At 33.3% G+C, this 136,330-nt stretch overlaps 1 protein-coding gene across 4 annotated transcripts; it reads right to left on the minus strand.

Annotated features, from left to right (window-relative positions):
* Positions 1-289: 289 nt before the first annotated feature.
* Positions 290-54,329, minus strand: TFPI (tissue factor pathway inhibitor). 4 transcript variants are annotated; one of them, XR_012507086.1, is made up of 9 exons: positions 54,019-54,327; positions 31,359-31,481; positions 25,834-26,031; positions 21,753-21,794; positions 18,363-18,539; positions 17,589-17,684; positions 5,619-5,643; positions 2,246-2,425; positions 290-1,536 (listed from the first exon to the last, which is right to left on the minus strand). XR_012507086.1 is itself a non-coding variant. In XM_074364011.1 (9 exons), the coding sequence occupies exons 2-7, from the start codon at positions 31,477-31,479 to the stop codon at positions 6,566-6,568; spliced, it is 714 nt and encodes a 237-aa protein (XP_074220112.1). In that variant the 5' UTR covers positions 31,480-31,481; positions 54,019-54,328; the 3' UTR covers positions 2,336-2,425; positions 5,619-5,643; positions 6,562-6,565. The 4 variants fall into 4 exon arrangements, 3 of the variants coding, with proteins under 3 accessions (XP_074220110.1, XP_074220112.1, XP_074220111.1); XM_074364011.1 differs by lacking the exon at positions 290-1,536 and adding an exon at positions 6,562-6,645 and having other exon boundaries at positions 2,336-2,425; positions 54,019-54,328; XM_074364009.1 differs by lacking the exon at positions 5,619-5,643 and having other exon boundaries at positions 54,019-54,321.
* Positions 54,330-136,330: the final 82,001 nt, after the last annotated feature.

A 136,330-nucleotide genomic window follows, 5' to 3' on the forward strand; every position in this document is an offset into this window, starting at 1 on the left:
CCTACCATTAATGAATGAGGTGCTCTTGCTTTAACATCTTTGTCAGCTTTTGATGTCAATATACCTAATTTTAATCATTCTAATAGGTGTGTAATAGTAGTTAATTTGTTTGACGACTAAGAAATCATAATACATGGATACATATTTGTTATTGAAGGGGTAATTAGCAAATCCTAACTAAAAGAGATGAGTAGAGTAGATCTTGTAGAACAATTGTTTTCCTTTGTCTTAGAAGTCTTTATTTTTGCAACTAAAGACCGTTATATTTTTTTGAAGTATAAAAACTTCATGACTACAACATTCATATTTTATTATTCAGGATAATATATTTTATTTCTTATACTGTAAAAAATAAAATCATTTGAGCAGTTTTCAGCACAACCTGTTAATTTTGAACAGAGAATAAACAAGGTCAGTAAATATGTGTATATGTTTTATAAGGTAATTCTATATAAAATTCACAGTTACATCATTTGATTATGCAAAACAAAGGAAGACAATACCACCATAAGGGAGACCCTTATTTAAAAACACAGCAAAAATAATATTCACATGCATTAAGCATTGCAAACCATCTCTCAGTATGTGTCTTTCTTGACTAAGTAATGAACCCACGAATGGTTGTTGGGGAAAATAGTCAACTCACCAACTTGTTGTTTATATGACCTTGATGGTAACTTGCCACTTGACCTAAGACTTTTTTTTAAACTGCTTTCCACATATAAAAGACAACAGACATATTTCACAGAGGATTTTGATTTCCAAAAGTTTTAAAATCCACAGCAAAGATCCTGTTTAAGGCAGTAACTTATATACTAAATATTTGAACTCAAGATGTAAAATTTTTCTTATGTGAACTGGTTAGTACAATAGGAGAAAAAGTATGTCTAAGGAGGGAATCGCATGACAGAACTGTGTTATTACCAGCTCTTTCCAAATGCACAATTGAGTGATCTTTAGCAGAAGAAGGTGCTTGTCACCATTTTAGATGTGAAACTCCAAAACCACTTGATCTTTAATAGCTGTACTTCTTAATCTGGACATAGTCTATAAAGAAGATCATTGTATCCATAATCAAAACAAATAAGTGACAAAAAACACACTCTCAAATATACGATTACCAAATAGTAAAACGGACTTACTTGATGTGGCCATTAGTATGATAATTTGTAGGTAAATGGCAGAAAGTTAGAAAGGGAATCAAGAGAATAAGAAAATTCATAGGAGTCAGTTAATAAATTATAGCTGTAAAATAAGCAATCTGATAAAAAAAGAACTCTGGTCCAAATATATTAATAGCAGGTAATATATGCATAGAAAATTCATGAAAATGTTCATTAAAAAGATTTCAGGAAAGAAAAAAATAGAAATCATAATGAAAAGTTTTATCCAAAATATTTAGTAGAAATGATGTTGTAATATAACAAATTTATATCTTTTTAACAAAAATTTCTTCATACACTATTTTCACTGGCTGCTTCTTTCTTTTTCTTTTGGTTTTAATTAATCCTTCCTTTGATATTCTTTGTATGAAACCTACAAAAGGAAGATAAACAAATTTATGCATGATAAAGTAACACAATAAAACTTTTCATCTAAAATTTCCTTAAATTAGTTTTTAATGCTTAAAAACAAAAAAAAAATTGATTTGGTTTAAAAGCATTTAATCTGTCTATGTCTTTGTGTAGAACAATCTCTTCCAAAGGAAGTCACTTTGCATATATTAGTAAAAATGGGTAAACATGTTATTGATTTTTATTATTCATATTCAGTTAGAAATCATGCTCATTTTATTAAAGTGGACATGTGGCTGTATATGGTTGGTGAAATTATAGATGACTTTTATTTACATATTAATACTCTATAAATATGCATTATTTTTATATTTATACTTTTATAAATAAATAACAGTAAAATTTTGGCACTAGAAAGCATAAAGATATTTTGCTATAATCCTTTAAAATGAAAGCTTAGTATGTAAAAATTAAAAGAATTAAATATTTTGTTTACAATTGATTCTTTTTCTTGAAAGACATTAAAAACAACTGCAGTTAACATATCTGGCAATGCAATCTAAATGTAGTTGAAAAGGGGAAATTCGTTAGCTAAATCATAATATTGTGTCTTATCATAAATAAAACTAATTTTATGATATTTTTCATAGATTAAAATTCATTCATAATTTCAATACAATTTTTATCTTAAACAAACACTAGTGAATTAATGAGAGTAATGTCCTCTATACCTTTTTTACAAGTCCTGAGACATGCTTTTTTAGAAGTAAAATTGTTTTCATTCCCTCCGCATCCACTGTACTTAAATGGGCGGCATTTCCCAATGCTTGAATTGTAGTAGAATCTGCTTTCATTGGCTTGACACAATCCTCTGTCTGCTGGGGTCAGACACCAGGAGGGGCCATAATATTCTAAGAACATCAATAAAATAGGGTAAGCCATGTCTGATAGTTAATCCCAAACTTTCATATTTATTGTTTATAGATTAGTCTTGTGGCATGTTTATGTAAAACAGTAATCTGAATAAATTAAAGTAGAACTTAGTAAAATTCATGTATTTCAATTCCAGGAGAATGCTTAACCAGTCTCCAAGTGTCCACTATACTGAGATCTTCAACAAATAAAAAAGTAGATATATTGGTGATTACTCTTTATATGACAAAAGTAGTTGTACATAATGTCAACAACCACTGCTCAACAATTTAACTTATGGAAATTTGTTAACCACATCCATTTAAAAAAATTATCAATGTTTACGTATCATTTGTTCACAAGTATTCAATTTTGTGAAAAAGGTCCTGATGAGCAAAATCCTTATTTCATTCTATGACACAAACACTGAAGCTGAGAAAGAGTTCCTTCCCTTGACCTAAGTTCTAAATGACAAATCACAATGTAACACATAGGAATTTACATATAGCAAATTCTAACCTTAGGCTTTAGAAAAGTGCAGAAGAGATGATTTGGCTTAGAAGTCAAGTTTTCCTGTGAATTGAAGTATCAGTTTTAGATGAGTTAGATATTTTTGCAAAGGAAAGAATATTGCTAAAGCCAGTAAGATCAAACATTTACAGATTTAAACCAGACAGGCTGGTCTGTCAGTGAGATCAACCACTTTCAAAAACAAAAGGGAAAAAAGTACAACTTGGGTAATGAAAGGATCACTCATTTCTTTGAGGCAAAGCAGAAAAATGGTTTCATCCCTCCAGAATTCCTGTCAATGAGGACAAGCTGGTACTCGTTAGCAGTAGAGCTAAACTGCTTCGTATCAGTAAACCCAAACTGCAGGTATACTGGAGTACAGTCAGGAACTTGGTCGCTTGGCCGAACAGTGAGATGTGGCACAGCAGATTCAGATGAAGAGCATTTGCTAAATGTAGAACATTGGCAGAAAACAGAACTTTAAGGAATCCAGTAGCAATGAAGGTAAATAGATTGTACACAAAGCAAGAAGCAGTTTGATGGCCAGTGTGAACCACAGATAAATAGACTGAAAAAGGGATAAAACAACTTAAGGAAAAAATTTTTAAAAACTTTATTGATAAACACGTTTTTATAACCCCCTGCCTTCTAGATACTTAAAGATTAGAGTGTCTTGATATAATGGCTCATGTAATAGAGAAATTCTGGAAAACATAAGATAAGGAGTGGGAATTCTAGGGGGGAATTTATGATACAACATTTTAGAAAGGTGACATTCTGTGCCAAAATTGAAGAACTAAAGTCATGTAAAAAACATTTGAATTATTTAGTCTTTGACTAGGTCCATGGGCACTGTGATTTTAAAGAAACTCCTAGGATCTATAAAACTAAAACATCATTCGAAATCTTGTAGTCTAATTTATGTGTTACCTCACCCTACTTAGGGGTTATGTTGCATGATTACTGCCATCATAAATCAAAATTAAAATGTATTTGGTGAGAATGTGTGCTTAATTTTCTAGAAAATGTTGAGGTCTCCCGTTACCAACAATGGTTTATGAAAGAGGAATTTCCTAACATGCTAGGAGAGATACATTGTAATTGAGCCCTACTATTGTGCAAGCTTTTCCAATACGTATGTTATGGATTCTCATCAACCCACAGCCAAGAAAGATGATTATCAACTGCCACCATTTCTAATTCCATGAGCTTTCAAAATCATCACCTATGTTCAGAAACAAAAGAATTACCCCACAAGCAATTAGCCTGATTTGAGACACAGAGAAGTCAGAGAAAATTGCTATTCTCTTTAAATAAATATTCTCAGAAAGCACTGCAGATACTTCATAGGAGATGTGTAAGTAGGATGATAAATGATTTATACATCAATTTCACTTTAGCATTTTGTACACAAGATGTATGAGCCCACAGTAAGTTGAAAATAGTAATACAGATGTACTTGTAAGTTGTACACTTCTTTACAAATGCTACTTATTATGTCTTAATAGCAATGTTTCTACCTAAAGTTTCTTATTCCAGGACAAAGAGAGTTTTCTGATGACAGAGAACAAATTCATCCTTCTTTTTGCCTAACACACAACCTACAGTAAAACTGGCCCCATAACAAAATCAATGCTATTTCAAAGTGCAGGTAAGTTGGCTTGGTATATCTGGGGCTATGGTTCCTAGATTGAAGGTAATAAGGGAGGTACCTCTCTTATCATAGGCCAGGAGCCTGGAATATCAGGTGAAAGCTAGAGCCAAAATGGCCTCTCCAGTGGGGTCGTTTACCATGCGGAATACACCACAGTTTTGGTGGGGAGATGTACTATAGCTGCTATCTTCCTTTGGCCACTCAGCCTTCCAACAGTTTGCCACTGACCAAATCTACTCAGAAGCCAAAGGAAAGGGCAAGAAGGCAGGGGATTGGTTTGAAAGCAAACAGACAGTTGACCAGCACAGATGCCATCAAAGAGAGTTTCACTATCCATTAAGTTGTCCCAGGCATCATATTGCCTCTACCTGAGACTCTTTGTGACATCTGAATCTGAGGGTATCTGGCATATTGCTTTCTGACAACCTTGGGTCTGGCATGCAGACTTGAACTGTCACTCTTACTAGACAGCAGCTCTTACTCAGAAAGTGTCTGTCCGTGACCAATCTGATGATAGTTTGTCTGTCTCATTTGTTTGCCCTATTTTAATCACTGCCTACACAGATCATTGAACAGAACTCACATTTGACCCTGCATATTATTGAGAAATAAGAATATTTTGAGAGTGGCTTAATGTTTGAAATTAATCACTAAGAATATTGTATTTAAATTTGTAAAATTCTGTTTTTAATAATGCAATGAAATATCATCAGTTGAGGAGTCTTTATAAGGCCATTACTCTGGAAATACGAATTATACCCACTATATAAACTAATCAATTTCTCCTAAAATCATTTTAACTCTAAGCAGTAAGACTAGCATTGGATTACTCTAACATAAACAACAGAATGAAAACAATGAAGCAGATGGTTTCTCAAGGACATTTTGGCTTCAAGATTTTTTGAGTCCTTGATTATCATCTGATTCAATCTCCAGAAGTGAGGAAATCAAAGATTTTTGCACCCTGTGAGGAGATAAGCTTGACTGTCCAATTAACATATTTATTCTAGATAAACATAAGCACTCACCTATTGAAAATCCAGACTTTGATATCTACAATGAAAGAAAATATAAAGATTTTGAAGTAGTTGGACAATGTGATTTTTTTTGGTCTAGATTATAATTAGTCACAGAAATTTAAGATAGAATAAAAAGACACTAACCTGACTTCTGTTCACTTTCAAAGGGAATTTAATAACCAAATGCATTGGCTTGATCTCACCATTAATAACAAGTTGGCTAGTTTCCATTTAGAGGGTCTATGATAGGTTTCAGAACTCAGACTATTTATATTTGCCAGGAACTGCCATGATCTAGTATGACTGCTTAACTGTAAGATGATGCTCCAAAGCCAGTTTTATATGGAAGTGGCTTGCTTACATAAATTTGCTTTAAAACTTACACAGTAAACTTCAAATTTTATACTCACTTTGAATCTTTATTGTGGTAACTTTCTTACTGTACTATTTTATGTGACTATATTTATGCTTTTATTTCACCAACCAACTTAGGTTTTATGAATCACCTCATCACTTGTTGAGTAAACAATTTTTTGTCTTCTGAGACTGTCTTAGGGAACTGAATAACAAATCTTTCCATTGAATAACAAATTATTTTTCCCCATAATTTTATAGTGAAGAGAAATACAAAGATTTTTAATTTCTAATTATACTTTATCATTGTAAAATGCTGAAATAATACTAAAGTATAACAAATATAAAACAAAAGTTCTCCATAATTTGACCCTTGCCCTTTAAACCACCATCAGTGATTAGCTGAGTATCTTTCCCCAAATTGTTTGCATATGCAAACATATATTAGTATATTGCTCTGTGTCTTATTATTATACTTGACAATATTTTGTACATCTGTTTCCATGTTTGTTCATCTATATACCTTATTCTTTTTAAAGTATGCACAATATTTTATTTTTTGAGCTGCCTACAGTATATTTAGTCAGTCACTACTCACGTATTCATAGATTACTTCTATCTTTTTTTTTTTCAATTCCAGACAAATACTCATGAACATCCTTATATGCTGGTCCAGGTATTTCTAAAGGAAATAGTTCTAAAATTAGAATTGTGCAAAAGCTATATTCAATTTATAATTTGGTAGATGCTGCTGACTTTTCCACTGAAAGTTTATACATAATTTATACTTCTACAGTAGTGTTAAAAGTGCCTAAACAATTTAACAAAAATAAAAGTGCCTAAAAATTTTTAACAAAATGAGGACCTTACTGCATTGCATTTATTTACCATTATTGCTTTTATTCTCTTTATATCCACAAAAGTGGAAGTAATTGCTCATAGCTCCTTAAGTGTTCTGCAAAATATAATTTAGATAGAACCTAAGATGCTATTGATTTTAATATGCATGACTATTTTATGTACTGCTTTATAAAGGAAAAAAAACACACACTATTATACACCATCAGTTAAGTTTTGTCATGATTTGAACCATGTTAAAATGTGAAAAAAATGCATCTTAGAATCAATAATATATGATTGTTTATCTTTGTGTGTCAACACACCAAAATTAAGTACTACACATGCACATATACACATACAAACACACAAAAAACTGAGAAAGTGTGCAGCGGGAAAGATGATCAGTATAGAGGTGTTTTTTTTTATCAGGTAGGGAGCTTAGAGTTTACAATTGGAAAAAACAGATTATTTGATGCTGAGCCTATTCTATACTGCTAGGAATCCTTAGAAGCTACTATTCCAGTGTTTTATTTACTTCATGATGAGCCAAAAAACAAAAGTAGCAAAAACCATAAAAAGAAATATACTAGAATATTGACAGTGAGTGTCTCTGTGTAATGCAAATATGGTTGATGTTTTTCTTCTACTTTTGTATTTTTTCCAAGTTGTCTGCAATTATAATGCTTAAATTATATCACAAAATTATTATATTATAAGTATTAGAAATAATATTATATAATAAAAATATTTTTAAAGGGATACAAGTGTCCTGGGATCATAAAGAAAGGCTAGAGACTGGAATCTGTTTCTGATTAGGAATGGAAAATAAACTTGCCACTTATTAATTTACTATTTACAGATAGTAAATCTGTACAACAGGGAAAAAGCACGTATCTCCATTCACTAATGAGGTAGAAATGGTGTTAAACTGGCAGAAACCGACATGGCATATAGGAAAGAGGGCAGGGAGTGGGAAAACAAGCACTATGGAACTTGTTTTTTTCTATGTGTATTGGTCCACTTAGCCAAAGTTGAAAGGTAAAAGGTAGGCTGCCAGGGCATTTGAAACTGAAAGGTCATGAGGAACAGACTGTAAGAAACCTTGCCCAGACAGGGAAGCTCCCACAGGTTAAAAACGAGGAAGAGAAATTAGGTAGGTATTTATTGGGTTGGATTTCTTTGTGTAGATACTGCTTAATACATGGACAAAATTCACAAAATTATCTTCATCCAGGAATTTTTCTTAATAAAGTCAAAAAGGAAGAAAGATATAGTAAAATTACAAATTATGAGACTGTTGAGCATAACTTAATCTAAGATAATTATACCTTATAATACATTAGAAAGACTTTTCTTCATGACATATCTGAAAAATTGAAAACCTTTTAAGATTTTAGTAAAAGTTCAGAATTAATGCTTACTTGTCCCTTGATCAGCTTTCAAGGAAGAATGAAATTTTAAAGCAGAGGAGATAGAGGGGAATACAAGTGAAAGGTCAGAATATTCCTGGTTTGTTTGGGGTACTTTGTAAACTCCAGGCTATCTGAAGAACAGATTGCATGGAGAGTATAGTGGGATGCGAGGCTGGAAAAGTAGATTTAGACCAAATTCAGAAGGTCCTTGAATACTAATATATTTCTATTTTATGATGTAGACATTAGTAAGTAACTGAAAGTATGGAAGGATGGAAGAGACAAGTTCTGATCTATCTTTATACATGAAACAAACTCAACTGGGGATGTGTAGGCTGAATCTAATAGGAGACTTGCAATAGAGGTGAATATAAAATGACCCTAATTAAGCAGTTATAGTGTGAATGCCTAAATTAAGCACCAGAGTGAATGTAGGTAGAGAGAGAGCTAGAGAGAAGGTAATTCTAGTATTTCTAGACTGGTTGACTTAGAAGATGGAATATTTTCTAATATGTTATAATATTTTCTAATATGTTACAGTATAAAATATAGTCAATAGCTTCATAATTTATAATTTTATCATGGGTTACTTTAAATGTGGCTTTACTTAAAAAAATCCCTGAATGAAGATGGAATTTTGAACTATGCTTTAAGATTAGCCAGCATTTAGCAAACAACTTCAAGATGTTAGATAGAAGATAGAACTTAGGTTTTGAGAAGACAGGAAATCTTAATTTTGACGCCCTTCAACGGAAGCACATCATGACTCTGTCCTCCCTTAACACTTCTGTAGGTCTCTGTCTTAGCACCCAACAGGCATTGAGGTCATCTACGTATCTCCTTCCCCTATTTCACAGGCATGCCTGTAAAGGAAAAAGCCACCCTCTGATTTATCATTATCAGACTCCCAGTTGGCATGGCAAATCCTGTTGTATAAGAGGCACTCAATAGTTGTTGAACTAAACCGAAAGTAAGACGCATAACAGATATTTAAGTCATAGCATAAAGTTGGAAACACAGGTTTGCAAGTCCTCTGATTAGAAATAAGATCCAAAGACACAAAAACACATATTTTATAATTATGCTTGAATTTTACAAGTGCTTTATGTTATTTCAGATAATCATAGTTTTAAGTATATTAAATGAAGATATTTCAGATCGTTACACTTGGTTTAATACTTTAGTTGTATTAAAAATTGTTACTAATAAAATGTATGCAAATGATACTCCTGATTTTATTTTTTTCTGCTATAAGCCTCTGTTGACATTGGGTAATCACCATTTTCATCATCATAAAAAAAGCTCAAGTATTAATATTTTGCGTTCTTATTTGTGCTAAACTGTGGGTTAAGATATGTCAGCACAATCTTCACAAAATTTTATGAGCTATTACTGTTCACATATAACCAATGAAGAACCTGAGGCTGAGAGTTCTGTAATTGTTTTCAAGGCTGCTGAGAGTCTACAAATAGCAGAACTGGAATTGAAACCCACCTCTTTCTGCTCATAAAGCCAATGCTCCTAATCACTCTGATATGTCATCTGAAAACTAACTAGAAAATAAAAATAACTGGGCAAAGATATTTTAATAATTATCAGGTAAAATGAAAGTTGTTACAACTTCCCCTTTATGTTCAATTCTCAGTCTCTCTTTTTTGAAGCTCAGGTTCAGAATGTCTTAGATTCTTCTTACCCTCAAGTTACATGAGCAAAACTGGAATTTATCAAGTCTGAACAGGAGAAAGATATCTGATTAAAACAGATCATCAAAGGAGGAGGCTGAAAACAAGTTTTGGGAGTAACAGTGCTGAGCCAAACAGAATTCAGAGAGCTCAAACATTTAGAGGCAAGAATTATTGCGTTGGCATGTTCAACCTGGGAAGTTTCTAGAAACAGACCACAGTTCCGGATTTTATGCTCTCTCTGATTATATCTGCACTGGCCAGTGAGGTCCATTTAATAGCATTAAGATGTTATAGAAAACCAGAACCCTCATTCTGCTGTGTCCCTAGGAAAGAGTTGGAATTTTCCTAATCAACATATCTTATATCAATGCTTCTCAAATTGATTCCTGCAAAGATTGTCCAGCATTCAAGCAGAAAAAGGGCAGAGAATTATACACAACATAGGGCAGGACAGGCTCTTCTAACTTATTCCTAACTCGTTCCTAACCTATCCTATAGCAATCCATACCAAAATCATATTATCATAGGCATTTTTCCCCTTTAGCAAAAAACACGTGCCATCAAATAAGTCATGAATTAGTATCATTAATTTATTCTTTTGCAGTTTGTATTATATTAATTTATGAATGTTTTGTTGACTTATGTAATGGTCACATGCATAAGGATTTTATTCCTACCTATTTGCATGTTCATATAAAATTGTCATTCTAAATAATTTGGTTTCTGAAATGAAAGTCTGAATTTTCTCTTTTAGAGGTATCTGTATATTGAGAAACAACTTCTCTGGAGGAATATTATGACTGAGGCAAAAATTTTTCCTTGTTAAAACCAGAGATGGTCCAGGAAGAAAAGGATTAACAGAAGTAGTCAGTAGTCACCTTGAATGACCGTATTCGGATGACAGCAATCTTGGCAGAGATGAAGTGTTACAATTTTGTTTCTCACGAGCTCTCCTGGCAGGAAGTAAGTTCAATGGATTCTTACCACAAGTTGTTATCTATTTTTGGGAAGCCAGCTTGAAGGCACCAAATTCACCATGCAGGCATATTTAGATTATGAGGGAAGTTTCTTCTTGGTCTGGGAACACAGTATGAAAAACAGGATACTTCTCTGGGACTATGGAAGTAGGCTGTTGATGAAGTGGGGGTTTTCAGAATTGTTGACAGTGCTAGTGATTAACTGTGGGATACAGCTAAACATGTAACTCTTTCATCTGATGAGATACATTTTCTTTCCAAAAAGTTTCCAAGGTTGTGATATTCTTCTATATGATATCACATCTTCAAAAAGAGGCCAAATAGAAGATAGTATTCTCTTGCAAATCTGTAAATTGACTGTTATCAGTGATGGTGTTTGGTGTCAATCAGGCAATGTGTGAGCATAACACCTCTTCCAGAAGGCTAATGATAAACATTTTTTTAAAAGGTGTATTATATATGCATATATGTGTGCATGTGTGTGTGTTTCTTTTCTACCTTTCTTTTTTTTTTTTTTTTTTACATATGTATGGAATCTGGCCACTAGGTTATACAGTGAATACAGTCAGGAGAGAGAAGAGTTCCAAGTATCCAAATGGCCTTCAGAATAATATCCAATCATTTTCCTTTGACGTGGAAGCTGCCAGAAAGCAACATGGGACTAGGCCAGGTATATAGGTGTTCCTTTTCCTAATCATAGAGTGAGTACCACATTGGGTTGACAATAGGCTTTTGAAGTCTATTCAAAGATTTTTTTCCAAAATATCATAAAGCTTACGTAGTCCCAAGGCAGCTATTAAGAGTTGATATATAGAAGCAAAGGGAGCTATAAGAACCAGAAAGACTACTCACTTTTTTCATGAATGAGTCAGTCAAAAGGTCCAGAACCCAGTATGAACACTTGAGAACATTAGTTTTTCTTTGCTAGTTAGACATTTACCAATGAGATATATTGAGAGGAATATATTAACTCTCTGCATGTAAATATTAAAACTTTATTAATAGAATGCTATAGAAGGCATCATATATACTATATAAATGTTAAAGAAATGTCAAAAGCACAATTATTAACATATGCATAAAATGCTACGTAATCTTAAAATGAACATGGATGCATGAATGCAGATGATGTTCAGAAAGACTTGGTAAGTGTGATCAGCATTCTTCCAACCATCATTTGTTCTTTCTGTTGTAACTGTGGATTACAAAATTAATACATAAAAAAAAAATGTAAGTCATTTGTCCTGTGCCTAACAGTGAGATTAACACTAGGGGAGGGGAGTCTATAAAATAAAAAATCCATAGTCTTTTCCTTCAAAACCTTGTAATGTAGTCAGTGAGGCAGAGTTAATACAACATCACACAATAAAAAGCCAGGGGAAAGAGAGAGAAAGAAATCTTCCTTATGGTGGTGAAAAGGCAGCTTAGATACAATGAGGAAGGCAGTGAATTTTAGATGGGAGACAGCACATAAAACATCACATGAAATGAGAATGGATACTTTGTGTTTAATAATAATGAAGAGAATGGATAATTTGTGTTTGTTCTAAATGGACAGAAAATTTTTATATTTACAGGACAGTGAGACAAAATCTGGAACAGGTAGAGGGCTAACAGATAACAGAGACAATTTTAAGACAAGCAGATGAGGCTAGACTAACACAGAAAGAAAATGTATCCATTAAGTTAATTTTTTCTATAAAGCAAGAGAAATATGTAAATTTGCTTGATTAAAGATAGTTTGACCCTAACATAATGGATGTATGGAAGGAGGACAATCATGTCTAAGAGGTCATATCTAATACATGCTATGTATAATGCTCTCATTCTCTGCCTCTCTCTTCTGTCTCTGAACATACACATACACATACACATACACATACACATACACATACACATAAAATGGCTTACCTGACTTATGCCTGACATACAACTATTTTAATAATATATGTATATAGTATATCTAAGTTATAGCTGATCTTGGTGCTATCTATCTGTTTATCCTTCCCTGTCTACCTAACCAATGTCTATACTGCCTGGTTTGCCTGAACTACTATCAGTTCATGCTTAGTTTTTAGTGTATCATGTTCCAACATATATGAGTTTTTAAAAAATTGAAATACTTAAAAAATAAAATTATTTATTTATCCACCAAAGTAACAAACCCAATATTCTGCCCATACATATATATTTTAATAAATACATAATTTTTATAGCATCCTCCTTTCATTTTCATTAGCATTCCAGTTTGGATGACATATGATAGCTGAGGTAATCTAAACACAAAGGATCGATAGTCTGAATAGAACAGGCAGTACTGAAAATGGAGAAGACGAAAATGGACATTTCATCAGAAAAGGCAATAGAATTTAACAACTGACTAGGAGAGAAGTGATCAAAAGTGATTAACAAATGCTCATGCTGAAATAATTGGGAAAATGGTGGCAGAAGTCTGAAAATGTGGATAGCTGGAAATATTGGAAATGATAAAGAAAAATTATACAAATAAAATTCTTTTGGTTTCAAAGCCTCATGATACTTCTGCTTGCCAATATTCTCAACTTCTTTCCAGTAAACACATTTGAACTGTTTGTTTCCCCATATGTATTAATTCAGTTCTATTGTGAATTCTCTTTTAAAGGTTAATTGTAATTTTATTATAGTAGATGTACTGAAGCACTTATCTGAATAATTAGAGGTTTTATAAGTGGCTGAAATATCACCTTTTCCTGAAAATGGGAGTTTACAGAGTTGTTTTATAAATGAGAAACTAAGGCCTGGAACTAAGACTTGTATTGCTCAGAACTACATGGATAACAATGATAAGTTACACTTATATAGCACTGAATAGGTATCAGGGAGTATTTTAAGTGCACTATGTATATTGACTGATTTCACTTCACAAGAAAACCTATAAGGTAAGTACTATATTTTCATTACCTTCATTTTGCAGTTGGAAGAAGAAGGTTCAGAGAGATTAAGAAGTATCTTAAGGCTGCACAGCCAGTAAGTGAAAGAAATGGGATTTGAGCCCTGGTCTTCAGGCTCAGAGTTATTTCTCTTATCTTCTATGTAACAGTGCCAATCACAGCAGGGAAGTCAAGAAGGAGCAGTTGTGCTAATCTTTCATTCTGAAGATCATACACAGAACTGCACACATTTAGAGATACTACATTAGAAGTATTTCTCTCCCAGGTTTATTGAGAACAAACATTTATTGTAACTACATGGACATCTTCATATTTCAGCATGATAAATCAAATTCAAATCATTCGCTCTCACTTGTGCACAGTGGCATGCTTACAAAACATTCGTAAAAATCTCTTTAAGGAAGAGTAAGTTTCAGTCTTTGCCTATGTATTAATATTGAAGTATGGAATTATTAACTGTTAATACTGAAATATGGAATAAAAGGGGAAAATTAAACCTCAGTTGTGCTTACTGAGCATTCAAATATCTTGAGTCAAGAGGGTTCATTGGAAAAAATATATTCTCAAGCTAATTGGCAGTATTATGGTTAAGAATAAATAGCAATTAAAAAAATTACCAAATAATTTTATGGTAACATTGAACAAAACTTCTCAAATGTTTTTTTAATATCATCATAAGGAGAAACATTAAAGTTATATTTACAAACATTTCACTTAATAACAATGGCATAATCTAGCTATATTTTTGGAATATTCAAATACCTGAGGATTGTTTTTAATGGAAAGAATTTTAAATGAATGCTATTCTATTTGTGTTGTGGGGCATGTTATTATTCCTGTACACTGAATCAAAACCCTTAAAGGATTTACATTTTTCCAAAAGAAACGAATATCCACAAGGAGCCTCACACATTTGCTAAAACCTTGAACATCAAGGTTATACATAGACATATATATAATAATTTCTTAAATTATTATAAAATGTATTAATAATAATTGCAAGCAGTGACAGATGTAATTCTTTTTGAGCTAGAACGTTGAGTATCTTCATAGACCTCAGCAAAGATTTTGGTGGAATGGGGGAGGGACAATCTAGGTCTAGGAAGAATGGAGGCACAATTGCCTTCCTACAGTCTGCCACTTGGATGGGATGAAGAAGGGATCACCTAGGTCTTAGATGATGGAGTGGGACAGCTGCATTCCCATCTTCTGCATCTTGGATGGGTCAGACATGGGATCATGTAGGTCTTAGGAAGAGTGGAGGCAAAGCTTCACTGTCACACTTTACATGTTAAGTCGCCCTTCACATCAAACTTCTCACAGAAGTTACTGTGACATTGTTTCATGTTTTAAATTAGGAATGTTACAAAACAAAAAATAAGAAGAGAATGCTCCCAGAAAAAGAGGAAGAGAGATCAAATGGCTGGAGAAATTTAGATTTTGAAGCAAATGTATACAACAAAAAATAAAATAGTTCTGTAGACAAAGGAGACCATTTGCCCTAATTTTAAATGCAGTTGCTATGAAAGAATTTTCCCTTAAATGCCTATTATTTTAAATAAAAATTCTCTTAATATTGTTTTCTTTTAAATTTATATTGTGAATTTGCTTCTTTAGTTAATAGTTTGCTCATGTCACCATTACTTTGTCTATTATACATTTTAGCGTTCATCTACATAAAAAATTAGAGGACATTTATTAGACAGTATTTAAAACTCATTTATTTTCTCCTCTTATGTTCTTTATCCCTCTCCCCTTTCTATTTTGGTGGTGTGCCTGCCAAAAATCATGCTTCTTATACTTCATAAAACTTTAAGGCAAAATCATCCCCTAACCTACTCTACTCATTTTAATGGTAAATGACTGAAGGTATCTATTTTAACTAGTAAAATAACCCAAACAAAAAATATTGAAACATATTGAAAACTGATTTTATACATTTATTTGTAGATATATTGTATCACATGTATCTTTAAATTCATTAATAGATTTGTTATTCTAAACTTTCACATCTTTCCAAGCCATAAGATTTAGCATGCTTTTCAACATGTGATATGTAACTGGATTAAACAAAATGTTACTGAAAGACAAGGGGTGGGGGAATGCAAAGAAACAATGCAATGGAATTACTTAATTTCATAGATTAAAAAAAATCAGAACTACAAAAATACTTATTATCATTTTTACAAACCAAGTAGCATTTAAAAATTAGACTTAAATTCATCTGGCACTGAATTCACAGCTTAGAATCTAAGGACTTGAAGGCATGCTGACTGTATCATATTGTCCAAGTCCTCTGAAATTTTGCATAACCTCTATGACATCTCAAGTGCTATTGGAACACTGCTTGAAAGCCTACAGCTTATTTAATCCCTGAGGCATCCATTAATTTTTGATGTACGCAGAACCTCACATTAAAAATAAACACTTTACAGAAAGAAATTTGTGCTTTAAATATCATGCATTCACCCTGATTCTTAGGCTGGGTTAAGGGAGGTAAGGAACGGGGTGCAGGGAGGGAAAGGGATGTGGACAGGGAAGATTGAAATGGAGAGGACTGAGAATGAGGTATGTACAAAATGTAATTCTCCTTTCACAGATAGTGTTTCAGGTACTGAGAGCATGTATAATGTTCCCTCTTAGATCTCACGTCCCCTTACACTTTCCAGTCCTTCTGGAAACATGTTTCCAGTTCTCTTTGTGACCTCTAAGATACTGCATTCAGGGCTGAAGCAAGTTCCACCAGATCAATATGGGACTATATTCCTCATTCTAGAAAAACCACAGTCAACATTTGCAGTGCTTTAAATCCATCTGGGTAGAAATTTTGTTTGCTTTCTGTTTGCCTGCTTGCTTTGTTTGCTTGTTTGTTGTAAAGAGAGTTGCTTAAAGACATTCTGATTCCGAAATCCATCTGATTCTGATACAGGGACAGGGTGGAGAACCCTTCTCCTGGACACTATGTCCGTTTTTACCCTAAGGCTGTAATTTTAATAGCCACAGAACTCTTTCAATTCATGCCAACTTTACATTGAACACTTTTACACTAACTTCTAAGCAAAATCCCCAATTTCTGAATGAGCATGTGTGATTTTTTTAAATTTAGAAAGGACCTTGCATTTATCCCAATAACTTTCAGCTTTTTAGGTTGTTTCTAACTGCAGAGATATTTGTGGTATCTGGTTATGTTTTCCAGTATTTTCACAGCTCTGCATTTTTTGGGCATATTTAATGCATGTTTGTTCAAATTCGATAAATATGTTGACAGGGTAGTATCCAGACAAGAGTTCTGCATACATCCAAAAGAAAATGCCCTCAGAGTGACACAACCTCTCAGATGGTTAGTCAACAAATTCCTAATAAGTCCTGTGACTAACACCAGAGACGTTGCCCAATGCTGTGCTCAATTTAAGAGCATTTTATACTGCCTTTGACACAGTGCTGCCGTTAACAATGATTTACCATTAGACATTGAGGCTGATAATTCCTGGCGTTATTTTACAGGATAAGTTTGGCATAGAGTTAAACATCATATAAAAGTTTTCATGTGATATGTAATAAAAGCATACTTCACAACATACTTTAAAATAGATGAGGAACATTATCACTTTTATGGGATTAAAGGTCTTAAGCAATTTTGAATCTCAGTATTTCAACACACCTATTATTATATAACAGAAGAGGTATAATTTTTTAGAAAGCATAGCTCTAATACACGTTCTACTTCTACTGTTACTATGATAATGTTTTCCTGGCAACAATTAAAATAAAATGGGCTTACCGAAGAAGCTGGATGCTTTGGTAGGCTGAGGAGTCAAGGAATCATTATTCACAGCATCAAGCGGGGTTCTATAATCATTCACCTGGAAATCATTCACTGGGACAAAATACAGCCAATTAAAATACAAGACACTGTCACAAACTCATAATTGCACACATAAAGCAAAGCACAGAAGTTGTGTTAAGAAAAGTAGATGTCTAGAAACTTTATTCATGTTGCTATGTTAAATTAGTGAACAGTGCATCCTTAAATACATATATATGTGTATGTATGTATATAAATTTTATATATATATATCTTATAAGACAATGTTTCCATGAATTACTTTGTGGTTCTTGGTTTAAAAAAAAAAAGGTAACAGTTAATGTCAAAGTCACTCCTTAAATTAAATTTATGGTCAGATAAAACTGACTGATTTTAGATGGTAGGTTCCACAGAACAATTTGCCCTCAAATTGTAATAACCCTAAGGAATTTCAGCAGTCCTACTCTTGTGCCTAAATTGTACCACAGTATTCTTAGGAAGGAAAATTACATAATGTAACCTAAAAAACAATCAAGCCTATGGAAATAATTTCTGCTATAAATTTCTTAATTCTCTGTTTCTTAAAAATAATTAACATAGTGACTAACTTCTGTCAGCTTTAGAGTGAATACAAATAGCTCATTTGCATGGCTGAAACAAAATCTGGGTAAACCTGAACATCCTCTAAGATGCCTTATTTTTAAAAGGACACCTACAAAATAAAGTAAAATAAGATGAGAATAAACATACATTCATCCCCGCAGGTGTTCTTGCATTCTTCCAGTGATTCAAAGTTGTTTAAATTGCCGAGGCACCCGCCATATTTGAAGCGTTCACACTGCTTTGACTGATTGTTATAAAAATACCTAGTAATATAACCTCGACAGATTCCAGCATCTTCTTCCAAAAAGCAGAAATCTGGCTTTTCTAGAAATGATAAAAATGTCAAAAAGCAATATTCCTTTTTGTGAATAATTTATTTATGTTAATTAAACATATAATTAACTGGTTAAGTTGAAGTTATTTAAGGAGTAAATATGAAATTTAAAGATAAATGATAAAAATATAACTTTACCCACAGCTATATAATACTAATATTACTATATCTACTGTGACATTTAGAATAAGGAAGATGTAACTATTGTCATACATTGTGTCTATTGGAATTTCAAGTTCTAAATTTTTCATAATAAATTAATTGGGCTTTAACTATCAACTCTTTAATGAATTGAGAGAATAAAAGATATTGGATTATTTACCCTTGGTTTGGAAGTGCAAAATTTTGGTGTAATTATTTTTATTAAGATTATGTACATTGTCATTTAGGAAAGATCTACAAATATTTCATATTTTTCAGGTGTGCAGTTCCATTACACAATGAGTGTAATGTGTTCTTCACTAAAAATAGTTTCAATATTTTTTAGTGCAGAAGCAGCTTTGAAGGGTATGGAAGCTTTCATGGCTATACTTAGAAGTTCCTGAATTCTTTTGCCAAAATTAATATCTGTATTAGGTATGACATCCTCCACCTCTGTGTCTCTTAGTTTTCTTCTTCCAGGCATTGGAATGACTCCAACAGTGCAGAGGCAGAAAGGAAATACATGCTCAGGGATTGGCGAGGCTTTTGAAAAAGTTTAATACCCATTCTTTGATAGTGCTCCAAACCAGGCTCTAAACACAGCTGTCGCAAAAGTGCCACTGTGATCTACATTACAAGCCTTGTTTACATGCTTACTTTGTAAAGAAGAGCATTAAATTACTCTTTAAGTTATTAGGATTGCAAGACATATTGGGCTTGAAATTTTTAGGGCAAAGCTGCAATCTCCCCAATTTCCCCCTGCAACTATGTATTACCATAGCAGCAAAAATAAACCGTAGTATCCTTTCACATTTTAAAGCATCTTGCATCTATCTCAGGGAAGCAATATTCACAAGTATTTTACTATAAAAAGAGCAGGTATTTAATAATGTTAATGATTTCTTCAACAGTTGCAGATCTGCAGAAAAATCAATCCCCTGTGAAAAAATTGCCTTATTAAATAAAACATGCTATTTTAATATAGTGTAAAATATCTATTTTCTAGAACTTTTCAAATTACCAATTAGAAAGTTATTTTGTTTATTGTTTACTACCTCTTGTTTCTCAAGGTGAATTTACTATTATTCCCATAGTAACAATTTGTGGTTAAGTTTAACATGTGAGACAAGGAAAAAACCCACTTTTTAAAATTTTTATAATACTATATTATGAGAAAGAGAAAACTATATTCTATTACTAATTTGATTTGTTTTGGTCTTAGTATGTACTTCCTATGACATTTTAAATCATACTAACAGGTAATATAAGAATTCTATGTTTAACAAAAGGGAGTAGGTATAAATATTGCATATAACAAACAGGAAACAGTAACAAATTATGCTGAAAATATAATTAAGGAATTATACAACTAGAAGTTGCTGTTTAATATAAGGCCCCATTCTAGGACATAAATTTATTTTGGGAGTTGAAATTGCTCACTTGTAAAATGATTCTGCTTATGCCTACAGTTTAAAACCCTTATGGTTACAAATTAAGAAATTCATACTCAATATTCTTCGGATAAATAAAGTAACATTTGTATTGAATCTGCACACACAATTCTTGCTCTAAATTAATGCTCAGTTAAGACACAGAATGCAGACTTTAAGCTATAAACCAACTTCCACAAGACACGTGATTTTTACTATTAACTTTTGTTTGAGGCTATATACTTGGCAGTTGTCTTAAACAGAACTTTCTTCCAAAGGAGTTGTAAAGAATCTTTGCTGTCTTTATCATGTTCTGATTCTGATGCTAGGAAGCACATCACAAAGTTAACTTCCAGTCAATATGCTTAGAGGCCTTTACTATGGAACGGTTTTAGCATCTGAATATTTTTCACACATGTGAATAGAATTGATAGCTTTATTCTCTCACTTTCATGAACTAAGAAGGACTGAAATCTGAATCATTAAATACAAACTATATGGCATAATTTTCTAGTAGATTTTCCCTGCATATAATTTTTTCCTAATTCTACATGTTTGAAAAAATATCCCAACATTTTAAATGTTGAACATTACTGTTTTTACTTGTGGACAAAACCTCCTATTTATAAATACACTGTATTCTTTGATATTACAGAATGAGAACTTCATTTAATTGAAGTATTGAACACTTTTGTTAAAATTAATTCAATATTTATAGAAAGTTACTTTTAAACTTGTAAATAAATACATTCACTTATGTTGTTTGTACAAACCTTGCTGCTGAATTTATGTTATAAATTTTGATTGAAATTCCGGCCAGTATATTAGTCTTAAGCTTATCAGTAAATCACAGCATTTTTCAACTCTTTTTCACATAATTAAATCAATGTCAGTAAAATTAAAGTTCACTTTGAATTGTGTAGCTCTTTCATGTCCTAAGTTAAGTACTTTGATCTTTTTCAGTATTTTCTCATCCAAACGAAATGCTGTAAACGGTAATTGGGCCACATCAGTTTCTAGACCCTTATTAAAAGGAATGTGTCTTTTTTGATCTCTTGTAACAGCTTTGTGCTGATACAATATATTCACCAAAAGTAATTCTTTTAGTTAAAAACTATAAATAAAATAGTTTAAATCACAAAATAAAAAATATGCTAGCATGCACTAAATACTGGTGACAAGCAATTATTTATCATTAAATATCTCCACCTACTTTTGCATATAGACTGTTGACAATTCAATGACATATATCCATTGAGGGGAATATTGAATAAACTTTACTAAAGCCACACAGTGCTGAGATTATCAAGAGATTAGAGATCTGAGAACTAAAGTAAGAACAGCAACATCTAAATATTTGGGAGATGTTAAAATAGCATGTGCATGGCTCTCGATTGTTACTCATCTAATTAAACATCATGCTGCTTTAGAATGAGGAAATATAATGTTTGAAGTCCTCCTTACCAAATATCATGTATATTATTTCTAACTTTTCCTTATGTTCACTAAAACAAAACAGCATTTTAAAGATCACATGGATTTATGATGAATCCTCTATCAGAGAAAACTAAGAACTGAAATTCCAAGTGCTTTATGTAAATGCTGCTAATTAGCACACAAATGAATGTTCACCTTTTTGCAGTATTGTCTTTGTCCTAATCTTCTTTGGATAATCTGCAAGAATAACAATATATGTGTATCAAGCACTACAATTTATAATACAATGTTATGAATCCAATTTAACAAACTAGTATGATATATTTATTATTATTAAAATTATTCTTATACAGAATGTCAATAAATTTCTTTTTATTTTCTCTAAAGATTAAATTATTTAAATTATTATAACCATGGTATCTATATTTTAATATTATAATGTACAAAAACTATGTTAGAACTTTTATAAAAATAATAATTCATGATAAACTAAGTTTGCTATTCAAAATATTTAAGATTAAAATATTTATTAAAATAATGTGAAATATTAAAGTAATTCAAACAGTCTACTTTGTCTATAAAAAAGATCATTTCTATAGAGGGATGAGAGTAGGAGTGAGAGTAACCAGAATTATCTTCTTTCCTGATTCCTTCCTCTGCCTCATTATCTCAATTCAGTTATAAGTTTCATTATTATTTCCAGGTACAGAGGAGAAATCATGCAAAAGGTATCTATGATGTATTTTTTGGCTTAATCTCATAGGACTACTGGAACTTAACTTCACTCAAGAACTGGAATGCTACTTACCTTTGACCTACTGTATTTCAAGTATGGATTTTAAGTTCTAATGTAAATGATAGATAATGAAATTCAAATTGATATAATATGTAAAGTTTTCATTTATTCATATAAACATTAGGAAACTGATATTTGTTTTGTTGTATAATCATTTGTGTTATTGACAAAAGCTTTGGTCAAGGCAGCTTATTATTAGTTATATGGCCAGAGAGACAGACAGGGAGGCAGAGAGGGGAGAATATGAATTGGCTTAAATGCTCCTTTCAGCCAGTGATCTGCAGTTATTCTTTGGAGAGTAGAATGTTTATAAAAGATAAGGTGATGGGATTCATCTCCTTTTTGAGTTTTACCATGTTTTAGTCTATCTATAGTCTTTTTAAATAAAAAAGATGTATATATATATGGATGTGTATAATTCTAATTGTATTTTAAATGTTAAAAAAACCTGATTTTTAAAAATTAATAACCCCCAATTGCAACTTAAAAAAAAGGGAAACTTAAAAAAAATCTATTTTTATATATAGTGACTAACATTTGTAAATCTCAAACTCCCAAATTTATTCCCTCCCACTCCTTTTACCCAGTAACCATAAGATTGTTTACTAAGTCTGCAAGTCTGTTTCTGTTTTGTAGATGAGTTCATAGTGTACCCCCTCACTTTTTTTTTTTTAACATACCACACATGAGTGATATCATACAGTATTTTTCTTTCTTTTTCTGGCTTACTTCACTTAGAAAGATGATCTCTAGGTCCATCCATATTGCTGCAAATGGCATTATTTTATTTTTTAATGGCAAAGTAGTATTCCATTGTATAAATATATCACAACTTCTTTAGCCAGTCATCTGTTGACGGACATTTAGGTTGCTTCCATGTCTTGGCTATTGTATATAGTACTGCTATGAACATTGGGGTACATGTGTCTTTTCGACTTAAAAGAGTTCCCTCTGGATACATACCCAGAAATGGGATTGCTGGATCATATGGTAAGTCTATTTTCAGTTTTTTGAGAAATCTCCATACTGTTTTCCATAATGGCTGTACCAAACTACATTCTCCCTCTGTAGGAGGGTTCCCTTTTCTCTACACTCTCTCTAGCATTTATCGTTCTTGGACTTCTGGATGATGGCCATTCTGTATTGTCTTCTTTTAAAGAATGTCAAAGTGCCTTTTGGCAGGTAGTAAGTTACATATGGATCATCTGGAATGTTTAAGTTTTGTTTTGAGCTTCACTATGGCAAGCCTAAAGGAACTTTTACTCTAGGTCTAACTTAGTCCTAGTACTAAATTAAATGCAAAATTTCTCTTAGTCATTTGGGAACTTTGGGAATTGTTCCACTTACATATCCCTTTAATAATTTTCTCAAACTCACAGAATTTCAACAAATGTATGCAATTTTATCATTCAGTGACAAACTCAAAGGGACCCTTATCCAGATTTTTTTACCTTTTTCTCTACCTATGCCCATTCTCTCTCACATATTGTCCCTCAAAACCCAGCCACCTCAGTCTACCAGTCTCCAATTTCTATATCCTCCACCAGGGAGACGACCGTGCTGTGCTTGGATTTCCCTCCTTTAACTGTAGTCAAGAAGTACCTTCATGCAGAATGTAGAGGAGATTGGAGGGCTCACCTCACATGTTTCTCTTCTCTCAGAAATCACAACCCTGTACTGCCTTTTAATCAATGTCTGTAAAAGATGACTCATATATTTTGTCCAACTTTCTGGAGAGAAAGTTCAGTTCCAGTTACTCCATCACAGCTGAAGACAGAATTTTCTCCTTAGATGATTTTTTAAAAGCTTAGTAATTCTTTTTCTATATGTCAGCTATATTCTTAATGGTTGCTTACTACATAAAATACTTATATATTCAAAAATGATATTAAATGGCTTTTAAAGAGAGAAAGTTGAGATGGGGTCAAAAGTCATATATTTGTGGTAGGCAGTAATGATGTTTGAGAAGACATTATAGCTGGGGATTCACTGAAGAACAAAATGATTATATTTGATTAATTTCTAAGGAAAAGGGTAACTTTTCACAATAGTGAAATAACAGAATTGTGAATTGTAAAAACAAAATAGGTATGTATTTCAGAGGAGAGGCCAGTTGATTAAAATAAGCAGGCTGCTACCTGAAAAAAGTGAAGATGACAAAGAATGAGGCAACCAGGCCTCTAGCCAAGGTGCTGAACCTGAGTGATAGTTCAACACAGAAGTATACTTGGCCTGGTACAAAAGAGAACAGGGTATAGAAATCTGTGATGAATTGAAAATGAACAGGCAATCAGAAAAACCAAAGGTACCACAGAGAATGACTGAACTGCTTAATCTGTGTTACTAACATTTCTAGCACATCTGTGGAGCGGAAATAGGGAAATAATTGCTCTGAGATAAAGAAATATATTCACATCACTTCCTTTCTGTCACCTCTAGAGTATACAACAAAGCATCTCACAGAGTCACAGAGGAGATAAGTTCTCTTTTTACCACATTGAGATTTTCCCACAGGCCAACAGCATTATGATGCCAAGACCATTTTAAAAAAGCTGTTTAGGAAAGTATTATGAGAGTGAGAATACAGAAATGCCCGCTTTGCAAAAAAACAGACACCAGTGTTAACTAAAGATACCATCTCTATAACCCTACAGTTCAATTCACCTGGCTCTAAAAACATACAGTGGGAAAATCTGGGGCTAGAAACTGGAGAAATAAAAACAATTCGGGTTCTTCTATCCCTCAAGTAGCTCACAATTCAGAAAAATAAGAATAAGATAAAAACGATCAAAATTTTGACCAGTAATTTTTGGAATTCATCTCAGTCTGAAGAGAGGAAAACATATAAAATATTGTAATTTGTAAAGTTTTCTAAAAAATGTTGTTTTAATATGATTAAAAGAGAATAAGAGTGTTCAATAAAGGTTGATAACAATATAATGTGATATGCTTTTAAACTTTATAACTTTGCAGAAATATGAAGAGAAAAGTTGGGTTCAGTAAGGTCTTCACAAGTTAGTAGGGATGAAATTTTCTTTTCTCCATTATTCCAAGGTTCCAAAGAAAATGATTTAATTTTCTTATATAAATTTCTACAATATTCTAATTAGTAGCTATTGAGAGCCTCAGAATTGATTATCAGGTTTATTATCTTGGCAGCAGACAGCTATGAGATCATTGTATTCATAAAGGAAAGTCTAAGTCATGATGAATAATAATTTCTTTGTTACCAACTCATAGCTGCCCATGAAGGCTGAATTACACTTGATTTGTCTGAGATATAAAACCTGTTCTGAGAACTTAAGGATTTTTTTCCCTCTTTATTATATAGAAGAGTATAGGACAATAAGCTTAATATATTTTATAATGATTCATTGGAATGTTAAAATAGTTCTAACTTTTTTTCTAAAATTATCTAATATATGATTAGATCTAATAACCCTAAATGCTCCTGAGTGATAAATGTCTCTAGAAACCTACCTCTTGTACATTTTTCTTTGCATTCCTCCAGACTTTCAAATCGATTCTGGTTTCCTTCACATCCTCCATATACAAATTCTTCACACTGTTGAGTGTGAATATTGAAAAAAAACCTCTTCATCATTGCTTTACATGGACCATCATCTGCTTTCAATGCACAAAATGAATGTACAAGTTTCAAAGGTGGCAACTCAGCATCTACAAGGTAAAAATAAAAGAATAACATACAACCCCAAAATAAAAGAATAACATAACAACACTGTGATAATGTTATTTCCTTTTTAATACATCTTAATTTTAAGGAAAAATACAACAATAATAAAACAGGCTAGTGATAAAAGAAACTATGAAAAGTTAGCAGAGGTAGATAAAGTATATAAATTTATTAAATGAGAGGTCTTATCAACCTTATTAAACTTTAATAGTAATTGATTATTCATTTATCGAATATTTTTTTAGACCCTTGTTAAAGAAATTGCTTAAGCTTGTACCAGTTGACCAACATGGAACTGAGTAGTAGTTGTAAGATGATATGTTGACGTTACACATAAGAAAAGACATCTCCCTAACACACAGTTGTGTCATATTTTTACATATAGAATAACTCTTTAAAAGCAACAGATCAGGGATTGGACATGACCACAACCCTCATAAAAAAAAGCAACAGTATATTTATATTCATATATGTGTGTGTATATATCATACTATATTAAGCCACTCCCTAATTATGAAAATTTAGGTGGTTAATATCGTAAATTATAAAAAGTATTTATTTTTCTTAAATTTGCATACACAAGTACTTTTTCTATAGAAATTCATACTATATATTATAAGGTTTTAGATTATTGATGACAATATTTTTAATAGATAAAAATCTGCATATAAACAAAAAATGACCTAAAAAATGTTTTTCCCTTCATCACTGAAGTTATCATTGAATTATAATGTGAACTGAAAAATAACTGAAGCATTTTCTGAGTAGTACATTTATGAATAATTGTAAATGCAGTTTATATTCTCTTTCCTTACTTAAAGATTGAGAATTCTATAACTGACATTGAGTAGTTAAAAAGTCGTGAGCAGCTAGAAAGCTTTGCATTAAGGATGCTAAGTGATGCATCTGACTGAGAGATGGCCCATGATGTGTCACTGAATCAGCACTTTATGTTTGTCTACTCTAGATACATTTTTCTAAGACTGACAAAAATTTGACCTATCAGTTCTATAAATATTTGATCATAGAATTGAATCTCAGAAGTCACATGAACAATTTTTGAGAAACCAGTTAGGAATAAAACTATTCTGACATGTTGAATCTTATGGCTATATACTATCATTTCAGAAATTCCTATAGCACTTCTTATAAAATTATGGTCCTGATTCCCAAGTTAATGTCACTTTAGAACTTTTACAGACATCAGATTACTGAAGCAGTGCTTCAGACAGGCACCTTTAATAGAGATATCCACCAGTAGAACACAGACAGCTTTGCCTAATACCTGAGTTGCCATATACTATATAGTTAGGGAAAACTGTTTCTTATAAATCAATAATTTATATCAGATTCTTTCTCATTGGTGACTGCCCTGCTTTTGACTCTTCATATAGTTGACATTCCTTATCATCATACCAAATCCCTTATTTTACATTTTGTGTATTATGAAGGCTATGCCTCAAGTTCAACCTGCTATTAGTAATTACGCCACAAGATGGTGACAGTGCATCACAGACACAAAATATAGTACACTGTCGTTCTAACAGCAGTAACAGCTAACGTTTACTGAGTAACTAATGTGCAACAAACTTTTTATAATTATATTATTTAATGATTGTAACAACTTTATGAATTATATATCACCATCTGAATTTTACTAATTATAAAATAGCACTTCAAAAATTAATTGCTCAGTTCATACCATAAGTGATGGCTTTAGTATTGACCTCCACAGTTTTATACCAGATATCTCACACCTTCTTAATAACTGAGCGATATTGTTACAGATCTGTGTGGCAGTGATTCCTAAATTAGCATTTAGGTCAAGCACATAGATTTAATCATACTATTTCCACTCAATAATTTTTCTTCTAAACTTCACTTTATAAACACTAAAAATGGTTTCAATGATGAAAGCAGGTGATGATTTTACAGCAATTTCCTAAAGAAAATACTAAGAATTCACTTTGATTGATATCTTGTATTAGCTATTATCTAATTATTCATCTTTACCATTCACATTTTAATGTATGTCTTACATGAATTCTATTTTAGAATATTCTTTTGTGCAGTGAGCTTGCAACCTCTCACTCAGGCACAGCATTCCAGAATGGGGGGAGTGAACAGGTGGCCTCACTGGAAACACAGCCATGCCACTCCACTCAAAAGGGATGAACATTTGTCTCGTTTTCATTCCTTACTCTGGATAAACCTTTTCAAAAGTTAACAGCCGTGCATTGATCATGCGTGTCAGGCACTGTGCTGTCATGGCAGGTATGATAGTAACTTAGGTGGCAGTAACCCCCCGCCCCTCCGCCTTCATGGAGCATGCAGACACTGAAGACTCACTTATGAAAATATTCAAGAAGTTCAGGGTGCTTCATGAGTGTATAATGAGATACTTAAGCTTGGGGGTCAGGGGTTAACTTCCTGGGACTTGAAACTGAGGAAAGAATTGACAGTGACAAGAATCTACCTAAGGCCATAAAACTGGAAAACACATACTGGGTGATGTAACAGGAATTTAATCTGATAAAGCAACATAAATAGAATTACAGTTTATTAGTTAATCATTTTCATAATTAATTGCTTGTATTTTTATATCACATAGTCTGAGGATTACAATCTCACTCTTCTCTCCCCCTGTCCTGGGATGTTGGATGGAAGGCTTATGTTAATATCTGGGAACATACCTGTCCTTGACTGTTAAAATTATTCTCCTGGAATTTGTTTGGGAATCTAGGAGTCTGCATGTTACTTGACTCTGACTAAAAGCTTTTATTTCTCTGCAAGGGAAGAACACAGATATGTGCTCTGCCTTCTCTGTGCTAGAAAAAGTGCCACATGCTTTTATGCAGTTTACACAACCACCATTTGGATGTAGTCATTTATATCACTTATTTATAGATTAGGATACTGGGAGTCAGAGAGTTTACATAAACTCACCTAATTTTGCAAAGCTTCTGTGTGGCAAACCACACAAGCAAACTTATATCTATCTGATTCTAAATGTTATGAAAGATACTTGCCTTTCTCTAAATGCTCCCTGCTAATCTCTCTCCTAGGCCAAAGGATTTTTTTTTTTAAAGCTTATCACCACTAGTTTTTTCTTATCATTTTTGTCTTACCAAGAAATTTCTTTTATTTCATCCTCACTACTGGTTAAACTAATTTTAAAAAGTCTACTATTGACTTGTGAGAGAAGCCATAAAATCTTGTATGTTTTTCAATAAAATGATAATACATTATTTCAATGAAATGGTATCCTTCTATAAAATGATGGCATGACCTAGGCATAATGTGATAAATAGTATCTCCAAAATTGAATTGATTCAGATGCAGGATCATGCTATTGCAAGATTAATTAAAAACAAACACGAAACCAAAACTAGATAAGACTGTGCAGCCAGTCAGCTAAGTGGTGTTCAAGTCTAACTTTAAGATCAAATGTTTTCCTTCTCCAGCTGGGTTTGGTCTGGATTTATCCAGAGATTTTAAACTCTGGCTTAATTATAGGTGAGTTAATTCTGGTTCCTTGACTCAACAATGGCAGCAGCAACAACATCAGAAACCTGATTAACTGGCAAGCATTTTCTCAGCCTAAGGGAGGGAGCTTAGACTAGGTGAATATTGCGAACACTTGGACTTTTTTCCTCCTCCTGCTTGCCAAGATGAGATTGCCTGCTTTTTCCCTGTTGGGACTTACTTTAACCTCCACATGCCGTCTTTACCTAACCTCCAAAATATTAGAACTTTAGCCAACCCTTTTGAGAAATGAGCCAAGTGAGGGATTAGAGCTCATCTCATACATAGTGCCCAAATTTCTGTTTTCGAAAGATACATAATGGTTTTTACTGTATCAAGTAATGTTCCATCTTTAGGAAATTTTCCTAACAATATACATTTTTTTTCTGGTGGCATATAACAATAAGCCTCTAATTTTCACCCATTAGTAGGATGTGAGTGGCCCTTCTGATCCCAGAGAAGTTTGCTTCTTGTCCACTGGTCGGCCGGGGCAGATGTAAGCTGGGTCTGCCTGGGCAGGTGGACGTCAAGCTGTGAGTCCAGATCTTCAGATCTGTTCCCAATGTCTCATTCTTGGGTGCAGACTGAAGTGATGCAGCATGTACCACTTGGCCACTTCTCTGTGTCAAACTTTCCCATTGCCAAGCCTGATGGGTCCCCTTCTTTGCATCAACAGCAGCACCCTATGCCTGGCTCTATCAATTCATTTACTACATTATACTAGATAATCTGTCAACACTTCAGTCTCTGTGAAACCCTGTGAAACCAAGAGATTCTGGAGAACCTCGTCTCAGTCATCACTTCTTCCCTAGCACCAGCCAGAGTTTCAGGCACTTAAGATGTATTTATACAATCTTTATCAAAGGGAAGTACACTGAACAAAATCACTTTAAAGAGCTGTTAGAGATATGAACTAAAAATGTATTTATGCAAATCTTTTTGTACATCATAAACATACATACAAATAGAAACTATCACTTTGTTCAGTCTCTCATTATTAACAATGCTTGAGATTTCTATCAATGTTTTTCTAATTTGCCACAAAATACTACTTTTAAGAAAGAAATAAATCTATAATAACAATCACTACATGCTCTTCTCCTTGTCCTATTGTTTTATTGTTATCGAGTTGACCCCTGAACATCATGGGTTTGAACTGTGTGGGTCCACTTACACACACTAGTAAATACTATGGTACTACGTGATCCACAGTTGGTTGAATCTGCAGGCAGAACCCCAGGCATAGGGGAATCGTGGATACAGAGGGCTGACTGTAAGTTATATATGGATTTTTGACAACACAGATTTTTGGTGTCCCTAACCCCGCGCTGCTCAAAGGTCAACTGTAATTTATTTTTAGACGCAGAACTCTATGGGATTAGATCTCTTGGTGTCCTGCTTGACTAGATTCTCACATTGGACTTATCTGGAAAGTTCTTATTTGGGGAATAAGGGCAAAAAGGAGAGAATGGCTGAAACCTCAGATGTCTGCATTTTCCTTTTCCTTCTCATACTCTTCCCAGCAAAAGGGTAACAGCAAGATTCACAGAGCATTGTTTCTACAGCATTTTGCTCCTTGCAATTTTCCAGAGATACTTCAGTATTTAATATAGAGGCTGCAAAAGAGAGATCTTTATTGCTAAATTGACCGTTTTTGGACCAAAGTTTTGGAAAAATGTTACTTCAATAAAAACTGATTCTCCTACAAGACGGAGAAAAATGTTAAGTATTTGGATTAAAATTGAGAGATATGACTAGCTTACAATGATGAATGCTAAGATTTTACCTGTGCTGTTTGTATGTTCTTCATCTTCCTCAGGGACAGCAGTAAGAGGGGCAGAGGCACAACTAAGCAGCAGGCATACAAAAGCCAAAAAAATCTGTTCTTTCTTCATTGTGTAATTCATCTCTGAAATATAGAACCCAGATATATCTAATAAATAAAGGGTTAATGTGGGATTATATATAGACTAGTAGGAATCTTGTGCACAGTTCCAAATGTAAATTTATATGACATTTAATGTGTATTCTCATACATATCTGCCCACAAATTCCACGAGTCAGATTTAAAACATGTATATGAAGCATTCAATATTGTAGACACACTACTTTCTGTGCATATATCTAATAATATCCAAGTACACAGGTCTTATTTCAATCTTCAAAATACAAATTAAAATGGCAATAACTGAAAGACATGGGTAAATGCTGATCAACATGACTAAGTATGTATTAAGAGCCATTTTCATACGCAATTCTATTTGCCACATCTTTCTCATAGCTGTTGTTTTTTGTGAGTCAGTACTAATAATATTTTAATTTTTCTTGCATTTTTCTATTATTTATTTAATACAACTTTGAATTTCTAATTTCTCCCCCTTTACTCCAATGTTTTAAAAAGAAACACATTTCCAAATTTTCATCTTTGTTTCCTTTAAAATGTATTTCTGTTTTCATAACTAATTTCCTAAACAGGTTTTCTTTGAGATTGCAAACCGAACTGTTGAAAAAGAAATGTCTAACATTCCAGCCAGTCCTTTACTCTAGTTCTTCTACCTCAACTTAGAGAGTTAACTGATTCAAGAATTTCAGTGATTTAAGTGATAAACCCACACATTTACACTCCATAGGAAACATTTTAGTAGGAAAGTGAAACTTTCTGTTTTAAAATGATTTAAGGATCCATAGCAGAAAAATAATGGAAAAGCATATATACATTTTATCTTTAAGGCTATTTATCCTTTATATTCAACAGTAGAAGGAAATGTATATTGTTTACAAAGCAAGGGAAGAGAATAAGAAGGGAAGGCATGCGCACGTTCAGCTGCTGCTGCTGTCAGAATCAGGAAGGAGAGAGCAATCTTATCAGTAAACAGTCACAAATGCAAGAACAGATACTTCATCAAAAACAATTTAGAGAATTCTCTGATTATGTTTAGTAGATCACAGCTGCAATATACATCATTAAAGTGTAGCCTTATAATAAATAATAAAGTAATAAATGTCATTTTGCTTTAAGCTTCATTAAAATCACTAGTGAAATGTATAACCTATTTTCTCACAACACTTTGGAAATGTTAACACACTTTTGAATTTTAGTCATGCAGTTATATACTTTCTACATCATATCATAAACTATTTGAGTCCACAAATATATATGTATTTAAATGTATGCATAGATATACATATAAATGGTTGACCCCTGACCAATATGGGTTTGAACTGCAGGGTCCATTCATATATGAATTTTTTTCAATATAAATACTACAGTACTACATGATCCACAGTTGCTTGAATCCTTGAGTGTCCAACTGCTGGTACAGAGGACCCAAGGATATGAAGGAATCGTGCCAAATCAAAATAGTATGCCTATTTCTATGGGCTAGGTTCGAACAGCTTGAGAACAGCACTGATAGTTTAAATTTGGAAGTGTCCCACTTTGGATGTATACGTTTGAAGTGGAGAGCTACAGGAGACTAGCACAGATTTGGTGGACCTTAAAATGTCAGGGGTCAGGGAATAGAAAAATGTAAAAACACTGCAAATCTTAATGTAAGTATATGATTTTAGGAGTGGAGTGGACAGATATAACTCCCAGGAGGAGGGGACTATTGCTTCCAGAAGAAAGGAAGGGTATTGGAAAGAAAAAAACTATGCATACACACTATAGCAAACCATAGCTAATTAACAGCAGATACAGAACTTGAATCCAAGTCAGCAGATTGCTAGTTCAGTGCTCTTCTCCACAAAGTTGCCTCTGAAAAGAGGCCAAAGCACCAAATAATTCAGTTTCCCAGTAGAAGATTGATCACTGAAAAAATAGTATGTCTTATTACAACACTCATAAAACTATAATTTGTGGAGATAAATTCAAGTGAACTAAGCTAATTATATATTATTGTAATTAATTTTTTAAATTTCAAAATGCACCATTAACATTGCAAAATCACAAACAAGAAAACAAACTCAAACTGAAGCAGTGCACTGATTATCTTCTTACACATCCTTGTACCTTTCTACACTCTACTGTCTTAAATAGCTGGCCCCATTAAAAATATGTACTCCTCAACCTGGTATTATACCCAAAAATTGATTCAAGAGAATTAAATGATCTAAATGTGAAAGATAAAACATTAATTCAGAAAAAAACAGGAGAATATATTCACGGTTAGGTTAGCAAGGATTTCTGAGTCAGGATACAGACAGCACCAATTAAAATAAAATATTGACAATTGGATTTCATTAAAATCAAGAACTTCTGTTCATCAAAGGGAGTACCATTAAGATATTGAAAAGACAAGTTGAGAGGAAGTATTTGAAATTCATATATCTCGAGATTACAATATTGAAAAAGTATAACAAACTACAAATAAATATCCTATTAAAAATGGATTAAAGAGTTAATAGACACTTTTCAAAAGGTTACATACATAGAGCCAATAAGCATATTAAAAGATGCATCACTATTCATCAATAAAATGCAAATTCGCACTATAGTGAGATACCTCAACTAAAATTAATAAAAACTGACAATACAAAGTGTCGTGGAGGATGTGGACTTCCAACATTGTTGGTGGGATAATACTATGGTCTAAACATTTGTTTTTCAACAAATCCTTTTGCAGAATTATAACTCCCAAACAGTGATGGTATTAGGAAGCAGGGCCTTTCAGAGGTCATGAGGGATGGGATTAGTGTTCTTATAAAAGAGATCCCACAGAGGTTCCTTGTCCCTTCCATCATGTAAGGACAGAGCGAGAAGGCACCAGTTATGAATGCAGAAGAGGGCCTTCACTCTTGCTAAATCCCCTTTAACTTCTAACATGTCATCAGAAGTTATTTAAGCAAGAACATATTATATGAATGTGTTGTGTCATGTCGTGTTAGTAACTAGTTGCACATAGCAAGATGTTTTAGACACTAAGGGAGATTTAAAAATCTAGAGAAAGCCTTAACCCTTACAGAATTTATACGCAACCAATTGAGTTAAATAAAAATGCAATGTTACGTGCCAAGATGAATTATGAGAATATCTTTGCATATACCAGGAACATAGTAGTGGAGAATAAATATATGCTAAATTATTTACCTTGAATAAAAACAGTATTTATACATTGGGGCAATAAACTAGAAATTCTAAACTCAGCTCTGCCACAACCCAAGTAACCTTTGGAAATAAATTTATGTTTCTGAACCTGATTCATAAAAGGCATGACTTTGGCTAGATTGTCCTTAATTTCCATTTCAGTTCTAAAAATTTATGCATTTGAACTAACACATTTTACTCACTTGCAGAATAACTTACAGTTATGTTGTATAACTTACATTTTCTATTAACTTCAATGATAATTTGCAGCATCAATTTTATTCCTTTAGGTCAAGGTGTGTTCTTACAATAGCATTTCAGCAGGATGTTATTATTTGTTACATTAAAAAGGTGTTCATAGGTTAATACATACTTATACCTGAGTTAAAAATTAATATTGGTTTCTCAACTGTAGAACTTTTAAAGAATCCTTAATATGGTAATGTGTGATAGTATCTTCTATCGGAGAATATAGTAACTGTATTTCCAAATTTATATGTCAAAGGACTATTTCTCATAAAATATTTTGGAAACTATCTAGAGAAATAACGTTATAGATAAGGAAAAGCCAGATTTTTCTGAGCCAGAGAAATATAAAAAAGCATAATGTGCTTTGTGCTTGAATAAAATCCAGCTTGTGTTGGAATGATGTTGAGTTGGAAAGATGTTGAAAGGGCAAAATTATAAGTAGAATTAACAGCTAGAATGTTGCAGATCAGATTGAAATTATGAACAGAGGGTTATCAGTGGAACTACCAAGAAAGGGGCAGGTGTGAGAGACGTTTTGAGTTAGTATTGATAAAACTGAATAATTGAGTAGATACAGGATATGAAGGACAAAGGATTCAAGTATATCCTGAATGAATTGTGTTAGTCATACAACTTGGTAAATTCATACTAGTACTAACTGGTGTACGTATTAGGGATGAATTATGTCAGGAGAGAGTGAATCTGAGGTTATGTTTTCTAGGTGGACCAGTATAAGGGCAGGAGCTAGGAAAAGTTTTGCTGTATCATCATCACGATCATGAGGTAGGATCATTTTTTCACCAGGGGAAAGGGTGTCCAATAAGTCATTCCCAGTTCCCACTTTAACTTTATTTTCTGTCAGTCTTTTCTTTAATTACTTAGCTTTATGGATACTTCCTCCTAATCCTTTGGCTCCATTGAAACAGTTGATTCTTGATCAGACAATACTAATTCTAGGTTTAGTACTTTAAAATTGCTATTTCCTGTCCTGGGAACACTCTTCTACAAGATACAGGAATGACAATGTCCCTTCCTTTAGTCAGAACACTTGTCAGATATCCTGTCCTCCAAAAGATCATCTTTGAGCACCATATTTTAAAAGTAACAACCACCAGTTCCTCTGTTACTCTCTCTATATATAATGTGTATATGTATATATATGTATATATATATATGTATATATATATGTGTATATATATATATATATATATATATAAAATATTTTATCTTGCTCTATGGCTTATCTCTTCAATTTTATACAAGTGTCTTTTGATGAGCACAAATTTTAATTTTACAGATTTGATTTTAAAAATATTTCAATAGGTCTAAGTATATTCCCAGAGTTGTACAAATATCACCACAATCAATTTTAGAGCGTTTTCATTACGCTATAAGGTAACTCCCCATCCTTTAGCAGTCATCCCTCACCAACTTTCCCATGTCCACATCTGTAAGAAACAATTAATATAATTTCTGTTTCGACATATCACCTAATTGTAGACATTTCATAAAATGGAATAATACAATATATGGCCTTTTGTGTCTGGCTTCTTTCATTCAGCATAATATTTTCAAGGTTCACCCATGCTGTGGCATATATCAGTACTTAATTTCTTTTCATTGCTAAAAATATTCTATAGATATACCACCATTTATTTACCCATTCATTATTTAAAGAACATTTGTGCTGTTTCCACTTTTTGGATATTATGAATAATGTTGCTATAAACATTTGTACACAAGTTTTTGTGTGGACATATGTTTTTATTTCTTTTATATATTTACCTAAGAGTGGAATTATTGGATCATATGATAATTCTCTTTAGTCATCTGAGGAACTGCCAGACTGCTTTCCAAAAGCAGCTGCACCATTTTACATTTTTCTAAAAGTAATGTCTTGCCCTGTTTTCTGAATAGCACTTATTACTACTTACATATTTATTTGTATACTTATTCACTGTCTCCCTCACTAAAGCATTTTCCATTCTTGGCATTAACATTCACAATTCTGTGTTCAGTACCCCAAATAATAATGATATGATGAATAAGTGAGTTAATTAGGATAAACTTTGTGAATTAAAATTATGTTATAATATGGATCTTTAGATATATCCACAGTTTTATTTGTTTCTACCAACAGCACCGAAAACTAAGAGAGATTAGAAACAATGTGATGGAAAGCCATCTATTCATGCTCATTTTTCTAATGTGTCTTCATGTATTGCTTATTCCACTTTTTTGTAAGTACGAAACATTTTAATTGAAAATTTTGTTTAAAAGAAATTTTTCAAAGAAAATGTAACACAAGTAGTGCAGATTTCATATTTATAAAATTTTGCTTAAGTGACAGATATTTTTCCAAATTGAAGTAGGAAAATAGGGTGATTGCGTAAATCAAATCAAAAGAGATAATACTAAATAAAGATGTGCTTAGAAAAAAGGTAATTAGTGAAAGAAATGTATTATTTGTTGTTTCATGATTTATTTATGATATTAATATTCTTGAGATGGTACGTGAAAGAAAGGCAAGTTGTCTGTGTGGATCTAGGAAGTAAGGAGACAAAAAGAAAAAGAAAAAAGGAAGAACTTTGAGATTTTTCACTTGTTGAGGATATGAGCTCATCTATGAACTTCATATCAAATATAATCCCCTTAAAAAATCCTATCCTATATGAAATATTACACCTATGTTAAGAAAACTGGAGCGCAGAAAGGGAGTATAATTTTTCCAGACAGAATGATTTCTATTCCTATGTTGAAGTCTTAACCTCCAGTACCTCAGACCGTAACTGTATTTGGAGATAAGGCCTTTGAAGAGGTAATTAATGAGAAATGACGTCATTTGTGGTGGATTCTAATCCAGTATGACTGGTGTCTTTACCATATGATATCACTTATATGTAGAATCTAAAACAAAAGCCAAATTAACTTATTTACAAAACAGAAACAAACTTACAGACATAGAAAACAAACTTGGTTACTGGGGAGAAATCAACCCTGCTGACACCCTGATCTCAAACTCTGGCCTCCAGAACTGTGAGGAAATACCTTTCTGCTGTGTAAGCCGCCCAGTTTGTGGTCCTTTGTTACAGCAGCCCTAGTCAACCAGCACAGACCATAAAGCTTCAAACACCAGTGCTGTAACTTACTAATTATGTGAATTTGACAGTGTATTTATCCTCTCTTTATTTATAGAATGGGTATGTTACTAAAATGTACCTCACAGGATGTGAGGATTACATGGGAAAGAATTAGAATTAGAATGATGACTAATTCAATAAATGTTAGCTATTATAATTGTTGTAATTCTTGACATCATTTTGGGTGCACTGTAAAAATGGAAGCACAATATTCATGGAGCTTATTCTTTGTTTAGAATGTCATCTCAGGCTCCTTGAAAGTCTAAAAGATTGAAAACATAGCACTGATTTGGAAAGACTTTAGGGCCAAACTGAGAGACATTTTTGTTCTAATTTGGTTAGGTATGGGAAGTTTGCTGGACTCTAAGTTATAAGATGAGGCAATACAGATCTTTATGTAAAGTGACTGTTTTTCTAAGAATCCAAGTCCATTGGAACTAGAAATATGTTGGCAATTTGACTTTGGTGACTGATACAGAACAACTCAAAGGAAATGGCAGTGGATGTTGGTGTGGATGAGAACTTGTGCCAAGATTCAAAAAGCAAAACGCTCACAGAGAATGGAAGAGACCAATAGTAGGCTGGAATGATACCATTAAATTTCTAGCACATCATTTTGGGAAAGACATGTAACAACATGTAGAAGGTATTGTTCCATCCTATCATAAGTTTTGCAGTAAACTCCTGTTATTTAATATCATCTTATAAATTTATCTGGAAAATCACATATTGTGTTTGCATATATATTATCAACATGGTGCTTATACAATTTAAACTTTCTGGTTCAGATTTTCTTTATCACATATCATTGAACTTACTCTTTTTAAAAATTTTGCTATTAATCTCTAAGCTCATGGGTACTTTGCCATGTCTAAAAGAAAGATCTCAATTTTGACTGCTTATTTATCTGCAGTGTACCAGTGAAAGACAGGAGAGACAAAACCTGACAACCAGAAAGAGAAAAAATGTAACTTGAAAAATAATTCCAATTTTCTGCTCAGCAGTGGCTAATGTTGTTATCTTCTTGGTCAATTTTGCTAATCCCCAGGGAACTGCCCACTGAAACCTAACACCTGCTTTTATCTCTAACCTATGTATTTTTTTGGCTGCTTCTCATGTTGGGTGAGTTTGCAGCACTTTAATACCAAGGATAATGAATGAAGAAAGGAAACATTAGAATAAATCTATGGTGGAGGGAGCGAGATAAAAAAAATCTAATGGAGATTCTTACAGCTTTCTATTTTCCTTTTTTGTTTTGAAGTTCATCTTTTATAAGTAGTATTTTCAACTGAAAATTCCAAAATATTCATAACAACTAGGATATGGAAATGAATTTTTGTTAAAAACAATTCTTACTGGAGTTACAACTTGTTCCTGAATAGAGAGTTACTGACCTTGTATATCTCAGTGAGAGGTTTGAGAGCCAGATTTTTCTCAGGAAAAGAGTGTTTTCTAAATAAATACATTGTGGAAATGCAAATGTTTGGGCAGTTTCCCAAGAGAGATTTAAGGCTGTGTAACTGCACATTTGCCACATACCAAATTCTAACAAGTCAGTACAGAGTCTTCTTTATCTCTCTATTAACTACCTCCCTGGATCCCAAATTCCTCAGACTTAGAGTCATCACTATAAGCATTATTTTGGCATCAGGGTTATTTATCTATGACATGTGATTAAAATTAAGATCAAATTTCATGAGGCTCTGGCTGTATGGTGTAAACACCACGTTTATTTTAAGCATGATAATAGAAATGCAAAGATATATCATTATAAAATGTTTGTATTTTGTAATGATTTATTATTTTTTGAAGTGGTTTCTTATCTATTAGGTTACCGCATCTTGATAATAATGCTGTGTAGCCAATGGGGCAGGTATATTGAATTTATGATACATGATTTATTTTCCAACGTCATAGGCCTAGATGACTAGACTATTAAGTGACAGAGGCAGGGCAGGATCCTATAGCACCCTTCGTGTAAACAAGATTTGTGAAATAGAGACCAAATCTAATTTAGGAAAGTGTATTAATCACTAAATCTTTCTATACTTCTCTTTGAAATATTACCTTTATTGTGACTTGAAGAAGATGATTACGTAACATCACCAAAGGAACTACAGGATAAAAGTTGATTTCTCAAAAAAATTGATTTCTGTGATTTACTAATCCTACAAGTATGATTAATTGATCTACATAAGTTTTTACTGTGATCATTATTGTAATTTTTGATTTAGTAAGTTGCCTAAATGTTTTCTATTCCTGGCGTTAACTTTATACTTCGTTAGTGACTATACTTATTACTGTGTAAATATTCCCACATCACTCTGTCTACGTATATGGGTAGTTGGTTTTTGGCCCAAGCCTTAGCAAGCCATACTGGCAAAGGGCATGGGCCATAAGCCTTAGAAAACCTTGGATGTTTGCCCCTCACACCCGGGGAAAGGACACCAAAGTTCACCCAGCAGTGAAGGCCTAAATAAATAGATTAGAACAAGCCAATACAAGGGGACATCTAAAAGAGGTATTTGAAAAATCTGTTTTAAGTATCATATTTTCTCTTTTTTCCCAAACTTAAGAAGAAATAGATACCACGTATACACTCATTTAAAAAAATCTGGCTAAAGACCAGAATTGAAAAGAACACATTCCTATTTTATTTAGGCCCCATTTCAAACCTGTAATTAGAGTCAGCTGTGGAATTATCTGGGATTAATTTTTGTGTTGTAGATTAGGTCTTTGTTCAGATTTTCTCCCTGGATGCCTGCTTCTCAGCCACTTTTTTTTTTAACCATGGGTTGTTAAATTACATTTTGTCACTTTAATAATAATAAATCATAATGTGAATAGCAGTTTCCAATAATGAGTCTTAATTATTATTTTTTTCTTATTTATACTTCACACTTACCCTAAGAGGATATTAATTTATCCTCAGTTGATACAGAAAATAAAGTAGTAAAATAAAATAGAAAATAAAAATGATAAATTTTTCTAAGAAAACAGCTTGTAAGTGGTTGTATAGATATACCTAATTCTAAAGCAAATGCCTTTGGCATTGCTTTATCCTGTCAGATTAAAAAGTATTTTTTGTAAAATAAAATTTAAATATTAGTAAAAATTACATTTACAAATTCATCTGTAGATTAAATAGTGTGATTTGTTGTAATAAAGATGGTAAGTAAAGATTTGAGAAAGACACTACAGATTTGACTATAACAGTCATCATCTTACAGTGGAATCATGTTCCAAACCATGTTGGCAGGATAAGGTTTTTGGAACTCTGAGCACACAATATTATAAATGAAGTTTATGTTGATAGGCCAGCTGGTAAAAAATGAATAAAAGAGCTTCAATGGTTAAGATAGGCAATCTTCAGTGACCTAGTCCAGGTTTGAGGTCAGGCAAGAATGCTTAATCAGACCTAGTTAGAAGGTGGTTTTTCTTTGACATCACTTCAAACCAGTCAACAAGACTTGAAATGGATTTTTGTTAGGTAAGGATACAAGTGATTTTGCAGATAAAGCTCACAGGAGCTGTCTTAGTCTACTAGGGCTGCCATAAGAAAATACCACAAACTGGATATCTTAAACAACAGAACAAGTTTCTCGCCGTTCTGGAGGCTGGAAAATCTAAGGCCAAGGTGTTGGCAGATTTAGGCTCCTGGTGAGAGCTCTCTTCTTGGCTTGCAGATACCACCTTTCCTCTGCGTCCTCACATGGCCCTCCCTCTGTGTGTGCATACAGAGAGAGAAGGAGCTCTCTCTTCCTCTTCTTATAAGGCCACCAATCCCATCAGATCAGGAGACCACCCTTATGATCTCATTTAACATTAATTATCTCCTAAAAGTCCGATATCCAAATACAATCATTTTGGGGGTTACAGCTTCAACATACAAATGTAAGGAGCAGGGACAATTTAGTCCATAGCAGGACCCCTCCTCATTTCTTAAGAAAATGATTCTAAACTTGTAAACTGGTAGTAAATTGGCTAGTAAATTGGTTTCAGAAGTGAGGGCCACATCTCTTTTGTCATTAGGCTGTGGGAGGAGATACATCAGCCCTTGAGCCTACTTTTTAATGTGTAAGCAAATTCTTTACTTCCTGAACAGCTACAGACTTCCATGTCCTAGTTCTTTTTGCATTATCAAGCTTGAGATGGGACAGGCCATGGCCTACCACATTCCTATAGGAAATGTAGAAATCACGTATATAAGAAGGACGCTTGGTAACCAGTTCTTCCAAATTAGGTATTTTTGTAGGGCTTTTACTGTTGTTATTTACTAAGAGGGGACATGTGTTCTAAGAAAATAATTCTCTATAACCTCTTCTGGGAAGAAAGTATCTTTTAAAGTTCACAATAAGAAGGAAAGACTCGGCATTCATTCAACCGTAATTGCAAATCATATGTTCCAAAGCAGAAAGTACTGCCCTGTATGTTAGTTCTTGTAACTTGAAATTGGAGGATAATTTTCATTCACTTACTTTCGTGGGCTAACTATGAAATTACTGAGAAATTTTATTTTAAGATTAGATTTTTCATAATTTTGCATAATCAAGTTTATTAAAACAAAATCCTAAGGGCCTGAAAGCTAAGTATATAACATTTGCCACAAGATTTTAGGAAAATGAGAAGTCAGGGCAGTGAGGAAATTCTGGGGTAAATCCCTTCTCTCAGGGCCCTCCTCACCTCCACCTCTGGAATCGTGCTCTGACTCAATCTCATAAATGCTATGGATATACTGGTTCTGTATCAAATCTCTGCTCAAATGGTGTCTTCTCAGAATCCTGTCTTGAACACCTCACACAAAATTGCTCCATGATTGTGTTCAATTTTGTCTCATTTTTTTTTTTAAATCACTGCATCTATCCCTATGTAACACATTATATATTTATTTGCTTACTGTCTGTTTTGAAGCACTGAAGTATTTTGAAGTTTGAAGTATTTGTGAGATGTTCATTGGAGCTATGAAATAAGAGGCTTAATACGTAGATGTGGACCTCAGGGTAGACATCTCTGATAGAGACAGAAATGTGAGAATATATAAACGATAATTACTTCTGTGGAATGGAGGATGATTTGTGTAAAAGTACTTACTTAGCATTCGATATGAAGCAGGTAGTATTCTAAGTGCTTTTACAAATGTTAATTCATATAATCCTCATAGTGACTCTATGAGGTGAATGTGAAAACTGGAAAGAGACACCCTGGAAGTGAACTCTGGAGAACAAGAATAAGAGAAATAGGTCTAAGAAGATGAATAAGAAATAGCCAGGAAAGCAGAAGAAACCTGGGAGGCTGTAGTGACGCAGATGCTAAGGAAGTCAATCCTTCATAAAATTGTCACACGTTTACAATGTGTGTAGCGCACAGAGGGTTCAACTGAGGCAAGAGCCAAAAAAAAAAAAAAAAAAAAAACCAATGCATTGTGTTTAGTGACAATGGCATTGTTAATACCTTTGCAAAACTGCAAAAGAAAATTTGGTACAGTGTTGGGGGCAGCAGCTGGTGACCTGAGGAAGGAATTGGAACAAAGGCTGTGAAAACAGCAATTAAGGATACCGTTTCATAATCTAAGCTGAAAAGTGAGAGAGGGGAAACGTTTGGTTAAAACATAGTTTAATACGTTTCTGCCATTAGAGAGGAAGAGACAAAGCTAAAACAAAAATAAAATAAATAGAGGCTGAGTCCTAGACACAAGTGAAGAGGGTCTAACTCTGGCCTGGAAAAGAGTATCTTTCGTTACAATGGGAGTTCTCTGACGGTGGGGGAATAGGATACATTTTCAGGTGTGTGTGTGAGCATATATTTTGTGATGGAGTTGTTCAGGAGCAGAGAGAAAACTGAGATTTTCTTGTAATTCAATTTTCTAAGTGAAGAAACAGTTGAGATTTTCTGTTCAAAATGTCAAGAATTAGTGGACTTTTAGAAGGTTTTAAAAGGATTTGCCATTTTCTCTAGGTAAAATAAAATGGGGTATTAAAAATGTTAAAGGATTTCTGGGCTGCTGGAATCCTAAACTTTAAATACATAGTAGTTTAAGTCTTCAAAATTCAGTGCCCCATCCCTCCAGATTTAGAAATTAAACTTTTGAAGGATTCACAGTTGGATTTTATCAATTGGAGACAGATAAAGGACAAAAAAGGCAGGGCTTTGAAGAGTATTGGCAAGAGGAAGTATGTAAGTGGTTTATTATTTAATCATCAACTAATAATTTTTCCTAGATGCGTACATTCTTTGTTAAAAAATGTAAATGATACTTTAAGGCGGTTATTATCACACCTGGGAATTTAAAAATATGAAAGTGACTAAATGCACATTCATGTTCACTTTAGCATAGAAAATAACATAATATTTTTTAAACAATGTAGGCATGCAACTTAATGACAATTATTAGAATAGGCAGTACCTCCATCCATCAGATGTAATATTACACAAAGCTAAATTGGTAATGACAATGACTAGAAGATAAAGTGAGGATCAATCATGGTAATATGAATTTTAAAAGCTGTATGCAAAAATATATGTATACTTTAAGATGAACTAAGCAAAAATTGATGTTTATGCAGAAAATACGCTTTAATAAGGGAAAATACATCAGGTCAGTGAGATTATGGATGAAATTTTCTTTTTTTTCCAACTTTTTAAAATGTTGTTTCAGTCATGTAATTTGCTTATGCAACAACCATTCTCTGCCACACTTCGTTGAGAGCAGGTGAGCTAAACATGTTCATAAGTGCAGCTCTCAGGGAAGGACAGCCTAATGCCCACCTAAGGAATAAATTTATAAAAATAATCCCTTCATTAATCCACATTAATCATGATGATTCCATTTCCCTTACAGTAATTGATTTAGAAATTTCAATATGATTACTCTCTGACCAATTAGATGAGAGAGGAAGTATGCTATCTTCCAGGGGTGGGATGGGGTACTTTTGACAAAGATCCTTGTTCTAAATGAAGCTACATGGGAAGGGTCACGTGATGTTTCCTTCCACTTGTTTTGTCTGTATGTGATTCCTGTGACTGAAGCATCCATCCTGGGGAGAACTACCCCAAGATTAAGACAACCTGCTTTTAATAATAAAGTAAGACGATGGAAAGAACTTGGATCTGTGTTGAATTAACAAATCTTGAAACATCCTCTGTACTTTGTATAATGTGAGCTAGTAAATGGCCTCATTTTTAAGCTACATATGCATGGATTTTTCCTTCTAGCAACCAAATGTAACCTGACAGCAATTTTGCTTTTTTTGCTTTCACTAACTGACTATTAACCACTTTTTTGGCGCTTTTCATTGGAGGATGCTTGTAGGATGGGAAAATAATATCATCACTGTAAAGCTCAAGTCAGAATCCCCTTTTCTTATCATTAAAATTATTTTTCTATTAAAATAATGCCTGATATTCTGCTATGGAACAAATATTCAGATTCTATTTTAAAAATATAACCAGACTAATGCTAAAATGTGGGAAACAATGAAGCAAAACATTCTGAACCTAGTAAGTAAATTAATATGAGAAAAATAATAAAACTAAACCACAACAACAACAGAAAACAAGCCTCCCCAAATAGTTGCAGACTATTGACTCTAATCATGTTTACTAAAGGACTGACCAATCCTCTAGGAAAAGTCTGTTGGATTTGGCCCTTGTTACAGGAAGTCATATTTCTGGAGAATTGCTTAATGTGGAATTCTTTAATGTTAGCTAATAGGCCAAATCACAACATTTCTCTGTATTTTCTGCCTGGGAACAAGCATGGTGACAATTTCACAGATAAAAAAGTTTGTTACTCTACCTCTTTTAGATATAGAAGTAGTTGTTAGCTATGATTTTATAAAGTAGGAAAGTTTCCTCTAGGAATGATACATTAAAAGCTGTTCACTATGTAGGTTTGATCTCTTGTCATTCATAATATGAGAGATAAAACTTAAAAAAAATACCCTAGAAAAGAAATAGCAATGCCACAGGAAAAAAGTGAGTATCTTCAGTTACAATCAAGCATACAACATGTGTTAACTAACTTTATTTTAAAAATTAAAAAAACAGAAATGAAGGACAAGATCAAAGAATTATATACTGCTAGAGATAAAAGAAACTACAGGGATAAGTATCTGGAATATCCTGGGGTTTTTAATGAGTAAATTGAAGCCCAGAGCTAATTTTATCCCCCAAAGTCTTATATCTGCATAATGGCAGAGCTTCACCTCAAGCATAGAAATTGTGACCATCTCAAAAAAGGGCAACTGCAAGCCTAAGAAAGAACCAGTTATTCTTACAAAAATCTTCCTCTTTTTTTTTGGTAAAGTGAATTTCAGATTATTTACAATCTCTAGGAATTAGCAATTTCTCAATTCATAAGTAGGGGATTTTTATTCTGTGGTTTGGGCCAAACTTCTATAAGTAAAATAAGAGCGATAGAGTAAATAATTAGAAAGTTAAGAATATGTAAATACGTAAAAATATTACTGAAAATTAGTAAGTAAAATCTGAAAAGACTAATGTATATTTTTTACTAATAAAAATACAATGAACAAAGGAAAATAAAGTATAAATACATAATAAAGGAAATAATAACAAAGATTCTTCCTCCTTAGAGTTGCCCATAACTACTAAAACTCTTAGAAAATAATATGTAGAAATATTTTGTCTAGATATTATAGTTAAATTCATAAGACATTTTGCCAAAAGAAGGTAGCATTCATTTCTTTGAATGAGTTCACCTTTCTTCATCACAGTGACTCTTATTTTTCATCTGATCCAGTTTGTTTAACAGCAAAGCTCTTCATAGTATGCTCTTTTCATTTCTTTCCTCTAAGTGGGAAAATAAATAACTAAATAACTAAGTAAAAAGTTGGTACTACATGTCTAAACCAAAATGGAGATTTCTGCTCAACTACTGAAGCCAGTAGCACCAAATGAAAGGAAATAAAAAATAATGCAAATAAGTAAATAAATACAATAAATAAATAATACAGTGAGTGGAAAAAGAAAAGGATTGACTATATTAACGTCTTTCTCTATCATCGTTACTGTCCATATTAAGAAATAAATGATATAGAAAGACCTACGGCTGATTCTGGTTTTTATGCTGTTTGTATCTGCTCTTCTAGGTACCCATTATTTAGTAAGATAAGAAAATGGTATTTCAGAACCATGGTTTCTCTAGTTATATGTCTATCAATCAATCTCTCTCTTTTGATTATACAATTGATTTATTAATTCTAATTAATCTATTAATTAATATTGAATGTGACGTCTTAGGCAGGAGGTATATGTATTTTTGGAAAGACAGAAAGATAGTTGAGACTCTCCTAACAGGGTTCTAATTAGAACCTTGATTCACAGCTTCTGTAGTTCAGGTTGATAACACCTTTTTTTTAAGGATCAATAGCTAAAGTAAGGTTTATTTCCTCATTTCCCCTCAAAGTCTGTTGCTATCTTAGATTTTGTCTCTGGTCAAACATATTGGAGAATTCTCAACTTTCTGCTTTTTATAGTTGTAGTATGAGAGAAGGAGAGCAAAATGTTAGCCCATGTACAGGACATTCTCACAAAATATTCCTATACTATCACTTCCTTGAGGGAAAGAGAAGCAAAATTTATACTCAGTATACCTGAGACTAGATATTTAGGACATACTTGGTTTCAGATAAATGATCAGGTAACTTTCTTTCTGACTTTAAAGGTGTTATGATTCCAAATATTAGCTAAAGTTTTTTTAACCTTTAAGTACAATAAACATAATGAACCCATAATAATCAATTTTCTCCCTTCTCAGTGAGAGTAATTCTGCAGATGAAATAAATCCTAATGTGAAAAATCCAGGAATTTCTGATTGTGCTCTAGTGAAAAGTAACTGAGCTTAGTTCAAGATTGGAACTGCAGCTGTTGGTGACTACATGCATGTATTTAAATGACAGTCTGAGTTCAACCTTCTGAATCATCTTTGCAAAGGAACAGGGGGCCTCAGGCAGCTGAGTCATGGTCTTCCAGGAACCATCAACTTGTTGATCTTCAGCCACTTCCATTCAGAATTTAAAATGTCAGACCCGTGAAAGAGTGAACTAAGGGCTCAGAGAATGACAGGAAATTGGTATCACTTACTTTTTTTACTCACAGCGTCCAATAAATAGTTCTGTTTTTCTCTTGGTTCCTCACATTGAATGCTCATTATTTTACATTTTTATAATAACTGGCTAGTTTCTCCAAATTGCCATTCCTTTTTCTCCTATCCAAATTCTACCTAACACATAATCATATAATCAGGAATTGGAGAGCATATTCTTATTAAATGCCCTACTTAATTCCCCTGAATGTAATTTTCTGAGAATGAAAACCAGAGTTTTGATCTTTTGCAGTTTATTTCAAATCCTAATAATTAGATTAATTTAGAAATGGTTAAAATGATCACACTGTATACTTTTTGTATCTTGCAAAAGATCTAATATATAAAAACATATAGTTAACGCTCAGCTTGCAGATATTAAAAATTGAATCTGCTAATTGAAGTGTAATGATAGAACTGAAGGTCTTAAATGATTTAATCTCTTTCTAGGCTTCTCAAAAAGATCTTTTCTCGAAGATTTCTTATCCATAGGATAACTTATTCATCCCTCCCCCACCCCTACCCCTCCTAAGTTAAGTTCTGCCTTTCAAATCTTTAGCGTGCTTTTTGAAGGATGTTACTTGATACTCTTTTTGATCTTGCTTTCCTTAGATATTTAATCATCTCTCAAATACATCTTTCATGGTGAAGTATAAGCTATAGATTATGAGATTCTCTCTACAGATTGTCTTCTAAAGTGCAGTACATGCATGCCCAGATATCTCTTCGCACACACTTTTGAGGAACATCCATGAATTCCCACTCACTCATGCCTTTTCACATGAGGCTTCCAGTACCTATTAGGAAGGACAGATGGTCTTTCTTTGATCTCCAAATAAGGAGATGATAATATAGAATGCAGGTAAGTGATGGTGGGGAGAGTAATGTTGACATAGTAGTGATAGGATAAACACTGGAGCCTTTTACTTTGCTAAGGGCTGTAGTTAATAAATGCAAGTTAAAATGGCTTTAAAGGAGTTTCATCCAGTGGTGACCAAAAAAAAACTCTTGCCGCGTGAATTGAACCTAATCTAAATTCTCCCTACTTCAACATTTTTCTTCCATTGGCACATTCTTCAACTATTTAGGAGAAAAACGTACAAAAAGATGTTAATCCTGGGAAGTCTGGAAGTTGAATAAAATGATTGGCATTGAAAGGAGGGCCTGAGTGTTTCTAAGAGAAATTGCTTATCTCATAATTTTCTGATAACTTGCATTAGTGCCAGGATGTGGATGTCATACCCATTTCCTTACTGTGTTACCTGCTTCCTTTCCTCATAGACTGAATACGTTAAAGGAGAGCAAAACCATAGAACTCAAATAAGATGCATAGAAACTTGAATAATTTACTTATTATTATACTTATGTACACTCTTACATAAGTATAAAAACAAATTCTAATGCTACATATACATTTTGTCTATAATGCTTGTCATTTGGGACTATCTATTTACCTCAACTGGTATATATAATTAAGCAGGAAACACCTGAAACTAAGCTTCCTTTCATAAAAAGAGAAAGTTTTAATTTGTGCTGTCAATGAACATTCTGAGCTGTCAACAGAAGTATCCAGGAAGCAGGGAAGGAAAGATAATTATGAGAAACTGTGATAAGAAATTATCAGGAAAGGCAATCTTTAATTCGTTGTAAAACTCTGGAGGCTTTAGGTAAACAACACTCAGCACTCAAGAGTTTTGGAAATGCCTGCTCAAGTGACAACTTGATTGGTTTTAACCTTGTAGAATTCATTTGTCATCTAAAATAAAAGAGAGTAAAATATTAGCTGCCCAACAGCTACTGTTATCAGAAAAACATAATGAATCAAGCTGCTTATCTGAGATGAAATAATTATTTTGCAGAAATAGTGAATTTAAGTTTTTCATTTATAAACATGTAAATGTATTTACTTATCTAGCATAATTGCTGAGATACAGCAGGCAAAAAATGTTTTATCTTATCCAGGACTATGAATGAATTACAGTGTATATGCCCTTAAAATTTTCCTTTCTACTTAAGTTTATTTTTATTTTTTAGGATATCATTAAAATATAATTTTAAAAAAATAGCTCTTCCACTTCCAGCCACAATAGATTAACATTGGATTTATCCTCCCACCTGAAACAGCTTAAAAAATAAAACAGTCAAAATATAGGAAATGATGGTTTTCAGCTAATTAAGTATTGGCCAGTGAAAAGCAGAGATCCCACAACTATGAGTAACATGATTCAGCCCTATATTCCGATTTGCTCCAGCACACTGACTAAAGGGAGTTTCCGCACTGAAATTCAGGAAGGGGGATTCTGGGATTGCCTGGTGATCTCCCTGAGTTTAGGAGACAAAGTACATTGTCTGGAGAGGCCAAGGCATCTGGAATATGCAGGGTAGAGAAACAGAGAGTAGAGAGCTATGCAGAAGTAGAGATCAGAAATCTTTGGATGATCCTCAACTCTTCAGCTTAATATTGATCAGTGCATGCATGAAGGAAAAATACTCAAGTTTGGGTAAAGAACCACCTCAAAGGACTAGAAGGGGTAACACTTACAACACATATAAAGCTGTGAATATTTCTTGTCCCAGTAGAGTCATCAGAATGTTTTCTCCTCAGTACTGGTGAAAAATTAACCATAGAATAAATATTTCTCTGATTTTGCCTAGCAAAGCTTGACAGTGAGATAACAAAATACTAAATTGCTTCCAAGTAATTAAACTACATTCTAGAATAGGGTTCAAGATTATTTATAGGAATGCATCCCAGAAGGAAAATTCATAATATCAGGCATTCAAATAAAAATTACAAGGTGTATAATTTTAACTGCATTCATATGTGCAAGAAGCTAGAGAAAGTATTGAGTGTATTAAACAGGGAAAGAAGATAGAGACTCAAATTGAATTTCTAGAGATGAAAACAACAATATTTGAGATTAAATATACACTAAATGGGATATAAACAGATTAGACATAGAAGAAAAGATAAGTAAAGACATGATGATAGAAATTATATAAACTGAAAACAGAAAAAACCCAAAATACTACTATTTTTCTTTTACTATTTTTGATTGTGGTAAAATAAATATATCATGAAATTTGCAATTTTAACCATTTTTAAGTGTACAACTCAGTGGCACTAATTACATTCACATTAGTGTGCAATCATCACTACTATCTATTTCCAGACTTTTTCATTACCTTGAACAGAAACTCTGTATCCATTAAGCAATAGCTCAACATTCATCCCTTCCTCCAGACTCTAGTAAACTGTATTCAACTTTCTTTCTTTATGAATCTGCCTATTCTAGATATTCCAGAAGAGTGAAATTATACACTATTTGTTCTTTTGTGCATGGCTTATTTCACTTGGCATGTTTTCAAATTTATTCATGTAGCTTGAATCAGAAATTCATTTTATAGTCATGTATATTTGAAATCAGTTGCACATAAAAGAGTAAGAGTAGGCATATGATATTTTGATATAATCCTTTTGATTCATTTTCTGGGATACTCTGAAGTTTCTTCATAGATGAACTTAAAAAAATGTTACCAAAATTTTGCAATAAACACTATTATTCTAGAGATTAACCCAATTTCTGAGATTTATTCCATTCCTAAAGCCTTGCAAAACGAAGAATGAGGTAATGCTAAGAGATGGATTATTGCAAGATTCAAGGATGGGGTAGATGTTGATAAGAATCATGACTAGAAGAGATAGAATGAGGTTGGCAGCAGGATGGTGGTGGCACTGAGGGTGTGGTACAGTCAAAGGCACACTATACTTGGTACAAAAACTTTTTATCAGGGCTATACTGATGATAACTTTCACATTCCTGATGTTGAAATAGCCTAATCAAAAACATGTAATATTTATTCAGTCTAGAAAGAATGCTACCATCACACTTCAGTTGGGGAATTCTTTACAGAAAGTCAGTGTCTCCCCAGGGACATGTACCAGATGGAACAACTGAGAGAGAAATATCGCAACACTGGGATTTCTACCATGAACCATGATGTCCTTTTACCCTTTTGTTTTTAAAATAATTTAAAAATGTGGTTGTTCCAACTAAGAAGGAATATAGAATTCCAAAGGAAGGCCTGAAGAGAGGTGAACATAGCAGATTTGATATGCATTCAGTGCTTTTTTGTTATTGGTTTTGGAAAGAAGAAAAGTGGAAATGACTAGATTGCCCTCATCCTATTGGTAGTTGCTGGTTCTACCTGCTACCTGGCACCTGCCACTTGGAGAAGTGAAGACAGGAAGAGAAGGGTAATGGGAAAACTGGGCTCCTGGAAATGATACCTCACACCAAGAAAGCAATTATTGAGGATCTCAGAGACCCAAGAGAGATGATCTAGCATTAGAATTTTAAAAAACAAAGACAAAAAACAAAACCCAAAAACTCTCTGGGGTAACTTGCACCCTTTCTTCACTTTGGTGAGACTTACTATCCAGAAACAAGGACTTCAAGAGTCACTCCATATCTTGAATTCAGATTTCTCCCAATGCACATTATAATAACCAGAAATAATTACAGTATTGGTAGATCTCTACCAAAACATATAATGCATTTAAAAATATTTTTAAAAAGACAATTCTGCAAATCAAATTCCCTGAGCTAAATGTTTTAGATGGTATACAAAAAAAGGTGGCTGGAGATAGCCTTTATTGAGAATTTTCATTTTTAAAGAGATTATTTACACTTTAAGGATTAGGTAAGACATAGATAATATAGCTTGAAATAATCATGCACTAGAATGATGAATATAAAACAATCCTAAAAGTGTTTTATGAAAGGATCTTACCAGGTTAAAAAACTTTGCAGTATCTCAAAATTGACAAAACTTCCTCTCTGACGTAAATATTATGCTTTTACACATAAAATATGACTTTCTGGGCTGTATGTTTCCTGCCTGGGTTCTGCCCTTTGTGTTTATGTTATCACAGTTATACAAAGTCATCTTGTGACTAATTTCCAGAGCACTGAGTCACAGTGTGGCTATTGCTTATCTTCTCTTTTTTTTCTGCACGACACTGCTCTTAGCTCTCATTTTTTTGTAATGCTCTTATTCCAATGAGCTCTTTCCAGAGTTATATAATTTTTTGTCTCATTATAGTTTTGTGGTTGTGTACTTGTATATTTTGTGGTTTCCTTTACTATCAGAAGTTAAATTTAATATTGTTTTATAAGCAACAAGAACATGACAGTACATCATATAGATATGTAATCTATTGCTTTAATTTATGTAATTGTACCACATATAATATAATCCTATCTATTCTTATTTAAGTTATCTCAAAATATGAACTTTTGTCTTTGTAGAATTGTAAAATATTTCCTTAGAGAAATTAGCTAATGCTGGCATGAAATATTTAATTTAGATGATAAGAATTCTCATGGTTATACCTCATTTTAAATATCACCAATTAATGACAATGAAAGATGTTTCTTTAAACAGAACTCTGCCAGATGGCCTCTTTATTTTATTTCTTTATATGTTACTAAATAATATTTAAACGTAAAAATATTCTTTAGAAAATTCCAATTAAAGACATAATTAGTAAAGAATTGCCGCAACAAGCATAAAATTATAAAGAAGGCTATATCTCACCAACTTAAAAAAGAAATGTTCATGATCTTAAAAGCATAAGCATATATTGCATATATATTTGCCTAAGAACCAAATGCAAAGTGCTGAGATCTAATTTTGCATTGCAATATGAGTTTGTTTACAGAGAAGGGTGGAATTTCATTGTAGGGTACAGACAATGGTTCTCTCCTGCAAGTCTTTGCCTCTCAGTACCCTGCTTTTCACCCAAGAAAAAGAAATAAAGGTTATTTCTCGTGGGCTAGAAAGTATATTGCCAAGTACTCACGAGTAAAATCTCTGAAGAAAGTTCTTGGAAAGATTTTTTTCAAAGCGGAGTTGAAGTCATTTTGTGTTCCCTTCCAGGCATTGAAGAGAGGATTTATCTTTTCTACTTCTTCTTTTAAACAGATCAAGAAACTGGAGAATGGAGAATAATGAAAGAAATGCAATCTGATCCTGCCAGCGGTGAAAGGGCGAGGTAAGAATTTGACGTTTATCCAGCCCAAAGTCGCTCTGTCTGTTGGAGCAAAGAGGAGCCTCAGAGCCGGTTTCAGAGATCACTGGCAGTTGGGAATAGCCAGGCTTCCTGTTTAGGTCACTCCAACTCTTTTTAGGCTAATTTTGCCAAACTCTTCAAAAGCCTTTTCTGTTATGGAGGAAACAGACAAAGGAATCAGCTTACACTAAGATTTCAAAATTACTATTCCTTTTTCTTTCCAGGATTCTTTTTGTAATCAGTTACAAAAAACACACTTTTTCCCCAGAGCTACATATTTTTTAAACATTATATTTTTGTCATTACATTGTTACTTAATTAAATGACCCCTTTTTGCAGTTTATTTTCTTATCCTCTTCAAATTATTTCATCTGTATTGTCACTGTATTTATGAAAAAAATTTGAGTGCTATTGAAATTTCCTCTGCTTAGAGAGGAAATATAAATTATTGCCTGTTGCAGAATGTCAGGCTGTGAACCCTGCCTCAACTACTTGCTAGCTTTGCAACTTTGGTCAATTATTTAAACTTTCTGTGCCTCAGTTTCTTTTTCCCTAAAATAATGATAATAAAAGTTCCTAGGTTAGATAGCAGTAAATGGATTAATACATATACATGTATGTAAACATATAAATATATATATATAAAGCTCTTAAGACAGGCCTCCAAACCTTCAATAAATGTTAATGATCATGCGTATTGCTATTGTTTATGTCATAATTATTATTTTACACAATATGTAAATATTTAGAAGGCATCACTTAGCTTGCTCTACTGTATTTGGCTATCACTGAAGTTAATCCTGTAATGGAAATATGGTTATATCAGACTAAGATTTTATAAGATGGTAGAATCTACTTTGCCATGAAGGCTGAAGTCATTTGATCAGAAAATCCGTCAGAAAGTTTGTATTTTCCATCTCTGATTCTCTCTCTACCTTCAACTTTTCTTGCTTCTTTTCTTTGACCTCTGGGTAAGGAGTAATTTTTCCTCTTGTGTGTTTTTAGTACTTACTGAATAATTCCTAAGTGTCTGTCATATAAATTACCTCATTTAATTCTTACAGCTAGTTTATGCAGAAGGCCCTCTCTACGTGACCATTTTATGGGTTTGTGGAGCTCTGATTCCAATCAAGTAGTCTGAATTCAGAGCACAGATGTTTAAATGCTCTTCTATACTTCTTTCTCACCCGTGTTCTGGGTTTTACACCACAACAAAACTTTGCTATGCTTTGAAACTTTATTTTTAACAGAACTTTGTTATATAATTATTACCCCTTATTACCGCACACGTTGCAACTCTAGCACATTCAGTGTTCCCTTTTTGTTCAGATTGTTGAGGAAATTGCCTGTTTTTGGACAGGAGTGGACACTGATTCATTTTTTGGCTAATGTACAGGTTCTACTCAGATAGAGGTACACTTAGCCAATCGGATTTCCTTTTTGGAAACTTGAACTAAGAGCTATAGAAAAAAAGCACACAGTAAATGCCAGGCTCTTAACTAAAAAGCCATGAAGGCAGGAGTGCTGACAGCCATGATAGTGTGTGCAAGATAATTATGTGGAGAAAGCTAGAATAGTGAAAGGAATAAATGAAAGAGAATGTGTTACCTCTGAGAGAGAAATAGGGAAAGAATGAAAGCAAGAGTCAAGTGTGAGAGCAAAAGAGATGAGAGAGTGATGCCTGAGCTCTACAGTGACGGTCCTTCCCCAGGCCTAGTTCAAGTTTTCCTAAGTACTCAAGAACATATCCCCTTCTCATAAGTTCCCTTTTTTCCCTAAGGTCATGTAAGAAATCTCTTATTTTTATCTGTAAAGAACCCTAACTGAAAGAGCCCCGGCTGGGCTGAAATTATTTTCCCAAAGATCATTGATTTTATATTTAAGTTGCATGTGGAATCAATGAAGACTTTTTACCATTTTGTTTCCATGTAATTTACACATAATTGGATATTCTTGTGCTGATGAGAATGTGGGCACTTGACATGAACTACTGTTAAGATAACACAGACTGACTCTGCTACTTAAGGGCTCTGCAGACTCAAGTTTTCTCTCCCCGAGGCTTGTGTGAGCTCCTTTTGGAGGTTTTATTACTAGTGATACAGGAAAAACGGATGTGGGGCGTGAGGAGGGACGTGTCCCAGGCTTTGGTTGAGCCCCTGGGACATGCCCTGCCAAGTGTGGGTCCTTGGCTTCACACAGGAAAGAATTCAAGAGCAGGCCACAGGTGAGTCGAGGTAGATTTATTCAGAGATACAATGAAAGGCAAGAGAAAGGCCATGAGGTGTGGGGGTTGGGTGCTCAGATTAAAAGTAGGTACACACTCCATAGACAGAGTGTGGGCCGTCTCCGAAAAGGGAGAGAGAGGGGCGGCTGTGAGGTACAGTGTTGCCAGTTTTTATGGGCTTGGTGGCTTCATATGCTAATAAGTGGAAGGAACAGTCTAAGTAGCCTGGAGAAAGGGTTGGGATTCCCCAGGAAGTTGGCCATTTCCCACTCTTTGACCTTTTGTGGCTAGCCTTGGGACTGCCATGGTGCCTGTGGGCATGCTATTCATCATGTTAATATATTACAATGAGCATATAATGAAGCTCAAGATCTGCTAGAAGTCAAATCTCCTACCATCTTGAGCCTCAAGGCCTACTAGGGGTTGTATCTTTCACCATTTTCATGTTAATTGCTGTGGCATTCCTTGAATGGCTGTGCCCTGCCCTCTTCCTATCTCACTAGTTCACCTTTCTATTGTGTACAACTCTAAGTCTGAATTATTCGGATAAAAAGATTTTCTCACCAACAATTTGACTGTATACCATTATATCTTAAAGTTCTTTGTATCCAGTCATTATCTAGATGTTCCAGTACCCACCTAATACTAGGCACTCTCCTTTTCATTCCTCACCATGTTCTGTTAATTTTTTCTTTCCAACTTTCACAAAATTCAAATAATATTTCAGGCTCTTCCTGTAAGTTTATTTATTTCTTGTCCAAGAAATAGTCATTTTTTTTATCTTTACTTGCCCTATGTATTAAAAAAACATTTCCTAATTTTATCCATTAAGAATTTTGTCCACTAAAAGATATTAAATGTTTCAACAAGTTCAGGTAACCCTATTTGAAGTGACAAATCTGGAAGGAAGTTGGTTCCTTAAAGGCACTGTGAGAAGAGTACACATTGTAGGACAGAACATCAAAATTAGAAAAGATGTTAAAAAGAAATTATACAGAAGTTTGGACAAACATCCAAAACAAAGTTAAGTTTTATCACATTGAACACTCATTTCATGTATTTCTGTCTACTCCAAAGCATGTGGAAAATTATATATTCCATTATTTCATATTTCAACCAATTACTTTCATACGAAGTGTGACTGCCAAGGTCTTTAATTGGATTAGGGGGAGGGATGAATCCTTGAACTCCACTCTTTGCCTCAGTTTTCATCCTTTTATCCAAAATCTAAATCATGTACAGGTTGTGATTTGCTTTTCCTGAAAGTGAATTTCTGAAAACTGATTTAAAAAATGGAAACAATACATTTTCAGATTTCAGATGTAAAACAAATGGTATCTAGACTTTGTCAAATTACATTCATTGAAACTCTGCATAATATTTATGGCATATACAAACATGGGTACCTAGTTGCTTCTGTATTTATTTCCTAACAATTAATTTTACTCTTAAGTCCCTATTTTGGTTGATGTGAAAAATACAGCTTTGCCTATTTGCTACTGACTTAATTACCAGTTAAAATTTGGCCACTTCCAGGTTAACTCAGGCAGTTCAAATGTTCCCTGCCCTCACTCCTTCTCTTCTCCCTAGGGCTCTTGAACCCTTTGGATGGGAATGGGGACCACTTGCTGCAGGGCTGCACTCTGCCCTGACTGTCCTCTGCTGAGAGACAGGCACATTGTCTGGTCATATCTATTAACATTTGACCAAGATTTTGTAATTAAAAATATGTTCCTGCTTTAGATCCTAGTTCTCACAATTTAAAGCCATAGATTTCAAGAATATTTTCTCTCCGTTGGGTTAAGACATATATTCAGCAAGTCACACAAAGCCTCTGTTCTTTGCTCTTAGCTTTATCTGCCCAGGGTAAAGAGTAAGGACAAAAGTAAACGAACAAAACATGTCATGTGGTTGTAAACCAAAATACAACCAGCTACAGTCCAGCTGCCTCATTTTTAGCCAAATTTAGTATCATGTTCATTTTAACAATATTGACATGCTCTAATGGTATTAAGCGTGAGTTTAAAGTCAGAGTATCTGCATGATTAATTTATCGTCAGATATATGCATTTTTTTTACACTTAGCTTAGTTTTCTTAATTTCTAAGTGGAAGTTTCAAAAAAACAATCCATTCATAGGGAAGCAGGGACAACTGGATCTATATCATGAAGAAAGAGAATACTTAGCTTCTTTTCTGACTCCTCTCTGTGGTAGATTATATCATTTGTTCAACATTTTTGCTACCCTTTCCTCTGGGTCACCAGTGAGAAGAGTTATTTCCTTCCACATTGACATCAAGTTTTTGCTACATTACTAGCTTTGGCTAATAGGATGAGCAGATAAAAAAATATAAGCCACAGCTAAATAGATTTTTATGAGATTTATGAGAAGTTTATGAGTTTTATGGTTCTATAATTATTTTTCATTTTCTCTGCCAGATAATGCTTGCCTCATATAAAGGTTACTCTTTAAAATTGGATCACAATAAAAAAGAAATGGAGAACCAATAAAGATGACTCACAAAGGTGACAAAATAAATCCTTTCTTGATAAAAACCTTGTAGATTTGGGGGTAGTTTGCTATCAAGCATAACTTAGGCAGAAGTAAACCATATACTCCCTACTACCTTACCTTATTCCTTTAAAGATATGTTATCTTAACAGCATATATATTATTATGTTATGTTATTTTAGACACTGAACTAAATTAGACCCTTGGACCCCATGATCTCAGTCTCCCTGGTTTCCTGTCTTCTTTTTCATTTCATGAAATTCATTGCAGGATATGAAGTAATTTGGGGGGGAATTCTCTCTGGAAATTTATTGATGTTAAGCAGCAGTATAAACGAAATTAAACAACCAACAATTTGAAATATGTTGCAGATTAAAGTAAATTCTTGTTAAGTGATATAGTAGTAACAAAAGGGTTTTCAGAAGTTTTATGGTCACAAGCAAGCTGCCTCCATCTGTGGGAAAACAAGTTCTTCTCAAATTAGATTAAATTTTCACAGGGAACTCAAAATAAATGCAGACAAACTCAGCAAACATGACTGCTGAAATCATTATGTTATCTTTGTTTATCTAACTCATATTCCTATTAATAAGATATTGCCTCCCCAGTTTAAAAAAAGAATGATTATTGAGACGTAGTGGTAACATGTGGGACCATGAAGTCATGACTAAGGATTTCTCAGCCCTTTCAGGAGAGTCACCACCGGAATCTCAGTGATAATTTGCATTATTAACAGGTGGAAATTTTGAGTGATTTTCCTTCATCAGGCAAAACATATTAACTAACAGAGTAGGAAAAAGGGTAATCTTTATCATCTGTGTTTAGACATTGCATTTCACAATAAATTATTGCTGCATATTCATATTTTAAAAATATATATAATGTGTCAAACAGGGAAAATAAAATGAGTTGAGTTCCTAGCTATTTCTTTAAGTTTTCTAGAATCAGATATTCTATTAGATGGCACGGTGATACTACTTTGAAATTTCACTTCAATTATGTGCTTTTTTCCTAATCTTTTTTAGTTTGTCTACATCCTTCTGTGAAAACTTGGGAAGTATACCTGTGTCTCTAATACATGAATAAAGAAGTAGATCATTTTGCTTTTTGATGATGAATAATAGGGGTTTCTTTTTATTTATTTACTTTTGGGAGGTAATTAGGTTTAATTATTTTATTTATTTTTTAATGGAGGTACTGGGGAATGAACCCAGGACCCTTTGCATACTAAGCACACACTTTACCACTGAGCTATACCTTCCCCCCTGAATAATAGGGGTTTCTTATATATTTATTTCTGTGAAATAAGTCCTATAAAAGTAACACATTTGTTAAAAGCGTATTGTACAATCCTAGGTCACAATAACTGATCTTCATTCTCTAGCATAAGAAAAGTAATGTTCTCTTCAAACTTGTAGTATTTTGCTCTCAAATCTGGACCAAATCTTAGGAGAGAAATTGTCAAAGCAGAGTATTCAGAGGAGTGAGATAAAACCATGTTATTTGAAGTGTACACATTTAGATACCTTAAAAAAAAAAATATATATATATATATATAAATGTCTCCAAAAATGTTGAAGCAATCTAGGGTATTTAACTTTAGGAAGAAAAAGCCTAGAGGGTAGGAAGAGTCATAATGCATGTTATCTTAAAGTATTTAGGACACAGTTATGTGGAAAGAGAGTAAATATAATCTGTTTTCCTTCAGAGAGAATGACTAGGTGGATGAAAATACTGGGGACACAGTTTTTAGCTTATAATCAGGATAATTTTCCTGCCAATCGTAGTTCACAATGATAGGATGAGCTACTCGACAATAAGGAGTGTGCCCATTCCAGAAGTAAGGAGGGAGGGAGAAGGAAGAAATGTGGAAGCAGTTCAAAGGACATCCTGACATTGCATGAGAGAACTGGACTAAAAGTCCTGGAGAATTACCTCCGATGTTCAAAACCTTTTAGTCCTTCTCACTCCTTGATCAATGGTAAGGATAATATAGCTAAGCATATAAAAACAATAATATGAATGACAAACATGACAATAATAATGTTTGTTGAAGGCTTACTTAGTGCCAGACATTATTGTAAGTGTGTTATTTATAAAGATCATCATGAGACAGGAAATATTATTTCCCCATTTAGAGATGAAGCTAAATGGTTAAGTCGCTTGTGTAAGTTTAAACAGATAATAAATAAGAACGAGATTTGAATCCAGATAGTTTAGATTCTGAACAGTCTTAACTGCTAGGCCGCACTACTTCTCTGTTACCTTTTGTATGTTCCCATAGCCATAATAATAAATATTTATTGTCCTTCTTAGTGAAAGAGAAAAAAAATTTCCCAAGGCCACATTGTAATTTTGAAATTATGCATAATCTTTAACTCATAAACCTACCTCTATTATTCTAAAAAATATTTACAAACTGTATTTGTATATCAGAAGACACCTGTGCAATATCAAGTGCAATATTTTTTGTAAAAATGGAAAATTGAAAACAATTTAAAAATCAATCAAAATGCATACATACATTGTGGTATAATCATTTGATAGAATACTGTTCGGAAAAGTAGGTATTCATGAATATGTATAAACATGACCAAAACTAAAAAATTAATCAGTAAGTAAAAAAATGCAAAATCAAGAACAATGTCACTTAACTAACTTTGGAAATACACACAAAAATATTATATATTAAATAAAGATATGTATGGAGTAAAAGGACACACATCTATGTTAGTTGGTTGCTCTGGAAAAAAAATGAGAGGAATGCAACCAGGAAAGGCTATAAAGAATAGTATGGACTTCAACTATATTTGCAATATTTTATATCTTCTGTGTAAAAGTTCTACATAACACTATATTGTATATAAAATAGTATGTGGCATAATATAAACAGTTTTAGATAAAGTAAATAGAAAATATAATGGAAATGTTAGCATTTCTTAATTGTAGATGATCATTATTGAGTTTTTGGTTTTTATTCCTTGTACTTTTTCTTGATTCTAAACATTTAAATAAAAAAATCATTTAGAATATATAATAATAACAAAACATTAGACAGCAGATAAAAATCTCTTGTTTCTTCCTGTCCCTCCCTAACTCTATGTGGAAGATGAAAATCTGGACAGAGCCTTCTTGCTCAGCTTGCTTTTTCGTCCTTTCTGGGAACTTCCCTAAGAGAGAAAAAAGTCTAGATGGAAAATATAACTCCTGTGAGATGCTATTTGATAAGCAGTGAGAAAAAGTCTCAGTTTGCCCATCTGTTATCCCAGGTGTGAATGAAATGCACCATGTATGAAATGCACCAATAATGAAGAATGAATTTGTCTGTTCACCATACAGTCTTTTAAATAGCTAGTCTGTTATTCAGAGAATTTTAACTCAGTGAACTCCTGTGATTTTCGTTAACAGCTCTATGATAGCCCACAAGAGTGTTTAAATAACTTATAAATAGTAAGTCCAACTCCAGAGTCCTTGAGCTTAACATTTATGATACTCATAATTGTTGTCTCACTACATTTTTTAAGACCAAAGTGGATCCCTATTTCATTACAGTATGGTTGGGATCATTAAAGATACATAAAACCTTGGCTGGGTGATCACAAACAAAGTGAGAAAAGGCCATGGAAAGGAAAAGCAAGAATGCTGAGAATACATTCAGAACCCTATTCCTGAGGGAACTCAGGTTGAGATCACCTGAGTTTCAGTAAACACTCTCTTTAGGATGTCTGCCTGGAGAGTCCCTTCAAAGAAAAGTCCAACCTCGGAGAACAATGGAAAGGAGTAATCTTGACTTCTGTGGTTTCTACCTTGCTTGCTTCTGCACTGGAATGTTAAGCCTTGAAGCTTATACTTTTAACAACTTTGTGCTTTATTCTTTAATCTTCTAGATTTTAATTGCTTTGTTTCTATTTATTTTCTATATTTAAAACTTGTTTTAGGCTTTTAGTTTTATGGTTCTTTTATTTTAATTATTTTGTAATACCATTATTTTTAATCAGCCTTCTAATTTATATTACTTGTACTGTTAATCCCATCTATAATATTTTAACTAGCTTTATTACTTTTAGTGTTAACTCTCATTTTTATAAGAGTGTCTATCTTAAGTATTATCATTAGTACTACACTGATAACAATATGATGTATGATGCTCACGTGTTTGAATACAGCATGGTGTAAACCAGGAAAGTTGGGTCTTTATTACCTTCAAGTTGATTTGCAGCAAGTCCTCAATCCTCTAGGACAGACTATCCTTCCTTTAACCAAAGTGGGACTCAGTGACTTGAAGATCACCACACTGAATAATCTGATAGGCCCACAGACAAAAATTATTTCCAACCACAGGTTTACCTATACAGCCAAGAAAGACACTGGCAAATTACATGAAAAAAATCTATCTTCTCACAGAACTAACTTTCATTCTGAACCTCCCAGAAAGATTGTGTGTATGGATAGGAAAGTTTTATTCCAGTCTCCACTACCAACATGCACATATTAATTTACATCTCTTTACTGACTGGGTTTAAGGGGTAATTACTTATACCAAAACTTACCTCTTTTATTGATTAGGAATGCTAAGGGAAGTTTGGCCTCAGAGAGGATAATCCTTACATCCCCATTCCTATTGTTTTAGATTCAGGGAACTAATCCAATTGATCCTACCCTCAGAGAGACTTGCTGATTAGATAATGAGATCCTACCCAGAATTTCAAAGTAAAAGAGACCAGCTATTATCTTACTCTCTCCTTGACTGTAATCTCAGCTGCGTTTGGATAACAATTTTATATTCACAATATTTTATTTTTATATCTCTTAGTTAAATATATATTTGTGTTTTCACTATTCTTTTTTAAGAGAATCCAGAGAAGCAATATTGTTCAGTGTCAATTTGGAATTCTGGAGGGAAAAAAAGGCTCACTACAATGGTAGTTTTATGGTTATCTGTCTCCCTTTGTCCAATGATATAAGACACAGCTACAAAAGCAAGAATAGTCGGCAGGCAGAGTTGACTAGATTTTTGGTAAGAATCATAAAAACACTGCTAACAGATACATTTTATTTTAGAAATTTAAAAAGTTGTTTCTCATAAGTTTATACAATTTTATTAAAATATTTTTACTTACAAATTTCTTAGGAAAAATTTCAAAGTGTAAAATAAAATAGCACATAAATGTACCACACAGACATATTTATTGAGCACCAACTATGTGACAAACACTGTTCTAGGATTTAAGGAAACAGCAAAGAACAAGACAGATAAAACTCTGTCTTAGAATTTTAATCTTAGTGCCTGCCATACACTGAATGCTACTAACGATCACAGTTCTCACTCAGTGAACGAGGATTACAGCGAACAAAAGAAAGAATACCTCACCTTTTAAAATACCTCCTTTAAAGCTGCTTAGAAAGAAGTTGTTCCAGGAGCTGCATGTGAGAGTTTATTGCTTCTTTCTAATTTATAAAAAAAAAAAAGTGTTAGTTTATCTTGTGGAGGTTTTCATTGATTATTCAATTATTTAATACTGAAATGAGAAGACAATTTGTTATTCATTTCACTTCTTGATTAATTTCTCAAAAATTTCAGAATAGAATTTCACGGTTAAAAATTACACTTTTATATCAGTTTCTAACCACTTGAGCTTCACAGTCTATGTTAGTATCCATGTACCAACTCCCTCAATGACATTTTAAAAGCTTTTTCTCAGTCAGTTTTACAGGCAAAACATTGCAAAAGTTTTAATTTGCAGTCCATTGAGTAAAACTGAAGTTAAATGTTCATTTTCTCATTAAACATTTTTCTTTTTCTTTTGTGAATTGCTATTTATGGTCTTTGCTCTTTTTTATGGTTTGGTGTGTGTTTCTCTTATTGACCCATAAGAGTTCTTATTTAGTATCCCAGATTCTTCTCTTTTAAAATGCTTAGAATTGAGATAAAAGCTCAACTGGTGTTTCTTTTTAATTAATTAAAGTATGTATAAATTATCCAAAATTTGGTTCAAGAAAAGAAAATGTTAGTCATTTTTAATAAAGGAATATATACATATTATGTATATATGTTCACATACATAAATACAAATATATTCAAGGATAAAATGCAGTATTTCTTCTGTTATTAGACTCTCTTATACTAAAACAAGGAAATAGGTATGACACTAATAACCTATAATAACATTAGATGATAATAGTAAACATTAAGTAGTAAAACTATTTACCTGCTGTTCTGTTATACTTTTTACAAATAATTATTTTGATCCATAAACAATCCTCTAATGTAGCTATTGTTACTATTGTAAATATGAAGGAATCTGAACACTGGAAAGCTTAATTCAGTTGGCCATAGGTTAACATTTACAAATAATAAGCAGCTGAACACAGTGTAAATCCTAATATGTAGTAATCCTTCTTCTGCAGTCTCTCCAATGGATGCTACTGCATTAACATCCACTGTGCAAGGGATCAGAAGAGAGGAATGACAATCTGAGTCCCACTGACAAAGCCTCTTCTGTCATCACTAAACTCACTTTAAATTTTTCTATCTCTTATCATGTTTTATCTTATTAAAGACTGAATTTTGTGAGACAAAGAAATGATTGAAGTGCTTGTGAATCTGATCCAAATTTTCAGGAACAGTGAGTAAAAACCGTGGTACTCTGAATATTATCTTCCTTCAAATTCTGTGAAAATGATTCATTTCTTGCACATAGAGAACACGGAACTACTTGTGGTTAAGTACTGCCCTCTGTTGACAACATGGTATATAAGTCTTAATTTATATTTTAAGAATATTTAAGGTTAGAGTTAACAGAAATCTCACCAATAAGATGAGTAATGAAATCCCAGGGAATAGAAGTGCATTGTCCGAACAGCCATGGCTGCTTAAAGACAAGGACAGGATGAGACCCCAGGTATAATGATCTACCACCAGTCTTGTGTTGACTAACTTAAAAACAGTAGTTTTATTTTGCCTGAGATATTTTCCACTTTCTGACACAAAAACAAAGTTTACAATAATCAAATAAATTAAATAAATTATTTTATTTAAAAAATTTAAATAAAATGTTTGTTCAGGTTAAAAATAAATCATACAATAGAGGAGGGAAAGATGAGTAGCTTTCTCTCACTCTCCATCTGATTCAACCCCCAGAGGTTGCAACTGTTAACTGTTTATTTACCATTCTGGAAATTATATATATATATATTTTTTTTTTTCCCAAAATCAAAGTACTATTCTTCAACTTTTTTCAAATGTAAAACATATATTTTAGAGTTTATTCCATATTATGTTACAGATAAAACTCATTTTTTAGGATGGTTTCCTTTTATTGATACTTTTGAGGATTACTAGCAAATTTAGAATCTCCTTATTTAGGATTGCCTGATATTTCTCATAATTAAGTTATGAATCTCTTCTTGGACTGTTAGAGAAGTGAGGCTGTTTTGTTCTCATGTCTTACTAGATGACAGATGTTAACTTTGATCACTTGATCAAGGTGTTGTCTGCAGGCTTCTCCATTGTAAGCTACCTAATTTTTCTGCTTCTGTGCACAGATAGGATTTGAGGGACAGAAATGCTCAGCTAAGACACAAAATCAAAATAATTACCTTGTCATATCCTTTCTCTCAGGTAGCAAGAAGATCTTAGATGCTAGGTACTATTTTCTCAATAGTGCTGAGTGTCCATTTCCTGACTTCTTATTTAATTCCAAAGTCTCTTTCTGAAGAAACACACAAATTAGTGAGGTATCTGCAATAGTTGTTCTTGGAGTGTGAGGAATGGTTTGGTATATTAAACAATTGATGTAACTAAAATTTTTTGTATGTAAGTGTATACATAACATGTGAAGCATAATAATTCTTTACACTGGCAACTAGATGGACACTAAACAGTAGAGCTGCTGACAGTTTTACTTTTCTTAAAACAATAATACAGTCAGATTTTTAAAATTACAATAAAATTTCAGTCATGTGAATTTTTATTTTAAATTGTGATATTCATTAAAAATTTGCGCTTTGTATTTTGATAAATTTGAATGTTTTAGAAGAAAAAACTGTTTTTAAAAAATGAAAAATTTTTAAGTTTAAATTTAATTTAATTTACACTTTGGACTAAATATTTCCAATTGTATGCATTAAAAGCATAACAAAATTATGTGATATCTTGATTGTCACATAATTATTAGTTTTGCTGAAATGAAGGCAGGAAAGATCAATGGTATGGAATAAACATATAAATACTTATAAGTTATGTATATATTTAGTTTATTATTTGTCTAAGCATCACTGGCCAATTAACCAAACACCCAAATATGCACAGTAAAAATTCAGCTGTGATGTCTTAGAATTCTGTCAGCTTTTAGCCATATAAAATTTATGGCTTTACAACATATCTTACAATTTCATCTTTATGAAAGTATATTTGTCTAAGTAGGATAGAATATAATTTATATGGTAGTTTCTAACTTGGTTAATAATTTTAAATATTAAGTTTAACATATGTTCATCATAATGCGTTGCTGCCTCCTACTTTCCTATGATACAAGCACAGCATTTTCTGAATCATCCATTTACCAACTATTTATTGACCTTCTACTGCAGGCCACTACTAAGACTACTGCAGTAAACAAACCAGATAAACATTCCTATTTTCTTGGAACTTACATTTTAGTACATTTTCATCAGGGTACGTATTCAGGGACATGACATAGCTTTTGCCCTCTTAATGGCATACATAAAACTTTCTCAATTTTCCCCATTGGCATGGCAAATTTTGCTGAATTACCATGTGGGTTTTGGTTGGATAAAGTCAAAACTGCAGCAGGATTTCTCAGAATTCTTGGAGGAAAGGTTTGGCCTTGGAGAAAATGTTTAGGGGGCAAAAGAAAGCAGCAGAATAATAGAAAATTGTCACACAGTCAACATGATCCTCAAAATTTAGTGAGTTGAATTGAAAGAAACAAGAAAGAAGGGAAATATAAATTAAAATTGAGTTTTGTTTCAAGTTAGAGCAGTTTTTAGAAAGTAAGCAGAATAAGCTTGATTAATTGGTACCATAATAACCAATCACAAATCCACATCCTCTGTATTCCCATGGAGATAGTGATAAACAGCTGCTGCCCATCTTGCACACTCAGAAAAGCAAGGTTAATCAGAAATACCACAGTTGCAAATTCAGTTGCATTAATAGCGGAACCAATTCAGGAAACGTATTTTCATGGCATGACTTTTTTCCTCCAGAGTTCTATTAGGATTGTGTCTGATTACTATATTAGTGATTCATTAGATAGCTTAGAAAGTGGGATGCCTGCCAAAAACTCACTTGGACTGAGAAGAATATCTATTTCTACTTCTTTGGCAAGAGTCATTTTTCTCTTTCAATATGGAAGTCATTTAGAACCCAGGTGACATTCATTATAACCAAAGTCAGACTAAACAATGAAGGCATAAAGACAATACTTGGTTTTCATTCTCTCAAAAAATTTAGGTAATGAAATGCATAAATGAAAGATCAATCTAGATTTTTCATGTTTATCTTAAAGTCAAGGAGTCTACCTTTTCTTTCACAAAAATGGATGACAGCTGAACAATGCATTTACTTCAGCGTGGGATCTCAGACTCAGTTCCCTACATGTCACTAAACAAGGAAATAATCTGCAGTGCGTATTAACATTCCTTTATAGCACATGGATGGGGGCTTTCTTCATCTTGGATGTCTTCTGCTGATGCTTGTTATAGTCAAACTTTGTGGACAGTTTTACCTTTCATAACGAAGAAGGATCCAGATTTACCTTAGTCTGAAACAGCCTTAATTCCAGTCCATTCCACAGTCTTCCTCTTCAGAAGTAGTCAATATCCTGATGTTGAGTGAATTTTTCCCATTTTTGATGCTGTACATTGATGTATATAATATTCACACAAATAAATTATACAATTGCTTCTTTTTAGTGTGCATAGATAGTATTAGACTCAATTTATTCTTTTGCAGTTTTCTTTTTCAACATCATCATAGTTCTGAAATATATATGTTTGGATGTACTTCTTTTGCTTTAGCTATCGTAGAGTATTCCATTTATTAAAAAATACATTTTTTTTTCGATTCCTCTACTGAGGAGCAGTAGATTGATTAGTTTCCTTGCATTTCTTTTTGCTTCAGTGAACATTCTTACACATGACACCTTGTATAAATGTAGGTGTATCTTCGGGTATGGAAGAATTAAATCACTGTAGAATAATCAGTTTAATTAACAAGGTATTATTAAGTTGCTCTACAAAGTAGTCTTACCACAGCACTATGTAAGAGTACTTACTTATTCCTCTAAATGCTTTCCAAAAAGTGTTGTCAGAATTTTCAATTTCTGCCAAGCTAATATGTAAGAAAAGATGTATTATTGTTGATTTGATTTGATTTCTTAGATTTCTTGTGAGGAAGTGTTAATGTTTACTGGTTTAGTCTCCTTAGAAATGCTTGTTCATATCCTTTCACAGTTTAAAATGTTTGATTTTCTGTTCTGTCTTGTTCTTGTTTACACAATAGATGTTTATTATATATTCTAGAAAAAAATCCTCTATTGGCTTTATGGGTTAGAGATCCCTTCTCCAAATGTGCCTTGTCTTTTTAGTTTAGCATATTTTTTGTCATATTTTTTATCTTTTCAGAGAAATTTTGTATTTGCATATGCTGGTATTGCAAATAACTATTATTCCACTCAGGAACTTTCGGCCAACTTTTCTAGATGCATTTTATTCCATAAAATTGTCATAATGCATTAAGTTTATTAGAACAAAACAACTTACTGCCCTTTCTGGAAAACTGCTATAGAACATATACTATCTATGTGTCAAGGTAACTCAGTCTTTGAAAGAGGCACCACTGTGTAGTGAAAACTGGCAAAAAAAAAAAAAAAAATCCATGGTGTTGGTTTCACCTATTTCCTAGGCTGTAAAACTGGCAGGAGGCTGGAGATTTACATTTCAAAAAGGCAGAGAAAGAACAGACAATTTCAAGTTTTCTAAAGAAAGCACTCTAAAAAGAGGAATGTCAGGAAGCTAGGAAGAAACCTGTGTACAATTTAGTCAGCTGAGAAGAGCATTAAGGCCACCTTGGTCAAGTGCCATCAGCAACATCTCCATGTAACCCTGCAAGTGCCTGCTTGGCTTCCTCAAAGTAAGGGTGATTGGGTTCCAAAAGCAAGCATCACAAGAAAGAGCTGCATACGACCTAACCATACTTCTGCTGCATTCTACTCAACAAAGCAGTCGCAAAAGTCCACACAAAGGCAGAGGGGAGAAAGTTTCCAACTCTTGTTGGGAGAGTGACAAAATACTGGAAGAGCATATAGAACTAGAAATATCATTGCAGCTGTTTTTGAAAAATGCAGTCTGCCACACTGGCATATGGAATATTAAAATTCAACAATAATTGCAGAAATGGTTTAATATTAGACCAACAAAATATTTTTTTTGGGAGGAGTATTTGATCACTGATTGTTTAGAACTGCTGGTGCATAATTTTTTTAAAAAAAGTCTAAATTGATTCTATTACCGTTTTTAGGTTTTCTAAAGAAAATGCACACAATTACTGCCTGTACTCATGGAGTTCCTTTACACTGTCCTAAACTTGTGAAGACATTACCCAAATTGTTTCAGAAAAAAATACAAATTCCTGATATTGTCTTAAAAAGTACTTCATAAACTAAGAATTGCCTTTTCTTTGGAAGTGTTATGTCATAATCCCCAATTGAGCCTCATATTCTAAGTAATGCTGAGTATCTTGCAGTTCTTGGGATTAAAAAAGGGAACTGACTTACTTTTTTGTATGTTCCTTCCTTCTGCATAAAGTGAAAACTGTTTTAGCTGTACCTATCAATCTAGGTTTCACTCTCTAAAAAGCCTTCTTAGGCCACTGTCTGAGACCTTGGACCATTTAGTCTCAGACATAGATATCTTTCATCTAGTAGAGCTGAGTTACGACTCAGTTTTCTCTGTCCAGTGCCTAAGCCCAAGACCCGACTCACTTGGCAGTCTTATCACTTTTCTAGGACTCAGGTCACCCCATGATAAAAATCTGAAATTAGATCCATGCCTTCTAAGATCGACATTAGGGCAAAGAGTTGTTGACTTGTCCATTAGCTAACTTGTGTATTTGTTCCATAGCATCAAACGGACACTGTAGCTGTGTCATTCACACCACTGTATCACTAGGCCAAATGTTAATCTGCTTTAGATGCACAGACACCTATCCTTTGCAGAACGATTGTGGGAAAAGAAATCTGCAGTTTCTATCAATAATGCTTTCCTATGCTTATAATTTTTGCCAGGAAACTATTCCTTAAATAGGACATAAATCCTTTGTTCTCTATTCTCTTTAGAAGTAAAACAGTCAACTTTCTACTTGGAAAAAGCTTTCAGGTACTTCAATCCATTATCCAATCTCATCCAGGGTCTTTAGCAGAGATCCTGATCACTTTATGTTCCATCATACATCTAATTTTCTAGTGTTTTAGATGGCACTTAATTAATTTGCTTCATGGAACTTTCAATTGATCATTTTCTTTTTCAGAGACCATACATGTACATAGACCATGTACTTCATATACTAGGGTGCTTATTTCATGGTTCCTACAGGCAGTAGTCCTACTTATATACTTAAGTAACTTGCTTACTTGTGAAATTCCTGTGATATATCACAGAATGAAGCTTTGCTTTTTATTTGCTCTTGCCTGGAATGTTTCTTCCTGTCTTTTCACATAACTAGAAATTTGCCATCTGTGACTTATACAGTTTGTTTTTCAAGTTATTACTAAATTTCCTTTTTTATTTCTTGTTTCTGAATCAGTGAACCAAAGTGTCAGTCCTGTAAACCCTGACAGCTTTTTTTTTTTGTAATGCAAGTGCCTGACTTAAGCTTTGATTGCTAACACAAACACTTCAAAGGGGCATTCACTTCAAAGAGGCATCCACTTCAAAGATGGCTATCTCAAGTAAACACACTGTCAGCCATATGACTAGGTAAAGAACCAGGTGGCCTTCCCCCATGGAGTTTCCTTTAGATCTTGATTGACTTTGATAACTGACCATTGGACCAGTTTTTTTTTTTTTCTCTTTAAATTCCCACTCTCATGTTTTAAATTCACTAATAAAGAGTAAGCCCCGTAAACCCAGGTCCCCATCTTCCACCCCAATGAAAGCAGAACCCCAGATGAGTTCTCTCTCTTTCTCTCTGTCGATCCTTGCTGATGTAGTCCCAAGTGGCCACATGATGTCCAGGACTTGTAAGTAGTATACCTCTTTTTTCTTTCAAAGTTCCCTGATGGTTATTGCTGAAGGGCATCTTGCAATCATAATAAGAACCATAAGGGACCACCTTATGGCACAACAGTGGCTTTTGATAGGCTGAGACCTGCACAAAACAGCTGGTGCAGTCAGCAGGACTGCAAGATTACCTTTGCAGTTAACAAAGGGGAATGCCCTATACCTGGAACTTGTTTACTAAATGCCTAAGTCAGCTGGGTAATACCATCTGGGGAAGGAGCTTTGCTTGCTGAGGGCTCTTCTGCTGTTATGTGCTTTCACATATTGCCTCTGTTTAGTGTTACATGTAGGATCCAACCCAAAATGTCAGGGCTACCATAATAGTCCAGAGCAGTGTGATCATGGCCATATGGTCTAACCAAGGTAATCAGACCACTGTGTATAAAAGCCTTAATTAACTAACTAGGGTCCTCCATGTCTCAAGACCAAGGAGAGTGAAGGGGTTGATTGAATCAAAAGGCTATTGTCACTGCCCAAGGAGAGGCTCTGAGCTAAAAGGCATGAGGAAAGGATTCCCATAGGTGAGAAGGATGGGAGAACCCCACCTGTGAACTCTGAGTCAGTGGGTCATGCTTGGACTACACGTCCTAATCTGGAATAATGAAATAGCCTCACGACAGAAACTAACGGCATCATCAGAAAGAAAACACAACAGAGGCCTACAGTCATTTCACTCACTAATGTCGCTCTTAATAATAATGAACAAATACAAATGTCCTGAAAATCTGGTTCCAGCAACTCTGAAGAACCCTGAGGAGGTACAGCAGCATCTGGATAAATGCAAAACCCCGTGGCTTCTAGGTGTTGTTCAGCGCCATGCGTACCAGCATGCCGAGACTCTGGTATTACCTCTAGAAGCCAGAGGCTTTCCCCAGAGACCATGTGTGTACTGTGCAAGTGGGGGCAGACCCCATTCCCAGAGAGGTCGACTGGGACCCTCTGAAAAGGAAAGTGACCACCCATGAAGCGGGTTCACAGAGACATCATCCCAACTTTTCCAGTAACAACACATAAGATTCAGGTAACAGGAGAAAATCAAGAAATAGAAACTGGGGTCAAAAAATGTTACCTTAACTGAAATTCAAGCCTTTCTTAAAGATATTATGTAGCAGGAAGGAAAGAGGGGAGCTAATTGGCCATTGTAAGATGTTTGTTTGGAAAAGGTTTTGAATTGTTACTTAGGGCTGCCAAAATATCTCAACTGGCTGCTATCTTCTAAAGGCCTTAAAAAATCCATAACTCTCTTAAAGATCCTCCTGGGCTATAGGCTTGCTTCTTCTCAGATACCGCAGATCCCAAGCCCTGTTGGTCCTCTTCTGAATGGGGCAGAGTTAAGAAACATGCCTTAAGAGGTGTCCTTGCTTCTAAGGGAAAAGCTGACAGGTTATCAATGCCTCTAGAGAGGAGGAAGGTGAAAGAGAGGGAAGGCAAAGGCCCTGAGAGCCATTTATATTCATACCAGGGCCGTCTCTCTCCTCACTTGGATATTTACTGCCTGGCACTGTGCCCATTCTTCCATCACAGTGATTGTGCTAAGGCTCACAGTGAATGAAAAACATTAGATGAGGCTGGTCTTCTGCTGTGCAAATTTGCTATGGTCCAATGGGCTAATGATTTCCATGACCATAGTGACCAAAATGACCCCCTTTTCTATCCCTAGCCCTAAAGATGCCCCATTTGACCCTGAGTCCAGAGAGTTATTTTTACAATTTGCTTTCCTAATTACAGGGCAGTGCCACTACATTTTACTGGGATTGCTAAAACCATCCAAAAGGGACTAAAACTGCTAGGAGAACATTTACATTCTTTCTCTATCCCTTGAAGATGTAAATCTTACCATGTCTTTGAAATGTAAACACCTCAGTTGGTAACTAAAACACTGCCCACAATCACTTGAGACTGAAGGTAAAAAAAGATGGGAAAGAGCCCTTTTAAAATACAAACTGCTATAAAAGCTCTCTTGCCCCAAATCTAACCCATAGCTTCCTTAAGATTACTTGTCAAGGACAAATACAAGTCTTAAAATGTTCTCCACAAGTACTAGTAAAATATTATAGTCACTGAAGCAAGTGACATTAACTTGTTCTGTCCACCAATTTGGTTTCAGCTATTATTTATAAGCTAGTGTGTACCTGATTCATGGCTAAATTTTGTAACAGAAGCTATAGGGTTTCTGTGTCTGTCTGCATGTTTACAAATGTCTATGGATGCATGTCATGTACATGTGATTATTTTTCTTCTCTACCCCTAGATGGTATTGCCAAAACTAATTCATAAAATTAACTCTAATTGTCTAAAAAATAAACTCTTATGAATTAACTATTCCTTAACCTCAGAAATACAGAAACTAATCCAAATGTTTTTCAAGTTTACATGATCTGGGATTATTTTTGATAAATAAAAGCTAGTTTATGTTTGGCTTAATTAAAATAGGTATGTCTTCAGAGTTATCAGCATAAAATATAATGCAGATAAATGACTTGTAATATTTTACCTGAGTTTACCAGACAAATTCATGTTATTTCTATTACAAAATCTGTCAGCAAGAAAAGTAGCTTGGGATGATGACTGACTTTGTCTATTGTCTAATGAAGTTTTCATAGGTAATCCAAACATAAATGTTGGGAGCAAATGATTTAAATAGATGTAAGTAGGAAAAGACTAGTTTTTAGGTGAATCTTTCAGTAGTAATTATAGATTATAGCATGTTTATTTAAAAATAGTTTCCCAAATCTTGTGACATCTATGCTTAGACTTCTGCTAAGTTAAATTAATGATGGAAATTCACTGAATATCTAGATCATTTCCAAATAAGATAAAATACTAAAACATTAATTGACAAACAAGTCTATATTTACCTAATTTTGACCTCTTATTACAGAGGAACTAAAGATATTTGAGTCTATTAGTAAACATGATTTCTGCATCACAGAAAAACTGTGCCATGAGGAAATGTATATTTCTAGACATAAGATATACTCATAGATTTGGTAATCTAAATAATGCTGGTGTAAGAGACAGTTCACAATTGTTTACTTCTTAGTTTTTATTAGAAAGTGAGATTTGTAAGGGTTAAGGATTTTAGTTAATATATGTAATTAAAACTACTAGAAATAATAAGGAAAAATCTCAATATGCAAGGAAGTAGGATATGTTTTGGGTAAGAAAAATAAGAAATATAGAGACATTTTTAAGGAAAATGAATTTTTTTTTGTCTTTTGTCCTAAAGTAAAGCTGGTTATTTTATAAAGAGAAAGAAGTGAATAAAGGACAAATGGTATAGAAAGTTGAGAAGAGGGAGGAAAAGAATATTACCTTCTGTGGTTAAGTTGGCTAAAATTGAATTATTATTCTAAGAGTTTTTTTTTCCAATAATTTTAGTATCAATAATACACTCATGTACTTTTCTTCCATCTGCTAAAAGGACAGTTTTCTTGGAGTATTGGTATGCTCCTGTTAAAAGATTGTGAAAGGTATTTCATTACTTTTTTAACCGATCCAGCTACAAAGCAAAGATTGTGAGTTTTATCAAAATAATTTTGTGCTTCATGTTGCCTTAATGAAGTCTTTGATTACTTAAGAAAACTGAGTTTTCTCAATATTAAAAGAGTTAAGCCTGCTCATAACTATGTAACCTCCTGTAGTTGCCTTTAAAATCTTTTGCCACTTTAGTTAAGTAGATAATTATTGTTTCATAATGATCCATGATAAAGTGTCCAAAACCATTTGATATTTTTGACAGACTTCCCAAAATCAAATTCTAAATGAAGTCTTTTGACCTGGAAGTAGCTTTGGGATTTCCAGAGGGCTCCTGAACATCTCAAAAGATTTGTTCTCTCTCCTTATAAAAGAGAAAGACAAAAGATCTATAAGAGATAGCAAAATTATAAAATGTTTAGATTGATAAAATAGATATAAATTCAGAAAAAAAGAAGAGGATAAAAGAACAAAAGAATTATAAAATATTATGAGCAATACTATGGCAATAAATTAGAAAATCTTGAAAAAGGGATGGTTTCCAATACCAAATTTTAAATGATTACAAAAACATAGAAAGCAATCACTGAATAATAATCAACAATTACAGAAAATAATTGGAAAGATATCTGGAAATCTCTCATTCATAGAGCTATAAGACTTTTAATGTTTTACAACTGAGCTCTAGCTAAACATTAAAGCACTACGTAATATGAAATATTTCAGATCATAGAAAAATGGAATGTTTCGCACGTCATTTTATGCATTTATCATAACTTTAATATTATCTTAAGAAACTCTAGAATAATTCGCTTAGCACTATTAACTTTCTACATACATTGTTTAGAAAAATAAATTCCCATATTGTGAAAAGAATAACACCAGAAACAGAAAGGATTTAGGCAAAAGTGTAAGTTTTGTCCAAAATTAGGACATCAATCTTAAGTAATTACATATACACATAAAAAAAGAAAAAAACGTATGCTAAAAAATATTTGCTAAAATTCTGTTTCCAACCTGAATTAAATTTCTCAACTTTATTAAGGAAATAGGAATGGAAGGAAACTACTTAAAAACAATGAAGAATATTCACACACACACTCACAGATCAACAAACAACATATAAAATAGTGAAATGCTGAGATAATTAAAAATAAGAAGAGAGGGATGCCTATTATATTTTTCAAAATTATTTTTCATATTTTAGATCTGTACTTTCCAATACAGTAGCTGCTGTTATATGTGCCAATTTAAATTTAAATCAATTAAAATTAAATGAAATTGAACAGTCAGTTCCACAGCTGCACTCGCCACATGTGCCTAGTAGCTACCTATTGGCAGTGAAGGTTTAAAATGTTTACATTATTGCAGAAAGTTCTGTTGGACAGTGTTATTCCAGATAATGTGATGAGATAATACAAAATAAAACAAGCTTTATATGCATTATAAAAGAGAGAGAAACTTACTCTTAGATCTAGATAACTCGACGTATGCCTAGAAAACTAAAGAAACTGGAAGTATGTCAATAGGAAAATTTTCTGATTGTTTGGGTTGATACACAAAAGTCAGTATAATTTTTTATCTTTACTAACAATTACAGTTGAGAAATGGAAATAAAAATACCATCATATGGTAATAAATAATAAGTACATAAATAGTAAATGATAAAATGCCTATAAATAAATTTAATAGCAAAAATGGAAAACATACAATTTTTTCAAGACCTGCAAAAATGGAGAAACCACGTAGCTGAATAAAAGTTATTGTAAAAGTGACACTTTCAAGCAATTTCATAAAAATTTGATTTTACCTTAGATTTTAAATAGGTTTTTATAGTTCAGAAGAACTATAACTAGTAAAATTATTAAGAAAAATTGGAAGACAAGGTTCTGTCTTGCTTTACTAGATATTAAATTTGAGTATGAAAACATTGTATGCAAAGGAAAGTGCATTGTCATACTAAGGCAGACAGTAACAAATGGAATATATAAAAAGCAGTTTTGAAAGATATATAAACCCTATAAAGGAACCTAATGTATTAGAAATATTTTAATTCAGTGGGAAATAGATTGTTTATTTAATAAGTGTTGTCGATGGGGTTGATTAATCATCTGAGAGAAGAAAAGCTAGATTCTTACACTTCATTATTTAAAAATCAACGCCAAATGAAGTAAATATTTAAATATAAAGAAAATGAATAAATATTCTACAAGAATAATAGTAGAAAAATGGAGAGTTTTCTTGTAAGGCAAAGGATACCACAAAATAGCTAAAGACAAATAAATAATAGGCTAAACAAGCATATCTTAAGTATTAACATTTCCTACAAATACTTCTGGCAAACTGACTTAAAAGACAAATACCGAGTTATGAAAATGGTAGTTGTTGTAGCCATGGTTAGTAGCCATAAAATATTCACCAAATACAGCTTGCTTGTGTATCCCAGTCCTACTAATAGTTAGATTGGTGCTATGGAACTAGTTAGTATAAAAAGAAGTGATGAATATTTTTTTGGAACTTAAGGCTGCTATGACCTGATATGCCTCCTTTATAATTCTTTGCTTCTTTGGAAGCTCCCTTGGAACAAATACTGCAGGTGGTTCAAATATAACATCGAAGAACATTTTTTTGTCTGAGTCCCTTGGGCAACAGTGGATCTGGGCTTGCTGCTAATCTACTTTAGGCATGTAACATGATTGAGAAATAAAATTCTCCTGTGTTATGCCATTAAAGTTTCTGCTTTAATATATAACCACAGCCTATTCTAGATTTTCCTGACTGATACATTGGGAAATTTGCAGGAGAAATATAACAACATCACAAAAAATGTTTTCAACCTCACTCAAGGGGATGCAAATTAAAGCAATAATTAAATAATATCTTTGTCTTCAGATTTACCAAACTTTTAAAATTTGGTAATAGCTAGTGCTATAACACAATGGGGGAAATGAAATTCTCTTTCATTTTCTTGCAACACTGGCTACAGTATTTTAAAAAGTAATTTGTAATATGTATTAAACAAACAAGAAATATACATAATCTTTAACCTTGTATGGATATATCACCATTTTTTTAATCCACTCACATTCTGAAAGACATTTTAATTGCTTTCAGTTTTGAGTCATAAACCTGCTATAAATATTTGTTCAAGTTTTTGTGTGAACCTAAGTTTTCACCTTATATCAGTAAATACCAAGGAGTACAACTGCTGGACCATAAAGACAATGCTTAGCTTTGTAAGAAACTGCCAAACTTTGGCAGCAATATGGCTGTAACATTTTGTATTCCCAAAAGCAATAAATGAGAATTCCTGTTGCTCTGTATCCTTGCCAGCATTTAGTATAAACTTTTAAAAAAAAATTAGCCCTTCTAATAGGTATATGGTGGTTTATCATTTTTGTTTTAATTTGCAATTCCTTTTTGACATATGATACTGAGTTCTTTGTGTATTTTGGATACGAGCCCTTTATCAGATATATGTTTTGCAAGTATTTTCTCTCAGTCTGTAGCTTTTCATTCTCTAAATCACTGACTGGTTTTTATTTTCACCCAATGATGTTTTTATATGGACATATTCTTAGAACGTTTAAAACATTTAAAACAGAAAAAAGTGTGTGGGTTAATATTTAGTAACTTTTTCTTTTGCTTGAATGGCAAATCTAAATAATATTCCTTGAATAAATCTGAGTTGTCACTGGATGTCACTGTTGCTTTACCAAATATGACTGTTTTGTTCATAAAAAGAATGATTTAGAATATCTCCTAAATTAGCACTTTATTCAGAGAAGCATATCTACATCTAAAGTACTTGTCAACTAGGTTTAGGTCCAAACTACATAGGGTATAAAGAATTAGGAAAGCACTTTGTTTTTTAATTTACAAGATATAAATTTCTTCCTAAACTTATAAACATGCTTCAAATAGCACCAAGAATTCATTCGGAAGACTGTACAGAATCAAAAACATTATTTTAAAAAAAGTTTTACATGTAATAATTTTGCTTTCAAGATAGAAGATTAAGATTTAAGCTATATATGTACATGGCTAAAATATAATACATTAAATGTTTTCCAAATATTTCATTGCTTTTAAAACATATATGCATATAAAATATATACTTATATATACTCAAGAATTAAAAACTTTTATGTTTAATATAAAATTGGAATAAATTCATCCTATATACATTTTCCCATCACATTCTGATGTACGTGTGTGTGTGTGTGTGTGTGTGTGTGTGTGTGTATACATAAATAAAACAGTTTATCACAACCTTGGCATAACAACCAGATACTGTAACCACAGCTAAAACTACCTATACAGACCAGCTTCTCTTGCAAAGTGCCTTATGCTAAAACAGCTTCTAGCCATGTCCTTCCATGCTTTGAACATGTCCCACCCACCACCTCATTGTCTGGTTAAACTATTACACCTTAAATATCCTCTCCTCAGAGGCTCCTATACTGGGTTAGAGTCTCTCATTTTACATTACTTTAGAACACTACTTATCTCTCTCTTTTTCTTTTAATTCACCATCTATGTTGGTACTTGAATGCCTACCTGCTGTACTGGGCTATGAACTTCTTGAAAGGGCACAGTATCTGCTTTATTGATTACTAATGTCTAAAAGCACATACAACATTATTCATAAAAATGTGTTAAATTGTGAAACTTTGGTTAAGCAATAACAACTTTAGCATTGTAAAATATACTAAAAGCAATAAATCATCATGAAGATTATAAAAATTTATTTTGGGAGATAAGGTTAAAAGTCCAAATCTAAAATAAATTATAATTGGTAAATAATCTACTTAACTATTCCCTGGGTCAAAGGACATATGAATACATACAGCAAAACCTCCAGGATTTAACTTTCTATACACCATTTCTACTTTTGAACACATATGTATCATCATTGAGAAAGTAATAATAGAAAATTATTTATATATACTTAAATAGCAATATAAATATGATTTTGATGCACAAATATTAGAATTTAAATTTTATACTTTCTTTTCCTTTGAACATTCCTCAATATCAGGCAAAAGTTGTTTCAGACTTACCTTGTACCAAATGGAATCAATCATTTTCCAAGGAATCTTACCAGTTTCCTTTAATTGGAATATGGTATGTAAAGCAAACATTTTCCAGGCTTTCTCGGTGGAAAGACATAGGGACTATGTACATGTGTGTATATATGCTTATATATATGCATGCATGTGCAACTATATTGTTCCTCTATCTATCTATCTACCTATCTATCTATCTATCATCTATCATCATCATCTCTTTGTCTAATCTAACTATATTGGAAACCATGAGTTCACATCAGTATCTTTAACTCCAGATCAACACCAATGAGTCCATTCTATTTTTTTAATAGAATGATAACATTAAATTGTAACACAGAGTATAAAATAAATAGAGCTAAATCCATACTAATATGCATAAGTGATAGAATAGGTGAAATAGACAGATTAATGTGACAAATATCTCTTACAGAAGGATTTTAAATATTAAATGTAAAAAGACTGAGGAATTTGCCATTAGAACACCAGAATGGGTGAAATTTTAAGGAGAAACAGGATATGTGCTCAAAGTATCACTTCCAAACTATGTATTAATTACTATGTTGGTTTTAATGTATGTCAACACACTCTTTGGTACCGTTCTCACTAGGAGGTGGAGCTAAATTCCCCTTACTTCTCTTCAGTGTGGGCTGGAATTAGTGTCTCACTTATAACAAATAGATTATAGAGAAAGTAAAGAAAGGAGTTTTATAGTGGAGAAACCTGGCAGACATCACTATAACCAAGTAATGTAGGTTGTCATTACCAATTACCAGTAATGAGTCATGTTAATGTTATGGACCACCTGATATGTGATGAGGAATTCACTTTACCTTTGTGGTATTCTTCCTTCAAATCCATAACCCATGTCTAATCATGAGAAAACATCAGATAAGCCTAAATGGAGAGATGTAGGGGAAAAAACAACAAAAAAACTGGTCAGTGTTCTTCAAAATTTCAAGTAGATACAGTTAACTCAGTTCTTCCCTTACATTGTCATAACTCAGGTGCACATAGTAAATGTATGTATATACAAGATGGCATGCATATATATGTGTCTGTGTGTGTATTTATACTGTTCAATATTTCATTAAGTAAAAAAATGTTATGTATTTATTTCCTGTCTAACTTAGCAATGGCTTTTATTTTTCATTTTTCTTGAGCCCTTATCTCTGAGAAATAGACTACATAAGGTTGTCTATTTACTTATTTATTTTCCTTAAATTATTGGAACTATTTCATTAGTCTGTAATTCTTTGTTAGACTGGGAATAGTCAAACAAAATTACTTTAAATATTTGTTTGAAACAATTCCAAATCTTAAAGAAAAATATTAGTATGGCTACACACAGTGAAATTAATGAATTACAGCAAAGCAATATTGATCAGTTACAAGGAGAAACCACTTTTCAATTTATCTTTTGACAATCTAAATAAATTACTGACCTTCTCAGCTGACCCATAGAGACTGATTCTTTGTATTTCGATTGATATGGCTATGTTTGCATTTGGCTTTTGTGAAAACAAAGATCATTATAAAGAGAAGCAAAATTATACAAATAAAAGTAAATAAAAGTAAAAACTTCTTGACATTGGAAAATTTCTTTAACTCAAAATTTTGACAAAACATACAGAGTATCTTAGATTTTGCTTCAGTAATAAAACAGACACATATATACAAATTAAATATATTCATTAAGAGATGTCTCTACAAATTTTTCTAACATTTACTGGTGGCCAAGCACTTGACTCTCCAAATTACTTTATATCGCCCCCCCCAATTTTATCTTCATAATAGCTCCATGAACTAATGTTTAGTATGAGTTTAACTGAGAATAATGATGACCCTTCCATCTAATTTAAGCAAAGGGAAACTTAATACAGAGACTGGTGCTTACAAAACTATGGAAAGGGCTAGAGGATCAGTCATTAGTTGGACTCCTAAGAATCACTTTCAGCAAACACCATAGAACCAGCCCATTAAGGGTTCCATCTGTAACAAACACAAATCTGGGAAATCTGGTTGCTGATTCAAGAATCACACTACTTTTGTCACTCTTAGAGCAGCAGAGTAATGGCTCTATGAACACACTACCTTAGCTGGAGACTAGGAATCAGACAGTTGCTGACCAAGAGTTGGCTTCTACTTGAACTATTTAAGGAAAAAATATTTGTAAGGAATCTAGGAAACGTAACCTTTTTAGTTTTTTGCCCATCTACATTAGACATGGGTTGGAATGTATATTGAGTAAGTGCAGGAATCAGATGTAAAGGATTTAAAGCAGTTGTAAAGGTGACATATTTAATTAATTCCTTGCAATTTAAGCGTGTGTTCCTATTACAACAATTTTCACAAAGAACATTTTCAATCGGAGAAAACTTGAATGCAAACCACCAGCTTTCTAAAGAGGGGAGAAGTTACAAGATTAAAAAGTATAAAGATTGACAATTCTGTTTTTCATATGTAGATGATTAATATGGATTTGATATGTACTATAACCTCCTAGTTCCTAAACTGGACAGAATCTGGAACATCCCAGATTCTTAAAATAGCACTACTTATGTATAAAATATGTGCTTGCTTAGATTTAAAATATTTATTGAAAGCAATTTTAGGAAGTAATTTTGAGTATTGGCTACATCACTATTTTCTAGTAGTCAAAAAACAGCAAGATAAATGCTTTACCTCCCTTTTTCCTCTGATTCTTTCTTGGACAGCCCTCTGAAGTTTGGTGCCTCTAACCCAGTCATCCTCTCGGCTCCCTTTCTCTAGTATTCTCACTGAGTAACTCAATTAGAACATCAAACTACAATACAATTTTGATTTGGAAATGAATTGTGTATTTTACTTAATAACAATAATGTACCGATGCATTTGTAAAAATTATTGACTAAAAAGTAAGTTTTCTTATTAACTTTGTTAAAACTGATATTGTCTATCTTAGTTGACTTTTCAAGAAGTCAATGTTATTTAGTTTTAGAAGTTTAAAATACAAAAAGAGCAGCAAGTTGTAATTTAATTTCACACAATCCATCTAGTATATCAAGTAGTAGCTGATATTATAATTCTATTTCTATAGCTATATCTCTGTCCATATCTGTGTCTATATTCATATGTATTTCTCTTTATTACCATTTTCACTTATATCTTCAGTTCACACCATATCTTGCTTTTTCAATGTCATAATCATTATCTTACTCTTTGCTTAATAATTATGAGCTCTACTCACCCAGAATGTGGTATAAAGAAATGAAGCTATTTTAGGGTTTAATCATTTTGAGAGAGTTTACTCAATTTTTAAAAAATTAATCTATTGTGTAATAGAGCGGACTTTGAAACTTCTTGCTTTAAGATCAGCAAGTCTATAAGTATTTCAAAGAAATGATACAAGAAAAACATTTTGGTTCAAGATAAAAACAACCTCACAAGCACTAGTTTCAATAGAACAAACAGAAATTTAAAGGGAAAATAAATTTGCTTTGGTTTAAAAACTACAAAACATCACACTGATAAATATAATTGTATTATATAACTTGTTTTATATTATTATTTTATGTTTCCAAAAGGCAAATAATGAACTACTTTAGGAAATAAATATGGACAGGAACTCTTAGAACAAAGTAATATTTAATATTACAGGCAAATTCTTATCATTTAATAGAGCTTGTTTGTAGCCTGTTTGTTTTTCCACAAATAATATTTTGCCATATAAGAGTAGCTTGCAGCATACTTACACACTGATAAAAAGTATTAAGAAAATATATTCTTCTGCCATGAAACTAGAAATCAACTACAGAGAAACAAAGGAGAAAAAAAGGAAAGCATGGAGATTAAATAATATGCTATTAAAAAACCAATGGGTCAATGATGAAATCAAAGTTGAAATTAAAAAATACCTTGAGACAAATGAAAATGAAAACACAACCACACAAAATTTATGGGATGCAGCAAAGGCAGGGCTAAGAGGGAAGTTTATAGCGATACAGGCCTTCCTCAAAAAAGAAGAACAATCTCAAAAAAACAATCTAACCCACCAGCTAAAAGAATTAGAAAATGAAGAGCAAAAACCCCCAAAAGTCAGCAGAAGGAAGTAAATAATAAAGATCAGGGAGAAAATAAATAAAATAGAGATTAAAAACACAATGGCAAAAAATCAATCAAACCAAAAGCTGCTTTTTTGGAAGAGTAAATAAAATCAACAAGCCTCTGGCCAAACTCACAAAGAAGAAAAAAGAGAGAGCACAAATAAGCAAAATAAGAAAGGAAAATGGAGAAATTACAACAAATAATATAGAAATACAGAATATCATACAAGAATATTATGAAAAAAATATATGGAACCAAAATGGATAACCTAGAGGAGATGGACAAGTTTCTGGAAACACACAGTCCACCAAGACTGAATCAAGAAGAAACTGACCACTTGAACAAAGCGATCACTAGAAATGAAATCGAATTAGCAATTAAAAACCTCCCTACAAATAAAAGTCCAGACCAGATGGCTTCACCAGGGAATTCTACCAAACATACAAAGAAGAACTCATACCAGTCCTTCTCAAACTCTTCCAGAAGATTGAAAAAGAGGGATACTCCCAAACTCATTCTATGAAGCCACCATCACCCTGATACCAAAACCAGGCAAAGACAGCACCAAAAAAGAGAATTACAGACCAATATCACTGATGAACATAGATGCAAAAATCCTTACCAAAATATTAGCAAATAGAACCCAACAGCACATAAAAAAGGTGACACATCATGATCAAGTGGGGTTCATCCCAGGGACACAACAGTGGTTCAACATTCGCAAATCAATGTAATACATCACATCAACAAGGGAAAGGACAAAAACCACATGATCATCTCAATAGATGCAGAAAAAGCATTTGATAAAATTCAACACCCATTTATGATAAAAACTCTCACCAAAGTGGGTATAGAGGGGACATATCTCAACATCATAAAAGCTATATATGACAAACCTACAGCCAGCATAGTACTCAACGGTGAAAAACTCAAAAGCTTCCCACTAAAATCTGGGACAAGACAAAGCTGCCCACTCTCAACACTCCTATTCAACATAGTCTTGGAAGTCCTAGCCACAGCAATGAGGCAAGAGAGAGAAATAAAAGGGATCCAAATTGGAAAAGAAGAGGTAAAAGTGTCACAATATGCAGATGACATGATACCATATATAGAAAACCCTAACAGATCCACACAAAAACTACTAGAAATAATCAAAGAATTCAGCAAGGTAGCGGGTTACAAGATTAATATTCAAAAATCATTTGCATTTCTTTACACTAACGATGAATCAACAGAAAAAGAAAGTAAAGAAACAATCCCCTTTAAAATAGCACCCAAAGTAATAAAATACCTAGGAATAAATTTAACCAAGGAGGTGAAAGACTTACACGTGGAAAACTATAAAACACTGATGAAGGAAATTAAAGAAGACTTAAAAAAATGGAAAGATATCCCATGCTCCTGGATTGGAAGAATCAATATTGTTAAAATGGTCACACTGCCCAAGGCAATCTACAGATTTAATGCAATTCCTATCACATTACCTAGGACATATTTCACAGAGCTAGAACAAATCATAATAAAATTTATACGGAACCACAAAAAACCTAGAATTGCCAAAGCATTACTGAAGAAAAAGAAAGAGGCTGGAGGAATAACTCTCCCAGACTGCAGACAATACTATAGAGCTACAATCATCAAGACACCATGCTATTGGTACAAAAACAGACATATGGACCAATGGAACAGAATAGAGAGCCCAGAAATGAACCCACAAACTTTTGGTCAACTAATCTTTGACAAAGGAGGCAAGAATATACAATGGAATAAAGACAGTCTCTTCAGCAAATGGTGTTGGGAAAACCGGACAGCAGCATGTAAATTAATGAAGCTAGAACACACCCTTACATCATACACAAAAATCAACTCAAAATGGATCAAAGACTTAAACATAAGACAAGATACAATAAACCTCCTAGAAGAAAATATAGGCAAAACATTATCTGACATACATCTCAAAAATATTCTCCTAGGGCAGTCTACCCAAGAAATAGAAATAAAAGCAAGAATAAACAAATGGGACCTAATGAAACTTACAAGCTTCTGCACAGCAAAGGAAACCAGAAATAAAACAAGAAGAAAACCTATGGAGTGGGAGAAAATTTTTGCAAACAATGAAACCGACAAAGGCTTGATCTCCAGAATATATAAGCAGCTCATATGACTTAATAAGAAAAAAACAAACAACCCAATCCAAAAATGGGCAGAAGATCTAAACAAGCAATTCTCCAAGGAAGAAATACAAATGATCAATAGGCACATGAAAAAATGCTCAATATCACTAATTATCAGAGAAATGAAAATCAAAACTACAATGAGGTATCACCTCACACCAGTCAGAATGGCCGTCATTCAAAAACCCACAAATGACAAATGCTGGAGAGGCTGCAGAGAAAAGGGAACCCTCCTTCACTGCTGGTGGGAATGCAGTTTGATGCAGCCACTATGGAAAACAGGATAGAGATTCCTCAAAAGACTGGGAATAGACTTACCGTATGACCCAGGAATCCTGCTCCTGGGCATATATCCAGAAGGAAATCTACTTCAAAATGACACCTGCACCCCAGTGTTCATAGCAGCATATTTACAATAGCCAAGACATGGAAACAGCCTAAATGTCCATTAACAGATGACTGGATAAAGATGTGGTATATTTATACAATGGAATATTATTCAGCCATACAAACCTATAACATAACGCCATATGCAGCAATATGGATGTTCCTGGAGAATGTCATTCTAAGTGAAGTAAGCCAGAAAGAGAAAGGAAAATACCATATGAAATCGCTCATATGTGGAATCTTAAAAAAAAAAAAAAAAAAAAAAAAGAATATAAATACAAACCAGAAACAGACTCATAGACATAGAATACAAACTTGTGGTTGCCAAGGGGAAGCGGGATAGGAAGGGACAGACTGGGAGTTCAAAATTTGTAGATACTGACAGGCACATGCAGAACAGATAAACAAGATTATATGGTATAGTGCAGGGAAATATATATAAGATCTTGTGGTAGCTCACAGCAGAAAAAAAAATGTGACAATGAATATATATGTTCATGTATAACTGAAAATTGTGCTCTACAATGGAATTTGACACAACATTGTAAAATAACTATAAATCAATAAAAAAAAGTTAAAAAAAAAAGGAAAAATATATTCCTCATGATCATTCTCTTTACAACTCCATTCCAGAACACGTCTTAAGAGTAAAACACAGTATGGTCAGAACCATCCAGTTCAGATGATAAATCTATTAAACTGTGCATTGTTTACTTATTTATCTACCCTATTCATCACAATATCTAACTTTTTAAAATTTGGAATTTTATGAAAACAAACTTAAAAACAGAAGGAGGTGGGGGGGTAGGGTATAGCTCAGTGGTAGAGTGCATGTTAGCATTCACGAGGTCCTGGGTTCAATTCCCAGTACCTCCATTAAATAAATAAGTAAAGAAATAAACCTAATTACCTTTCCCCCAAACAAACAAAGTAACAAACAAAAGTAGAAGAAGGTATTAACAATCACAATGCAGTTGACAATGTTTAATTGAAAATTACTATGTCAGAGAATATAATATATATTCTTTTTGTCCACATTAGGAAACTGAAATACCCTTAGTCCCATACAGCTATGAGAGTACTCTTGTACTATCCTGATGGGATGGTTTTGCTTCAGATATTTATCAAGTGTTGCTGATTCCTTTTTGTTAATTATGTATCATTCTTCACACATGCTGATTTAAGTTGTAATGTTTATTTTATATGAACTATTATTTTCAGCAGAAAATTTCTATCATCTTCTTATGTGTTATCTCACTGTTTACTTTTGAAAGAACATTTGTTCATCTATTGTTCCAATAGACCGTACAAAGTAGCTGCCACAGATTATATGTTATACAATTAATAGCTTCTGTTCTACTTGTGAAGTACTGTACTTGTGGGTTTGTCTCTCTGCCCTGGTTTCCCTATTCCCGCATGTATATTCTGCTTCCTGGTTTTTTAAGTGTGTGTGGGTGCGTGTGAGACCTGAATCTCTTCTGTCTTCAGTGTTTTCTACTTTTAGGGTGAAATAAAAAGAAATGGTCAGAGTTCCTACAGGAAACAGATGGCTCACATACATTTAGATAATTTAAAAAGCACTTATTTTCAGAAGTACTAATTACAAAGGTTTGGGGGCTCGTGAGGAGACACTAGTATAGTGTAGGGATCCAGGCCTAACAGCCTCTTAGCTCTCAGTACCCAAGGTCTAAAGTGTTAAAGAGACATAGGAAACGAATCCAGGAGTGAGTCATGGTAAGAGAGATCACCTTGAGAGGAGACACAATGATGGTTAGTGCTCCTTATGTAAAGAACATAGCTAGTTCAAGGCAACTTCACAAAAGAGAGCCATAAAGATCCACACCTTGATCTTCCTCCTCTCCTGTCTCTCCCTCCCACTCTCTTCTTAATCTCTCTGTCCCTCTCTGTCTCTGCCTCTCTCTCACTTCCTCCCAGGACCCCCCAAAGACTGAGTCTAACCCCAAACCACTGTGACTGGTGGTCTTATTGATGTAGTCTTTGGAGATCAGCCTCCTGAAGATAATAGAGCAGATTGAAGAAATGAGGTGAAGTAACCTGGAGGGGCCATTCTTTTTGCCTTTCAGTCTACTCTTGTCGTCTCTATACACGTAAAGTTTGCATCTCCAACAGTAGAAAACATGAAGTCCAATAATCTACCTATCGTAAAAGGGTGTCATTAACTAGTTCTTACTTCTACCTAACACCTAAAACTTTAAGCACTCTTGTATTCTCCATATAAAGTGGTAGAGAAAAAAGGGATGTATGGGCAAGAACTTATTAGGCAATATAAATATACAGCTACTATGGTTCCTTTCTCTGTCATCATAAATGATATTGCCCAAGATAGCAATTATAGCTGCTTTCCACCACTATTCCATGTTTCTCTTATCCTCTGTCTCAGCCAAATGAGACTTAGTGGATGATCCAAGCCTTCATTTCTGCTGACACTGAGTCCTAATTGCTCTTATGTCTTATGCTCATATGCAATATCACACAAGGGAAAAGGATGTTCTATGGAAGGTTACAGTAATGAAATCAAATAAAAAACAATTTCTTGAACTCTAAAGTTGAAATAAAGCTTGTCTATATCCTCAAAGAATAGGTTATTTATAATATGGTGGGTTTTTATTTAAACTCAGAAAATTTAGGAGCAAAATTAATACAGAACTTTTAGTTTAGAAATCTCTAATGCTCTGTGACATAACAGTTGACTGGTGGATATAAAATTGTGTTGCAAATAAGGAATATAAAGTCCCTGATTTAAACCATATCAAAAATAACCTCTGCTAACATGCCCTCAGAAAATAGCAACTTCATCTTTGAAATCAGCCTTACTTCCTTCAGGGTCGAGGCTAACTCTTATTCATTTGATTTTTGATCAAAAGCAATGAAAATTTGAAAAAAAATTCAGTATCCTGTGCTAGAATTCTTTACAAGTTGGCATCAAAAGTTTAGTGTAGAGAGGATGGACTTTAGAGTTTGACAGATCTGGGTTTTAATCTTGCCTCCACCACTCAAAAATTCTGGAACCTCTGGCAGCTTACAGAAACTCATTGGGACTGAGATTTCTCATCTCTAATATGAAAACACAATATCAGACTTGATGCCTAATTCCAACATTCACCAGCTGTGTGACTTTGGTCAAGCTGTCTTAACCCTCAGCGTCTCATGTTTCTTGTCTTTAAAATTATGATAATGATAGAACTTCCTTTCAGAGGCAGACTAACCAAGTGGCTAATAAAGAATCCTTCCAAGATCCTGTACCTAATTATATATTCATAATTGTATATTACTTTTTACCTTCCCATATTAAAATCTTCAGGCCCCAGAAAATCTGGATCCTCTTCTGTTTACTACCTTATGCAGTTCTGATATTATTATTGCTTTTTACAATTACTATTATCTTTCAGGATTAGATGGAATCATGCATTGTCTCTGAATCAAAATAAGTACTCATTTTTAAAGGTAGCTTTAATAATAATATTAGTGGTTGTTATTACCATTGTTATTCTATAAAAGCAAATTCATCTCATCCACTCATTGATTGTACAATTTCTGCATGTGCAACTTAAGATACTTATATTGTTATTTAACCAAAGGAAGTTCCTAGTCCAGTTAGTTCTCATTTGCAAAAATATCTTTTGATGTACCAGGATATATTTTGTTGGTTAATAATAATAATGATGGTTACTTTCACTGTCACTGTAGCTAGCACTGATCGAGTGCTTACTTAGTGCCAGGCACTCTGTAAGTGCTACTTCTAATACTGATAATACTAGCACTAGTAATTAGCCCATGCTGACTACATTTAGAATTATACAGTTTTTTAATCTACATGATGACTTCTATGAGATTAACAGGGGAGTGCAATGAGGCATAGATAAGTTATGAAATATGCTCAAAGTTCTATAACTTGAAGAGATAGAGCTAGAATGTGAGGCAGGTGTGTCTGATTCTAGGGTCTATATTGTTAAAACTCTAATGTATAGTGGCTCTTCATATTTATAGAGAACCTAGAAGTATAGCTGTGTCAGATAGAAGCATTGATTTACCTTAGTTATGAAATGTCCATTATTTTTTGCTATTTTGTTTGTTGAATATTCATTTCACCCTTCTTCGGCAACCCTAATTTCCTTTTCAGGTGTTACTTCACTCTCACTTTGGATGATCTTAGTGGAACTGTCAATCAAGATGTTATGCCTTCCTCTAGGGTCCATGTTAGAACCTTCTCATAAGGTAGTGGGGACTTTCCGTGGGCAGGACTCCCTATCCATTTGAGTCTAACCCTGGCTTTAAGCTTCTAATAAACAGTTCTGCCACAGAGATCAGATTTGTAAACCCAGGACTGCCTGGATATTTGACAATTACAAAGCAAGTCTTCACAACAGCTTTTAATGTGCATTAATAATAACTATAAAAGACACTATATAAACAGTTTATCTTGGTGTTAAACGTATTGGAAAGTGAGGCTTACAAGACAATTATTTTGGTTAAAATATTATTACTTTAAAAAGTTAATAATCTGCTCTAGATGAGTAAAAAATGTCATAGTTTTCCATTACACTAAAAAACAAAACCAAAAAGCCCCAAGAACCGCCCCCCACAAAACCCCTCTAGAATAAGTTCCAATTAGAAAGTAAAAGCCATCTTATACTAAAGTGAAGGCTATCTTCTATGGTGTCACATAGTTCATCGAATCAGTGCCATGTTTAGGGGTACCCAAGTTCCTGTAAGTCCTCACACTGTTATATAGTACACAGCACCAAAACTATACAACAATCTCTTGACGGATAATATAATCCACTGGAAACACAGAATAAAAAAGAAAGCTCCTTTAACTAATCATAGAGAATTCCTATGTCATGTCTGGCCAATGTTAATGAGCAGTGAAAGGATCTTTAATGAAACTGTGTGATGTGTCAGCTTGGTAATTGCTGTGGTCAAATTCTTTAAATCACTACAAGGCTTCTAGAGGAAGATCCAAATGCCCTTGATTAAATGAGGCATGCTTCAGCAGAATGCAAGGAGCTTCCAGCTGTGTGGCATTCCATAACCACTCATGAGTTAGTTTACAACACATTATGTAAAAGATTTAGATAGAATTTCTGTTAATAAAGGGAATTTTATTTGGTGGCATACACTTTTGATTTATATTAAGATATTAGCACTTTTCACCCTCTTTTTAAAAACCATCCACAAAATGAATTTCTGCCATAATTATTTGCAGAGTATGTAAAGCAGAGCAATTTAAAAATTTGTTTTTCATGTTCAACAACCAGATTGCTCCTTCACATCATGTTCTAATGGCTTTTAATGACCTGAAGGATGCTCAGAAGTAACTGATAAGCAAACTGCTTTTGGTAGACACACCAATGGCCAATCTGCCTGATGGAATAGACCTAACAGGCAAGTAAGTGGTAACTGCCTAATGAAAGCATTTAAGGAAAGAAGAAAATCTATGTCATGTGTGGCCTGAAACATTTCCTGGAACTCTAGCCATTACTGTCTGCTTTTGGTAAATGGCATTTTAGAAACAGTGTTGGAGATATGAGACACAATTGAAAGGAAATCAAGTGCAAAATCACAGAGAACGAAAAACACTTTAAATATGCCAAAAAATATGCTGCAGTTTATATTTGTTCACCTTATTTGTGCCTTTTCTCTATCATATATGAGTATATGAGCCATATACTGAATGGGCATATAATTAATTTTGGTTTATGTAATAAATTAATGGATCAAGTTTATAGATTATCCATATTAGCATATTTTAACATGATAATAAATCATATGAAAATATGAATTCCCTAAGGTAACATTATATATTCCTGCATCAATGTGTGTAACCATATCAATATCTATATTAATATCAACATTATATTAGCATTTCTCCAAATATATTACAAAAAAGAACAGATGTTTACAATTTGAAAATAATATTTTGTTTTTTTCTTAATTTCTCAGATTAGGATGTATTTTGTGAGTCTTAGTAAATACTGCATAAAAAATTATTCAACTCATTTTTATATTATATTATATGTTAATAATTAATAATATATTAATTAATGTTCCTAGTATCTCCAATTGCTCTGGTATCTTACATATAAGACAGCACTTAGATTTGTAGATGAACTTTACATTTTTGTTTGTCACAGGTCCTTGAAAAACTCTCCCTTTCATGGATATTCTGTGTATGTAAATAGTCTAAAAGGAAATATAAAGAAAATCTTGTAACTCCTGTGAGAGAATGAACATAGCCTAAACAGATTATTATGAAAGAGAAGAGATTAAGTTGGTTTCTGGAAATCACAGGTATGAGCTGAGAGGATTAAGTTACAAGATTGTGTTAGAGATTTGTTTTTTCATTTAGTCAGTAAATGCTGGCCAAAAGTTCTCTGGAAGTTATATGATTCAGACTTTAATTCTTTAACAGTATAGATATCTCCAGGGTTACAAAAAATATTAAATAAAGCACAGGTTATTTACACAACTGGACAGAAAGCAAATGAATTTCTCTAATGTTACATTGTCTAAAAGAAACTAAAAGATATATTTATATCTGGCCAGTAAGCAAGCTATTAATATTTCAAACACAAGATTAAAAAACAGAGTAGCTATATTTTATGAGTTATTGTTATTCCAAAGAGAGAATTGAAATTTCTGAATATTATGATACCAGTCAGAAGCTGAGGTTTCAGCAATATTTATTCACACACAGCAACCATAATACTTAATGTAAGAAGAATAACTCTTAATAGTAAGAATACTGTAGCTTCCTGATGTAACTTACCAGAGTAGGTGAGTTATCTCCTGGTTTTGAATTGCAGTAAACACAAATGCAGTGTCATATCAGCAAGAATAATGACTGTTAGGGGAGTAATAAAATAAGCCAATGGAATATTTGTAATAAAGAAAGAGTGAAGAGTAGCCTCACATTAATAATGAATGATTATTACTTCCATTTTTCTTCTCCTTTGCCAGGTATTCCTAATTTAAGATGCTTATTCTTCTTTCCTAAACACAAAGTCGAATTTAAAAATTGGTCGTATGTGTATTTGGCAATATCTTTAAATTAAAATAGTAAAAATCCTGGTTTTCAAACTTTCAGCAGACACTGGGGGAATAGCCAACACAAATTTTACTTTGGGGAATAAAGAAACTCTAAAATTATAGGTAAGTTGAGAAACTGCTTTTTGAATTTTTATATGTGAGGTCATCTAAGGAGAGTACATCAGGGATTTATACGGCTGTGATGTCACTGAATACAGAGACCGTGTGCTCTTTCTCATAATAGATTCCCTGCATCTTACATGGTCCTTAGCACATGCTATGACACTTAATGTCTGCTGTAGTCATCAGCATTGTCAGTCTCCACAAATAGAAAAGGCACAGAAAATTCCTATAACTTCAGAGATACTTTTCTATAGTAATAATTTCTTTTTCCCTCTTCAACTACTAGAACTTTCCAATATTCTTTCTTGGAGAAGATGTTATTTTTTGTTTCCATTTAATTTTAGTTTTTTTAAAACTTCTGGACAAACTCGAGAGAAAATCTGAGTTGTTATCCTCTGCAGAGAATCTCTAAAATGACTAAAGCAATCCTTAATTTATAATGTAGGCGCAGGTTCTCAGGATACCAGAAAATACGGCCTCAACTCTGAGTGCATACAGCAGAATAAGAAGAAAAATATACTGTTTGAGGGAACAAGTTGTTTTTTCATCTGAAGAGTGAAATTGTTTTTGAGGCTCAGTTGAAAATGCACAATATTGAGCAATGTATTTCTATGGTAACAACCTCTGGGAATGCTACATTTTACTAAATCTACTGAGACAAAATTAAAATTTCTGTATTATAATATTCGTGGTTTGGGAACCCCTGCAAGAGACTGATGATGTGATGTGATGAATATAACACATGGATATTTAATAAAGGCAAAACTTTTACAAGTTGAAGAAGTAATCAGCTACACACAGTTTTTCTTTTTTTCCTTTTTTAGTTTAGCTATTTATTGATTTATTAGCTATTTATTGATTAATCACTAATTTTCCTTTAAACATCAATATATACTATTATCTAATAAAGAATGCACTTTGCCATTAAAAATGTTTGAAGGAGGCCTAATTTATTATCTGTTTAAGATCATAGGCATTAATTATAAGGACTAATTTTTGATGTATGGATTCTTTTCTTTCTAGTTCCGCATATGACTCATTGTTGGAATATTAAGTAAAATAGACTATATTGGCTAAATGAGGAAGGATAGCTGTTTGAAGCAAAGACTGCTTTGCCAAAGTAAATAGCTGTTAACCAAGCATAAGGAAGATAACAGTCCAAGTGATCAGAACAGCAAAAATAAAGGCAACAAAGTGTGAAATTAAAAGTTAAGCTGAGTAGCTAAGATGGGCAGAAATGGACTTTTAAAATCAGAATAAAACCAATTAAAGCCATCTCTTTGCTGAACACTTTCTGCATACTGCTGGCCTCTCCCCCTAAAACCTGAGGGTACAACTGTGATATACCATACTTTCCCCCATTTGAAGGGAAAGTAGACTCTCACAAAGTTGCCACAAAATCTTGAAGATAAGGAGGGGCAAGAGTGGACACCTATCCCTCTGTGCTTAGATGTGCTGGAGTCGCACTTGCCTGGGTGCCAGGAGGGCAGAATTGAAGAGGAATTGATATGAAAATAACACAAACATGTTGAAATAGGCATGGCAGCCAACTTCCTGTGAGACGTCTGCCATTCAGGTGTGACAGCCAGCTTCCTGTGGGAATTCTGTTATTCATGTTGCATGTGCTTCCAGTGGCATTCTGTTTTCCAATTATGAAATGACACTGGGGGAGATCACTGGCTGATTTTACATAAACCATTGGTGACTAAGCAGCATAGTAGAGCATAGTGATTATAAGCACAATAAGTAGTAAGTTTCCTTATTAATTACTTCTTTTGAGTCTCCTTTTCCCTCTACGGAAGTGAGGTTCATAATACCTATCTCTCAGGATTCTGTGTGGGTTAAGTAAGATGAGATAACAAATGAAGTATTCTTTATTGTGCCTGGCATTTGGAGGACTTTGTTAAAATACACTTGTACCTGGCATCCACAGATCTATTTGCATTGTGAATTGAGCCTATTCACATGTATTCTGAAAGAGGTTCCACAGAGATTTTGAGTATAAGCATAATGAAGAAAAGTATAAAGGAGAGGGGGTCACAAATGTAAACTCTTTTCACATGTCTTTTAGAAGGTACATTATTAGGACTTTCACATACAAAAGGAAATACTGATTTTGATTATGGAGCTTTTATATTTGAAGCCATTTCATTTCCTTGTAAGCTGCATTGCTTCATAGTACTTTCAATTATCCATGGTCTATCAACATGATGGTTGTTGGTTCTAACTATTGGCCATTTTGCCACTACCTAATTTTAGTCTTGACTCTAATTCCTTTTGTGCCCTTTACCACTCACCTAGTAGAAGAATGAATTTTGTAATATCTTACCACAAATTAATGAGTTATGCAAAGCCTAATTAATGATCAACAATACCCAGATCTGCAAAGAATTCCAACTTAAAAATTTATACATTATAAGTAATTCTCAAATATTAAATCACAATATTTTTAAAGAAATAGAACTATTGAATATATAGTATATTTTAGAAGTAATATAAGCAATAAAAATACACCTACAAACAGCTTTAGGAAAGGACAGAGGAAATTAAGAGGTGAGTTTTTAAGAGATAATGTGATAAGTTTAGTTTTATGGTCTCCAGTTTCACTTATTATATGAGGAGCTTTACATTTCATCAGTAATATTTGATGACTATGAACATTGTAAATTTCTTTCAAAATGGTTGCTTTTAAATAACAATGAATAATATGAAACATGGAGAGGCAGTGGAAGACACACTATGTAATAGCAGTAATGAGTTAAGTACCTTATTAAAAGATAAACTCTAAAAACAAAAGTTACCAAGAATAAATCTAACAAAAGGTGTGCATCACTCCTAAACTGAAAACAACAAAACAATGCTGAAAGAAATTTAAAAAACCTAAGTAAAAGGAGAGGTACACCAAGTTCATGAAATAAAAGACTTGTTAAGATGTTAAATCTCCCTTAAATTGATGTATGGATTCAATGCAATACAAACAAAAATTTCAGCAGGCTTGTGTGTAGAAATTTGTAACTTTAATTATAAAATATTATGGAAAAGCTATGGACAAGAATAGTCAAAACAGCTTTGAAAAAGAACAAAGCTAGAGAACCACATTTAAGACTTACTAAAAGCTACAGTGACCAAGTTGTGGTATATTTATATAATGGATTACTACTCAGCCATAAAAAAGAATAAAATAATACCATTTGCAGCAACATGGATGGACCTGGAGATTGTCATTCTAAGTGAAGTAAGCCAGAAAGAGACAGAAACATATCATATGATATCACTTATATGTAGAATCTTAAAAAAAAAAAAGACAAATGAACTTTTTTACAAAACAGAAACAGACTCATAGACATAGAAAACAAACTTATGGTTACCAGGGGGGTAAAGGAGTGGGAAGTGATAAATCAGGAGTTTCAGATTTGCAGATACTAACTACCATATATAAAATAAACAACAAGTTTATACTGTATAGCACCGGAAACAATATTCAGTATCTTATAGTAACCTATAGTGAAAAAGAATATGAAAACAAATATATGTATGCCTATGTATGACTGAACTATTATGCTGTACACCAGAAATTGACACAACATTGTAAACTGACTATACTTCAATTAAAAAAAAAAAGACTGCTAGGGACTAGCAAAGAAACAAATGCAATAGAATAGAGACTGGCTTAGGGTTACCAACAAAGTTATAGTCAAGTTGTCAGTCAGGGCTACAATCATGTCCCACATCCAACATAACTCATATGATTGTTGGAAGGCCCTCACCTGTCTAGTTGTTGACTGGAGATTTTAGTTCTTTCTTTATAGGCTTTTCTGTAGGGATGCTCACAACACTGAAGCTTGCTTGCCCCAGAGTGAGTGATGTGAGAGAGAAAGAGAGCCCAAAATGGAAGCCTTAGCTTTTTATAATTTAAATGACATACCATAATTTCCTCCACATGCTATTGATCACAAAGAACAAATCTAGTATAATGTGGGAGGGCACCGCACAAAGGTGTGGATACCACGGATGTGGGCGCCATTGACAACCATCTTAGAGTCTTGACAAAATAGTTCCAGACACAGAAGCACTAAACAAGTGTTACAGATTCCCATTATGACTATACTAATTATTTTGATTATTTGGTAGCAATAATAAAATAACATTTATATCTAGGGTATTATTACTGTGTTTATGACATGTTTATAATTATGGATTTTTTTCTACTTATACAATTGAGGTATAATTAGTAGTTCAATATTGCTCCAAAAATTTAAGTTCACTAAATTGATGTTATAATGCAAAAAAATCATTTTACTATTTACTGTTAAGTTCTTGGAGTGTGGTTATTGAATGAATACAAGGACTGTCAATTCAGTGTTAATGTGAATTTAGAGAATTGTCCTCATAATTGCGTGCTGGCCCTGACTGCATTACATTCTATATTGAATCTTTATCCTTCTAGACTTTGATAGATAATGCCAAATGTCAGGTTCCAGTTCCAGTGTCAGCAAGTAGAGCCAATGTGCCAGGTGCAAGCTGAGATGGTGTTTCAATACATAACAATTTGGATGCCAATATCAGTGCTTTGCTTCCTCTGGGTCAGCTCATCTTTCTGACATTGAGATGTTACTGGCTCAGTGCTCTGGTGATATGAGGTCAAAATAAATGGAAGTCATTGTGGATGCTTCTTGCTACACATATATCTTTGTGCAAAAAGTTGTTAATTTTATTGCTGCTTAATATCTTCCTTTTCAAAGTCAAAATCATGACCTCCTGGAATTTTCATAGATTGAATGACTGGATTTACAGCATCTCTGAACGTAATAGACCTACTTATAAAGTGAGGAATCATAAAATTTTAGGTTTGAAATAGATAACTGGTTCAAAGTTAAATGAAGTGTGTTCCTCAGAACTGCAGTTCTATAGGAATGTTAATAGCTGTTGCATGATTTCAATGGCATTTGTAACTTCTTGGCCATCTGCAATCCATATTCCTTTCACAATAATCTCCTAAATTCTTTCCAGTAAATTACTTATTCTTATGGTGCATTAGCTTAAACTCCCTGGAAAACAGAACTTAAGGCAAACTTTCACAGTACAGTTTTATTGGTAAATGTCATTCACATGAAGAAAACAGGCAGAAAGGAAATGAGGCAGAGAAGGAGGAAAAGCAAATACAGGCACTTCCAACTCCCAGGAAGATCCAGATGTTGGCTCAGTCATGAAGAATACCTCCAAAGGGGCAATTTAAAATCACTGCTCATTGAACAGTCCTATTTCCTGTCTCCCATTAGATGAAGTCCATCCTTTATAGTGTTATGTCCTCCACACTTCTGAGCTGTGTTGACTGTCTCCTCTTGATAGCATCTGGGGGAAGACAGAGCTGCCATTGGTTTGGTCTCCTTGGCACCGGAGTTTCTATGACTCCTTCAGCGTTGCTCTTAATAGAGGCCATGGGAGCCTGTTCCTCACCCCCAACTCAGACTGAGATAATGGTATGTGTTATAAGACTGGCTTTATGACTGTGGGGACTGTGACAACTACTGTGTGAGGCTATTGGCTGGGAAATAGGGCAATGAGGAGAGGCCATAAAGGCAGGTAGTGCTGAGCTATTCTGTAGAAGGCATAAACAGGTACCATACACAGGATGCATACTTTTGGACAAGAGGGAAAATTTCCACTGAAGTCAAAAGGACCCTATCATTCCATCCTTTCATTCAGCCAGATACAGTAAAATAAATGAAGTCTTTGTCCACTTATCTTTTTCAAAATCTATATCTGAAGCCCTTGGCTTCTCAACCACTTGATAATATAAAAGCTAAGCTGTAATGGCTTTCAAGATGGAGTTACAAATTTGCTATGAAGGAAACATGCTTCTCCTTTACGTCAGATATAATGATGAGAACTTATATAAGACTACCTGGAGAATTTGATAGGTATCACTGAAGTTTGGAAGTTTGAGGAGCAAATAAACTTGTATTTCCTTGCTTAGGAAAAATAAAAGAGTGTGGTAGCAAACTAGTGGTCTAGGGTGGTTTAGAAAAGGACTAGCCACTAATGGCTAGTCAAAGGGCTGGGTTTATCATAACTATTAGAGAAGGAGAGAAATGAGAAGGGGTCTAATTAAGAGACATTATTTGGAAAATAAGCTGAAGGAGGATTCATAAATGTCCAGGTAAAAGTCTTGTATCTCCTTTACATTAATCTGTAGATAAATGAGAGAACTTCACTTAAGAAAGACCCCATTATCATTTACATACCGTCCCCAGTATCTCGCTAACCCTGGAGTTGTTAGACAGGATAGGAGAAGAAGCTGTTCTAACTGGAATGTGGAAGAATTTCAACTTTGAATTTATTTGAGAGTTTTGATTATTATTTATGTTTGGGTACATTAACTATAGAGACAGACTGTTTCAGCACTAACGTGAGCAGGGGAGTTTTGTTAACTAAGAGTGAATAGCTATAGGGTTGGCCAAATTTTAACCTGGACAGAGACAAAATGGACTCTTGTAGTCAGTTTTCGGGGGCAGTCTTAAGTAAAAAACTTAAGGTTGTTTTATATTATTTTCTGATTGTTCCCTATGACTCCTGTTTTCTCAATGTTCCAGTAATGTAATATTCATTTTCTTCTTTCCTATTTGCAGAAATGAGTTAAGGAGCTTTCTTCATTGTTATTTTTAATAGTAAACTATCACTCCCATCATGGGCTACTTTTTCATGCTTTTTGCTCCAATGTTTCCATTAAAATCTTTTAAAATATCTATTTTTTTAGGTTTTAAATCAAGTCTTTTTTTAATTGAAGTTTAGTTGACTTAAACGTTGTGTAAAATACCTATTTTGATTATAGTATAATTTATTATTTATTGTAAAGGAGGCTTAAAAGTAGTTTATGAAAACTTATGTAAAAAATAAACTAGAAATGTACTACACAGGGAAAATCATTATTATCATCTTATTTTATCTTTCAATATATATATTTGTATATACTGTATGAATATTCCATACACATGATATTTTACAACCAATTTTAAACATCACTTGTGGTCATTTCCCCTATCATCAATTTTAAAGTTTCTATTGTATTTCACTGTATGGACATCTCAGTTTATTTAATATTTCCATATTTTGAGGCATCTTAGTTGCTTCCATCTAAAAAAAACAACACTGACATGAATATTCTTAAAGATAAAATTTGCTTTGGTTTTTGCAGTAATATTTTCTAAAATTCTTTTTTTTTTTTTACTTCTTGTATTTGATGCTCATTTTTTTTGTTTTATACTTTGTTCATATCCTTGTGGCATATTCTCTGACCATTCAGAGATATTTTTCTTCTCATTCATTCTTGGATAAAGAGAACTCTGTCTAATGTGGGTAGAACTGTGCTGAGCCCCATAAACCATTTACTTAACAATTTTGGAATCATCTTAGGTCTTAAGCTTTAGGTTATGCTCATTTTCTAGATACCCAGCAAGTATAGCTGCAAGGAAAGAGTTGGAGCTGGAGCATTGTTAAAAGAAAAATCTGATCTATGTTTTGTCTCTGAACTTTAGTATTGTGGACCAAAGGTCTAGAACTAACTTGGCCTTTCCTCTCCTCATGATACATGTTTATGGCCTCTTTCTTACTCTACTATTAATACAAAAACTAAATCAACTTTCTTTGTATGATATATAGAATATCTATTTCATAAGTGAGATACACCTTTCAAACCCCAGGAAGTTCACATTTATGTTGCAAAGCATCAGGGTAGGATGGACTGTGATTCACAAAGGTTTTATTGCAGAATTTGTGACTAATTCATTATGTTAAACAAAAACAACAAGAATAAAAACAACAGCAAAAAACCTAAGCAATTCATACCACCCTAGTTTTAAAGTCCCACATTAAGGGAACCTCATTAAAATTAAGAGTTTAGTCTTAACAAGGCATCTCTAAGACATACTCTATTTTTAATAATTTATCAGTTGAAAGAATAAGGAAGGAAAACTAGCTCATTATATATACATGCTGTCACTTGACCAGATGACACTAATGTATTTAGGAAGAATTTTAGAATGGATCTTTACTAAAGAGGCAGAACATGAAGAATAGCAAACTAAAGTGTAATTCCAACAACTGCTTATTGCTAATTTGGTAGGTGACTGAAAACAAGTCCTACCCAATTATTTAAAATATGGAATATTTTAATTTAATTTATTTTACATTTTAGATATATGGTGCATTAATTTAAATATGGAATACTTGATATGCAGAAAATCATATACAACCATAGTTTCTAGATGAGAAAATATATTTAATAATCTTAGAACTATTTCAATAATGAAGGAATTATAGAAGATCTAATTTAAAAATCTAATATTGAAGCAGATTTCTCAACAGTTTTTCTTTCTCTGCAAAGATGTATTCAGCAATACTGTCATTATGTTCTGACTTACTGATTGTGTTGGAGGAAGTGCTTATCCCCCAAGTCTAATTTTTCAGGTAAAAAAGGGAACTTGCTGCTACAAGTAGAAAATGTTGAAGAATATGATGACAATTTCCATCCTGTTTCTTCACACTTACTCCTCTACATGTCTTATTTGAGTAGTGATCTTGTCTTAAGATTGGGAATTTCTAAATTGGCTGACTTTTTCATTAGGAAATCCTTGTTTTCAGGAGTACATGTTCTTTCCTCACACAGGTGAAAAATGATCCTGGAAATGCTCTATCCCTGCAGGGGGAGAAACAATTTGAGGGTTTAATTCTGGGAGGAGAGTATTGGAAAGCCCATTTGACCTGGGAATAAATTCTGTCAACAATAAGCTTTCTGTATTTTTATCTCCTATCCTGGACCTCCTACTTTCGTATTTCAGATGGTTCCGAACTATTTAACTATCATTGGCTACAGTAACTATACTTGAATATTTTATACCTTACTGTGGTATCATGAAATCCCTTGTGCTCAGTTAACACCTGTAAAATTGTCCACATTCCTGGCTCTTGGGAAAGACAGGCTCTGAGTGGGAAATAATTCAAGGAACTTTATGTAAGTAACTTAACATCAAGATTGAGTCACTTTTGCACTTGGTTATTCTTTTCCCTAGCTCCTATTAGAGTAATTTGTCCTTAGTCCCTGCTTCAAAGCACACACCTAATACCTCGAGGGTTTTGTACATATTTTTCTCTCCTATACTCAGTCCTTGCAGTATTTTTTTTCCCACTGTTCAGCACTTTCGTGTCTGTAAGCTGGGTTCTTGACCTATCATGAGTTCTCTATTTCTGATGTCCTATCTTCCACCTACTAGTTTGCACTATTATAATACTGGCATTTAAGTATATATATATTGTAAACATGATAATACCAGTATGTATTATCATAAATATGTGAGATAGATTTCATTACAGGTGGGTTGGACACAATATTCTGGGGACTCCTGAATGTCTGGTTTTTGACTCTGGACTAAGATAAGGGCAGTAAGATTTATGATTTATTTAAATTTCTAAACAACCCCTAGAAATCCCCCAAACTTAGTTTCTTTACTGATGGTTTGAAACCAGCCTAACTAGTTAAGTCAGCCTGGCTGATTATATAGCTAGAGAGGCATAAAGGCCGTACTTGGGACTCCTGCTATGAGGCCTTCCAAAGTTAACACTCTTTGCACAGATCTTGGTGGTTTAAGCTGAAGACAGCAAGGTCAGCATGTGTAAATTAAGACTCCTGGAGAGCTTGCTCCTGGGATATTTCTTGGAACCCTAATGCTTGCAAGTATTCTCTCTTTCATTTACCTTTAATGAAATTCTACGTAAGTATGCTGTGTGGAATATGGTGAGTCTTTTCAAATATCTGAATTTGGGAAATCTTTGCAATATGTACTGGGAGATTGAATTAAAGCCCCCTCGTGATATTATCCTTACGGAGGGGAAGTGGCCTGAAGAAGTCTTAAGCTTAATTTATTATTTTCTTAGTCATTCAGCAGATGTATATCATAAAGTACAGAAAGCTGTATATCAGGGAGGTGAAAAATTAATTAGAACAAAAATATGAAAGAATTTGTGCTAGTATTTTTGGATGGTTTAGCTGTGTTTAATTCCATACCAAACCCAAACATTTGAGTATTACAAACATTTGGAATCTGTATTTAGCTTTTGATGATCTGACTATATGTTATAAGGCAAATATTGTTGACAAACTGAGAATGAGCATTTTGTCATAAGAAGGCCTTGACTATCAGTTGGCAGAGCGACTATTCGATGAGGATTAATTTCAGTAAATCTGGAATTAAATTAGCTCTCCTATCGAAATAAGAAATACACATGCATGACACTGCCCTCTGGTCAAGGTATGAGACATTGATTAACAGTGTTGCTTTGTGACCATGGATTTTTGCCTTTTCTAGCCCTGTGGATCCATCTAATCTTGAGAGCTTAACTTTTACTAGATGACTTTTATTAGAGTGTATCCTATGAAGAACAAAATTATATTTCTCATAAAACTAGTTTGAAAAACTTTGCTCCATTATTGTGCAGCCTGTAACTTCTTTAAGGTGGGTAAAATTAATCACCCTTGCCCTGCTAAGGCATCTATGTTAATATCAGAAACCAGAACCTATAGATTTCTGATTGGGAACAATGTTAATTTGGAATTTTAGATCATATAACCTTAAAACTGGAAGAGCCAGTTGTCCTGATGATTCCTAAAATAAATGTTATAGTGAATTCATTCGGGATATATTTAAAAACTAAGTCTGAAAGTTTGTACCTTTGAATTGCCACTATGAGAAGAAAAGAGGGATGTAACAAAACTTTATCAAAAGCTCTAGTAATTGTTTGGCCTATTAATGAATTCAGTAAGGAACATATTTAGTACTGTAAAATTGCATCAAATCTGCTAAATTTAATTTTATTCTAATACCTGATATATATTTAATTTAAAAGGTCTATGCCAACTTATATGCATAGTCATCCATGTGAATAAATTTTAAAATTGTTTCATGTCCTCAAAATATATTAAATTTAAATTGATCACAGTAAATATATATGACAGTAAGAATATCTAAGAATGATTTGGGGAGTACATTAATGTAAATTTATTCAGAACAAAGGAAAGATGTTTAAATTATTGCTAACATCTTAAACAGAATAAGAGAAACAAGTTTAGTATTGAGCAATTGGTTAAAAAAAATACCTAAAATTGACCTAAAATGATTAATTTCCCTTGAAATCATTTTCCTTCTATTTATTAGTTAAAACTTTTAGTAGTTTGATTTTAAAAAAGCAATAGATCAAATTCTTTTTAAAACTATATAATTTAAAATACATTTTTTTGGATCAAACTTAGCAATTCATACCAAATGTAAAAGGTCCCTATTGAACATTTTCAAAGGGAATTGATTTAGGGAATGAGGATTACAAAACTGTCTTTATTTCATGTCAATCTTAAGAACTAAATTATCTTTTGGAAATGTCCATATTTTCCTACATTCCTCTGACGGTTTGGGTTTCTAAAGTCTTATTAAAACAAGACTTTTAAGGACAAATATCTTGATAGTTTTGTTAACTTTTCTTAAAATAAATTTACTTCAAAGCATATAAAGATAAATTATGGCTTTCTAATTGACATTTCAATTATTGCAAACCCAATGCATATGAAGTACATCTTAAAGAAATAGAAGAGGAAATGGAAATAAAAACAAGAGTATAAGTAAAACTAAGATTATAAGAGAGGATAATTTTTGAAATTATAGATGACAATACAGGAAATTCCATTTAAAAAGTGAATCCTGCTATATTTGAATGTTAAATTTATTTCTTCTAAAAATTCCATGTATATTCATACCTATTGCAAAACCCAATTAGTCTGAACTGCATATTGCACAAATAAGACCAAGAATCTTCTAAAAGAGAAGGCTTTATTTTTTTGGTCTTCGCAAATCACAAACTGAGCACTGTAGATTGGACTTTGATCTAATTCCTCCAGAGAGAAAGCCCCAGACTAGCTCCTTCCTGATGACACGTGTAGGCTAAAGGGAGTTCTGGGCACCCCTCACAGACAAGTGGAATCCTGAATGGCAATAAATGCACCCTCCCTTCCCCTTTCTTGTATACTCTACTGAAGTGTTTGGGTGAGGAACAGCTGCATTTACGTCTCCTCCGCTTCCCTCCTGCTACTCTTTTTCATCCTCCTTCTTCTATTTCTTACTGTATATAATTAACCATAATTCAAATTATATTTATTAATTATTACTCTATGAAATCAGTTCTGATCTATAGATCCCTGTTGATTCACAAACTAAAGAACTTGTCATTACCCTACTTTATCTGCTAAAGAATTCTGAAGCTATCAAATTATTTTTAAAGAGTTCAGTTTCAGTGATTTGATAATCAGCTGTTGAAAGAAACTTGAGGGTTATATGCAAACAATGGGCACTTAAGAGTCTGTCACTATCTGCATGACGAGGAGTAGGCGTATATGCTCTAGGCTCTGTAATCACTTGTGATTTCTCCTTCAGAGCCTTCTTTAAGATTTTTTTATAATCTGATACCACTTGGATAAACACCTTGGTGAGAGATGAGAGGTACTGAATGAGAACAGAGGAAATTTGAGGATATTGTTGGTAGGCTTTAAGTTCTGTGTAGCATACTGCAGTTCATAAATTTATTAAATTTTAAAGAAATTTAATGAAAAGTTATTTTTCAAAAATTCCACTCCTCAATTAAAAATTAAACAAAACAAAACAAACAAAACTCCCCATGTTTCAAATAGAATTGCACATCCAAAATAGGTAAACACAAGGTCAAGGGTGGTGGAAGATCATATCTGAAGATCTAAGGTAATAACGAAAAGGGAAACATAAAAATTATAAATGTTTTGGTTGTCATTTAGCCATACATATTTTAATTGCCTAAACTAAACTTCTTCCTCAAAATTGGTTTTGTAATTTAGTATAAATCTGTATTTAGTATAACAAAACGTATACTGGCATTTAGTACAAATAAAATGAACTTTATTTGAAATAAATAAGTTAGTATAAATAAAATTATACAGCTATCATTAGATGGAAATTTCTCTCTACCGTAAATTTCTACCTACAATCTTGGTCTTGCTACTTAATTTTCTCATATGGAAGATTCCTCAAAATTTAAATGAAAATTATAGTATCATTTATAGCAGTGGTCTGAGCATTCACTAAAATCAGAAGTATATTAAATCAGTGATTATGAATATAAACTATTTTAGGTAAAATAATTTATATAAATAATAAGTTACAACAAAAACCTTACAAATTCAGTTTATAAAAATTCAAATTTTGTATGAGGAACTGTGCTCATCATCCATATTAATATGAAGCTGAGAAGTAGTTACTGCAAATAACCCAGCATACTCAGAATAACTTTCCTTGATTTTGAAAACGGCTATAATTGAATTGCTCTTGAAATATAGTTGTGATGCAAGCCATTTTTCGATATGCATAAGAACTTGACTCATAGTTAGATCATTTATACTTAGCTATCGAGTGATGAGTAGCTTGCAGCTGACTATGGATTTTACATACAATCAGAAGGGACACATTTTCAAGGACTTCAAGAGGAAATACTCATGTTAGGCAGTCATACAAGCGGTGGGGTACCAGGCAGATAAGGTGGAGGAAAGAGAGGGTGGTCCAGAAGATGGTGATATGCCTGCCTTCAGCACAAGTGACTTTACTTCCTCTAAATGAGTATCAGCCAGAAACCGGTTAGAATCTGACAGGCACGACTGCATGGTAGCGACAAGGGACTGACCAGACACAACCCAACGATCATTGCAATATAACTAGCATTGTGTCTTAGGCTCCTCCTCCCACCTTGGGCTTTTCTGTGTGTATCGTGGGTAAGGACACGTGCAGAGGGGGATAACATGACTAAGCACTAGAGGGGCAACAGCCGTCGATAAAGAGACTGCCCCTAAGCGAGGGTATAAGACAGGAGGGACCAAGAAAGACCAGGGCTGCTATCCTCTCTTGGATCAGCCTGCCTTGCGCACTTGGAAGTGTACTTTCACTTTGCTAATAAAAATCTTTCACTACACAACACTTCTGTCTCCCATTTGAATTCTTCTCTTTCAAGAAAGACAAGAACGAAGGCCTTCCACTTTTGAGGTAACACTCATGGCACATCACATTTTCAATTGTGATATCTCCAAATCCATATTTAAGTGAACATTAAGCTATTATCATGTTTCCAAATCCACATTTAAGAAAAAAATAAAGCTTTCATTACACAAATATTACATGTTGTACCCTTCAACATGTCTAACAACAAAGATACCACTGAAAAAAGGAATGATTGAGAGATAATAAAAGAAACAAAGTACATTTTAATGTGATTTCAACATTATAATCCATAGAGACAAGAATAGGTCCTATTTAAAATACATATGTATATATCTTTATACACTTTATTATATGTGTATAGATTCTTATTTTTCCTAAATGTAGCATTCAGTAATACATTTCAAGTACTGTTTGGGAAAAAAAAAACGCAATGGTTTTTCTTTTGAAAGAACAGCACTTAAATAAATGTGGTATAATATATTTTCCTCTTCTCATAGTTTCTTTGGCTGATTATGATCTAAAGAAATGTTCTAAATGGGGACTGTGTAGAAGAGATAAGGGTGGTTGGAAAGAAACATTTCAAATTCTTGTAGAGATGGAATATTTTCTAAAACAAACGACAGATAACAAAGAATTATGACATTTCCCAAGGTGTTTTATCATGTGGTTATGTTTCTATTTTACTTAACTTCAAAATCTTATACAAATTTCCATAACTGTGAACAATTTTAATGAATATCCACTAATGCCAATAAATAATTTACTAAAGTAATTACTAAAATACATTGAGTAATTTGTTTGAAGTAATATTTACTTAAAGGAAACTTCTAGGTACTAAAAACAGTATTTTAGTAATCATATAGCTCGAGATCCTGTTGGTTTTATTATTCTGAGACTAGTGTATTTCTTACATGAGCTAAAACATTAAAAGAGTATGTTGGGGTCATTGAGAATAAGGATTTTTAACATTGGTAGGTGGAGATACAGAGGTAAGATCAATGAAATTAAGTAAGAATAATTCTGATACTGAACTGGAAGTATCAATATACTTATCTTGAAACTAAGTGTGTTCTCTAGTTCTGTCACCTAAAAAATACTAAAAATAATGACCAATCCAATAATCAATGAGCATTCCTAGTATCAAGATTGTGCTAACTACCATTTCTCACTAAAAGGACATAGAACTCCTTGGAGAAATAGCTAATTCCAGATCTACAACAGGAAATGTACAAACTGAGTTATTCAAGTCAAATGGAATAATGAGAAAGGTATAAAAGATTACTGACTCTCTAAAAGGACTCCAAGAGCTAACTTGAAGAAGCTCTCTATGGCTAAATTTGGGAGAATTTGAACATCTTAAAAATAATAACTGTAATGGACTGAAACACATAAAATACATTTCCATTCATGACTTTGTAATAATAAAACCATTGTCAGTGATCACCTATACAAAATGCTGGGAAGCCACTTCATTATTTAAAAAGAATTGGCTGTTATGCTGCTTTTCCTATATGCTTTAGGGTAAGTGAATAATTGATCAGTGAATGTTTCTTTTTATAGAAATATTTCAGCTAAGAAAAGAAGTGATCATAAAATTAAGACAACACAATTTTGCAACTCTAGTGAAAATGATGGAGCTAGGCAATAATGACTTATGGAAGACAATAAAAAAGAAAAGCAACAAGTCATCATGTGTTTCTATAATGCCATATACAAAGCCAAAATATAAACTTGATTTTAGATCTAGCTGCGAATTTGTGGAAAGTACTAGAGTTAGAGAAACATGTAAAATGATACCACAAGTTTTCAGCCAGCAAAATCCAGAATGTGGGAAACTTTACAGCACAAGTGACCTGGTTATTCCAATGAATGCACTATGTGGAAAAAAACAGAAGTAGAAACCTATAGATCTAAAGACCTAAGAGTAATACTAACCAATTGCAAATATATATTTTACAAGCTAGTCATTGAAATATACTATAAAATTATAAAATAATCTTGTCATTAAAGAATTATTGTCATTTTTGGCATAATATTCTATGGTTATATTACAAAAGAGTACTAATATTTTGGACATATAAAATGAAATATTTGTAGACAAAAGGATGTATGTCTTGAATTAATTTCAAAATAAGCAAGGGTAAAGGAGTGTGCAGGTACTAAAAATTGTCATGAATTTATTGTTCAAATTAAGACATATATATAGATGTATGTTTATTAATTTATTCTCTCTACTTTTATATGTATTTGAAAGTTTCCATAAATGAGTTCTTAAAAGTAATTCTACAAAAGAACAATTACAAAACAATTCATTATCAATTTTAAAAATTGAATGTAAATACCATTTTCAAAAGTTTCTTTCCGTATGAAGTTAAATAATATTTACATCAACTCTGCCTCTAGAACATGAAGTAAAAACAAGATCAAAGCCAATTCTTCCTAATAGGTAAAAATCTCCTTGTTGATATCTTTCACAAATAGTATAAAAATGCATAGAATTTATATCATGCTATTAATTAGGAGTTGGCAAAAATTTTCTGCAAAGGACAGGGCAGCAAATATTTTAGGCTTTGCTGATTATGACCATTGTGACAAATGAATTTTGCTGTTGTAATGCGAAGTAGTCATAAAGAGTGCATAAATGAATGAGTGTTACAGTAAAACTTGATCTACATAAATAGGTGGTGGGCTAGATTTGTCGCTTAAATCCATTCACTTTTTGCCAGTTCTATCAACAACCACCTTTTTACCATTTCTTATCCTCTCCCTTCTAGATCATTGCAATAGACACCTCACGTCTCTGCAATGTTTTCCTTATGTGAATATAAAATCTGAAATATATTAAATTGTTTTATTTTTTAATGTTCCTGTACTCAACATTTGTTTGGTTAATTAATGTCATATATGTGCTACAGTGTAGAAATGGAATGAGAAGAGAGAATTAAAACACTTGTGGTAGGAAATGCACATAATTAAAAAAGATGCCAGTCAATGCTTAGATTTTATGACCAATGAAAAAAATGTTTCTTGGGCCTTAAAAATATTCCCTAGCAGTATAGTAGAGTCAAGTTGGAAGATTTGTCTCATTTATCAACCTCTTATTAATAAATCATGGACCTGGATTAGTACTCTTGAATATCTGTTTCATCATAAGCAAGAGACAAATCAGAATATCATGGGTGGGTGTTTGGGGGAAATCCACCTCAGAGGCCGTGAAGGTCAAAGGATCCAACATCTGCATCCTTACATCTTGACCTCGATGTGAGGAAACTCAATGTGTGCATATTTGTGGTTCTGGTGGATGGATATGATGTTTCTAGGGATGCAGTAGGGTAAGAGAAAAATATGAGAACACTGGAACTAGTGACCCAATTCCCTGGATGGAAATAATGAAAGGCTTTTTGGCCCTTTGCCATATTCTACAATAGTAGATATGGGTGGATATAGTAGCTACAGAGAAGAATCCGGGGTGACCTAATGTCCTCCTATCGGTTACACAATTCTGGAGAGATCTAGATGCATCCTCATTTCCTAGGTAGCAAGGTGGGAGGGAGGGTGGTTGAGGAATGGAACATGGAGATGCTTAGAATATCCATGCGTCTAAAGAATGCTGCAGTTGGAGTAAGAAACCACAATGTTCAGGGCAGTCTAGCCAGAGTTGGATAAGCAGTTTATGGCTCATTAGAACCATTTACAACTCAGTAGGTACTAGGTCAGGAAATAATGACAAAAACCATATTGTCAGAGAGACCAATGGTGACTCAGAGGGCAGTGTGAATGCTTAAACCCAGAAATTCTTTGGAGAGAAGCAAAAGAAGGGGAGAGAGAACCAAAGAGTGAGCACTTAACTGGGAGAAATTGTTTTAACTGTTCTAAATTGTTTCATGTTTTAAAATATAAAGAACTGGTAGTATTGTGTAACTTAAATTATTATCCTTTTACTTCATTTGTTCTTTTTCTCGTACGTTTTTGCTTTCAAGCAGGCAATTTTTTTTCAATACAAATCTACATGTTACCTCTTCATTGAAAATGCTTATAGTTTTCTCATTGCTCTTATGATAAATACCAACATTCTTCATATGGCCTACACAGTCCCATAAAATTCAATGCCTACTTTTATGTCTAATTTTATATTTCACTTGTACCATATTTCACCTGTACCTGCTATGTACCTTCACTTCAGCCACACTAGCCTTCTGTCTTATCAAACAGTCCATATCTATGCCTGACATGAGATCTGACATGCCTATGATGTACCCTCACACTGAAATGCTCTCCCTTCTTTGCCTCGTTTCTCTTCCACCAAATCGTAATCTTAATCAGCTTAATTTCTCTGATTCTCAAATTTCATTCATTCTGGTGCCATCATCTTAGTATTTGACATGTCCCTGTACCACTGTATAACCCTTTCATTTGTTTTGCTATATCTGTTAAACATTTGTATTATTTTGTACTTAAAATCTCCTCCTTTAAATTAAATTTCAAAAGGAACTGTTCAATTATTATACAAAAGAAAATTTACTTTCATAAATAGATTCTTTCAAAATATTTTTAAAAATATTACTGGGACATAAAAATTATAGGAAGGGTCATGGAATGGGCCAAGAAGAGAGTAGCAACAACTGTCTCATATATTTAGAAACAAAACCCAAGTAATTCATCTTCATTTCCTGACCCACAAATTATTCAAGGCCCTATATCTCCTTTATGATCTATCCTTTACCTGATGTTATGCCAACTGGCTCTCTTCACTCTTATGAAAATTATCACATGCAAATTATATTGATGTTATGCTGTTCTCCCTATTTTATTATACTCTATGATTCTAATGCTATACTTTGTCTATTTTTATATCTCATACACTGGTGAAAAACGATACATAATAGACAACTGATAGATATTTAATCATTTTAAGTTAAAAATTACTTTTAGTTTCAGGTATTTTGAAGAGAAAAAGATAAAAGTTTTTAGGATCATAAGAAAAGAATCATACCTTACAGCATCTCTCTCTCTCTCTCATCCTAAATAACCCCCATGCCCGTGTGTGGAAAATAGTTTCGTTTGATAAATACATCCTTAATAAATTAATGGAAATTCATTCCTCATTTAAATAGGAAATGTATGTAGTGGTTGTTAAGATGACCAAAACAATTTCATGATAACCACAACTCATGTCATTCACACAAAGTGCATATTAAAAGGGGAAATGATGTTTTGTGGAAGTAATTATAACCGTGACAATACTGATCCTACTGATCATTCAAAGTTCAATTGTTTAAGTTTCATAATTTTAATACCATTATTACTCTAATGAAAAATAATTTCTATTTCACACAGAATATGCACAACTTTAATAGCCAGCTAAATTCTTATTTATAATAAATACATAGCTAGAATACCATTTGGGGAAATTTCAAGTAGATTACTCTGTGAAAAAATAATAGTAAAGTCCGATAAATATCAATACCTCGCTCTTACCAGAAAAAACATTTTAGTAATATACAGTGCAGTCCACTCACTGTTCCCTCAATTTTAGCAATAAAAACTGTAAAATAAAATCTGTGATGAAACCATAATATATCAAATGTAGCTTCTTAAAACCCACACAGTCATTATAATAAAGCATGCATTCTCAGAAGCAGAGTTTACTAAATACGAACAGCATAGTCTTTCAGGCACTATTTATGTTTTCTCTTGCATCATACCAAGTTATATTATTATATCAATACAGATTTATGAGCATATTATTAAAATGCAATGAATTTTTAGAACAAAGCAGAAGACCAGAAAATGATTTTTAAAAATATATATTCATGCTTAGTAATAAAAGTAGGAAGTACAATGAAAATGCAAACACCCATTCCTTTATTTATGTCTGAAAAAAAAAAGCTGAAGCACTGACTGGTTTGATCCAGGTATAACTCTAGAAAGGATCATTTATGAAAACTCTGATTCCTTTTAAAGAAGCGAAATTTGAAATCAATGTTATTTAAATGATCAAAAAGTAAATTCACCTTAACAAGATAGATTTCCCCTGTAAATCATAGAATTAAAAAAAAAAGATACTAAACTTACAGAACAGTTGCCCATGCACTACAAAGAACTTTTTATTCCCTCTAAACCATTTGACACTAAAAGAGCTGAAGCCCTATAGGCCTGGAATACTTTGTGTAAACAAGGAGATTCTTATAAATAACCATGTTACAACCATCAGAATCAGGAAATTCATATTGCTATATTACTATCATCTAGAAATCATCCTATTCAAGTTTCACCAAATGTCACAATAATGCTTTTTATAGTAAACCCTCCAGCTCAGAATCACAAAGTGATTTTAGCTGTCATGTCTCTTTAACATCTTTTGGTCTCTTGATTCCTGTGACTTTTCCTTGACTCCTTTGATCCTGACACATTTAGAGATTACAAGGCACTACCTTTGTAGAGGATCCCTCTGTTGGTGTTTGTCTGATTGGCCTCATAATTAGATTATTTGTCTTGGCAGGAATATTACAAAAGTGATGCTGTGTTCTCATTGCATCTTATCAGTTGATTTTAATTTTTCCTATTACTAATGATTCTGTTTTGATGAGAGCAGGCACTTTTGACTTACTCCCAGATTTACAAGGAAAGTTTTCAACATTTCATTCTTATGTATGGTATTTGCTCTAAGATATAGGGACCTACATAATTTGATACCTTCAAAGGATTATGAAATTTTCATTTAATTTATAGCATGCTACACATTTTATCATGAAAGGATATTGGATTTTCACATACTTATTTTGCATGTATTGAGATCATTGTGTAATTTTTCTCCTTCATTCTGTTGATATTGTAAATAATACTGATGGAGTTTTCAAATGCTTAACTGTATTTATATTACTGCAATAATCCCAAAAGGTTGGGATCCTCTTTTATTACTGTATTCAGTTTGCTAATTTTCTGTTTCAATTTTTTGTTATCTGTATTTGTCAGAGACATTAGCCTGACTTTTTAAAGATCTCCTTGTCAGGTTTTGATGTCAAGGTAATGCTTGCCTTATATAATATTTGGAAGTTTTCCCTGTTTTTCTTTCCTCTGGGAGAATTTGTATATGATTAGTAGCATACACTTACAAAAACCATATGGCCTGGAATTTTTGTGAGAAGCTTTTACTTACAGCTCCAAGTTACCTGAAATCACATTGGATTGTCTTTGCCTGTGTTGAAAAAAAAAGAAAAGAAAAGAAAAAAAGCAGCTCCTAAGACAAATACTTAGATGAAGGTAATTTAATTAGTAAGGTATCCTATAAAATAGGAGTGAAGAAACTGAGAAAGAGAAAGAGGAAAATCAATGCAGATTTGCATAATTAAAGTGTTAACTACTCTGAGTACTAGGGGTTGGAACCTGGTAAGTAGGTGTGAAGAATGCACCTCAGAATTGTCTGCCTTAGTCCTAGATAAGTTCAACCAAGTGGAGGTAAGGCAGAGGAGAGAGTTTAAAACGAACACGTTTTAGATTTTCTACATATCTTGTGTCTGTTTTGCTACAGTACATCAAAAGATTAAACTTTAAGTATCGTTGATTTTCTCTGTTGTGTGTTTATTTGGCATTTCATTAATTTCAGCTCTTATTTTTATTATCTCCCTTCCATTTCCTAGTGTTTAATTTTTGTTTTTCACAGTTTTTGACATAGATCTGATTTTTGATTCTCTTTGTACTCATTCAATAAACTTTCACAATTATCTTTAATCCTACATTAGTGCTGACCCTTCTGTTTACTGTGTTCCATTTTAACCATCATTCTTTTCAAAATACTTTCTATTTTCCATTATGATTTCCTTGTTGGCCTTTGACTTTTTATCTCAAAGTATATAACAATTTACAATGTTTTGGGTATTTCCTAGTTATATCTTGTTTCAAAGATTAAGCTTAACATCATTTTGGTAAGATACATACTCTGTATAATTTATTTAACATCTGTTGAGGCCCAACATTTGGTCAATTTTGGTAATCTATTCCAGTGTTTTTGAAAAGAGTATGCATTCTGCAGTTGCTTGGTGTCATGTTTTACATATGTCAATTAGATCAGTGTGTCTAATTTTGATCCTCAAACCTTTTATATTCTTAATTTCTTTTTGTCTTTTGCTCTCTCAGCTCCAGAAATAAGAAGTATTCAAGTTTTCCAATATGATTGTGGGTTTGCCTCCTCCTTGTAAACTACGTCTGCATTATAGAGTTAAGACTATGTTAGGCACATCAACTTTTAAGACCCTTTTGCCATTATCATATATCCCTTTTTATCACTTTTTTTAGGTCAAAGTCTATTTTTATATGATATTGATATAGCTATATCATCTTTCTTTTGGTTGATATTTGCATGCTTTTTACTTTCAATATTTCTATAGTTTTGTATTTAAGGTGTGTTTATTGTAAGCAGCAAATGATCGAGTTTTAAAAATCTGATTGTCTTTCATTTGAAATATTTGGTTCACCTGCATTTATTGTAGTTACTAGTGTATTTGTATTTAAATCTAACGTCTTACTATATTTTTCCTGTTTGATTCATCTGATTTGTATTCCATTTTACCTCCTTTATTACATGTTTTGCATTAATTAACCTTAGATTTCAGTTATTTCCTCTACTATCTTTACTTTTTAACATTTTTAACAATTTTTAATGATTATACAAGAAATTACATGTCATCCCTGATTTGCTCCACTTTAATATATAAATTGGTGCTTTTATCACTTGACAGACAGAGCAAAGACACTGAAACATTTTACTTCCATTGGTCCTTTCACCTTATAAAAATTATTTTGTGTATTTTAACTTTTAATAATCACTAAGGAGCAGAAATAAGCTATTCCTAGTTTGCTTTACTTGAATTTCTGAATTTGAAAATTGTGATATAATGTTTTTGAGTTTTGTTTTGTTTTGTTTTTTTAATGCAGTAATAGCTAACTGGCACAGTTTTTGATATCAAAAGTGGTATGGTACCATAACAGAAATCTGAAACACCAGACACTGAGTTTGAGATTCAGCAACAAGGAGAAGCTGGAAGGGCCTCCAGGAGACATAATAGTGAATGCTGGAAGGTCTTCAAGGAATATCTTTGTGAACTTGAATGGTGTGGAATTATCATCACTGATAAAATATTTGGGATCATGACAAAAATCTGCATACACTTTGTTCTATTGATGTCTACCAGGACTATATTAAAAATTTTTTTTTAATTGAAGTATAATTGGTTTACAATGTTATGTTAATTTCTGGTGTATAGTATAGTGATTCAGTTGTATATATGTATTTATTCTTTTTCATATTCTTTTTCATTATAGTCTATTACAAGATATTGAATACGGTTCCCTGTGTTATACAGTGGGATCTTATTGTTTATCTATTCCATACACAGTAGTTTGTATCTGCAAATCTCAAACTCCCAATTTATCTCCCACTGCCTCTTTCCATAAGTAAGACCATAAGACTATTATCTATGTCTGTGAGTCTGTTTCTGTTTTGTAGGTAAGTTTATTTGTGTCACTTTTTAAGATTCCACATATAAATTATATCATATGGTATTTTTTTCTCTTTCTGGCTTTATACAATATGCCAATCTCCAGGTCTATCCATGCTGCTGCAAATGGCATTATTTTATTCTTTTTTATGGCTGAGTAGTATTCCATTGTGTGTATGTATGTATGTATGTATATGTATGCATGTATGTGTGTGTATACATATACACATGTGTGTGTGTGTATATATGTATGTGTCTCACAACTTCTTTATCCAATCATCTGTCGATGGACATTTAGGTTGCTTCCATGTCTTGAAGAAATGGACAAGTTTCTAGAAACATACAGTCCACCAAAACCAAGTCAAGAAGAATTGATAATTTGTACAGACCAATCACTATTAGTGAAACAGAATCTGTACTTAAAAAAAAAAAAAAAAAGAAAGAAAGAAAAAAAAACACCTCCCTGCAAGGAAAAGTCTAGGGCCAGATGGCTTCACTGAGGAATTCTATCAAACACACAAAGAAGAACTTATACCAATCCTCTCAAACTCTTCCAAAAGACTGAGGAGGAGGGAACACCCTCAAAGTCATTCTATGAAGCTACCATCATCCTGATACCAAAACCAGACAAACACACTACCAAAAAAAGAAAATTATAGGCCAATATCTTTCATGAACATAGGCGCAAAGATTCTTAACAAAATATTAGCAAACTGAATCCAGCAACATGTAAGAAAGATTACACACTACCATCAAGTTGTGTTCATCCCAGGGACACAAGGATGGTTCAATATACACATATCAATCAATGTGATACACCACATCAACAAAAGAAGGGACAAAAATTACATAATCATCTCAATAGATGTAGAAAAAGCATTTGATAAAATTTGATATCCATTCACGATAAAAACTCTTACCAAAATGGTTATAGAGGGAACATATCTTGACATAATAAAAGCTATTTATGAAAAACCTATAGCCAACACAATACTCAACAGTGAAAAATTGAAACCCTTCCTGCTAAAATATGGAAAAATAACAATTTCATTTATTAACTGATCCACATGAAACCGAACTTATTTTCAGTATCAAATCAGAATGTACATTAGGCCTCCATCAGCATAAAGAAAATATAATCCTAAATTGTCCATTAGCCCTATGGTATAATTTCAAGTTCATCAATAATCTATTCAAACTCATAATTTTTAACATTATATCTTATTCAAATTTCTAGTATTTTAATTTTCCTGTAAATAATCGAGGCCATATAGTATCATGCAATTAATAAAAATACTGAAAGAGATTACTGAAATAAATGGCCCTTTAAAATCACTTTTATGTATATTTCAGACTTTAGCCTTGTGAATTCTTAGAAAATGGAATTCAAAACACCTCTTAAATTAGATAAACATCTTTAAGCTGTTCTTTTGCAAGCATAATGTGAAGCATAATGTGAACTGTGCAGAAAATCAGCTTTTACAGATACTGGTTTCTTTTTAAGAACTAAATGGATACAGGTATATGCATTAATAAGATAATAAAAATACAGACAGTTGCTACATTGATTCCTCCTTGTTTAGAGGACAAGTAGTACCTTGATAAATAAGATAAAAGCAAGCAAAATTATAAAAGCAGTATAATTATTTTTAAAAGAGTGAAGAAAAGTATTGCTTCTAAAGATAAAGGAACTCACAATAATCACAAAATATCTCTCCATCAAAATAATATGCTAATGTGTCTATGAAAAATTTTAGAGGAAAGATGAAGTATTTAGGAATTATGCTTTAAAATTAGTTATCTTCCACTATCTAACAAATTTTATGGTATGCTCTGTTGAATAACTGAATGGTAAGGCAAAATTTTGACCTTTTCCCACTCTTTAAGTTTCTCTTGTTTAGTGACAGTGAAGCAGAAATTTTAATTAAACTAATCAAAAGGCAGTTTGTGATGATGAATTTTGTTTACAGAAAAACTAGTGAAGCTGCACTGGTCAGAAAATGAATCACTGTCCAGAAAAAAATTAGTCAACAGGACAAATTTTTCTGTCAATAATATGCAGAACATCTTTCAATAATTAAAGCTTCCTCCTTCCATTTCAGCAGATTTTTTATTTCTGCCATCTGTTTGGGGTAGACATAATGTTGATGTCTAATGAGCTCATGGAAAGCATTTTTCACATAGATTTCCCTGAGTCATACAGTGTCTATAGCTAACAGCTAAGTGGTTCACTGATGTTGCTCAGACACCATGCTACAGGAGCAGTTCTCAGAACAGAATTTGTTGACTTGTGATAATCATAAGTGCCGTAAGCCAAGTATTCCCATTTCCTCCCACCTCCCCACTTTTCAAGCCTTCAGTAAGATTGCACTCCTGGCTCCTGTATTTAGAAATAGGTTGGTGCCTAGTTTTGGCCAATGACTTATAAGCATTTAATTACTGAAACCAGAACTTGCTATTTACTTGCAAGAGCATGAACTCTTCTCCTTCCCTTGGACATAGAAGCCAACATCATATTGTAAGGGAGCTACTCCATTGTCCTGAGTCTCTGTGTGATTGCAAAAAGCAAGGTCCACGATAGATACAGAACATAAACAAGAAGTAAATCTTTACCATTATTAAGCCTCTCAGATACTTGTTGTTTGCTACTGCAGTAATCCTTAGCCCTAGCCCACATTACACATGAATTTCAAACTGGGTTTCTATCCCTAAGAGCACAGTACTTTGTTTTGCAAAGACACATTAGCATATTATTTTGATGTAGAGTTATTTTGTGTCAAGAACTCCAATTTCAGGTGAATTTACTGTCCAAAAATTACCTATATATCTTTTATCACATTCTTTCAGCTTCTTGTTTCCTTGCACCAAGAAAAAGTTAAATTTTGAATAACCAGCTTAGCACAGTCTTAGTTTAAATGTGGTCTACCTTCAACATCACCACAATTAGTGAGTTTGCTTATTAAAATCCAGATTCTCCTAAACGTCACTGCAGAACTATTAAATCTGAGTTACAAGAGAGTTGAGACTGTACAGAAAACCAGCTTTTAAACAAGTCCTCCAGCTGATTCTGGCATATATCAATGTTTGAGAATCACAGCATGACAGAACATTTTTATACAAAAAATGATGACATTTATTTAAAGCACTAAAGTATCAACCAACTCATGCATAATTTTTAGTATTAAGAGGACTGGTACCTGACAAACTTACAAAATTGGGACAGTAAGCAGATATTTTAGATGCCAAATGGGCTATTGATTTTTTTTTCAGAGTCCTGAAAGCTGGGAACAGCTTTTGCATCTAATTTAATTTTTTGTTTACAGGTTAGTTGTTAAATTGTGCTTCTTGGTCTTTCTGTATGCAAAGAATTCAAAATGTTGACCATGAAGAGTTACAAAAACATAGTCAGATATGTTGTAGAGTGACTATTCAGATTTTTTTTCACATATGAGTTGTCAAATTTTCAAGACAATCCTATCATTTTCTTTGTATGAGATGTATCATCATTCTTGTGAGATACAGCATCACCTTTCATTCTCAGAGGTATTTTAAGGACTACAGTATGATGCATCATTCAAATTGATATTGGTGTACCATACAGCAAAGTCTGAAAAACTATTCTGTTTCTTATAAAAATGCAGTTACAATTTTATTGCAATTGTATTACACATATGCAAACAGAATCTACATTACTGGCACCTTTGACGCCTATTGGTCTCAAAGGCATCATTATCAACTACTATGAGACTGACTACTAGAAATTCATTGGTGGAGAAAACATATGTTTGTGCAGATATATTTTTGAAGTTTGCTCAGAATGATGTGATGGACACAGACATAGTCTACTTACACATGTTATATATTGCCATTCTGAGACATTTTGAAGAGAAGTAATCAATAGCTAAGTGAATCTGTTTAAGTGAATCTGGGGAAAAAAATCTTCATCAAGAATAGTGCTTTTATAAATATCTCCCCAAATAACTATCCGTATGAACCTATCATCTATTCTTGCATAACAACATACTAGTTAACACTATTTTTAAAAAATCCTACGTAAGTTATCTCACATATTCTTCATGACTCTATGAGATGTGTACTATTTCTGTCCCCATTTTATACATAGGCAAACTGAGGTTCAGAGGCATTAAGCACATTTTCCAATTAGTTTATTTTTTCACTGTTCAGCTTAGTTTGTGACTTTTCCCTAGTCAGATCATAAACTGAAAGAAGAATTATGCAATAATTAGATGATTACTGATGATTTATACTGGCAGTTTTAATGTTATATTAAATACAAAGGTTATATATCTTTTCCACACAAGAAAGTTGTACAAATATATCTCAGATAAAAATAAATCAATAAATGTGATCCTAGCCATATATAGATCATATAAGTATGAATTTATTTTTTGATGAGAATTGACTTTTCTTGACATTAAAATACACACACACACACACACACACACACACACACACACATACATACAGACACATACACACACACAGAATTTTGGCATGTGCCAGACAATGTTTTATGTGCTAAACATACATCAGTGAACAAAACAACAGTGTTTCCCTCAAGGATTTTGTATTCTAAAGGGGCAGTGATCCGTGAAGACATTAGTAATAAATGTAATTAATAATACTTATTGCATGTTGCAAAATGACAAAACTATGACAAAGAAGAGAAACAGAGCAGAGTATTCTGACTTAGGAATACTGTGGGTGAATGGTGAGAACTGAAATTTTACATTAGAGTGCTCCAGAAAATACCACTGACAGTGAACATTGAGCAAAGACCTGAAACAGGCAAGGAGGAATTAGTTCTATGAAAGGATTAACTATTTGGTCTCATCAAAATTAATCAGGTATATTTAAAGATATTTAAGGAGTACACCTATTTCATGAATTCTCATATGCACTTTCTCCCACAATTTAAACTCTCTAAAACAAGCATACATATTACCAAAGTTTGTGGCTTATAAGATTACAATTCCTAATAGACAAGGGGCTGACATAACTTGGTTGTGTGAAAAATTCTATTGAAACTTTGTGACAAGATTGAAAAAGAGCTATCATGAAACCCTAGATTCTGTAAAATATAGGTATATGAAACCAACTCATGAGTTGATACCATAGCACAGTAGTTCAGTAAAGAAGCTTTGGAGGGTTTGAACCAGCTCTGCTATTTATTTGTTGTGTGACTACTACCAAATTCCTTAACTTCTCTGTACCTATTTCCTTATTAGTGAATAAGAGACATAACATCTTTAGTACTTATGTCACGAAGTTGTAATGAGGACTACCCTTAAAGGGTTCAAAGCCCTTTAAGTCTCTGGCACATAGTAAATGCTTTACCAGTACTGGCTGTATTTGCTCTCTCCCATAACCCTGAAAAACAAAGATTGAGTCTGTCTTATCTATGTCCTGAAGGATGCAAAATGTTTAATGAAGGTAGTACTTATAGAAATAAAATATTTTATAATTGGAAAACAAGTAGCTACTTGAAAATAAATGAAGGTATTAAAATCACTACAAAATAATGTACCTGAGACAAAATACTAAAGTAAATTAGCCATTAGACTTATTTGACCTGAACACTAACATATTTAAAAAAATTCAACCCAAACTATATAAAGCAATTAAAATAGCTCAAAGAGGTTTGTGAATTTCTTTTTCCCTTATCTGTGATTCTAAAAAGTCATGAATCTCTTGATCAGTGTTGACAGACATTCCCTTAAGAAGAGGTCTCAATATTTATAATAGGTAATTGTATATAGATTAAAAAAAGAAATTCTATGATAAGAAAAATATTTCCTTTAAAACATGTCTGTTTAATGGACCTCCATATTTCACTTTATGGTATACCTTACATTTATTTACTTGTTTTGTGGAAGAATAGACTCAGATAAGTTGAGAAATGGCTTAGTCACATTGAAGGAAATCATATATTCCTATTGAGAAATCTGTAGACTTCATATAATAATACCATAACATACTACAAAATTATGCCATACTCTGACTAGGATTATAATATTCTATGTATTTCAAATGAATAAAATTTTATAATCTCAAGTGTAGAATAGTTTCTGGAACAAAAAGAAGAGTTATTTTAAATCTTATGTGTTAATATCTACCTTTGACTAATGATGAAACTTTATTTCTCTAACATTTAGGGTAGAAATTTCTGAATTGGAGAATGAAACTAAAAGGCAATTAGTAGCAAGAATCAACAGTGAGTGCAAAACATTTATAATGCTTTCGCTTTTTCATTGTTTCCAGGAACTGCTGCCAAAATGACTTAAACAATAATGGACAACTGTATTAGTCGGTATAGCTTGCATTATTCCTTAAATTAATCACAAGGTGCGATTTCTCTGACAACTCAAAATAGAGTAAAAAATAAAATTCTCATACAGAGGTGTTAGTACTACTTGTAGTGATTTGTGTCTCCTTCCTTACACAGTTTTCTCCAAATAAATAGGAGACAGGTAGAATTTTGTTGCCCATATAACGTGCCGTGAATTATATTGATAAAACAATGTGAGTGCTGTCTGTATATTCAGTCTGTCTTAGTTCATGAAAATCTGATTTGAAAATTATCAATTTGCAAATGTAGATATATTTAACATTTGAAAGGAACCATCATAGATTTTCTTTAAGTAAACAATTTTCTCTTTCAACATTTAAATTAGCGCGCCTAACTAATAATTAGAAAAAATGAACACTGACCAAAGATGTAGGACGTGCGGATCCAGGTAATGACATCCGTCGGACGTGCAGACCTGACAGACGACGTCAGACATGTGGCTCTGACAGATGAGGACAGACATGAACACCTGTCAAAAGACGTTGACGTTCAGCCCTGACATATGACGTCAGACGTGCGGCTCTGACAGATTACGTCAGAAGTGCGGCTCTTACAGATGACTTAGGCTGTGCGGCGCTGATAGATGACGTCAGACGTGCGGCTCTGACGGAGACGTCAGACGTGAGGATCTGAGAGACGACGTCAGAAGTGCGTCTCTGAAAGATGACGTCAGACGTTGCATCCCTGACGAACAAGTAGGCCGCGAGCGTCCAGGAGGTGACTCGGGGCACGTAAAAATCTGAGAGGCGAGTTGTGGCGGCAAAACACAGACTCGCTGGCAGACATGCTGTGGACGTGGTGATCTCAGCTTACCTCGCGGCCCCTGTCTGGAATAAGGTGAGGCTACGTTACAGGCTGCAGGACCCACTGAAAGTTGTGTGAGCCAGAGAGACGGGGAAGCGGGCTGCGAAAGGAAACAAAGAGCTGATTGTAAATGTGGCTCAGAAGACCGGCCACTCTAGAAGCTACTGGTCAATTCAGGTCTTTGAGAGCTGAAGAGGGTTAACGTATAAACCACGGAGGGAGGGAGGGCGGGGAGGGAGAAGTACTATAAACAAAACAAAGATAAAGAGCACACAGCAACCGGCTGTGGTGGTGCTGTTTAACTGAGATGCAGAGAGCATGGAGGAGGAACGGTTTTGAGGGTAAACAGTTTGGATTTGGACATGTTACATTTGACAAGTAGAGGGTGATGTTAAAATAGTTAATAGCTGATATTCTTATAGGAACTTTTCTAAACAGAACAGATGTAATTCTGTTTCTAAACAGAACAGATACAATTTCTAAACAGAACAGATACAAAACAGATAATTGATATGTACCAATGCTGGAGGTTTTTTTTTTCTTTTTTACTGGAAATTATTGCGTTATATTAAGTAAGCACTATGTGGTATCAGTGAGAACCTCAGGAAAGAGATAAGAACTGAAACAAAAAAAGATACATGGGTCATTGGAAGGAAACCATTGGTTTTGTAACGTGGAGGTCCCTGGTGACTTTGACAAGAGTAGTTTCAATAGTAAAGTGGGGTTTAGGCATTTGGCTGAAGAAGGTAAAGGGGACTGTGGGAGATAAAAATGTAGAGGCGGTCTCTGTAGACAATATGATCAAGCAGAAGAGGTAAGAAGTGCATGGTAGCTGGAGAGAGGAAGACTCAAAAAAGTGTGTTGACATTTTTTTATGATGGCAGATACTGAGACATATTTGTAGCCTGGTAGGACTGGTCCAGTTTGGAGGGAGAAGCTGATGGTACAATAGCGGAGAGACCAGGGAAGTGCTTTTGAGTAGGCAAGAAGAGGTAAGATGCAGGGCACCAGAGAGGAATTGGATTCTGATAGGGGAAGGGACAAATCAGACATTGTACCAAGAGAGAAGGCAGAGGGCAAGGGTGTAGAGGTAGAGAGGCTGAAGATTTGGCGGTGAGAAGCTAAAGAAACTATTGTCTGATTTGTTTCCATTTCCTCCATGAAATATGAGTCCAGGTTATAAGCTGAGAATAGGAGAAGAGAAGGGACATGGGAAGCTTGAAAAGGGAAGTAGAAGTGTCAAAGCATTATTTTTGAGAATGGAAATGAAGTTTACCTGGGAAGCTTAGTGGTGCAATTTGGGGTCTGGACGCTTGAATTCATACTGAGACCAGTCAGCAAAGTGTGTTCTTCTCCTGAAGCCACGCTCTGCTCGGGGGCAGGTGCAGGTTAAGTGGAGAGTTGGGTTTAAATTGAGTTAGTTTTGCCCAGTGAGTGCAGTGGTATGGAGGTGGGGGGCAAGGGAGTTAATGATGCTTGAAAAGCACTGAATTTAAGATGAACCAGAGGGAGTGAGGGCATAGGAGGATGATGGACAGTGAGCTCATGGTAGACTTGATATTTTCACAGGGACAACAAGTCAAATAAATTCTGAACAAAGAGCACTCAATCATGTGAAGTGAATGTTCAGAAAGTAGAATAAATGCCAACAAGATGTAGGAGATGGAGTAGTTATTAAAGATGGCAAGATCACAGGAGATGGGAGTGAAGGTAAAGGTCACTGAAGGGGATAATGTCAAGGAATGAAGAACAAGGAATAGAAAGGGCTATCTATGTTTCACATGTAATATGTTCCAAAGCAGGCAGAGTTCATGTGTGGTATACAGTGGTTATTTGGAGGATGAAAGAAGGACAGTGGCTTGAGGGACATATGGGAAAGCTTCTGAGGGCTGATGATGTTCTGTGTCTTGATACAGGTGCTGACTGCACAAGTGTGTTCACTTTGTGAAAATTCATCAAGGTATTACCTTATGAGTTGTATACTTTCCTCTTTATTTGTTATAATTCAGTACCAATAAAGCATGTAAACAAAAGCAACAAAAATGAACAAAGATTATAAGTCAAGTTGCATCAAAGATGCAGATGACCTTCAATAGAAATTGTTATTTTCTTTCTATGCATTTTTGGATATAAAGTTTGAAAGAATTAACTCAAAAGTTAAATTAACTCCACATTTTTAAGGTGAATAGAAAGTGAAATAATACAAAGGACTTAAAAATCTTCAGGGAAGAATCAATTTTTTAAAAGAAGGTTATACTATGTGTAAGGAAAACTAAAAAGGAAAAGTTACTAATAGATGTAAAATGTACAAACACTGAGAATTTCAAAGTAAGTCCGTGTACTATAAGTAAAAAAAGAAGCTTTATTAAGGCATTGGCTACATGAATGAGGTATTAAAGGAAATATAAACAAAGTTTGAAAGAGAGGACTTCCAGACAAAGAAGAGTGCCAATGACCCATCAGAAGGAATAATCAAAATTTCAATATTAGGTGATAAGGAAATTGGTTTGACAAGTTAGAAAAATTAAGAGAATGCTGCGTGTTGCAAGTTCTAGCAGTAATCTACTCCACATGATCATCTCTTCACGTTTAAAACCCCATTTTATTTGCAGTTGATAATGTAAATCTTGATATTTCCAATACTATTTAAATTGTATTTTAAGAATATATCATCTTTATATGTATAAATACTTACTAATTCTATGTAAAGTTACCACCACATAACAAAGTAAAATATATAATTTCACGTGAATAGGATATTAGAGAAATACCATATGTAAAAGTAAAAAAAAGAAGTTATAATCTATGAAGGAGACCTTTTCAGATAATTAATATAATGAATTGCTAATAAAGTATTTTAGATTCTTCATTCAAGTTCTGAAAAATATTCAAAATCACATAAAATATAAATATTGCTGAAATCACCTAATTTATCATATTTATTTTAAAAACTAAAACTATAGTTATATATTACCAAATCTGATTTTCTTTGGACATGATCTCTTGTATCTGTAGAAATCATTTCTTTATTGATTTTCAGCCAATGGGTAATGATATTTCTTATTTTTCTAACACCAATCCACAATGTAATCTAATAGCAGCCAGTAAGATTTAGGCCTGTGACTGTTTTCCTAGCAGGGGATACTGATCCCTCTACCTTAGTGAGTTACCTGTTCTATGTCCCTTTATTTATAAGTGAACATTTAATGGCATTAATTTGGTGCCAAACCCTGTTCTAGGAACAAGGGTTTCATAGTGGACAAGTCCTTAACATGTCAGTATAGACAGACAGAAGTAAATTAGATGAGGTAACTTCACTGTGTGATGACAGCTGTTAAGACAGTTACCTCTGTCTTTGATAAGACTACGGGGTATTGGGCTACAGAGTGAGTACTCTGTGGTGCTACATTAAATAAGATTGTGCCTGTCTGGGTGGCAGATACTTACTTTAAAACCTGAATATTGGAAAGAGAACAGGAAAGTAAATAACAGGAGAGTAGAAGCATTCCAGAAGTAGAGACAACAAATAAAGAGGCCCAAAGCAGAAATGAACTTTGTGGATATTTTTAAAACAAATGGCTCTGAGGCTGGCCCATGGGAAAATCTTTAGAGCTATGTAAGTCTTACATGTTGGGAGAATGATTTCCTGCTGGAGCACATCATTCCTTCAAATTATAGTGAGTTTGTTGAGTCGATGGTGGACAAGCAGTCAGAAAACCAGTTACTTATTGACATCTTTCCCTTCTGCAGTATTTTACTCACACATGTGCACATTCTCTCTACTTTTCTTTGGCTTAGTTGCTGTCATGTCTATCCTCCAGGTGGAACATTCACAAGGTACAGCAGGACATCAAGGAGACCTCTTGGCAAACCTACCTGTCATACAGTGCCCTCTGTGAAAAGCAGTGAGATACTGAGTGGAATAGGTTAGTCAAATTTATTTCTGGTTACAAAATTCTCCTGAGAGAGGTGCCACTTTGTTTATATTTTCTTTCATCCAATCCCCATGAGGTATTAGAGGAAGTATAAAAACTTTTTTTCTGGCCACCCAATTGCCTATGCTCATAAAATTGATTTTAGGCTTCCACCAAAAGGTTGACAAGGCCAGAAAGCTGAAATGCGTTTCAAATTGTTCCATGTAAAAAAAAGTAAAATTTCCAAGAGTCTTCCTTAAAGGCTAGATTGAGAAAGAGGGTTGAGTTATTTGCATAATGAAACATTAAGAATTTATATTTAGATTCAAACAGATTATGCTATTTTCGACCTCAATTAACAGGACTAATCAAGAGTGGAATGCATTTCTTGTACATATCACACTTTACTGACAGTAAGTGGCTGGTGGACATCAGTTACTGCCAATCATATTTCTTTGGTCTTCAACAGTTCTATAATTTTTTTCTGTGTGGTGAGTCCCATAAATTGGAATCATGCTACTAAACATGGGTAAATCTGCAGTTGCAGTGGGTTTAGAGGGAGGCCAAGAGTGACCAAGTGATTGGCACCTTTGTGAGGCCTGTTTCTTAAATTTTTGGTCAGTTCATTAAGCAATGATTAAATGCTTCACACAAGCTACCCATTAAAGAGATTGACTTACAAACTAAAGCCCAATAATTCAGTGATGATGAGAAAAATACAATTTGGCAGATGAAAGTGTTTGTCTCCTCTATTTAGGACTAGTTTTGACAATGTCAAGGTCCCATGTTTGAGGAACAAGAACCCAGAAGCAAAGAGCTTTGAAATTGTTCAAATTAATTATTTCATCTGAATGTGACAGCACTCAGAGAATTATTTATTTTCTTCCATAATATGGACTTCATAGTTACAGGGACATGTATTAATCAGTGCCCATCATATTCAGGCTATCCTGGACTAAACTCAAAAAGAAATATAAACAGATGTACAAAAAAAAGAGTCAAGTTACATCTTCTATCATCTTAATATAATCCTTAATTCATCCTTAATATAATTAAGTTGTATATTTAATGTATAGAGGGTCATTAAGTAATTTTCTCTTTACTCAGTATTTGGTAAAAATATTAAATACTTGTTATTAAGGATTAAAGTCCATGAACTACTTAATTTTCTTATACTTGTATTTTAATCATGTAATTTAGTATATATTACTAGTAATAAATCTTATATGTTGAAAATATATGGGTATTTATAATATCTATTTCTGAATAATTCTAGTGATAGGAAAATTAATGGAGAAATATAGAGAATATCAATGTTATAATTTAAAAGCGTCTTTAATGTATTTATGAGGGTGAATACAGACACAAACACATGTCTAACATATAGAATTATGAATCCAGGAAACAATATATACATATTATTTTCAAGTGTATTTGAAATATTTATATTTAATGTAGAAGTCAGCAAAATAAATCTCAATAAATTAAAAATATTTAATATTACATATTTTCTGGAAAAGGCAATAAAAAGAAATGAATTAAATATACATAGTTTATTTTCCATTGGAAATGAAAGAATGTGTTTCTACATATATCTTCAGTTAGAGACAAATAGAAATTATTTAAGATTGAATTACAATATATTAAATAACATAATGTTTACAATGGCCCAATGCAGTTCTCAGAGAACAATATATATTCTTAAATTCAATAAGCTTGAAATTAATAACCGAAATTTTAAAACAAACTCAAAAAGACTAGAAGGAACAAAATAAAAAAGATAAAGATAACTGATAAAATTACAAGGAGTTGGGTTGATAAAACCAAATGTTTGACAATATTCTGTAAACTGTCATTCACCATACAAAATTTTATGTGATACCTTGTCATTTTAGAAGGTTTGTATTTCCTGATACCAAAAACAAGCAAGCACAGAATAAGAGAATTGTAGAGTAATTTCATTTCTGCATTTAAAAACAGAAATCAAATGTAATTTGATACCTCCTCCTGTATATCACATCATCATTCTTCCTTGGGCCATCAGGTTAGCCAGAACATGTTCCTCTCACAGCAGAAGCAGAAGCAGAAGCACATGAGGACAAGTGAAAACAATACATCTTAAGGTTTAGGCTTCAGGAAGGTAGAGTGACTTCTACCCACTTGCTGTTGATCAAAAGTAGTCATATGTCCAGCCCAAAGTCAAGAGGTGGGGAAATATATTTCTTCTGTAATAAGGCCATGGAGAAAATGTGGGTGTATGGAGGACTGAAAGATCATGCCAGTTAATTCCATTAGCCATGAGCCTCGTCATTAGATCATCATCTACATTAATAGATGAACGTAGAAAAGCATGTAACCAACTAAATAAATGTTCAGAAAGCATTTGCTAACATTTAATATACATTAATAATAAATTATTGACATGTTAAGAATAGGAGTGTCTTAACTTCATAAATTGTGCCTACCAGAAACCTACTATAAATATCCTACTTAATGTTGAAATATTAGAAACATTCTTATTAAAATAAAGACAAATGGCAAGGATATCTGCTGCCACAGCCTTTCAGCTTTTTACTAGAGTTTAGCCAACACCATAAATGGAAAAAGAAATACGAATTTGAGCACCAATAATAGAGAGACAAACATATAACCTTGTATATTTTTAAAGTTACATTTCAAGTCAGTGGGAAGAGCACAGCCTATAAAATAAATGGTGTACAGCAGTGCTTCACCCCAGGTCAAGTCCTTCCAGGGGTGGCCGAGATCCAATGATAGATTGATGCTGACCCCAGACAGTTCTGACAGGCCATTTCAGCTTCAGATCTCCCTAGTGGGGTTCAGTGAGACTTTCGGACCTACGTTGGAACTCTGCTTCTCTCTCTGGACAATTCTGCTTCCTCCGCTTCCTCCCTCTTCACTGTACAAGTGTTAATCTCTGATAAGCATTGTGTAAACAAACATTTGCCTCAGAGTCTGTTTTCCAGAAAATACAACTTCCTTCATGCCATAGACCAGACTTACACCATATGACAGGTATTTTCTTACCTTGAGGGCAAGAGAAATAAGGTACAAAAGGTTTAAGTAATTGGGAACAGCTTGGCCGTTTAATCCCATCTTTCATAAACTAAATAACAAGACTGTGAAACCTGATTGAAAAGAATTGGTGCTCAATTCTTTATTCTCCTAAAAGTCCAGTATATTCTTAACTGCTTCATAAAAATGTCCTTGATGGACAGAACTTCTAGTAGAAAACTATATTAGGTAATATGTATTTTACTTATATCAAAAATTTTAGTTAGAATAATTTGCATTAAATAATAATATGAATGTTTTTCTTGCCAAAGTCAATTTAGAAAATGGAGAACTAATTAAAACTTCATGTATGGAATAACTATACTATAGACATTATTATTTTTTGTTTCCTTTTTCGTTTTTGAGAAAAGGGTTCTATTTTTCAGTCTAGTTGAGAATTAAAATATACTTTCAATGATCTAACCTATAATTTTCTTCTACACACTTCTCCATTTAAATAGCAAGGGATAAAGTTCAAAAATTATTCAAGAGAGTACTTTTTAAATTAGCCTAAAAAATTTGTGACTGGGTGTACTGACTAATCAGATTTGAGATTTGAACAGACTTCTTCCAAGTCTCATTAACCCTAGCAGTAAAACATCAGTATAATCTGCAATCTCCTAGAATTCTCACTGGTCATTATAGTATTTAATAGTCTGATACACATTCCATTTATCAGTACCTGTATACCTGTATAATTGCATTGTGGCAGGGAATAAATGGAAAACAACAAAAACAATAACATTAAAAGCCCTTAACATGGTGCTCAGTTAAAGTTAGCTATCATTATTATAAAGTCATAAGGGGAAAGGGAGTGTCTCTCTTAAAGAAGTATATAAATGATTCCATTTCAGTTGTCAGCAACCATCACCAACTCCGTTCAAAAACTAAGGATTAAGACAAAATAAAAATAGAAGAGTAAATGAGATTCAAATAAATTTAATGCACAAAATGAATTTTATTCAGTACTATATTGTAAATGAATACAAACAGTTTTGTCATTGAATCTCTCTGTAACTTTGTCTTAGTTCATTTGGGCTGCTATAACAAAAAACCATGGGCTGGGGGCCTTATGAACTGCAGAAATTTAGCTCACAGTTCTGGAGGCTGAAGTCTGAAATCAGAGTGCTAGGTGGTTGTGCGAGGGCCTTCTTTCAGGTCACGGACTTCTTATTGTATCCTCACACAGTAGGAAGGGCTAGGGAGCTCTGTGTGGTCTCTTTTGTAAGAGCTCTAATCCCATTCATGAGCATTTCGCCCTCAAGACCTAATCATCTTCCAAAGGCCACACCTACTAATACTATCACCTTTAGGAGTTAGGATTTCAAGGTATGAATTTTCGAGGGACACGAAAGTTCAGTACATAGCAGACTTTTTCCACAAAACTAAAAAAGGTGAAGAAGTTGATTTCTAAGATTTCTTCCAACCTTCCTGGTTATACAAACACTTTCTCTTTTTTTTCTCTCTGGGAGGATATTAAAGAAAGTATTAGATAAAGAAGTAGATCATTATTCTTAAGATTACATGTAAATGAGCCAAGACAGGAAAGGAACTGAATTATTTCACTGAAATTAATTTAATTTTTATTTATGTATGTATAAAAATAAATAAGCTATTGGAATAAAAATAAATGATGCTTTTTGTTTGCAACTCACCAGAAGCCAAACTCTTACCTCAATAAAAATGAAATGTATTACTCTCGTAATTAGGAATGTCGTAGATGATAGCACCAATGGAAATACGCTTTTATTCACTGTTAAGACTAGGTCTTTTATCTTTGCTCCCCTCTACCTTTTGACATCTTCGTTGGAGACATTATCACAGATAACTTTATATTAATATCCTGAAAGCTCCCTTGTTAGAGCAGAAAGGGACTTTCATTACCAGCTTCAGTATGAAAAAATTTGTGAGTTAGACTCCAGTGTTTTAGCAAGGGTCTTTGTGGCCAAAGGTCTTTTATCAGAGGAAGGGAGGTAATGGCAATAATGACCATTTAGGGAGTTATTGAGCAATCTCTTCTATTAGGTGTTTTTGGTGGTTGAATAAAATATTTTTAGGAATCAGGAAATAAATGAGTAGCATGCTTATGTACATTATTTTTAAACTGGGCCATTACTGAGAATGAAAATGCTGGTATTTGGGAATGAAATTGTGACAACAAATGTGAAACAGGACTGTACTGGGCCAACAGGGAAATGTAATTACCTTTTATATGACTACAAGAGGCTGATAATTATTGTGGAAAACTAGAAGAACATTGTCCATTTAAAGGGCTATTCACTCCAGAGCAGCAATGTGGGCTCATGTTGTTAGGTCTAAAATACATTTCAAAAGATGGGACCTCAAGAAAGATTCCTAGGGTGAAAAACTAGCAAGGGTCTTATTTAGCTTTTTAAAGATTTATGTACAATGCAAAGAGACAGAGAAAGAATTTACATGAAAGGATTTACAAGTACAAGTTTAAATTATAAGGAAATGCTATAAAAAAAGGAGAGCAAAAAGGTTCTCTTCACATTTGGCACTGGGGAAAATTTAAAAAATTACAGATTTTTTATTATCCTTACTCTTTTCACAGTCTTTTATGTTAATTTTCTGGCAATTTCTTGTATCTCCCTGAAGCACAATGTGTTTGTACGAATTCATGCCATACCTTGATATTTTCATGCCTTTAGTAGTGTATTTTATTCTCTCATCCTGAGATACCCTTCCTTTCTTTTTTGGAAAATATCTAGACATTTTTCAAGGATCAGTCCAAATACCGCTTTCTCTATCCATTTGTGAAGATCAAAACTGCTGTATGTAGTAGGAAATACAAAAAATAAACTAAAAACATACTGTTTACCAAGAGAAGATAATCACAGCATTCCAATAGTATATTTCTTATAAAAAGAGATGAGTTTTATAGATTTACATAGAATAACAGTGGACAAATTGTGACCAAATAAGGTAAATGTGAATAGGTTGTTGACCTGAAACAAGTAGACTGCCAGATATTTCTTCAGCAATGATGGATTTATTCAAGATCAGCAGAGAATTGCAGTTCAGGGTCTGCAACCATGGTGATCCACATCTAAGTTCCCCCACAGCAAAGGAAGGAGACTGCTTTTATAGAGAAAAGGAAGTTGGGAGGGCTATAGTAAACGAAGAGTCCATGGCTTTTCACTGGCCAAGACCTTACCGGGAAAGAAGTGAAGTCTTTCTTCCACCTGTTGGGCTCTGCTGTTGTCTCAGGGCATGAGAGCTGCCCCTTTTGGTTTCCCAACACTATTTCATTGAGGTTTTTGCTTGCTAATTTTTTACAAGGTGCATGAGAAATACATATGTTTTATCTATATTTAGACCAAGAGAGAGAGTCATGAATCTAAATCAGCTGTGAGCACGAGTCCACAGATAGCTACTTTTGATCCCTATAGTGCCCTTCAGCTTTCCTACTTCAGGAGTTTCATAAACGCATTAAGATGAAAGAGTTAGGGACTTGGAGTTTTTCAGTTTTTAGTAAGTTATTATAAAAACATTGTCTGTACAACATATTCATAAATTATGATAAATATGCTGGCAATTCACTTTGTGGTATAATCAGACATATTTTAGCTGAGAGGAGTTCATGAGCCTATATATCTTTCACTCTTTGCAGTCTGTATTTAAAGTGATTAGTCATCCCACGCTACACCTTTAAGTAGCATCATGTCTAAAACAGAAAATAGAGAAGACCCTCTTAATTTCCTGAGTGTGGGATTTCATTTCTTTGGTAATATAAGTTTGAAATAATCCATAGGAGCTCTAAATGATTTGTTTTTATCTCTATTTTTAAAGTATTAGTCAGGTAGTCTTTATGTACTGCTATGTATTTTTTTCCTGAAAAATAAAACAAGTATTTTTGTCTTAAAATGCTTTTGTAGAACATTGAAACAAATGAAAATTGATAATATTTCAATTGAAGCGAAATAGAGAATAGCCACATTGAAATGCATTGCAGATAATC

Source organism: Camelus bactrianus, chromosome 5, assembly GCF_048773025.1.
Source record: "Camelus bactrianus isolate YW-2024 breed Bactrian camel chromosome 5, ASM4877302v1, whole genome shotgun sequence".
In the NCBI taxonomy this organism is placed as follows: Eukaryota; Metazoa; Chordata; class Mammalia; order Artiodactyla; family Camelidae; genus Camelus; species Camelus bactrianus.

Excerpts from the sequence above, each read along its gene's own strand:
- TFPI (XM_074364009.1), bottom strand. The coding sequence starts at position 31,479 with ATGAATTACACAATGAAGAAAGAACAGATTTTTTTGGCTTTTGTATGC. Across the intron at positions 2,426-17,588 it reads CAAAGCATCCAGCTTCTTCG|AATATTATGGCCCCTCCTGG; the intron begins GTAAGCCCATTT and ends TGATGTTCTTAG. Across the intron at positions 1,537-2,245 it reads TCTCAGGACTTGTAAAAAAG|GTTTCATACAAAGAATATCA; the intron begins GTATAGAGGACA and ends TTCCTTTTGTAG.